This window comes from Pseudorasbora parva, chromosome 20, assembly GCF_024679245.1.
Source record: "Pseudorasbora parva isolate DD20220531a chromosome 20, ASM2467924v1, whole genome shotgun sequence".
NCBI classification, from domain to species: Eukaryota; Metazoa; Chordata; class Actinopteri; order Cypriniformes; family Gobionidae; genus Pseudorasbora; species Pseudorasbora parva.
The window spans coordinates 28,150,142-28,294,320 of NC_090191.1; the positions used below are offsets into that span (position 1 = coordinate 28,150,142).

Here is a 144,179-nt window from a genome sequence, read left to right on the forward strand (position 1 = left end):
ATTAAGAAACATTTACTAGACAAGTAAAAATATTGTCTTGTTTTGGGAAAATAACCCAAAATGAAGAGAGCTTTTGCTTAAAATAAGCAAAGTAATCTTAATTCAAACATAAAACAAGATTAATTTGCTTACCTCATTGGCAGATTATTTTGCCTATTTTAAGCAAAAACTCTCTTAATTTTTAGTTATTTTCCCAAAACAAGACAATAATTTTGCTTGTCTAGTACATGTTTATTAATGTAAGAATTTTTTTTTGTTGATATTTTGACTAAACAAGACTAAATACTAAGTAAGAAAAGCATTTTTTCCAGTGTAGCAAGTGTAGCAAGACTGGTATATGATCTACAAAGCATGTTCAAAATTCATCAGTATAAAATTTGATATCAAAAGTATAATTCCTGTATAGGTATAGGCCGATCAAATGGCAAAGAAGGCACTAAAACACAACTTAAACATTTCACTAAGTATAAAGCAGAAATTAAAGGTATTAGAGGGGCTATGATTAGGAAATGGCAAAAGATGTGGGATGGGGAGGTCAAATGTCATCATCTATACAAAATTCTAAGGAATCTAAAGGAAAAACTTTGGAAGTAAGGAGCACTATACTCTGAATAGGTCAAACTCTATCATTATGGCTACTGTTTATTACTGGCAAACATGAATCAGGCAATTGCTATGCTATAAATGTGGTTTACAGAGACTGTGGAACATATTAAAGAGAACGAATTCATCTAATAGAAGAAGTTTAAATGAGTCTCTTGATACAATACTAAAGAATGTCTCGATCAGCACATCGTGCAATTATAAATCATTTAAAAGTAATAGGTTTAATAGATTTAAGATTTAAGTTCACACTGTAGCTAAATAATATGAATGCATTTTCTTGTTTTATTATTATTATTATTTGTTTTGTTGCCACTAGTTTCCACTTTTTTTGTTGTAGTTGTTTGTTAAACATCTGTCGTGCTTATGGTCATGCATACTCTAGTCCAGTGGGTGGCGGAAATGCACCTTGCCAACCGCCATTAAAAGTGAAAGAAGAAGTCAACGAGGAACATTTAAAACGTATTTTAACTGTGGTTTTGCTTATATAACATTGCACCGAAAAAAATAGTGAATAATTGTTTTTGTTAATATAATCAACGTGTTGGAACCAGGAGAAATGGGCAAGAATAAAGATCTGAGCGACTTTGACAAGGGACAAATTGTTATGGCAAGGCAGCTGGGTACGAGTATTTCTGAAACAGCTAAGCTTGTGGGCTGCTCCCGGGCAGCAGTGGTGAAAATATACCAGCAGTGGTGTGAGGAGGGACAACCAACAAACCGACGACAGGGTGTTGGGCGACCGAGGCTCATCGATGGACGGGGGCAACTAAGGCTATCCCACCTGGTGCGAGCCCACAGAAAGCCTACAGTGGCAAAAATCACACAAAGTTTTAATAACTGTAATGTGAGGAATGTGTCTCAATACACAGTGCATCGCACTCTCCTGCGTATGGGTCTGAGTCGGTCGATCCGCGGCGCCTCCTCCACGCAACCGTCAGGACTTGAAATATCTGCTTTGGCACTGGCAGCATCCGAAGGAGAAGGACCAACGGGAGACAGGTATAATTATGTATTTGTTAATATTTGTTTATTTATTGTTCTTGCACAGATAGAAGCACTGTTCCAGTGTCCGGTGAATAAAGAGTTTGGAAACTCTTATATTATTTCATGGATATACTGGTGGTGTTATAGTCCTTATAGATTCCCCTGCTCAAACACTGAATAAACACCTGATGAACCAGATAATCAAGGTCTTTTCACTTAAAAATTAAGGCATGTTGGTCTGAATGAAGGCTGATTGATTAAAATCGTAGTTTGTCAAGCACAGTTGTTCTTAAGTGCTCATTTTCACTCCACTCTTTTTTTCAGTTGTCCTGAGGATGTTGAGACTCAGCTGCCTCAGAAGACTGAAATGGCATGTGACGTCATGGAGCCTCCTGCAGTCAACAACGAGAGAAATAACTAACCTTTCTCATCATAGGTTGAGAAGGTCAAGGCCACTTCCCTCAGAGCTCTGGAAAATATCAGTCCCACTTTAGAACATCAAGTTCTAGACTTGTTCTTTTAGAAGCTCTGTGTTTTCCTCCAACACAAATATGATGCATTCAGTGCTAAAAAATGTAATTCACTCAAATGGTGAAAGGTCGCACATCTCTCTGATCTCTGACCTGGCCAGGAGTCAGCAATTTTGAGAGCGAGTTTGTGCTGGAAGACCAATAGCTCTAGGTGTAAATCCATGGAAAGGGCAGTAAGGTCAGTGGTAGTGCTGCTCTCTGGGACTTTGCTGCTCGTTGAACTCTTGTAATTACCAAACTTCTGTGGTAAGACAGTCAACACATCTTATTAAGCATGTTTACTGTATCTATATTAACAGGAAGTAACAGAGCTTGTGTTGTAGGAAGTAAAACATGGTATGTTCTTGCCTGCATCATGAACACCTTGTCAAAACCCCCATTAAGTGACCTGGCCCTGCCTCTGGACACACAATCCACACCTCGTTCCACCAAATCCAATGCAGTCTGCAGCTGTTCAGTTCGGGACATCTGCAGACATGTTAAATAAAGTTTTATTTAGGTTAAATCTTGACACAATTGCATAAAACTGCATAAGATTTTGTTGGTTTAAATGACATTCTCAGATTCTAAAGTCATTTTACTTGTTTAAATTGTTCTAAATGTTGAATCTGATGATGCTGAACCACTTATAAACATTCATTAGAGTTTTATCTTCAATGTCTACTTTGTAGGACAACATACCATGAACAATGAACAGGGAGCGTGCAGATTTTCTAACAAGGATGGACTCTTCACTATCTACACAAAGAAAAATACTTAAATATATAACTAAATGTACAAAATACACAAAGTTTTTCAGACTCTGTAATGCTCACAAACACTGCATTTATTTGATTCTAAAGACAGTAAAAATAATAAGGCAATGTTGAAAAATGGTCTTAAAAATGGGGTTAAATGGTCATACAAAACATGTAAAATTTACAAAAGATTTGATCTGATATTTACAAAGAATAACATTAAATAGAGCAACCATCTTAAATTATAATGTAGTTTCGTTATAAAAAGTGTCTAAATTGAAGTATCTGGGAATGTGGTTTGATAAATTAATCTGGAAAGACCATACAGATTTTTTTTAATGCAGTAAAGTACTAAACTTAATGAGAGGTGCAGGCAAACAATCATTAAAGGATATATACTGTATGTTGTTCATAATCCCGCCCTGAGAGTTTTGCAGCATTTCTTTAAAGTATGATTTGTCACTCCAGAGAACACTTTTACATTGCACATGACATGGTGATGCAAGGCTTGGCCATGGAAACCCATTCCATGAAGCTCTTTAAGCACTGTTCTTGAGCTAATCTGAATGCCACACAAAGTTTGGAGGTCTGTAGCTATTGACTGCTGAAAGTTTGTGACTTCTGCGCACTGTTAGCCTCAGCATGTGCTGACCCCTGCTCTGGGATTTACGTGGCCTACTACGTTGTGGGTGAGTTGTGTACAGTCTTCCACTGTGTTATAATACCACTAACAGTTGACCATGGAATATTTATTAGTGAGGAAATTTCACAAATGGACAAGTGGCAATTTATCATGGTACCATTCTTGAATACACTAAAAAAGATCCATTCCTTCACAAATGTTTGTATACAAATGTATACCTAGATAAGGCAGTCTGCATATCTAGGTATTTGATTTTATATACCTGTGGCTGGCCATGAAAGTGATTGGAACACCTGAATTCAATAGTTTGGAATGGTGTTCCAGTAGTATTACAGTGTAGTGGCGTAGTTCATTCTCTTCACACTCCATCACAGTAGGTGGTGGTCTGCACCTATGTACCATCATACCCACCTATCATAAAACCAAAAGAAGAAGAAAAAGCAGATGGCAACATTTTGGATGCCAACTTACGGTGAAACTATTAACAGATGCTACAGGAGATTTTACATTGTTAGAATAGAAAAACAAGGATAATTCATATAATGTGCAGACATATTATTCAGTACTAAATCTATGTTGAGATTTGCACAGATGTATCAAAGAGTTTAGACAATAAAATAAGAGTATCATTCATTGTACCATAATTCCATTGATGAGCAGTGATGAGTTATCAGTTTTGTACAGGGGAAATTATTGCTCTGTTATAAGCAATGCAGGGGGTACAGGAGAAAAGACCTTTGGCTTTGAAATCATTCATTTTTACAGATTCAAGTTCATCATATAGCGTACAATACAGTCAGCACATTAGGAAAGCAGACCAGACATTTTAATAGAAATACAGCAAACATTATATAGGATTCAAATGATGGGACTTACCGTGGTATTTTTATGGGTTACCGCAAGGAAAGCCACAAAGGAAGCCATTACAAACAAAGACCAAATTTATCTGTTACACTGAATCAGAATGAAATCGAGAGTATTGTTTAAAAAAGGTTGAAGGAAAAGTGGCAAACACAATGGGATCAGGAGAAGAAATGTTGGTTGTTTTTCAGGATTCAAAGGAAAGTGGGAGAGATGAGAAATGCAGGGAGTAAAAACAGGAGAGGTGAGATAATAATATCAAGGCTGAGATTTGGACAAGAGACTAAACAGTACACTTTATAAAATAGGTAAACATAATATGGGAACGTATGATTTTTTTTAGCAAGAGAAGACAGTGGGATATCTGAAATACTGAAAGAATAATTTGAATAGCTACAAAATCCCTAGCAAAAATAAAAATGCAGTTTATAGGAGATATTTTACAAAATAACTTCGGAAATGAATGTCAAATTTCAAAAATTCTATTTTAAAGTCATTTGTGGGATAGGATAATGTAATTTTGATCCACCCTCCATACCAGTAGGTGGCGGTAACACACCGTTTTGTTGTTTGTCAACCATCAATACAATCTCAAAATAAGAAGAACTACCGTAAACACAGAGGAAGAGCTCAAGTAATATCTTGTAGTGAGGGATGTCAACGCAGGATGCTGATTTGCTTATTGCCAATGAACATAACAAGAAAAAAAAGAAGAAGAAGAAGTCAACGCAGGGTTAGTAACATTTAAACTTATTTAAGGGTGATTTGGCTTATATAATTCGAATCCTGCACCAACCAAGATAGTTAGAGGTTAAAAAAAACAAAACAAATTGCTTGTCATTGCTAATATACTCAACGTTTTGGATGCAGGAGAAATGGGCGAAAATAAAGATCTGAGCGACTTCGACAAGGGCCGAATTGTTATGGCAAGACGACTAGGTACGAGTATTACTGAAACGGCGAAGCTTGTGGACTGCTCCCAGGCAGAAGTGGTGAAAATATACCAACAGTGGTGCGAGGAGCGACAAGGAGACCTACAGGAAGGACCAACAAAAGAGAGGTATAGCTATGTATTTATTGGTTCTTGCACAGATAGAAGGCCAGGATTCAGAACCTTGTTCAGCACATTTGTTCTTAAGTGCCCAGCTCACTCCACTCTTTTTTTTTTCATTGTCTCCATCAGTTGTTCTGAGGATGTTGCTGCCTCAAAGGACTCAAATGGCATGGATGAACAGCATTAACATGCATATTCTGGAGCAATTTTGTTTGCTTTCCTTCTGTGCTGGATGTAAAACTTTTGTATATGCGATACAATTTCTAAACCATAATAAATTAATAAATCTACACATTTCCACTCAACCATCAACCTGCCATCTAGTGGCCTTTTGGCAACACTTCCAATAACATATCTCTACTAATGTGTATGTAACATTTATGCTTAATAACAATAATAATATTTCAAATCACATGCAGTAATTCTACATGATCAACATTTTATGCTGTAATTTAATATATGTACAAACAACATGGCAATATCGTTGCATCTTTGTATTATACAGAACAGATGCATGAAAGAAATACAAATACACCAGGAAAAATCATAATAATAGTAATTAAAAAAAAGGTGGTTTTTGGTTGTTTAAAAAAAATCATATTCTTCTATAATGTGAAAAAAGGACTTCTTTTTCATCACTGAGGGTGTTTGTATAAGAAATAAGCTCATCATGAAATAAACAAAACATTAGTTTGATGAAGCTAGTTGGCTAGCAAAGATATAGAGAAAGCAGACATGTTCGCGTTTTAATTGAGGTCAATAGTTCTGAAAAAATGGTAGGCTAGAAGAGGGGGAAAAGGATAGATAAAAAAACAAGTGAAGGAAATAAGGAATTACTGGGAAGATAGGGATGATGTTAGTATTGTAAATACGTGTAAAAAGTTTTTGAATGTGATGAGGTGTTTGGTGGGAACAGAGGTCTGCGTTGAAATCTATACTGTATATAGGTTTAATAAGATCAGTTATGGATTATGGGTGTTTGGTATATGCGTCAGCTTCTAAAATCTTGTTGAGAAATTGAATGTAATACAAGTACAAGCATTAAGAACATGTAGTGGGGCTTTTAAACAACATCGGTGTCAGCGTTGTAGGTAGAAAGGTTGGGGGAAATGCCACTGGATTTAAAGAGACAGCAAATCAAGACAACATATTGGGTGAATTTACAAGGACATAATAACCATCCTGCAATAAGTGGTATTGAGCCATGGAAAAAGGCAAACAAAAAGCTTTTTTTGGGTTGTTAGAAAGAAGGCAAGTTAAATGGATATACTGGATAGGAGTTACTCTCCAACTGTAGTTCTCTATATGCTATAGCTCCTTGATTATTGCAACAGCCGGAGAAATATCTTAGCCTCTTTGAATTGATGAGAGATGAACATGGGGGAAATTATAAAATCTTTAATTCATACATCAGATGAAATTATTACGGTTATTTACAAATGTTGAGTGCGGAATGAATTTGAAGTAGATGGGAATGGAAAGGCAAGATAAAACAGCAAAATGGGCTTTAAAGAGTGGGAAGACATGTTAATTGGAAGTCCGAAGCTAATGGAAAGTGTGAATATTGTGGAGAGGAAGAAACTGTGGACCATGTTTTATTAAATTGCCAGAATGATGATTCAGAGAGAAGTTTTAATTAATGCACTGAGAGAATGGAGAGCAAGATATCATATATATATATATATATATATATATATATATATATATATATATATATATATATATATATATAAAACCTATCAGTTGGTTGCTGAGACCTTAGAACGTAAAGGTTGAGACTGTAAAAAGTTAATGCGCATTAGTCCACTCTCCAGATCAGTGGGTGGCGGTAATGCAACCCAAAGCTGTTTATCAACCGCGAATCAAAAAAAGAAGGAAGAAAAACTGCCGTAAAACACAAAGAGGAAGAGCTCAAGTTTATATCTTGTACGGAACGTCAACGTAGCGTTAGTAACATTTAAACGTATTTTTAGTGTGATTGTGCTTATATAACGCGAGTCCTGTATTTGCACCGTCCAAGATAACTTATCGGTTAAAAACAATCGCACCTTGCTTGTCATTGCTAATATAATCATCGTGTTGGATGCAGGAGAAATGGGCAAGAATAAAGATCTGAGGGACTTTGACAAGGGCCAAATTGTTATGGCAAGGCAGCTGGGTAGGAGTATTTCTGAAACAGCTAAGCTTGTGGGCTGCTCCCGGGCAGCAGTGGTGAAAATATACCAGCAGTGGTGTGAGGAGGGACAACCAACAAACCGACGACAGGGTGTTGGGCGACCGAGGCTCATCGATGGACGGGGGCAACTAAGGCTAATCCATCTGGTCCGAGGCATCAGAAAGAATACTGTGGCACAAGTCACACACCATTTTAATGATGGGAATGTGAAAGATGTTTCTCAATACACAGTGCATCGCACTCTGCTGCGTATGGGGCTGAGTAGGTCGATCCGCGGCGCCTCCTCCTCGCAACCGTCAGGACTTGAAATATCTGGTTTGACAGCATGTGAAGGACCAACATTATATAGGTATACTTATGTATTTGTTAATATTTGTTTATTTATTGGTTCTTGCACATAGATACATTAGTTTTGTACACTCTTCTTTCCTGATACATAATGGTATAGAGGTGTTATAGTCCTGTTTCTGAAGATTGACCATGTTGATCTGTAATATGAAGGCAGATCTCCAGCATTCAGAACCTTGTTTAAAATCATAGTTTTTTAAGCACATTTGTTCATTATAGAATTCCAAACTTATAGGACTTAAATACAGTGCTGCTCACTCAACTCTTTTTCTTATTTGTCTTTATCAGTTGTTCTGAGGATGTTGAGACTCAGCTGCCTCAGAAGATTGAAATGGCATGTGACGTCAAGGATGACCAGCATTAACACGCATCTTTTATGATGAAAAAACAAACACTTCTATGATGAACAGGAACACTTCTGGATTAATTTTATTTGCTTTCCTTCTGTGTTGGATGTAAAGCTTTGTATAATTTCTTTGTACAATTTCTAAACCATAGTAAATTAATAAACCTACACATTAGCGCTCAACTATTTATCAAACTGCAATCTAGTGGCTTTTTGTGAAAACTTTTAATGACAAATTAACTGTTTGTAACATTAATATTTATATATTATTTCAAATTACATACGGTAATTCTACACGATCAACCCTGCTTGCACGTTGTACAATGTACGTCACATGTAAAGCTCAATTTTTACAAACATCATGGCAATGTCAGTACATCTTTGCATTAGAATATACAGAACTGATGCAGGAAAAATGTACAAATACATCAGAAAAAAATCATAATAGAAAAAAAAAGAGCTGGGGTTTTTCTTGTAAATCATATTCTTCTATAATGGAAAACAGATTTAATGCATTATTCTTTTTAATCACTTTGAGGGCTTTTGTATAAAAAAATAAACTCATCATGAAATGTACAAAATATTGGTTTCAGTGTAGCTCAAGTTTGATGAAGCACCAGCTACAAGAAATACAGCAGGCTAATGTAAAAGAGTATAGTAGAATTTGGAAATAATAACGAAGGAAGAAAATATGTGTTTAAATTTGATTACATTTTAAAATTTGTTTAAAGGAGAAGACAACAGCAGATGGTTGTAATGCAGCATATTGGATGCTAAAAACAAAAAGGAAGAGCTTAAGTTTATATCTTGTAGTGAGGAATGCTAACGCAGTGTTAGCAACATTTAGATGTACACTATATTGCCAAAAGTTTTGGGACTCCTGCCTTTACATGCACATTAACTGTAATGGCATCCCATTCTTAATCATTAAGGTTAATATGAAGTCTGACCCACACCCTCTCTTTGCAGCTATAACAGCATCAACTCTTCTGGGAAGGTTTTCCACAAGGGTGTGTTTTTGGGAATTTTTGATAATTCTTCTAAGCGCATTTGTGAGGTCAAGGGGCCATCCCCAAAGCTGGGAGCATGAAATTGTACAAAATGTCTTGGTATGTTGAAGCATTAAGCCCAACCCCTGAAAAACAACTTCCACCATAATCACTCCCCTACAACAAACTTTACACTTGGCACAATGCAGTCAGGCAAGTACCGTTCTCCTGGCAACCGCCAAACCCAGACTTGTCCATAGGATTGCCAGACAGAGAAGCGTGATTCATCACTCCAGAGAACATGTCTCCAATGCTCTAGAATCTAGTGCCGGCATGCTTTACACCACTGCATTCAAAGCTTTACATTGCACTTGGTGATGTAAGGCTTGGATGCAGCTGCTCGGCCATGGAAACCCATTCCATGAAGCTCTCTATGCACGGTTCTTGAGCTAATCTGAAGGCCACATGAAGTTTGGAGTTCTGTACACTGTAAAAAAAATGTTTTGTTTTGTTGGTTTAACTTAAAAAAGTAAGTAACCTGGTTGCCTTAAAATTTTGAGTTTATTGGAATTAAAAATTTGAGTTGATACAATGAAGGAAATTAGTTTAATAAATAGAAAATCAAAATATTATTGCATCTGAACCACATGAAAAATTTGATAAATCATGAAAATAGCACTATTTGGCATGTTTCACTGTGTCATCAGAAATAAAACACAAACAATTGCCCAATTTGCTTACAAAATCTTTTTATAATCTTAATAAAAGTTGTCGAATCTCAAAAAAGGTTAATTGTATTAACTAAAAATTTTAATTTCAATGAACTCAAAATTTTAAGGCAACCAGGCAGCTTTTTTTCGAAATAATTTTTTACAGTGTAGATATTAACTGCAGAAAGTTGGCGACTTCTGCACTTCTGCACACTGTTTGCCTCAGCATGTGCTGACCCCGTTCGGAGATTTTTATGGTCTACCACTTTGCGGCTGGGTTGCTGTGGTTCCCAATTGCTTACACTGTGTTATAATACCAACAGTTGACCATGGAATATTTAGTAGTGAGGAAATTTCACGAATGGACTTATTGCACAGGTGGCAACCTATCACGGTACCACTCTTAAATTCACTGAGCTCCTGAGAGCGACACATTTTTTCACAAATGTTTGTAGAAGCATCTGCATGCCTATTTTATACACCTGTGTGGCCATGGAAGTGATGAATACAGCCCATGGAACCTGAATTCAATAATTTGGATTTTGCATTGAAACATATACAACTAAGATTATTGAATAAACTGATGTTTTTATCATTGTTACCCCATCTGTTGCTTCTGTTCTTCCCTGGGTTTCTCAGTGAAACTCTCAGTCTGATAGAAGACTGTTAATAGAGTTTTGGGTAGGCTACCAGTCAAGACTTGCTGTTGACAGTTTTACTCGTTTTGGACGAGTATAGTATATCAATTAATTCCGTTATATTTTTCATAACACAGTTGAGAATAATCATTAAACACATTTTGTTTACACACCTGAAATCTGAAAATTGAAAGGTGAATGAAAAACAAATCCATATTGTAATTTCATGTTTTTTTTTTTTTTAAAACAACCGAGTCCCGGTGTCCACTAGGGATGCGCGGTATACCGGTACTGGAAAAATACCGGTATATATTTTATTTTAAACGGTACGATATCATGATTTGGCACATTTCGGTATATGCTGCTGTTCCGAAGTTCACCGCTAGATGGCAGCGCTCTACACAAACTGACCCGAAACAACCGGCAAATGTGACAACAACATAGACGGACAAAATGGATAAAGCAGTCGAATCTCACTCAAGATGCCCAAAACGAATTAATAAAGAGAGGAGTAGAAGTGACATTTGTAATGACTTTGCTTATAAACTGATGAAGAACCATCAGACCTAGCCAAGCATCTGTCACTATCCTGACTTCTTAAGAGATCGACAGGTTAGTGAATCATTCAAACCATCTCATTTAGACATTTATTTTCTTTTAACACTGATCTACGCACACACATAGCCTAACTTAAGATCGAATATCACAATCTCCAGCGTTCGTTTCAACCAATGACATTTAGATCTCATATTTGCACGCATACTATTGCACTATTTACATTCGCGTTAGACACAACCGCCTGTGTTTATGAGAATACTCATTAAAGACGGACATTTGTACATAATTCTGTGTATTTGACTGTTTAAGGAAACTTAATGTGTAATGTGCGAGCGTGACTATACAGGCGTGTGTGTGTGTGTGTGTGTGTGTGTGTGTGTGTCGTATGAGCTCATATCTCCTGTAACTGTTATTACGAAATGCTATAAAATCTCTTGCGTGTTCAAATGATTTCCGTTCTCCATCCTGAGACGAGCGTGAAATGTTGAATCGGATTATGCAGATTGCTTTAGTGTAGTGCGATGTCTTTTGAAACCAGAAGCAATTTGCTAATTTTGAGAGATTTTTGCTGAAATTATTTCTCACAAGAAAGTTTTTAAATGACTGATTTGATGTGATAAGCTTTGCTGATTAATTTACTAATAAACATTTGTGGTAATTTCCCACTTTATAAACTCAAAACTTGCATAATTGAACTCATTCGCGTGCAATATACCCGCGCTAATATCAGACTTGTGGTATCGATTTAATATCGGTACTTCGGTATTAGATTGTGGTACCGTACCGAAGCCAAAATTGTGGTATCGAGCCATCCCTAGTGTCCACATACAAGGACATACCATAACATATTAAATAAAATATATATTTTTTTCCACAAAAATTTTATCTGTTTGTTTCTTATGCTTTAAACAATGTAATGACACGAAAAAACACTAAACTTACAATACTTTCTTGGTCTTAGACTGTTAGCAGGTTGAATCCTTTTGAAAAAAGTACATTGGGATGGCCCAGGCTTTATTTAGTATATATATATATATATATATATATATATATATATATATATATATATATATATATATATATATATATATATAGCCACTTTTGACTATTTTAATGCATTCTTGCTGAATAAAGTTAATTTTAATAAAAATACAAATAAAATACTCTCATAGTAGGCTATTACGTTACCAGGATAAGTAAGTTCATTCAATTGTGCTACGCTTGCGATCCGCATCCTCAACTAGAGGAAATATAACTTTCAGATTCTCAAGGAAAACATGTAGTCTGTTTTTGTTTGTTTTTCTTGTGTGTTGGATTTAAAACAATGTACATGTGCTATGAAATTTCTAACCACTAATAAATAAATAAACCTTTCCAGTTTTACACATTTACACTCTGCCATCTAGTGGCTTTTTAGATAAACGTTTAATGACGAATCTACCAATATATGTAATAACCAGATATTGTTTTTATAATATCATCTAGTGACATATAATAGCAATATGGAATATTGTATATATTATTTCAAAAAAAAATATTTAAACCAAGCAATTCTACACGATCAACATTTTACGCTGTCAATGAATCTGCGACCTCGAAATACAACGCTTAGGCCGTTTGCTCGTGTCACGTGTAAATCTGTATCTATCTGGCTTAGTGAGGACAGACGACTGTAACTTGCAGGGTTAGTAACATTTCAGCGTATTTTAATTGTGATTTTGCTTTTATAACACGATTCCTGTATTTTCACCGCCCAAAGATTTTATTTGGTTTAATATCCAAAGATAGATGTTTTCTCTCGCAGAGCTAGCTTGCTAATAATGTTGTCATTGACATGCAGTAAGTTGTGTAATACGTGAATTTCTGTGAGTTTAAAATCATTCGGTGTTTTACTTTATTTTTATATTGTATATTTATTAGTTTGTAGTATAACAACCAGATAAACTAACATTAACAGTATTAGAAAAAAATTGATTAAAATTGTTTTTATATATTTTTATTTATTGGTTCTTGCACATATAACTAAGCATTCCAGTCTAAGGTGAATAAAGACATTGTGATGGTGTTTTTGTACACTCATATAATCTATTACGATACATTCTGGTTTAGGGTTGTTATTATCATAGATATGTATACGTATATATATCTATGGTTATTAGTCCTGTTTCTAGAGATTTGCCTTCATAGTTTAAACCCTGAATAAACACCTGATAAACCAGATAATCAAGGTCTTTTCACTTGAAAATTAAGGCATGTTGGTCTGTATAAAGTCAGATATCCAGGATTTAGAACCTTGATTAAAATCAGTTTTTCAAGCACATTTGTTCTTAAGTGCTCAGCTTCACTCCACTCTTTTTTTCAGTTGTCCTGAGGATGTTGAGACTCAGCTGCCTCAGAAGACTGAAATGGCATGTGACGTCATGGAGCCTCCTGCAGTCAACAACGAGAGAAATAACTAACCTTTCATATCATGTACGGAAGACAATGTCCCTCTCATGTAGAGACATCGAAAAGACACATCAGTCCCACTTTAGAACATCAGCTCAATGTTTTCCTCCAACACACTTCCGTCTACCACCTTTATTTAGAGAACAAAGAGCCTTTTACTCTCAAGGCTCCTCTAAAACTCCAAACTCTCGCTCATCGGCTGGGCTCAAACTGCGTACACGTTTATTGGTGACGCTGCTTTTCGGGGGTGGTATTATTGGTACCTGGTGGTATGTGGCCCAGGAGAAACAACACCGGATCCAGATGCAAAGACTGGAGCAGTTGAGGAAAGTGGCTGTCGGACAGGGAGACTTTCATCTTTTGGATCACACAGGACAGCGCAGGACCAAACGCGACTTCTTGGGCCGTTGGGTGCTCTTGTACTTTGGCTTCACCCACTGCCCTGATATCTGCCCTGACGAGCTGGATAAAATGACCAATGTGGTGTGTATTCTGGATAAAGACCCGAGTCTGCCCCCTGTCCAGCCACTTTTTATCACTGTTGACCCCGAGAGAGATGATGTGGCCGCTATGGCCAAGTATGTAAAAGACTTCCATCCACGGCTGGTTGGATTGACGGGCACTGCGGAGGAAGTGAAGCAGGCAGGACGGGATTATAGGGTCTATGCCAGCGCTGGTCCTAAGGATGAGGATGGTGATTATATTGTGGACCACACAATCATCATCTACTTAGTTAACCCAGACGGACTCTTCCTGGACTACTACAATAGAATGAAAAACGATACCCAGATTGCTGAGAGTATAAGTAATCACATGAAAAATTATGTTAAATTATTTCCAGATTAATGTGAGAAATATAAATTTGCACAATAAAGCTCTATTTCACAAGGATAATCAACCACACCCTAGTTCATTATTTGCATAATCTGGTGGTGGTGTTGGTACCAAGTAAAAATTAATTTTGTAATCAAAATAAAACATTACAAATTAGAAACGTTTGCAGCTGAAATAAATTTTAAGTACTAAAATTAAACCTGAAAACATAAAAGCAAATTCAATTAATAAATACTATAATAGTATAGATTGATAGGAGAAATGTGTTAAACACATGTTCTGCAGTCAATTAAAACAGCACATATAATCGCACAATCCAAGGAATGTTATTTACCCAAACTAAAACCAATCCAGAAACAGATTTCATACTTCTCACTGCTACTAAATGTTACTTGCAAACAAAGAAATTACTTTATTATGATTTTTACTTGGAGATGATGTGTCCACTCTAGAAGTGCGCATTAAAACAGACAATTTTTTTATTGTTCAGACTTTTATCATAATTTTAGACATATGACATAAGCTTCTTAAAAAGAAAAGCAGGACCCATTTGCATTGCATTTTGTCAAAACACCAGTTATTTCTTCATCTCAGGACTCAGTGTTTAAAAAATAACGTATACATGTTTGAATTACCAGACTAAAAAGTCCTAGAATAGAAAAGCATAGAAAGTCTTTGTGTGGCTTTTTGATGTTGTCTGTGATAAATAACTTCTGTTTTGGGCCAAAGGGCTAAGCAATAAACAAAAGTAAAAGGTCAGGGAATATCTGTAGCAGAAGGTGCGTTGTAGGTTTTAAGGCGTTCATGAGCCCTCTGCGTAGTCAGTAATGTGAGTTCCATTGTATCTACGCTGTCTTCTAGTCCCTCCTTCTTGTCAATCTCCACTGTATAATCATTGGCCTGGAATAGAAAAGTAATGTCAGGTCATAACCTGCCTTTTTTTGTTTTAAAAGATGACATTTTATCTTAGATGTACAGAGCCCTGCACATTGCATGCAGACAAAAACATATATACCATAACCATGAATTAAGAATTTATTCCCACGTATACAGAATTTGTGCAATTATTAGTTAATACTTGACACAATTTACCATTTCGTTCACTTGTTTCAGTTAAATTATGGACATGTTCCCACAATTTATTCATTTGTGCTCTTGTTTTAGTATTTGCCTGTTTAAACCAATTAATTCCCTCTGTAACAAAAAAAAATGTAATTATTACTACGTGGCCACGATTTAGTAAATCAAGGGAACAAATTATATTGTGTGCACAAGTTCCATAAAATGAGGGAACGAATTAGTAAAACGTGGGAATGAATTGTTAGTTGGTATACATATTTAGTTTCCAGCATGTCGTGTGGTTCCACAAAAACGACTCAAGTGCCTGCAAAAATGTCAAAGAAATAAAAGTAGCTCAAGATGGCACATACAACCTGATTATTCATAACTAAACTCTCAGACTCAGGTTAGTACCAGCAGTCATTATACTGTGAACCCACCAGCTGTAGCGTAGCCAGCATGTATCTGCAGGCTTCTGTGTTCTCCTTGCCTCTGACAACGAAGGCAAATGATTTTTTCACCCCCACACTAGAGAGTGCCTGGACAATTCTGTCTCCATACTCATGGATATCAAACACAGGACAGGTCTCCTGTACACAAAAATCCACCAAAGTATTAGATTCTCAATGGAGTTAAACTGCAACCAGGAGTTCCCTATATTTATTCTTTATGATGTACATTTGTGGAAACATTAGAATCTGTTAGATCATGCCACATCACCTGGGCAGCAAGATGAGGGCTGATTCCATCCTCCCACTCTTTGACTCTTCGAGACAACGCCGTCTCCTGTGCATACTTCTGAGAGTTCACCAGAAACAGATCCTACATAGAAAGAAAATCAGAATGAACATACTAGCACTCCAATTCATGTAACATTATTCTAATGGGAATCGGTTGCAAACTTTCATACCACACTCTTCTTGACCAGATCTTCATAACTCAACCGGCTCATATGCAAGTCTTGGAAAATTTGCTCCTGTTCTCCAAGGTGCTCCCCAGGTTCAAGTTCATCAGCCAAGTTGTCATGTTCCTGATCTGAAAAGTCCTCACCTGAATGAAATTGAAGGAATACATTTGCCCTATTTTAAATAATAGTTCTGTGACACTGCAATTAATTAACAGTGAAGCAGAATATAAATAATGGGTTGGAAGATTTTGAATGCATGTATTTTAGTGTCTCGCACCATCTATATCTGGGTGCCGGGCCACCTCAAACTGCTCCTCAAGATTTTCTGGTTCCAAGTAAGTTTTCTTTAACTCTTCATCAGAGACGAAAACACCCTAAATAGAAAGTACCTTGGGTTACATGACATGTATTTGGTGTATAAAATACAGTACAAACAAACAGTAATATTGTGAAATATTATTACAATTAACCATTTTCTATTCTAATATATTTTAAGGTGTTATTTATTTCTATGATGGCAAAGTTGATTTTTTAGCAAACATTACTCTAGTGTCAAATGACCCTTCATTAATTCAATCTAAAATGCTGATTTGGTGTTCTTATTTGTATCCATGTTGAAAACAGCTGTACTGGTTAATATTTTTTGCAGAAAATATTTTCTTCGGGATTTTTTGATTAAAAATAAAACCTTTAAAAAAAAAATAGCCTTTATTTGAAATATAAATATTTTGTGACTTTATAAATGTCTTTACTGTCACATTTATCAATTTAATGCATCCTTTATAAAATTATTAATAAAAAAAATATTACTGACCCAAAACATTTTTTAAATCAACTTTACGCAGTCTCAAACGCAAAATTGTACTTACCCTTTTCCTAAGAATCTGCTTCTGTACTTTCAGATGCTGAGCCATTTTACTCACAAAGATGTAATTAAGGTCTTCAATCAGAAAAACAAATTTCTTATGTATTACAGCAATATATAAAATATATTTATAAAGTACAACACCTGATTATTATAAAGATTATTACCAGGATAAGTAGGCCCATTCTTAAGCTTGCGATCCGCAGTCTCGACTGTAAAATAAAATAAATTCTCTCAGATTCAGAAGAAAAATATGTAGTCCATTGCTTCTCAAAAGCCTGATAAAAAATAACTTACAGGCTTTAGAGTACCAGCTGCCAAAGTCCTGCAGTTTTGAAGGACCCTTCCTCTTCCTTTTTCCAGAATCTTCAAGACCTGCTGGCACTTTATAACACTTGCCTAAAGAGCAGAGAAGAAAATAAAACTACAACAGCAAGAAGTCATATTGAAAAAGAATAATCAATTGAGTTATTTTAAGATGAGTCAATACACCTATCCTGAGGGACACCAGATTGAGCACACACCTATTTTAAGAGGTTTGTCCTCCCCAAACACAGCATATGAGTCATGCCATTTCCAAGGGTCCACACCTTCCTAGAATATGGACATGTAATTGTTTTGTGAGGCTATGATTATGCGACATCATGAAAGGATAATTTAAAGGGCACTACATGTGAATATGTTTACTTGATTAAGTGTAAGTGTGTGTCATTGTATGTCAGTGTATATCACTATTGTATATCACTCTATACCTTAGGCTGCTTAGCTTCCTCTGAAATTGGCTTTACTTCAGGTCTCGGTCTCAGCATCCTCCTCTCACTGGAGCCCTAGAACAAATAAAAGGGGAAAACTACATTGAAGTACATTGAACAGACCTTTTCCTGAATGCCAAACATAACTAATGTCAATGATCAGTCACAAAGTGTTGGGGTACCCGATGCCTTTCCACCCACTCCTCAGACTCCACCTCCATCCCATGATCTTCCAGTGGAGGAAGAACCTCAGCACCACCATCTTCTTCTTCTTCTTCAATGTAACCACCATTCACCTCAGCAATACCTTCTAAACAACAGATGCCAATAATTAGATTTAAAAAATAGACCAAAGTGGAAAATGTGTTAGTCTTGATATAGTAATAAGGTTTAGGTGCACTATCATTTAAAACTTTGGGGTCAGGAAGATTTTTAAATATGTTTTTGAAAGAAGTCTCTTATGCTCACCCACCCAATGCTGATATTAAATAAAGTAAATCCAGCAATATTATGAAATACACTAATCAGATATTGTGTTGGTCCCCCTTTTGCTGCCAAAACAACCCTGACCCGTCGAGGCATGAAATCCACTACACCCCTGAAGATGTGCTGTAGTATCTGGCACCAAGTGTTAGCAGCAGATTTTTTAAGTCCTGTAAGTTGCGAGGTAGGGCCTCCATGGATCAGAATTGTTTGTTCAGCACATCCTACAGATTGGATGAGATTGGATTGAGATCTGGGGGATTTTGATGCCAAGTCAACACCTCAAACTCGTTGTTGTTGTGCTCCTCAGACCATTCCTGCATAGGCACCTTGACTGATCTGTGGCTAGGCGGCCCCATACGCAACAAACTAAAATTAACTACAAAGCAAATCAGCTCAACTTCTTGAGCAGTTTTAGTTACAGAAGGTCGTCTGTTTGATCGGCCCAAACAGGCCAGCCTTCACTCCCCACGTGCATCAATGAGTCTTGGACACAACGATGACCCTGTTGCCGGTTCACCACTATTCCATCCCTGGACCACTGCAGACCAGGAACACCCCACAAGAGCTGCAGTGTTGGAGATGCTCTGACCCAGTCGTCTAGCCATCACAATTTGCATCACTCACTCAAATCTTTTCCCATGCCTGTTTTTCCTGCATCTAACACATCAACTTTGAGGAAAAAAACGTTCACTTGCTGCCTAATATATCCCATCCACAAACAGGTGCTGTGATGAAGAAATAATCAGTTTTATTCACTTCACCTGTTAGTTGTCATGATGTTAAGCATGATTGGTGTATTATTATTATTACAATTAAAATAACTGTTTTTTAATTTAATATATTTTCAAATGTAATTAATTCCTGTGATAGCAAAGCAAAAATTTCAGCATCATTACTCCAGTCTTCAGTGTCACATAAAACTTCAGAAATCATTCTAATAAACTGATTTGCTGCTCAGGAGTTCTTAATATTTTTAATGTTGACAGAAGTTGTGCTACTTAATATTTTAACATTTGTGATACATAAAGCAAAACATTGGTAAGGATGGCATACACAAGAAGTCTGTGTCCTCACCTTTCTCTAAGGGCACAGGTGCATGTACAGATAAGTTGTGCTGGATTTCTGCAACCTCCTTGAGGAAGTGAGCATGGGAAGAGCCCAGGCGCATTAATCCCGCTTCATCCATGGTGAAATTATTAATGCGAAAATCCTTACAGCTGCCAAGAAGCTCCCCTTTAAGACTAAAGGAAAATAATTAACAAACATTTTGGTATGAACATAATTTCCTGCAACTGAGCCAGACTCTGGCTCTTTCTCCTGAAGAGCAAGAGTAATGAATTGGTACTTTTAGGCTGTACAACTAATCATATTATAGAAGTGCAAACTTTTTGTTTTGTTTGTGTGGGTCAGAGTGTCTTTACCTGAGAAGGGGGTATTTCTGTTTCTCATGTGATTCGACAGGAATGAGAGATTCAGGAGGAAGACGGATAATCTTCACTGGCTAAAGAATAAGGAAAAATTAGACCCAGAAAAACCAGGGCACCGAAGCATCCCAATTGCTATGGAAGTTAAGCAAAACAACAACTATGGGCCAGATTTACTAAACAGTGCAAATTAGCACGAGAGCACAAATCCATAAAAGAGCAAATGGAAGTGGAAAGTTCTGCGCGTGATCTACTGATAACAAATTAAAGAACACGGATGCATTCGGGTTCTCCGAAAAAAAAAAAAAAAAGGCATTTGGTGGGGGGAAATATGTGTTATTTTGGCAAGGTTGCCTGTTAAAATTCGCATTCCTGGGTCTATATCACAATTGAGGTTGCTTCAACCCGTGGACATGGAAAACAACCCGTGGGAAAACAGCAGACATGGCAACACAGTGTAGTTGAGTTCTGTTGACATTTGACAACTAACGTTGTCGCTTCGTCGCTCTGGTTGTAGGTCTATCCAGTTGAGGTATCAGACTCAGACTAGACTATGAAGACGTCAGACTAGAAACTTACACAAATTCATATGCAATTAACCTTAGCCGCAAAAATAGCCTGTTCAGTGCTAATTTTTCACTGTGTGTCTTTAGTAAATCCTAATAGTAGTTTTTTTTAATGCCAAAAGAGGTTTTGCATTGGTGAAAGCTGTTAGTAAATCTGGCCCTTAATCTGCAGAGCATTTACAAAGTTAGTAATATCAAAATCATATCTCATATTTAAAGTTTACACTATAAATTGTAGAAACAAACTCACCTCTGTTGGATCTTTCATTGTTATATTCTGAGAGTTGACATTGTCATCCTGTTCAATCTCATCAAACTGCATAAAAAAATAATAATTTACTCACAGATTTATAAAAGTTATTATTTTTTTAAGATAACAAGTGTTTATGCTCATTTACACACCTCACAATCATCGCCTTCATTGCCTGAAGGGGCTTTTTCTTGGTTACCATCTGATGAACCTTGTTTATCACGTCTGTTGAGATAAACACAAATAGCATGTCACAAACCAATTAAACAGAATAAATGTAAGGTCAAAGAAGAAAATAACACCTACTTCTTGTTTTTGTTAGAGATGTAGTCCAATGTTTGAAACACCAGAGTGTGAAGGAGCTCCACCTAAACATTCAGAATATAGTTGTGCCCACTTAAAGAATAAAGGGTAATTCGATCAAATAAATACAATTAACAAACAGAACCATTATAAAAGTGTTACCCTTAAATCTTTCTGATACACATACAACGTTTGCTAAAATTAAAATAAAAAAATCTAGTGATAATACAAAAACATTTTTCTTGCACTATTAAAGGGATAGTTCACCCAAAAATGACCCCTTGATTTATTTATCCTCAAGCCATCCAAGGTGTATATAGCATTCTTCTTTCAAAAAAAAAAAAATACAATCAGAGTTATATTTTAAACAAAAATCACATGTCCTGGCTAATCCAAGCTTTATAATGGCAGTGAATGGCAGCCCAAAATTTGAAGCCCAAAAAAGTGCATCCATCCATTTTAAAAGTAATCCATACAGCTCAGGGGGATAATAAACGCCTTCTGAAGCAAATCGTTAGGTTTGTGTAAGAAAAATATTCATATTTTTAAAAAAAATGTAATAATATAATGTTAAATATTTGACTAAATTAAAGATAGATGTCTTGTTTAATTATACTTATTTTATTGAAAATCAGTAAACCTATATTTTAGCGAATTAATCACAGTAATGTACACACAAAACATCATTTACCTTTCTGCCATAGATGCACGTTGATCCTTGAATTAAAAGTGCAGCCTCTGCAAAGTTCATCATGGTTTTCCCACCATCAAATGAAATGGTCATCTGGTCCAGCTGTCAACAACAGCAACAATATGAGACTCTGTGATAGAAAAGGTGCATTTCAATCCTTAAGGTGGTGCTTGATCTCAGTGTGTTTTCTCACCTCCTCAAGATACTCTCCGAGCTGGCTGGCCAGGTCAATGTCCCAGTTCTTGGTGAGGTCCCGCAGGGGTTGCAGCAGATGGGCATATCTCGTCTCTGCAGAATCCATGGCCATGTACTTCCAAAATACCATGCAAATCATCGTTTCAACGGGCATTACAGCACATTTTTATCATTCAAAATATTAAATAAATGCCATCTACAAAAAGTATCAAGAATAGATTTAAATTTATTATATCATTTTAAATTATTGTATCTTTGATTAGCAAAGCTTGGCTTCATTATGGTAACGTTACTGTACTGTCACAGACTAAAAAAAGTTACATAATATGAATCAAGGTGAAGTGTAAACAGAAGATTTGTAGCTAATTACATGCACATTAATAGATCAGTATCATTACCTTACATCTGGAGTTTGTCATAACTCAGAATCACTGTTAAACTGTAACGTTAAGTTACATTTCCTTTAAACCGTTTAAACATTAGTAAAAGCTTCACAACACTGTAGCGATAATAAACATCAAAATGCTCACCTTTTGTATGCGAATAATCAACGGTTGCTAAATAAAAATATCCTCTTACTTCTGAATATTTGAAAACTATAGCATTTGGGTCATTAAAAGTGTTCAAAAATTAAATTACTCTTTGGTGAAAAGCCGCGCGTACGTCATTTTTGTTTTTGCCGCGTGCCTGACGTCAAATCCGGATGTTTGCTAAACCGCTGCCCTCTGTCGGTATGGAGGACTGTTCTCTGTCTCTTATGCTTTCTTTTCTTTAAAATCCATTCCATCTACCGGTATTCCATTTCAGGAAGGGCGCACGGGTAACAAATTTGGGATTTATTACCATATGCATTGTTTTTCCTATAACATAGTATTTTTTTTTTTTTTAAGAATACAGAATGAACTTGCATATTTATCCCCACTGCTCTTTTACAGTGTGAAGGTCTTCGATGACCAGAAGAGGGGGCTATAATGATTGTCAACATCTTTAACCTAAGAGATGTAGCATACAGTAAATAATTTTAGGATTATTTAATCCCAATATTTCATAACAATTGAATTAATTTTGTTCTCAAATATTTTATTTCGAATTTCTATAAAAATCACCATCTCTCAACACCAACTATTTCCCATGGGGCCAGTAATTTTCACAAGATCATTGCAAAATAGTATACATATGCATATATACACACACAGGCCTACACTTATGTAAAGTATATATATACAATAACAAACTAACTAAATAAATTAAATAAATACAATACACTAATTTTACTCCGATTTAGGAAAGGGGGATCATTCAGTCAATAATAGGCTATGACATTACTTAGAACATTTAAAATAATCAATAATGGGGCCAGATCTTTTTTCAAAACAATGTTTAATCTGATCATTTCATGGTTGAGGCAAGACATTGTATTTCTGATCCACCGGATGGGTATTGCAGCCTTCTCCAAATTTAGTGATTATTGATCTGTGTAACAAAAGGGAAAATAGGCAAGGACTTTACCCATTGTTGCTGATAACCATGACTTTTCAAACAATACTATAGTCTGGCTCTGTGCTGGAAAACTGCTGAAAGAGGCTTAAATACATGTCCAGAACATGTGAACATGGACATCTATTATACATGGGGCCAGTTCCGGGGCAGATTTCAGCTAATTTAACTTTTGACACATGAGCATCTCAGATTGACCTGCCAAGATCTTCCACCCGTGTTCTCTTCATTTTACAGAAGAGGATGTCCTAAGTCAATTTCATTCATTTTAAAAGTGCAAGTACAACTAATCGTTTCCTAGGTAACATGACCTCGTCCTTAAAACTAACAAGCAAACACATCGTCTTCATGAGAGAAGTAGCAGTGAGTGCCAAGCAAGGTCATCTGAGGCATCAGACCTACAGTCACTCTGACTGCTGTAATCCACTGTTGTCTTTATATAGGGACTGTAATGCCTGTTCCACATGTGGGTAGGTTCTGCCAGATTTATTTATAGACATTCTTAACGTAGAGTAGGCCTAATCAACTTTAAACTGTACTATCTCTATCTATCTATCTATCTATCTATCTATCTATCTATCTATCTATCTATCTATCTATCTATCTATCTATCTATCTATCTATCTATCTATCTATCTATCTATCTATCTATCTATCTATCATATTTTACACAGGTTTAATCATACAGTTTCTTGTATTTTGTTTTGTCATACGTAGGCAATAAATTCCTGGTTTAAGGTGGCACTTGTCACGCTGCCTGTGGGTCGCGGATCAAGAAAAGCAACTGTAAATTCCTTTTTAGTCAATGCAAAACAAATATATGCCAGATGTTTTATAAATAGATAAACATGTTTTGTTGCAAAAGTGTAATGTTGCACATAGAAATAAAGACTAAACAATAATACAAACAGGCTAGATTTGGGGTACATTTAATACCCCATTATCTTCAATTGTCTGTCTCTGTCATATCATTGCTGCCTTTTATATAAAGAAATAACAAATAGCAAATTTTATTTGCCCTAGAAATGAAATATATTTATATTAAAAAATAAAATAAAATAATACAATACAGTTATAATTAAATATTAATTGTGATTAAATCTGTGCCGGCATCTTAAAACAAACAACAACAACAAAACAACAAAATAGCTTTTTTGGCACGACCTTAAGAGAGCGCTCGCGTTTCTGACCACGTGATACGATTCCTGGAAAGTTCCTGGAAATTAGTCTTTTGTATACCAGTCATTTTAAATGAGGATTAACTCGTTAACGACGAGCGCACACACATACACACGAAGGAGGAAAAAAAAGATTTGCTGGAATATCGCTAAACTGCTGGAGAGAGTAATTATATGTGTCCAACTCGATTGGCGCGCGCTGTAACGCGGTTGGACACACGGCGCGTGCGGTGCGCTTGTAGACAGAGCGAGACAGACAGTCGCTTTTTGTGGACTGTCGCTGCCGAAAGAATCAATGCAAATACAAGGGGAAACGCGTCCCGACCTGCCGAGCATCAGGGCGCGCTTGTCTTTTGATAGTGAACCGATCAGTGTTTCCCGTTAATAAATGATGAGTATGAATCATGTTGCCATTGACCGTCTGTAACGCGAATCGCGTTGGACTTAATTGCTTATCGCTTTCACTTAGACACAAGGTAAGTGATGTGCGCTTTCTCCAAATTTCGCCGCTCGGCTTCAAATTTGTTCAAAATATGTGTTCCTTTATTATTTTTTGTCTCATATAGGCTACATTAAAGCTACATAAAAAGATTCACGCATGTAGAACTATCTTCATTAAACGTTTTGTAGAAAATACAGTCGTTTGTATTGTTTGTCACACTATCATTTACCAGAAGCTGTCAATGCAGTTTCCTAGGAAAGGCAGTTCTGCGTATTTGCCGTCTCTTAAAGGCAGCCTTTGTTTTTTATTCCTCGTGCACGTGCGCTATGAACCATTCACACAGAATATTTATTACGTTTATGAAGCTCGTGACGATTGTCATTTCGTTATTTTATCCAATTTAAAAAAAAAACAATGGAAAAAAAGTAGGCCTAGTTAAGGCAGACCTTTGGATTATTTCATATAGATTAACACTTTAATTTATCTCTTTATGAGTGTATTTCAAATAACCAATTAGAAATGAGCTACAGGGGTGAAATCACTATCAAATGTGAGCACCACCCTCTTGAGGTGACAGTAGAAGCTGTAAGGCTGTAATCTAAAGGATTTGCAGGATCAAAAACAATTCGGAGGTAAGAAGAAAGAGTAATTTCATATCTTTCTTAAAACTTATTTTGCGACCATGATAATGTGTTAAATGGCAGAATGTTATCATCATTGTTTAGTCTATCAGCCTCTATATACAATTCACACAAGCTTTTCATCTATGTGTAAAAACTATAATTATAATGTCTAAATAAGCGGGATGTGTTGTTACATTTTCCATTCTGTTGGACGCACAAATATTAAACAAAATAGGACAGTGTTGCTACCATAATTGTGAGTGACTAACACGCATACTGTCTGTACTGTTTAGCCAAACTTAGTTTAGCTGCCAACTGTGAATTTAATGAATTTCTATTTGCTTCCAATTTTATGTTATTTTGAGTGTTTCCTATACATGTTAAAGGTCATTGAATTGAGAAATCGAATTTCCCTTGATCTTTTGACATGTAAGAGGTCATTGTACTATAAAAGCGTCCTTTCGTTAGTCCAAAAACAGCCTTCATTGAAATCAAGCTCTGAAAACGACTCGTTTCGGATTTTGCCACATGACGTGTGATGTCAGACCGCCTCTGCAGAATCAGATCAACGCTTACTTCCACATCATCACATCTTGGCCCCGCCAGTAATGCCACAAGATGTAACAAAATCGTCTATTGCTGTTCATGCGTTAGTAACTCGTACCGACTAAACGTTCAACTTCACATTGTTTCACTTAGTAGCATAAAAATAATCAGTTTTTTTTAAGTTGTGACTAACTTATATACAGAAAGTGATCAAAGAACGCTTCCTTTTAAAATCGCTGAAGCTGTCAATAGAACAGCACGAGTTTATCAGTGACTGAGTTCTAGACTCTCGCCAAAACGCTGTCTACACTGCACTTTGAATTTGTTATACATTCATGAGAGTGCAGAAATTGAGTTGCAATGACTAGATCACTGCATTTATATGCTCAACAGACGTATGTCATCAGCTGCAATGCGCATGACTGCAACCTAGCCACGGGAGTAGATCGAAATATAACGGAGTGTCTATTTACACTAAGTGCAAATACCCCGTCTTGCACTATCTCCGCCCACTGTTGTCTGGTTGGGCCAGACAAAAGGACGGAAGATGTCTGAATGCAACAACAATGTAGGGGTAAAGTTTGCAACAGAAAGGTGACACAAATTGACCCGGGGTTCAAATCTGCCTTTGGCCGAACTCCCTTTAATCCCTTTTTCTATCACATATCAAACCGGAAAGGCATTTGTTTTCAATGAAAATGAAAAGTTTATTGTGTTTATTGGATAGGGGTAGGTTTAGGGAGGCTTTATTATCACAATACGGTGGGATTAATTTACTAATTTTAACATATAATAATTTACACTGTTATTATTGCATTTATTGTAAAACAACACTGAGGTGCAAATAGTATCTGCTTCTATTTATAAGTATACTCACTTAAAAATGTTAAGTTCAAATATAATGCTTTAATATAATCAACACTTTTCACAATTCGTTCATCTCGGGAGCTGTAATTATAAAAACCTAGTTAATTTTTAAGAGAGTTCCACTTATTTCATATGCAAATATGTAAGTCAATCACAGTACACTAAAAAAAAATGCTGGGTTAAAAACAACTCAAGTTGGGTTGAAAATGGACAAACCCAGAAATTGGGTTGTTTGAACCGAGTGAGTGGATCCATTCAAGCAACCCAATTTCTGTGTTTGTCCATTTTCAACCCAACTTGAGTTGCTTTTAACTCAACATTCTTTAGAGTGACAATTTTTTAAAATGTAAAAATCATACTAATCTAAGTGCACCAGGAAACATTATAAAATAGTAAAAAAGAAAAGAAAACAAAAAGCAGTTTATGACCCCTTTATGTTTAAAATGAAATGAGGGTGATGTGGGATGGCACAATTATGATTATAAGTACATTTTAAACAGTGACGTATACACTGTACGTTTTTGAGTACAATCAATTTGGATGTAATTTTAACTTAAATTACATTAAACTGACTTTAATATTAGTTGAATCTTGTATAATTAGAAAAAGTAGAAAGCTGCTTAACTTGTTTTGGTGAGTTAAAACAATGTAAAAACATAAGTTGTCATAACTTATTTACCTTTATTTTATATATAATCTTTTTTTTATTTTATTTTATTTTTTTAACACAGTGTAGTGTTACAAAGAGGTGGAATATTGTAACAATAACACTCTTTGTTCCTGACATTAATTTTCACAGTTTCAGCTTTCATTTCCAACTGACATGTAGCCTAAGGGAATATTGGGCTGTAGCAACATTTGTAAGAAAAAAATCGCGCCGTCGTTACAGACCTTGAAACAAGCATGTTTGAAGAACACTCCCTATTCTTATTTCTTATATAATGTTACGCATTCTGTCGTCTAAAACGTGTTTGTATTTTCAGATCGGCACAGCCAAACAAAATCCACGGACGCTGTGGAAAGCTTCTTACATGTTTTGGTCGATTGTAAGAGTCAGTCGTCGTTGAGGGATAATTATAGACACTGACTGGATGCAGAACGCGGTTCTCCAATGACCTGTCACTCATCCGACTCCACGGAAAGCATCGAGAATGAAAGGAGATCGCAAACCGAAACCCAAGTCACGGAGTCCGAACAGAGTCGCATTGCTACTGCCATGAGAGACCTTAAAAACACCGGTAAACGTTTACTGCTCGTATCCATAGTCTATTCATTTGTTCCTGTAACACTGACTGGATTAATGTTGTAAACAGAGCCATAGGCAATGATTTATATAAATAAAAAAGAATCATTATTTTAAATGCGTCAAATGTGATGTTAAAAGTAATTATAGCACATAAAAAAAGTAACCCTCGATATAAAAGTTCAATAAAATGTTTAAAGGTCGTTTTAAGTGCACTTTAATCTCATAAATCAAACTGGCAGCAGGTCTGCACTATATCATGCTTTGTTGATGTGTTCAAACTTCAAAGCAGCTATGGTTTCATTTTTTGAACATATGGTTGAAAATGTTGTTTCAGGACTGCTGTTTATTTATTCCTTTGTGTCATATAATTTGCATCGGGTGTGTTTTATCATCTGCTGTTATATCAGAGAAATCAGGTGATTTATACCCCATTTAGATTTCTGGGGGGCATTTTTTTCTTTATTTATGAGGGCATTTATTCTCCATCCATATAAAGTATACTTTTTATCAATTTATGTCAATATATTTAATACATTCATTAATCCAAATAGGTAGATTGGGAATATTACATATGAAGTGTATATGAAATGAATTCAACACCAATTAGAACAGTATAGGAATAGGCAATATTAAGAATAAGATTCAGATTCAAATTCAGAGGGCATTTTTGTCACTTTCTGTGGCTTTTTTTCCCACGTGCCCCCCTTTATGACCCTGATATGAAGTATGTAAGTGAATGCAAGTGGGAACTATGTGAATTTCCTGACAAAAGCCTTTGCTGTTTACTTTTCTGTTTGCTTTTGTGCAACAAAAGAATGACATTATCATGTCTATGAAGCTTTTGTTAACGTTTCCTGGCCAGGCTGGAGCATTTGTCATGAATTGCTTGCGTCCCTTTCTGGTTTCAAGTGCCCTATAGCAAATTTAGTCCAGCACTGCATTGTATATGAAACAACAGAAAAATACAGTAATTAAGATGATGCAACAATATCCATTTTTATGTTTGTTTGCTGCTGAGAAAAACTAATTGTGTAGCTTTTTTTGGGAACATCTGTCAAGCATCTGCCTGTAAAAAAAAAAAAAAAAAAAAAAAAAAGATGAAATAGTCAGATGGTCCAGTTCAGTATTTCAGGAAAGATACGCCATGTTTTCAATTAACGTTCATTTAACAGCTTATTTCGTAAGTGCATTATCATATGAATTAGCTCAGCAAGTCATGGTTTTGTGAGCGTGTCCTTTGTGGGAAACTTTATGGCTCTCATATTACACAAGCAAACGACTGAAACATACTGTGGAAGAGGATACGTATGACCATCTGTGTGTCTTCTTTTCTTGGAAGCAGGCTGGTATTGGGGCAGCCTGACAGCCAACGAAGCCAAGGAGATCCTGCAGGACACGTCGGAAGGCACGTTTCTGGTCCGGGACAGCTCTCAGAGGGACTACCTCTTTACCATATCTGCCATGACATCTGCGGGACCAACCAACCTGCGTATCGAATACAAGGATGGCAAGTTCAAGCTGGACTCCGTGGTGCTGGTCAAGCCCAAACTCAAGCAGTTCGACAGCGTCGTCCATCTCGTGGAGCACTATGTGCAGCTGTCCCGGACATCTTGTAAGGACAGGACTACTTCTCTCGCCCCGTCCAATGGCACCGTGCAGCTGCTGCTCACGACTCCGGTGTACACAGCCACACCGTCTCTGCAGCATCTGTGTCGTATTGCCATCAATAAAACAACACGGCGAGTAGAGGAACTTCCTTTGCCGAATCGGCTGAAGGATTACCTGACAGACTACACCTATAATGTATAGAACCATGGACGACAATGACCATAAGTGCTGAGGTTCTATGGATCATAGACCCAGTGATAATGGGGTGCTAATGTCCCGTTTAGGATCTTTTGCCTGGGATCCTTCTCCTTATGCCCAAGGACAACTTTAAAGGGATTGTTCACCCAAAAATTCAAATAATTATTCAACCGCATGTTGTTCCAAACGTTCTTTCTTCTGTGGAACACAAAAGAAAATCTTCAGTTTTTGTCCATATAATGAAAGTCAATGGGGTCCAAAACAACCCTGCAATCCATTGAACTTCATTGTGTCAACATAGACATTTTCCAAATATCTTCCATGTTCCCTAGAAGAAAGAAAGTCTTACAGGTTTGGAATGTCATGAGGGTGAGTAAACAATGACAGAATATTCATTTCTGGGAGAACTATACTGATAATATGAAGAATATCATAAAGTTGAGTGTCCTTCATTGAGCACTTAACAAGTTTATGACTGTAGATATTCTACGGTCAGTTTTTAAAGAGCAAGTGAGCAGTATGTCAGAGGCACACTGGCCTTCACCAAAATCTGTGGGTTCCTACCAGTTATTCGCCCATCAGATGAACAGAACGAGCTGTGGCCGTGTATCTCTATTAAGGGACCAGTTCACCCAAAATTGAATAGTTCAATAGTTAATTTTCTTTGTTCTGTGGAACACAAAATAATATATTTAGAAGAATGTTGTTCATACATTGAAATCAATGGGGTCCAAACCTATCAAGCTCAAAACTATCAAGGACACTTCTTAAAATAAAGGTTCCAAAAGTTTTTTTTATTTATTTAAAAAACAGTTTTTTGTGATGCTTTTAGGTTCCCCAAGAACCTTTCAGTGAACAATTCTTAGAAGAACAATTTTGTTGTGACAAGATCATTTTAATAATTTGAAGAACCTTTTTTCCACTATTAAGAACCTTTTGTCCAGTGGAAAGCTTTAACGGTTTTTCATGGAACCATTTAAAGAACCTTTAAACCTTTATTTTGAGTGTGAAATGAAACTCATCTGGAATATTCTAAATCTTCTCAAATGCAAATTTACTTTCAAATCGTTGATCAAAGTCCACATGCACAGACCACATCAACAATAGTAATATGAATGTCAACTGACGTCAAACCTCATTGTGATGTTAATTGACATTTGAGGTATCTTTTTTGTGTTCCACAGAAGAAAGCAAGCCAAATGATTTTGGAACAGCGTGAGGGTGAGTAAATGATTACAAGATTTTTGGGCGAACCAACCCTTTACTGCAGCAGGTGTCTGAGATGTTTTGCATCCTGTGTTTGAGACATGGGAGAGTGAAACAATGCTTTTTGAGTATGTTTTATTTGCTCATTATCCATGTTATATTTTTGTACTGTAGTCATAGACGATCATTTGATGTCATGGTTGCCCAAGGAACTGCTGGGAATTGGCAAGTACCTTGCAATATGATATACTGTATATCCTGATGTGTCATCATGATAATGTAATACTTACTGGGAAATTACATTTAAAAATAGCCCTTTAAAAAAACTGTCCATTTAAAAAAATAAAACGTATATATTACTGTTATACATGTGGGGTTTGTAGATCAGCAAATCACCATATTAGAACGATTTCTGAAGGATCATGTGACACTAAAGAGCATCTGAAGTGCCAACACAGGAATAAATTACATATTAAAACAGTTATTGAAAGTGATACTATTTCACAGTATCACTGCTTTTACTGTATTTTTAATCAAATAAATGCAGCCTTGCATATGTGACTTCTTCTAAAAACGAACTTGACCCCCGACCTTTGAAAGGTAGTGTATATTTAAAAACAAAACTTGCTAACACAGGTTCTTGCCATTCTCCAGACTTTAAGGGTGTGTATTTTTTGCAAATGAAATATACAAACGGCTTAGTATTTTGTTGCAAATTCTGAACCAAGAGGTAATTTAGCAGCATGGTTTGTTTCTGCTTTTGTTGCATTTGGTCAACAAGTATTGGCCTTTGTTAACCCTACCTCAGGAGGGCGTCTTAATAAACCTGCATGCTGATTGGTCGTATTAAGAGAATATTTGATTTTATACTGAAGTGTCATTTTTGACACAGACCAAAAAAGACATTCTAGGTCAGAAGCCTTTTCTTTTCTCCTCTCCGCACTGCTATTCATGGAGAGATTGTAAGTAAAAGCGGATTTTCCTTTTTAAGTTCCATACTAATCTGACCTCCTTTCTATTTTGGTCTAACCAAACATACATAATTCTATTCCTTAAAGAATGGGGCACTCAATGTCCTTTTCACCATTGCGCTTGAGTGCTAAATTCCTGCATTTTCTCTCTCCAAACTTAGTCTTTCAATTGAAGCATTCGGATAGTATTATCCCAAAAGCATTGCTTTGAAAATGATTATTGTTTGCTGGCATAATTTTGCCATTTGTAATAACTATTTAAAGGTGCAGTGTGTAATATTTATGAAAATCTATTGACAAAAATGCAATATAGTATACATACCTATGTTTTCAGTGTTGTATAAAGACCTTACACAATGAACCTTTATGCTTTTATTACCTTAGAAAGAGCCATTTCTATCTGCATACACCGCGGGTCCCCTTACAGTGAAGTCGCCATTTTGCGCCGCCATGCTTCTACAGTAGCCCTAAAGGGACAAACTGCTCTACAGAGTGCTAGCTACTCTCTGCCGTCTCAGATGACGACATCTTTGTCCTGTGTCAGCCACTGTAACTTCTCTTTGTCACTTAAAGATGCCACTCAAATTTACACAGTGCACCTTTAAAATGACTGAAAATTAAATCAATCTATCAAGGTACACCAAAATTGTATTATTAGGATCTAGTCTCAGATAAACAAAAAGGTAATTCTGCCAACATCTTTCAGATCTAATATACTAATGTCATTTTTATTTGTCGTCTTCCTTGAGGACATATCATGGGTTTTAATCATGCATAAGTCTGATATGATCTCTTTGCCACTACAAAATTCCACTACTATCATTTTACAACTTTTGTGCTGCATCAGGAGTGAATGGATTGTCTCCCAAAAAGTGAGAAATAAAAGCAATCATAGCTTTAATTCCTGTTCTGTCTCTTTTTGGGTAATAGCTGAAATGAACATGCCTGAGAGATATAATAATTTTATTCCAGTGCAAAAAAGTGAAGAAAAACATTCTGAAACCTTGTTTGTTTTTTCCCCAACAAATTCACTCCTTTATTTCTGCCCCTGAATGAGCCAATCATGTGCAGAACTGATAATAACACTCGTCATCAAGGTCACACACCCACATCCTGGCAACTTCTCAAACATTCAGTAAACCCACATCCTAAATTGACCTATATCCTTTGCAATGTACTGAAAATATACAGATAATCCAAGTGTCTATTGTTTGTTTGGTTGTTAAGTTGAAGTGGAGATTCACCCTTTCATTGATTTGTTAATCAAAAAGTGCTTGCATGCACTTTTAATTTTCATGACGTCATGCATGCTAGCATTTCATATAGAAGCATTTGTTGTGAACATTTTCAAGAGTTTGTCTGTGAAAGTCCTAATTTACCTTCCACTTCCACAGTTTTTCTTGTCCCCTCTGTTTTTTTCTTTTCTTTTTTCTCTCTTTTCATAGCTTGCACCAAAGCATGGAAATTCTGAGCAACATTTTGAGTCACTCCATATTTTCCAGGGATTTTTTGAATAAACTGTGTACAAAGGCTGTGTATTCACAGACGTTTCCTCGAGAGGCAACTGGCTACCCAATCAGCTCAAGAAACTGACTGTTTCTCTGTTAAATATTGACACCATTCCCAAGAAAGAGCTGCTAAATGCTGGAGTTCTCCTTGTCACAACATAAAAGAGTTGTTTAGTTAAAGATAACGTGGAGATATCACTATTTTCCTGGTATTCTCAACTTCATTGGATTTTACATGGAAATTGGATGTAATTGACCCCACAAATGCAGCGTCACACAGTTTTTGCTGTCACAAACACATTTAAGTGTTGGCTTCAGAATGTTTGAAGATCAACGTAAGCCTACCCATGTTCTCCTTATTTGCACTACCCCTAAAGCATGAAAACTATATCTTTAGAAACCATTAGTTGTGTTCAAGGGAATAAACAACAAAATGTTAACTTGACATTAGGCATAACAAAAATAAACAAAATATCAGAAAACACCTTACACTTTCTGTATGAAATCACAATTCAATTCAATTTCACATATACACGTGTTTATGTTTTTAAATCTGGTAATTACATACAGTAGTGACCCTACAAGTTTGATTTAACCATCAATATATGAGGACATTTTTTTGGTTAAGGTATCTCACAATTTATTTTTATTTTATTTATTTTTTTCTGGGGGGAATGGGGTATCTGAATTGTCAGATTAAAATTGTCAGATACCTTAACCAAAAAAAAAATAAAAAACATAAAAAAAAAAAAAAAAAAAAAAAAAGCCACAGGAAAATACTTCCCTTGACAACAACATAATTAGTCATAAATATTTCATTGCTTCTCTCATAAAGTCATAATTTCTGAAAATATGTAAATGTTTAGGCCGGACATCACTTTGTCCATACTGTAGCAGGAGATAACGTTATTGATTTAATTTCAATAATTATAACTTGTTACCTAGAAAAATTAGCTTTAGCTTTAGTTATAGCTTTAATTATTTTTTTTATGACTCTGACAAAGTATTGGTTAAAGGTAAGTTATTAAATTAAAGTATAACTATAAGATATTTTTGTTTGTGATCATTATTCTACAGGGAAATCCTTAGCGACAGGGAATATCAAGACTTAAAAAAATAAAAAAATAAAAAAAGTGCAAACATGCACAAACATGTTGACTTGAAACTTGTAAGCAAGATGACCTGAACTGACCGAGTGAAGAACATTCTGAAGTTCATATCTCGTTTCATGGCTGGACCTGACACTGGCTTGGCGAACTTAACAGCTTAACAGCTCAAGTGGTCAAGTAAACAGGATTTAAAAGATCACTTTAGGGACAAGTGATATTGAACTTTCACACAGGCACAGAAAATAATTCAATGGACTATTGCAGCTTCAAGTCTTCATGCCATGTTGTACTGTACATCTGATAAACACGGCCTAATGCAAAACAATACAAAAGCATGTGACACATTTTGTACCATTATGATATTACCATGATAATATCTAAACTGTTCATTCAAATTTGAGACAGGTTTGGCATCACGAGCAGAAGCACAACATACAGAACATTATTTAGAACTAAGGGCGATGATTATGAAAAATAATATAAATATTCTATAATAAAACATTATTAGATCAATTCTAAACTAAACTAAATAAAAAATGTAATATGTCTGAAACATTGATTGACTATACAGGTAATTTCCCAACAAATATCCATGTCCTTAATTGACATGGAGACTTCCAATTTAGCTTGAAGTCCATAAGCCTCAAAAATAATGGATTCTCTGAAAAGAAAATCCTTGCTAACAGATTTTAAAAGGCTTAGTGTAAAATGTGCATGATGGTAAGGCAAGCCTTATGGACTGTTGTATAAGGAGCCATACCATAAATGTAATGAATTGAAAATAAAGGGCATTATTTGCGTAAGAGGCAGTGATGGCATGGACCCTCAGGATTGAACATACAAATAATACCAAGAGGGATTTACATAGATACATCCGTTTTCTTGCAGCTCATAAATGCCATGATATTCAAATAATCCGCTCTTCCTGGAATAACTGTTGCTCTGAAAGATCAGAACCAGCGTTTGAAAGACCAAAGCCAATTTATGGGCAAAACAAAAGCTTAGCATTTCATACAAAAGTCACGAGGACATGGAAATATGTATACAACAGAACTTTCCTAATCAGGGGACAATGTCATGGACGGCTTAATATACAATGTTTAATTGTTACTACAATAACATTGTTTTAACTTGGCATTAGGCAAAATAAATAAATAAATATACTGTAAATGTTCTTCCAGGACACTATCCAGTCATTTTACGGAAAATGTCCATTAACCCTTAAAACACAAGCTAATGCAATGCATAATTCAAAATACAGCTAGGCTAAAATACATGTACAAAACTAAACAAAACATTGTGTCCTACTTTTACAGACTTTTACACACACACACACACACACACACACACACACACACACACACACGCACACACACACTTACATTCTTTGTACGAGGTCCCACATTTCCATTTTCAATGGATTGTCTTTGAAAGTAAGACATATTAAACATTAGATTTTCTTAATAAAAGAAAATTATAATTGTGGTGCTTTAATAATATACAGTGTATTAATGTATTACCTACAAAATCAAGTTTTATATTGAGGGTCTCTGGTTGAGTCTGGGTCCATTTGTCAAGAAAAAAAGTGAGAACGCTGTATAGGCTAAAATAAGGCTTGTCATGGTATTTTGTTTTGTGATCATTATTTCTGCACAAATAATAGCCTAAATAACCCATTTTTTTACACAAACGTGGGGAGGAAACAAAGATGTCTAAAATTAGTTCCTCTTGCACCTCGTTTCCAGCCGGTAGAAATAACTGCGACATGACGCGGAAAAGTCATGTGTAATAGAGAAAACATACACAACAACGCAAAGTTGTGGTATTTCTGTGCTAAATTCACAAACATATGCATTTAACAACAATATCGATAGGTTAACAAGGATTTGTCGCCATTTACCCTGCTGTTATTGTAGTAGGCTACTTTAGAGTTCAGTTGTTTTGGTTAACATTCGGCATAACTCGGTCATCGGGTTCAAATATGGACCCAAAACACAAAAAACTGCTCCGATCTCAGCGGCTTTTTTTGACCGAGGAGCTTTTAGTGGACGATATGATCGTACAGTATTTATACCAGGAGGAGATATTAACGGAGAGTCATTTAGAGGAGATTGAGTCTGAGTCGTGTAATAGGAAAAAAACGTTAAAGCTGCTGGATATTCTGCCAACTCGCGGCTCACGCGCCTTCCATCACTTTACACAGTCATTAGAGAAAGATTTCCCCTGGATAAAAGACAAATTACTGCGACTGTGTGCGGAAGACACCGAGTCTCCTCCTCCGCCGTTCACAGGTGAGTCCTGATCTGTATGTATTTCGCTATCGTTTGATCTGACAAAAGAACTTCCTGTCACAATGACAAAAATACATTAGCCTGTGTGTGTACAGGTTCAACCTACAATTAAATAACCGAATGAATAATAATGTAACAACTTTAAATAGAATAGATAAATAATAATAATAATTTGTGTAGGCTAATGGGTGTAGATGGGTATCGATGCCCCCTGGGGCAAGATGCGCCTCCACCTTTTTTTCTTTCTCCATAGATGTCCCATAATCTCAGCACAGCTCCGCTTTTTAATTTAGTAATTTAATCTGAATATCAGCATTTGTGAGATTTAGACATTTGTCTCTGGAAAATTGTGATTTATGACATTGTAGCCTATTATATTGAATATCAATGTTGAATATCAAAACCCTTGGGGTACCAGAATTGGCACATAAGTGAGGCTGAGTGGTGTGTTGTTACTTGTTATTATTTTGTAATTAATATTGCAATTAATGGGGTTAAGTATTTCCATGAATTATATAGCCTACATCTCAGACATCTTCGCTATAGGTTAATTAAGTGAAATCATTCAATTTGATTTCATGGTGTGACATATTCAATTAAAACATGGGCAACTGAATAAGTAAATATTCAAATGCCTGTATACAAGTCGTAGAATAATTTTACTTCTCAGATGAATCGCTTCTAGTGGGATTTTGCTTTGTCTGTCATCAGTTATTCAATTAACTAAATTGGCAAAATAAAATGTTTAATACAATAGTTTATTTAGTATTTTACATGAATTACAGTTTTAAAAATATATAAATATTAATAAGAACTATATCATAGTACTATACTATACTAATCTTCAGTTGAAAATTACTATATATAGTAATTTGTACGTTTAATATTTGACATTTTGTGCTACAGCAACATAATTATGTTTTTATTAATTTCTTATAACATATTGGCTGATGCATCATCATCCTGCACATGCTAAACTGAGGGCATATTCCCCCATGTTACCCTATACATATAGCCTATATAATTACAAAATTGTATCGTTTGTAATTTAATTATATGTTTTTTTAACATAACGTGCATTTTATAACATTATTCTAAGCCATTTCAAGGCACTCAGCTCTCATTTGTCCATTTGGCCACAGTTGCACTACATGTTTCCGTTCCCTCCCCATTTCACCTGATTTCACTCTCTGTCTCATAATGAAACCATTCATCTTTTGATTGAGATTAGGTTATGAAATGTGGAGGTCACGCCATTGCATCTGCCGTATCTGACCGGAGGGTTAAATAACATGTGGTTTAATTGCCATTTCTCTAATCCCTCTGTAACTAATTCTAGCAGCGAACCTAAAACAGACGCATTTAAAGCATAGCAACTTTCCATATGATTTGAAAGCCAATGTGTTTGCATATACAGTCTGTGAAATGCATTTTTTACGAGTCTTGTTTGAACTGCACAGATATTTGAGGAAAGAAAAGTCCTCACTGTGCACTATATTTCAGCTGCTGTTTTGCTGAAAGAAAGCTTATTGTGTGGTTTCTGTTGTTTCCCCATGAGAGAACAGAACACCCACTAACAACCCCACGTTCACACTCCGCATCTCCCATTTTTAGTCATATAGTCAACCAAACCCCAGAACACCTTTGAAAAAAAAAAAAAAAAAAAAAACAACCTTTCACTCATACAAAAACAAGACGTAAAAAGATAAACAGAGGAAAAGCAAGGTACAAAAAAGAAAAAAAGGAGCTGAAGTTGTGTTTTGAGTCTCTCAAGGCCAGCCCGGATTGGTGCGCTGCCTTGGTTTTCCATGAAAGCTGCATTAATTCCTGGCACTTGCGCTGCGGCCCAGCACTCTCGCTGAGCATCCTCCTTTCTAGGAAAAATATAATCAAAGCCGTTTGTTGGCTGCTCTCCCTCTCTCCCGTCTCCAGTTACTGAGCTGAAGATTTTATTGACTTACTGTGGTTTAGATGGTAATATATTGGGGGGATGGGGTGGGGTTTGGGAGAAAGCATAAAAGAAACGGGGGAAAAAAAGAAGCATGCTTGCAAATTTCTAGGAAGTCAAGGACAAGCGCTACTCTGAGCAAACATTCTTCACACTTAAGTACTTGCTTTAATTTAAACCTCTGTTTAGCTTAATACGTTTAACTGTCAAAGGCCGTTCAGGGACACAAAACACTTGTGGTGCTTAGTTCTTCCTTTCCCACTTTTGTCTTCCATCCGCTGCTCAAATGATTAATATTCATGTCCCTATGAAATTGGATCTTGACAGCAATGATGTCATTCCGTTGGCATGGAAACGTGTTTTTCATTCAATTTGCTTTTATCCTCAATCGTGACGGGCGCTGAATCTGCAATGTCACGAACACATTAATAAAGGAGACACATGCACAATCCTTATCATCTTATTACCTATTTTTGAACGGAAATCAGTCAAGTGGGGAGATGATATCCTCATTTGTCAAGTCCATTTGCACACCTGCGGGTCATGCGTATTTGCATGTTTATTTATGAGATGCTCGTTTTAAGAAAAACTATGCAAATTGTACCTTAAGCCTTCATTTACGGGTTCTCAGAATTATCATACCTGAAGCTGTAAGGCTCTGAATTTTAAGTTGTTTACAAGGCGAAATGTTCTGTGGCAGGCCCTTAGACAAATTTACCCCGTCTGACTTCCATTATGGCTTAAGTTAGCATGTCCAGATTCCCCGGTGACTGCTTTTTAGTTTATAGCTGAGAGCCATTGTGGAAGTTTTCCTGTCCAAACTGGCACACAAATTAAACACTGTTAAAAAAACGTTGCTGCCTTACATTTTTAAGTGGAATCAACTTGGATGTATAAACTTCCATTACATCACTTGTGAACATTTCAAAAAAATGAGTTGGACGTATGACGGAGTATTTCTGTGGCAAATTGAACAAGTTTTGGAACTTTTTTTCCCAGAGTATGGTCCTGTATGACGTCATAAAGAGCGGAATAAACGAGAACCATGAACAAGCTTTGTTGAGGTTACCGAAGCCGTCAGCAGTGCTGTTATTTTAAACCACGAAAATCAACAATGTCAATAAAGAAGCGTGTTTTTGGTTGTGAGGGAATATAACATTGTTCAGCTTCCCAAATAACCCAGCATTAAGGAAACAGTGGATGCAGTTTGCAGCAACAGAGTTCTGCAAGTGTGTTTGTTTGTTCCTGGTCATGAGTCGAAATCGCAGGCAGAGAGTAAAACTGCATCAAATGTATGTTTTTGTAGAAATCAGCGTGTAAGTGTTTAACAATACGAACGTATAGTGAATTGAACGTTATCCAGGGATAATGCCATGATGTATTGTGTGTGTGTTATAGGTGTGTGTGCTCGGCTGTTTTCCGGAAATGGATGTCTTGGCATAGGGTGAGGAAATGTTCAGGAAATTTTAATTTTTCAGTGAACTAATCCTTTAATGGTTAAAGCATTTAAGCAATGAATCAATAATAGCATACAAGTTACCCCACTTGTATTCTTAGTAACAATCGCATTAGTGTCGGACTCTTCCCCTCGTGCGACTCGCCCCCTTTGTCAGCGGGTGGACGGAGAAAGGCACTTTCTATGACTTGCTTTTGAAACAAGCCAGCACAGTGCTGTTCACTTGTTTTTGTTGGAACATCGCATCGATTCTCCTCCTCCACTCCCTCCACCCATCTCTAATACAGTCTGATTTCCAGGAACATTGGCTTGCGGGGTCTTCCTGTCAGAATGTGGAAGCAGGCTGCAACGCTAGGCTGTTCCAGCTGGCCTCTACACTCGGATGTACATAGCCAATTTAGCCACACAAGAGCGCTGCTTTATCTCACTGTTCATGTGCCCAAAGCCAAAGCTTTCAGATGGTGTCTATTAAGGACAATTAATAGTTCTTAGATTTATGGTCCGACATTAGAACATTTTGAGCCACTTCATAGCACGAAACCATCTGTCTCGAGTCGAGGAGCAAATCTTTTACAATTCGACAACAGAGAGATTTTTGTGTCTGCCTTTATTTATATGGAGATGGATTAATGACTTCAACTTATTGTGTCAGTGATCTGAAGAATAACAACCACAATGTGTACTTTTGCGCTGGCACAGTCACTTCAGATTTGTAATTTTTCTTCCTGTATTTTCACCGACGCCACCACAAAATATTATAAATTTTTATCTTATTATTATTATTAGATTATATTTTTAATTATTGTAAGTACTTTAGTTAGCGTGAACTAAGAATTATAATAATTCTACAGCATTTATCTTATAGTTCATGTTAATTTTAACATAACAATAATAAATATTTCAAATCAAAAGTTGTATTTGTTAACATTAGTATTGGGAACTAACTTGAGCAAATATTAACAGCTGGATTTATGACATAAAATAAATATTGTAACAAATGTATTGCTCATTGTTCATGTTTGTTACAAATGAGAAATGATTGTGTGTGTCATATATACACTGTAAAAAAGTGTGTAAAAATAGGGCACAATGTACTGTTTAAATATGCAGGAATTTTCTGTATTGTTTTTTTACAGGTGTTTACATGTGTGTATATATATATATATATATATATATATATATATACACACATGTAAACACCTGTAATATATATATATATATATATATATATATATATATATATATATATATATATATATATATATATATATATATATATATATATATATATATATATATATATATATATATATATAGATGGTTTAGGTTAAAACATGCAATGCTAAATACAGAACTACTATCAGACCATGTAATATATTACATGGTCTGATAGTAGTTCTGTATTTAGCATCCATTGCATGTTTTAACCTAAAGGTGCAATGTGTAAGATCTTTGCAGTACAATATCCAAAAACCACTAGGCCAGTGTTAGACATTTTCTTAAATTAAGAACTTACAATATCCCAACTTGTTTCCAACTATTTGTAAATCATGAGAAAATTGAGTTTTTAACCAAGGAACTAGGACGTGTGAGGGAGTTGCCTGTCAATGATGTCATATCCCAGTTACCCTCAGTTTACACTTTTACTGTCGTAGAAACCATGGCAACAGACGTGGACAACTGCGTAAGGTCTAGAGCTGCCACATCCATGCACAAACATTATGGATCATAGCAAGCAGACTTTGGAACAAAATGAGAAATCTAAAGAGGACTAGTATTGTCGAGACTTCAAGAGCTTTTCAAACAAACTTTGGCTTGACATAGATGGCGTTCTTGCATGTAAACTAATCAATTTTATATAGCTCAACATGATGAATTATTACAATATCACGAGTATGATGTTCTAACATCTATGTAGCTTACTGCTAGTCTCATACAGCCAACATGCAGTCAACATCTCTGTCATGATGAGTGAATATTGCAAAAAAAATTCCATACTAGAATTAATACAGGTTTGCAAAGCCCCACAAAAGGATGCTGTAGTGAGACAACAACCAATAACAGCACTAATCTGAACAAATGACACGCGTCAGTTTAACACAGAACGAATAAAGACATGGTTACTTTTTTGAAAATTCTAAAATTTGCTGCAGCTCGGTCCAAAGATCATCTCTACCAAGTTTTGTGATAATTGGACACATTTTGAAGGAGGAGTAGCAAAAAAAACTAGTTTTTCACTAGTTTCAATATGGCGGACAAGTTTGGAAAATGACAAATGAGACATCGTCGGAATCGGCTAAAGGCGATTCAAAATGACATAAATTATATAGAATTTTGTGCAGATATGTCAAATATGATAAAGATATTGCATTTTATGACAAAATTCAAAATAGCGGTTACATAGTTCATCCGATCCTAACATATCCGGTATCATCGGCATGACATCGGCATCAGCATCGGATTCGGCATGACACAAGGACACCAGGATTGTGATTTTCTTACAAACCGTCCATTTTTCATATCTCATTACCCCTAGGTGGTGCTGTTCCCAACTTTGGCATGGACCCTCACATCATGGTTTTGATGAAGCATACCAATTCTCATTTCGATTTGTCAACGTTTGGCCGAGACACAGTCTCAGAACCAATTTTGTGTCAACCTCGGGTTCAAGACATTATTACTTTTTTTTCTTCCAGAAGGACAAAAAATTCGGTTCAGTCATTTCTGTGCGGTTCAGTCCAAAGATTCTCTCCACCAAGTTTTGTCAGAATTTGACAAATTTTGAAGGAGGAGTAGCGAAAAAACTGAATTATGTACTTTTTCAAAATGGCCGTTACTGTAATGGGCGGAGCCTTAATGTAAGATATTGAATTGTGCTAATTTTTCTATTATAAATGATTCAAAAGTTATAACAGTTTAAATGTTGAATTTTTTAACTGGTGGTGGGGCTATGGAGTTGGTCTAAGAGACTCCAAATTTGCGGTTACAAAGTTCATTCGATCTTAACATATCCGGTATCATCGACATCAGCATCTGATTCAGCACGACACAAGGAAGGAATTTCAAGATATACATGTTATATCTTGAAATTACTATATTATTCTGAAAAGTGTATCTGCAGGAAAACAAAATAATTTAATTTAACCTCAGGCTTTATGCGTTGGTTTTCTCTGGTGCTCGTGACGGCTTCAGATTAATGTCCACGAAGGTGAGGGAGGATTGTGAAAGCTTACATAAAACGTTTCTGTTTTCTTACGTTATGTCAAACTAGTATAACAATTAACGACAAGCTTTTTGCAGTTTTGCCGTCCGTCATGTGTGCATACTTTTCATACACGAGAAGCGCATTCATCCCGGACACGCAACTAGTTGCAATGGTAATGAAGAAGTAGTTGCCGTGGTTTATTGTGGGCTAACATTTATTGGAGGAAATCTGTTTATAATATAGGCTATTAGGTTTGACGTATTAGTCCTGCGCTGTACATTGACTTGAATCAATGTCTATAATGGCTGACGTTGCTTCAGTGAACGTTCAAGTTTAATACAGTGATCATGCAAGGCGAGCATTCGCATGAAATTAATCTATTTTTAGCGGCATTCAGGATGGTAATTGACTATAGTGTTCTTTTAAATGGATCGCACATGCTTACTAAACAGACTTTCACTTTTAACACTACTCACTACCGAGAGGTATCTGCGTGACGAGAGGTTCAGCTTGGTTTATAGCCCACTCACTGCCGCCGCGTCCGCACCCCTATGGTCCGCACTAGTGAGAAGGTGCGTGCGGCAAAATGAAGTCATCGCAGTTGTGCGCGTTGAAAGCACACGACCCCTTTCACCTGGCGGTGTGCACAGCGAATGTAACTCTCCTCGCGGCTCCGCATCCGAAGGTGCGTTAAAGTGGTATCGGGGTAGTTTTACGAGTACTTGAGCACCGTATCGGACCAACACCCGAGTACTGGTACTGGTATCGGTATCGCTGCATCCCTACCTATAACCATTATGAGATCCATCGGTATGACTAGTTCCATGTTATCACTCTCATTCACTGTCATTAATCTGCGCCTTTGCTATTGTTTTGAAGAGGTTAGTGACCCCCAGCGGCGAAAAAATACATAGTGTAGCTTTAAGTGTTAATTCCATTTGTTTTCTTTGAGCGAACACATAAGCCACATATTTTCAATTGGACTTTCCATTGGGAAGAGGTGTAATCTTATCTTTCAGTCTGCATTTTATTTTTTTCCAGTTTAGAGCACAGTTATCTAACTCTAATTCCTTCCCTGAGAAGCAGAATTGTGGTCATAAGTAAAGGAATGTGGAACATTTGAAGTCTGATAAAAACTTACTGGAATGTACTAAAATCACAATAATGAACTAGACAGGTCATAGAAGAAGCCAATCACATCAAACCAGTTTAATAAAAAAGAAATTAAAAAAAAAATGTATATACACATGAGTAATTTGAGACTTGTTAACATGATGCCATGTTTGTCTTGTGTTCACATTGAAGATCTGTAGTGAGTCTAAGTACGCATTTAGGTTATGAGCCACGAACGTGTAAGCAGGAAAAAACATGTTATAATATTCTCAGATCGGTTTCAGGGCTCAAATAGAAATAAATCGACTATGAAGGCGTTTGCGTCTGTCATGTATGTAGACAGTTTGGATATTCAGTTCGTATGCCATTGTAAAACCAATGGTGGCGATCACATTAATCTTTTAAATGCCCAGGCTGCAACATGGGCTTCTCCTCTTTTTTTCTCCACCTTAAAAGCTCACTGAAATCAAATTTGAAGTTTTTTAGCTTTTAGTATGACTGTGTTAGCCTTAAAGTTATGAATAAGCTGGTGTGTTCCAAAACTATGACAATTTGCATTTAGGAGATATGAGCATTCAAAATTTACAGTCTCTCACTTCCGTTAAAGTGAATCTCAGATTTTGATGACATCATCGCAGACTTCACCTTCTCATCAAATCTTCTGTCCAATCAAAACGCTCTCTAGAATCTAAAGCCCGCCCCCTACACTGCTGAAGTCGCGGCTGAAATCGGTCAGTTGTTAACACATTTACTAATTTCTACATTGTGATGGGCAACATAGCACACTATATATGCATTATGAAACGATTCAGTGTACATATGCTTTCATTTGAGGCGAATGAAGTCTTTTTTCACGTTATTTTCACTCACCGAAGCAGCGCACACACACCAACAGCTCTGGTCTAAATTTAGACTACAGACACGAGAGCGCAGCGCGGCTCATATGCGCAATTCGGCACAGACAACAAACATCGGACCCATTTGAATTCTGCACAGAATGCTGCATTTCAAAGTGATATTTAGGAGATTATGATGGTAAACAGTGTTAGAGGAAACTGGCTTTACCAAACAGAAAGGTCGTTAAACTGTATTTTAATGAAACGCTATTGGCTGTTTCAAAAAAGGGGAGGAGCTGCTAACAGCTGGAGCCGTTTCAGGGGAAATTACGTCAACACACTGAATAATGCGGCGCGTTTCAAAGCGCTTCAGTGGGCCTTTAAGAGACTAATGTTTTGCTGATCTTTAAAGATGGTGCGGAAAGCAAAATCTTGTATTATCATCTACCTGCGTCCATTGCAAATCGCACAATTTTTACTTGCCCTATGCTTTTCCAGGTCAGTGTGTCTGTGGGTTGTTTCGCCAAGTGTATAGTCTACATGCGGATATCAGAGATGGGTCACTTTTAAAAGAAGCTGGTCATCAAAAGAGATAGGATATAGTCAACAAATCAGGATTGGGAATCAAGACTTGCAGTGTAAATGTATATCCTCAGTGAACCCTCCTGTCCCTATCATCAATACTGTCACATTTTCATGGTATCCTGCATGTTTATGTTAAGTTAGACGTTACATAAATGATTATAAACCAATAAGTGTTTTATATTGTATATTTTACTGATTTCTAAGCTCTCTTTTTAACTTCAGATTTACAAGCCTTGTCCTATGACGTCAAGCCTGTTGAAAAGCAGGCTTTTTTTGTGAGATTGAATGGAATTTTCCAGAGATATGGCACAGCTTGCTGTGGGTGGTTCACTATCACCCTGCCCAAAATTCCAAAATTAACGAATTAACTTTTTTTAGAGAGAGAGAGAGAGAGAGAGAGACCTGTTTTAGAAAATTCAAATGAACACACACAAACACACGCATATACTCACTCACGTCTGTGCGATTTTATTGCCTTAAAGAAAACATATTCCTAATCCTTCAAATTTACAGCATACTCTCACAGGGATGTTTAATTAATTTTGTAAACACTTGCAGCTGTTAAACACACACTCACAGACACTTATTAAAACAAAAGCGTGATGGATAGGCTATACTGTACATCAGAGCTTCACATGTCTCCATAAGTTCTCTTCAGCCTAAAGATACTGTAACTGTCCCCTCAGATCAAGGCTTTTTTCCATTCTTAAAGTGTTCGATCTGTTCCCTCCAGCAGCCTGGAGTTAAGCGCCCGCATGTACGCATGGAAATTGAAGCTGGAATGCTCCATCCTATAAAAAAGAAGCAATTCTTAGAAAAAGTTAAGCATTTCAACGAAACACAGGCAATGTTCTTTGCAGAGCACCCTTTCTTTCTTTCTTTCTTTCTTTCTTTCTTTCTTTCTTTCTTTCTTTCTTTCTTTCTTTCTTTCTTTCTTTCTTTCTTTCTTTCTTTCTTTCTTTCTTTCTTTCTTTCTTTCTCATATTAAGTCTGCATTGTTTTTTTCTTTTGTTTTAACCAAATGTAATTATACAGTACATTTTCCATTAGTATTCTATAAAATGAGTGTGTTTTGCACTTTTTAAATCATGTTTAGTGTGAGTTACAGACACTCAAAATAAAGCAAAATTAAAAAATAATAACTTCTATTTTTCACTGCCCTGTTGTTAGTCCCATGGCCACTCAAATGCTTTTTTTTTTGTCTTGAGAACCCCTATATTAGCATGGATTTTTTTGTCAGCAGAATAAAATAAACTTGGGTGATAATTATGCCTGTGAATAGCATATTGTATACAGTGGCAAGACTGCAAACAAACAAAATGTGACCATGAAATTAAAATCAAATGAGTCTTGTGTCAGATCTTTTAATAAAACTGTTAAACATAATCCTTCACTGAATCTGAGTCTTAGTGGATTATGAATCAATATTTAATTCACTTACTGAACTGCATTTTGTTATTATTTTCTTTGATTTCCGTGTCAGATTGAAGCAAGTTCTTGAAAGTTAATTAAGTTTTATTACAAATGTGCTATTCATTGTACATATGAGAATTTACTTACAATGTACTTAATTAATCTTTATTCACATTTTTTGTATTTTATTTTATTATATTTATTGTATTATATTTTAGAATTAAAACGTTAAAAAACATCACACATACACACTGATCACTGTTTTGACCACTGTTACAGATTAATTTTTACTTTACCGGATACGATACCTTTTGTTTACCTATTTCTACGTTCCTTCCCAATGTCTTTTCTACACTTTCTTCTTTACTCTCTTTGTCTCTAGCCATCTTATATATTTCTTCTTTTCTTTCTATATCTCCATGTGCCATTAATCAGATAAAGTATTACCACAGACATTTTATGGATCTTTCCACCCCCCTCCTCCTGTTTGCTAAACCAGCACTCGCTGCATGAAATCCTCTTTGTGGTGTTTATCGCTGATTGTTGGGGCACCTCAACACACTAATCTTCTTTGTCTCTAGGGTCTAGAAGCTTTTAAACCGCGAAGAACTACCGCAAAGTGTCCAAATCCATGAGAGAATTATACTGAACTTGGATAAATGCCCGGGAAGAGATCATTTTCTGAAGTGTGCCACTTCTGCACACTTGTTCACCTGTTAGTGTCACAGAACGGAATTGCACAAATAATGACTCTTTTCAAACATGTTTGCCGAACAATCTTATTCTAAAACAACTTTGTTCTAGCAAACAAAGCAAACAAAAATTATAGAAGAATATGATGAAATTTCAATCGCAGGAGTGTTAGATTTCACTCAGAACAGAAGTTGAGGATGTCCTGTCCTAGAGAGTTGTTATTCTCGTGGCCCGGTGTGGCCGCTCCTGTCTCTTGACGGCAGAAATCAATGGACGTCCTTGATTTTGTAAAGAATTTGGGAACACTCAAAACAAACTCTCAAACTGACCTTTGCTCCACTCATCGCCACTGCTCAAATAAAACACATCTCTATTCTCTGCGCACAAAAACATTGATGTGTCTTTATTGCGCAGGGATGGAAAGAAAAGATTGGATGTTGAGGTCGCCACTTTCAAAAAAAAATTTATGGGTTAAACATGTTTTCCCAGTTCTTCCCTTCTAATATAATTCAAATGATGTTTACGTTTTCAATAATTCTAAGGCTTTTTCTGTCTTGCATGTAAATTATAAGTCAATCGGCTTTGGCTTACTGATGCTTCAAATATATACAGACTTATCGCTACTGGATTATTGTCATTATCATATTTTGTTCAGCAGTATGAGCTGTTCCACCGAGGGTCATGGTACAGTTTCAGTGTTATTCAAATAAATATGCTCACATCATATGAGATGCTGTTTTCTCACCCATACGCCCACAGGGTTACTGAGGTCAGAATTACACATGCACAAGTAACTGGTCTTGACTAAGAAAAAAGTATATATATATATATATATATATATATATATATATATATATATATATATATATATATATATATATTTTTTTTTTAATTACAATGCTGTGTTAATGATAATAATTATCTATAATTATTGTATGTAACATTTGTAATATATAATAAATATGAATAAGAGTGTTAAACCCCAGCATAATTTTTCCTAACTACACCGATCAGGCATAACATTATGACAAGTGAAGTGAATAAAACTAGTAATCGTGAATAACACTCTCTTCATCACGGCAGCTGTTAGTGGGTGGGATATATTAGGCAGCAAGTGAACATTTTGTCCTCAAAGTTGATGTGTTGGAAGCAGGAAACATTTGCAAACGTAAGGATTTGAGCGAGTTTGACATGGGTCAAATTGTGATGGCTAGACAGCTGGGTCAGAGCATCTCCAAAAACTGCAGCTCTTGTGGGGTGTTCCCGGTCTGCAGTGGTCAGTATCTAAAATTGGTCCAAGGAAGGGATAGTGCTGAACCGGTGACAGGGTCACGGGTGGCCAAGGCTCATTGATGCACATGGGTAGCAAAGGCTGGTCCGTGTGGTCTAATCAAACACATGAGCTACTGTAGCTCAATTTGCTTTAAAAGTTAATGCTGGTTCTAATAGAAAGGTGTCAGAATACACACTCAATCGCAGTTTGTTGCGTATGGGCCGCAGACAAGTCAGGGTGCCCATGCTGACCCATCAGAACTGGACCTGAGCATCAAAAACTGGACCACAGAGCAATGAAAGAAGGTGGCCTGATCTGATGAAGTTCAAAAGCGTAATTTTTTTTTTATTCGATTGCACTGTTCATACTGTATGTTAGTTGCTACATGCAAACAGAAAGGTCAATGCAAGAAGAGATGTCAAAGAATCGCTAACAGAACATAACATCACGAAAATTAACAAATCACTTAAAAAATGTAACCAGTTCTGAATTACGAACAAATGCCCTATTTTCCTTACAGTATTTTTTTTTTACTGTAATTATGTCAGTAATGTACGTAGTGAGATGTGCTTGTGTAACACGGATCACAATGTTTGACTTCGACTGTATTTTGAAAATCATAGGTTGTTTCTTTGTTTTCAGTTCAGTGTGGTGTACCTGACCACATCCTTCTGACTGTTCCGACCATGCTGCATCTGAACCAACTGGCCGCTCGTCTGGGTTCGGAGTGGAAGTCTGTGCTGCTGGACCTGGGCCTGTCCTCTGCGGATCTGTACCGGTGCTGTGCCGACCACCCCCTCGCGGTTCAGAGTCAGGTGCTCGCGGGGCTGGTGATGTGGACACAGAGGAACGGAAGAGAAGCCACAGTGCGGCAGCTGCTCCAGAGCCTGCAGGCCGCAGACGTCCCCCCATCTGTCCTCCAACAGGTGTTTGTGTGATGTCAAGAATCCTGTTTTTCTGGACTACACCATATTGATCTTGAGCTGTGGAAAACACATGACAGACACTAAAGGACGAGAGACAGACAGTGTCCTTGCATGACATTTATATTATTTAAAGGAATATACTTGAAAATCCATCATACTATCTACAAAAAATATGAAATTGATCATGACACTGTTTATATGCCTGTTAATATTAAAGTTCTCATCTTTTAAATGTATGCTTCCAAAATGGCATAGAAATGACTCACTTCACAAGTAAATACATTTTGCATAGTTTTTTTTTACTGTAAATTTTGCCTAAAAGTCAACATTTTTTGTCAGTTATATAATAATTTAATCTGTTTATTCATGGTTGAAACACTGTTTTATAATGTTTTGGTTACAATGTTTCCTGTCCCAGATAACATCTGTACTTGATGAGGTAATATGAGTTTATGCAACTTTATGCAATCTTTATTTGAAACTATTTACCAGCTGCTTGTTGATACATCTGACGTACTTTGTATTTATTATTCAGAAACAGATTACTCTGGCCTGTGCTTCCACCCAGTAATAACACTGGAAGTGGAGGTGTGTGCGCGCGTGTGTGCGTGCGCGCGTGTGTGTTTAATAAAGTGAATGTCTGATTTGTTAATATTTGTTATTCTCCTTTTGGTGCTTTATACAAGTGAGACACTTTCAACAATAATTTAAAGTTAAACAATACTTAATCTCCAAATGATAAGTAAACTACTGAAGTATTTTTTTAATCTATTTGTAATATAATTTCTTTTATACCATTGTCTGTCTGAATACTCGATTCTGGTTGGCTGGAATGTTTTTAGTTTAGTGCAGGTTCCAAGTCAGTTAAAGAACACACATACAACAATTGCGCTTTTTTATTGACGTGCACATACGTCACTCCGAAACCTATGCTTTCTGCAGAGAGACATATTGTTACTTGACGTATCAAGCCTGCCTCGTGACTTTTAATAAAAGCTTCGCAACTGAATCGCTACATTATGTTTCTCAGCAACGAGGGAGTAACATTGCTGGTTTTGAAGCAATGAAACTCACAGGTCCGTTGTTAACAGACAAAGATGGAGAGGTGAACAGACGAAGGTAACCTCTCTCTCTCTCTCTCTCTCTCTCTCTCTCTCTCTCTCTCTCTCTCTCTCTAATGAATTGAAATAAATGATATAAGTAATTAATTCAAATAAATGTAGCTACGTATTACTTTTTCTTTGTGTCTGATTCAAAACGGGCAGAATGCTAGATAACCTATCCTTAACAGTCTGTCATTGCGGTCAAATATTGCGCTGAAAACACCAATAACCGCTTTAAATTGTCAATGCTGATAAATTACCATGGTATAGACGGTTTCATCGAACGCACGCGCGTTGCTACGGTTACGCGCCTGGCCCGAAGTTAACTTCCGGTCTGTGTCTGTTTGTATGGCGCACTACTCAGTAGAAATACATTTTAAAGTACTATTCTTGGTTAACATGATATAAATATTAAAAATCAAGCAGAGAGCACATGACACAAGTTTCCCAACATTATTCTTATATTATGAAACAAAGAAACATGTTATGCCGACGCATTGCATAATTGAAAGGCGAGTGCGCATGCATTTATATAGGCTACTGAACCCACCGGTAAAATGATGTTCGTTCAAATCCAGCTCAGACATGACATAAATCTGTAGCTTACTATACTTGTTGTAGCCATTAAACAATGTTTTTTTTTTCTTCATATTTATGTTTAAATATTATAATATTATTTTTAGATTTCATCTGATTATGATAGGCTATAAGTGCAAAGATGCGAGTGGGTCAGAAATGATTTTGGTGGTTATATTTAGTTTAATATTAAGTTTTGTTTTGTAAAAAGCCTTTCTTTCGTTTTGTACAAATTGTCTCTTAATTTTAATAAAGGGTTCTTCGGTTAATTGCATGTATTTAATTAATAAGAAATAAATAAGTAGACTAGGTCGCGGAAGCCATCGCTTTCATTGCTCATTAACTGAAGCGCGTCTCAAATAAACTGAAACTCGGCAGGCTTGCCTCAGACATGAGGAATATGTAGCCTAATATGTGTAGAAACTAAAAGATTTAAATAAGCACATGGTGCAGTGTTCAGAACTCACGGTAAACAACCAGCGTTATACAGATGATCACGGCGATGGGCATGAGCAGGATGTTAAAGTTTAAGGGAATTTTTTTTTATTTTTATTTTTTTACCTTCTACTGAAAATGATCGGGTGCAAGCACATTTTAAACAGCACTTATTCACACACGTAATTTTGTGAATAAGTAATTTTGTCGTTTTCTCTAATGATTTCAAAAACATCTTGTAGTGCTTACCTGCTTGTAGTTATCAGTATACTGTTATATTCTATTATATGATTTTGTCATTTCACACTGTGGCCAATTTAAATGTTACCAACTAAATGAGACATAGTGAGTTTATAATTAAATTTATTAATTGCGTTTAATTATTGCATCTAAAGATTTTTCACGTGAATAAAGGCAAATAGATTTGCACACTTTGCTTAATCACTGGTCTAGTCTGTTAAACTTGTCAGAAGTTCTCGTTTCTAATCTGCCCTCGTGGTCTATTTTTTCTCTCATCAAAACCGAATACCATCAGTGGTTGTACATCAAGAGCAGGAACAGTTTTTGTGCGTTTTGTTTCGCGATCTGACCGGAACAAACAGAAAGTCTCTGCAACGGCGTTAAGCGTTAGATTAAAGCGCTCGTCTGTGTGAAGACTGCAGGAGCCGCGTTTGCTGCATTGAACTGCATTGTTTGTATTAGTTAGGTTAATCCGTGAAGCAAGATGTTTTAAAAAAGTGGTAGGGACATGTCCCACCTGTCCCACCCGCAAATTACGCCTATAAGTTTAAAAAAAAATTGGTTGATTGACGCCAATCGGACGTTCATGTTTTTTTTTTCGTCTATTTGAAAGTTCGGCTAATAAACATGGTCATTTTTTTTATCATCAAAATGTCCGGAAAACGAAACCTCTGCCGGTCACTTTGACCGGCACCATTTTTTTCTAGCGGAAACTCTGGGATCAACGTGACGGTGAGAAATGAATGACAGGATTTTCAGTTTTGGGTGACCTACCCTTTAAGTGGGGCGTTTTCCCACTCTATATTAAAGACATAAATTGGAGATTATTTATAATAAACATGCTGAAACAAAAAAAAATCTATACATTAAGATAATGGTGCACAATCAAAATTAAAGATGCTAACGCATAAGAAAGATAACGCATCCTCTGGTGTTATTGATGTCTACCGGAAGTTAAGTTTGGGCCACAAAAGCGCGCATGCGCAGTAGCGTTTGTTTATGTTGTTACCGTTGAAACCGTCTATAAACGGGATAATCTATGGTGCTGTGCTTTAAACGATCCGAATACAATGCTTCGCGTCGGTTTTGGTTCTTTGCTTTGTCTACACGTCGCGCATTAAAATCGTTTAATGGTAGGCCATAGCCAATTCATTACATAGTACTAGCCTAAAGTTACTAGCATAGCCTACTTGTTACTATTTCTACTATTGTTACTATTACTACTATTTCTTTTTAAATCACATTTTTATTTAGTTCCACATATATTTTCAATTATTTCCGAAATAATTAGGGCTATGTAGTCAAGTAGGCCTACAAGCTTATAAAAACATGCATCATAATTGGCTACACAAGAATTGGGGGGAAATAGTTTATAGTGGATAGCATTTGATGTATAATAATGTTTTAAAATGTTGTTTTCAACATAGGGCTAACATCTGGTCTGCTTTTTCTTTCCATCTGTCACTTGCTTTTTCTGTTCAGTGCTGTTTACTCAAAGCGTAATCAATACAGATCAGGTGTTTGTAATATGACACAGGTCATTTCCTAATCTCTCACTTATTAATCAGAAAGTGTTTGTGTGTGTGCCTTCATTCGTAAACATTTGTGCGCTTCGGTTTCTCTGTTGTGTTTGTTACGCGCTCATCCGCCCCCTGTTCGGTTTGTTTTCGGCTTTGTCTCCCAGGTGTTACTGCCATGTTACGAGACTTTGAATGCTTTCCTAGAAATCTGAGCGTGAAAGAGTTTACAGTGATGTATAATTGACTTGGCTAGTTAAATATAAATGGCTATCACCAGCCCCATTGTCCCTGGGGTGATCCAATAATGTAATGTTTATGAAATCTCATAAGACCTTTTTGTGCATTATTGATAACTGATCGTTTGTGAGGAATGCCCATCTTCTTCTAATGAATAACACCCATAAGGCACACTACACACGTCCCCATTTGTGTTTTTATTCTGTGTAACTGACTGGTATTTTCACTGAACATGCACAAACACATCTGATATGCGTGCACGCGCACGGGGCCTAGGTCCTCTGAGTTCCATAATTCCAGGGAAGCGTTTGAAATTCAGCTTGGTGTACTGTTTTTTGTTCCGGTGTTTCTCGGAAATGTGCAGGGTATTCTAATCGCAGCCTTCAGTTAGGACGGTTGAATTCATACCCATAAAATGATGTGTGTGCGGGCCAGTGGCTCAGAAAATTCACGTGTGCTGTCTAAAAACGCATCAGCGCCCGTAAAAGCATCTCCCCCTACAGATAAAAATGCCCCCATTGGCTTACAGCGTGTTTGCGCAAGATTTAAAAGTGACAGAAGGCAAAGCGTTAAATCAGCTCTTCGACAAACGATGTGTCGTACTTCATTGAATTATAGGGGTGGTCAGCCGCCTCCTGAACTCTGGAGGAAATATAGGCTATACTTGAGGGCTGCTGTAAATACTGTGGCGGGCTTTTCGGCTCATGTTGCCATGGAGACGGGGTTTGGATGGTGTGGCATTCTATATCCTGTGGGCTCTTGATAGGTTGGTCTGCATATCTGCTCCTTTTTTTGGTTTCAGCAAATGCATATCGGTACAGGGAGGCTGACATGAATGGTGTTTTTCTTATGCTATGACATTAAATGCATATGTTTTTCTTAATCACTCAGATGTGAATAATGTTAGCTTAGTAGATAGTAGCTCAAGATTATTGCTCCAAATGGTGAAAGTGCCATCATGAAATCCAGTTATGAAAAACATTTGTAATTGTGATATATAGCCTGTCAAGATTATGAGATATAAAGTCAATTTGTGATATACTTGCAATTATGATAAACAAAGTTGTATTTGTGAGATATAAAGCAACAATTGTGAGAGATACAACTATGAGAAACAAACTCTTTATTGCGATGTACAGTCTTGTTCAAAATAATAGCAGTACAATGTGACTAACCAGAATAATCAAGGTTTTTAGTATATTTTTTATTGCTACGTGGCAAACAAGTTACCAGTAGGTTCAGTAGATTGTCAGAAAACAAACAAGACCCAGCATTCATGATATGCACGCTCTTAAGGCTGTGCAATTGGGCAATTAGTTGAATGGGGTGTGTTCAAAAAAATAGCAGTGTCTACCTTTGACTGTACAAACTCAAAACTATTTTGTACAAACATTTTTTTTCTTCTGGGATTTAGCAATCCTGTGAATCACTAAACTAATATTTAGTTGTATGACCACAGTTTTTTTAAAACTGCTTGACATCTGTGTGGCATGGAGTCAACCAACTTGTGGCACCTCTCAGCTGTTATTCCACTCCATGATTCTTTAACAACATTCCACAATTCATTCACATTTCTTGGTTTTGCTTCAGAAACAGCATTTTTGATATCACCCCACAAGTTCTCAATTGGATTAAGGTCTGGAGATTGGGCTGGCCACTCCATAACATTAATTTTGTTGGTTTGGAACCAAGACTTTGCCCGTTTACTAGTGTGTTTTGGGTCATTGTCTTGTTGAAACAACCGTTTCAAGGGCATGTCCTCTTCAGCATAGGGCAACATGACCTCTTCAAGTATTTTAACATATGCAAACTGATCCATGATCCCTGGTATGCGATAAATAGGCCCAACACCATAGTAGGAGAAACATGCCCATATCATGATGCTTGCACCTCCATGCTTCACTGTCTTCACTGTGTACTGTGCCTTGAATTCAGAGTTTTGGGGTAGTCTCACAAACTGCCTGTGGCCCTTGGACCCAAAAAGAACAATTTTACTCTCATCAGTCCACAAAATGTTCCTCCATTTCTCTTTAGGCCAGTTGATGTGTTCTTTGGCAAATTGTAACCTCTTCTGCACATGCCTTTTTTTTAACAGAGGGACTTTGCGGGGGATTCTTGAAAATAGATTAGCTTCACACAGACGTCTTCTAACTGTCACAGTACTTACAGGTAACTCCAGACTGTCTTTGATCATCCTGGAGGTGATCATTGGCTGAGCCTTTGCCATTCTGGTTATTCTTCTATCCATTTTGATGGTTTTCTTCCGTTTTCTTCCACGTCTCTCTGGTTTTGCTCTCCATTTTAAGGCATTGGAGATCATTTTAGCTGAACAGCCTATCATTTTTTGCACCTCTTTATAGGTTTTCCCCTCTCTAATCAACTTTTTAATCAAAGTACACTGTTCTTCTGAACAATGTCTTGAACGACCCATTTTCCTCAGCTTTCAAATGCATGTTCAACAAGTGTTGGCTTCATCCTTAAATAGGGGCCACCTGATTCACACCTGTTTCTTCACAAAATTGATGACCTCAGTGATTGAATGCCACACTGCTATTTTTTTGAACACACCCCTTTCAACTAATTCAACTAATTGCCCAATTGCACAGCCTTAAGAGCGTGCATATCATGAATGCTGGCTCTCATTTGTTTTCTGAGAATCTACTGAACCTACTGGTAACTTGTTTGCCACGTAGCAATAAAAAATATACTAAAAATCTTGATTATTCTGGTTAGTCACATTGTACTGCTATTATTTTGAACAAGACTGTATTGTCACAAGTTAGAAACAAAGTAGAATTTCAATCAATCAATCAACTTTATTTATATAGCGCTTTTACAATAACTTACAATGATTGTTTCAAAGCAGCTTCACAGTGTTAAACAGGACAATATTGCAACAAAATTTGATTTGGCTGGACAGTCGTTCTGGAGAAGACAGTGATGTTGTCAGCTTATTTTAATTTATCATATAGCGACAACGTTGCCAGATCAGTAGTATAGTTTATAGAACTAAATAAGACCTAATTAATTAATTTTATTTGTATATTTAGTTGAATAACTTCATAATTCTTATCATAATTTTCATAATTTTAGTATCCCCAACTGAGCAAGCCAAAGGCGACAGTGGAAAGGAACCAAAACTCCATCAGACTTTGTGAGATATTTCTAGTAGAAACAAAGCTGCATTTTCAAAAGTTGCATTTAAAGCTACACTGTGTAACTTTTTTAGTTTATTCTTAGCTAAAAACACTTAGTTCTTTCAAAAATATATGTGCTCATTAATGTATATTTACTTCTTTTAAGTAATAAAGTATTCTCGTAAGTTTATAATATGCCATTGAAAACACACATGGGTAAGGGGTTGAATGCCGGTCGCCATGTTGCCCCTCCATCTTGAAAGTACATTAGCCAAAGAGGGACATACCCATAAATTCAAGCTTCGCCTTTCACGTTTTTACACTCGATGGCACTCATGGACGAGGTCGAACTGGAAGCCATGTTAATTTTGGACTAAATCGACTATCGTACGATTTAACACAAAATCGGAATTGAGAGGAACAGAAACTAATATTCACTAGATGGTCATATACCTTTATACTGCTTGATGGGGGAAAATATCACACAGTGTAGCTTTAAAAGTCGCAGTTGTGATATAACAATTGTGTATATCAACTTTCGTCCAATCAAATACTCAGCTGTGACTAAAGGCACAACTAAAGGCTATTGGTTACCTAAAAAGAAGCATTCATATGCCTGACCCAAACATCCTGTTTCAATTAACATAAATACATCAATTTCAACTTGAATGTTTGAAATTGAATTTGTGGAAGTGCTGAAGGGTGTAAAGGAAGCAGTCTGAGCACTTCCTAGTGAAGGTGCTCGAGGTCAGAGATTATAGCAGTCAATTATAGGTACATACATGTACAATAGTAAAATTAAGGGGTCAGGAAGAACAGTTAAACCTGTGCATCATCCATTTCTAGTGAACTGTATACAGTAAATGCACAGGGGAGACTTTATCAGACTAAACCATCACAACTCCACACCTTCAAATCCGGATACCTCTCTTATCGTTTCCTGATCCTGTGTTTGTATGGCTTAATGGTTCTATTCATGAAGGAATACAGATTAGTGATAAAGGTCACAGTCTCTCGTCTGTTGTCGGGATCACGGTCAATAGCACCTTCAGGTGACCTTCTGAAGTAGTCTTGCGGATCTCTTTGAATGGATTAACACTGTGTTCCCATAACATAAAAGCAAAATGTTGTGTTGACTTTTCAGAAATGCCGCTGTCTGACTTGTTTTAAGAGAATATTGCTCCCAATCACCTTTCTGATTTTTTTTCTAGGTTTATCTGGAGAAAGGTACCTGTTAGAATTCCTATTCATCTCAATAGAAGAAGTTGATCATCTGGAGCAGGACTCTTCTGAATGTATGTGAAATTTGCTATCTTTGCTGGGACATTGGAACTTTTTAGTCATGAAATAATGTGTGAAAATGTTGCTACTCAAAGTAAAAGTAGAAAGTCCTCCATTCAAACATCACTTGAGTAAAAGTACAAAAGTATCCAATTTAAAACGTACTCAAGTACCGAAAGTAAATATTAAAATTAACTGTAAATATCAATAATTAAGCAGACAAATTATTTTGGGAATGATATGCAATGCTTCAATTGAATTGATAAGTTTAGAAACTGCAATTAAGAATATGTTAGATTTGCAATCATAAGAGACAATGAAGCACCTTAATGCAGAATAGGGGTTAAACTTGAAATAGACATGTTCCATAACATTAGCTGCATCAAACAGAAGATTTGCAAAATGCTATTATCTAATTCAAAATTCATTAAAAAGCCATAACCACAATGATATATTACTTAACAATTAGTTAATAGTCATGTACCTCAACAAGTAAAGTCATAACATAATAATAATACCATTGCAAATTGTTATATATGATTAATTGAAAAAGACAACTGGGTGTCGAAAGGCATGGCTTTGACCCATTGTGGTAATTAATACATTAATGTGCATTATTAGTTAATATAATATGTTATTAGGGAATTAATGATGTCATATTTAATTAATAGCATTTCATATATTACTTAATCTATTAATCATGTTGAATCTTCATTAGTTGCTGATGCAGTAAACCATAAGTGAAGTTAATAAACGTAATTTCGGGAGGAGTACACCCATCTAATCTTTAATTAAAACCAGCAGCTTTCTTCCCCTTTTTAGTTCCTGAAGCATCCCTCCTCCTCCCCTGCTCCTCCTTTGTACAATTTTGTACACCACACTGGTGGTGGTTGAGGAGAGATCCCTGACACGAGTGTAAAGCGCTTTGGGTGTACAGTAGTACATATGAATGCGGTATATAAATGACTCATTCATTCATTATTTTATTTATTTAATTTGCCTGTTATAGGGGGGCAATCGGAGCTCGGGTAGAATATCCTCTTCGAGCCCCTCTATAGCAGACAGCAAACCAAATCTGTTTACCACTTTCACTAAGATTATATGGGCACACAAACTCGTGAAATAAATGGTTTAGTTCTTCATGAGTCATACATTAAAGGGGTAGTTCACCAAAAAAGGAAAATTTGATGTTTATCTAAAAAAACAACAACAGGGCATCCAAACACAACCCCAAGTCTTAACGCCGTTAGCTATCAATATGCGTTAGCTAACTTGACTAACGTTAGCTATAGCTGTTTACAAGGCACGTTTCAATATGAAATCCCTTGGCTAACAATAGTTAAAACATTGACGTCAACTCCCAATATTAGTTTTCTCAGATTTGAGGGTGAAGTTTTGAATGCTGAAATTGTATTCACCCGAGGCAGGCAAAGAAGACATTTCAGCCAATAAGCATCTCCCTTGACTTCAGTAAAAGAGCTTTTTTTCAAAAGAAACCACATGTTTCATTGGTTTGGAAAGTAAGTGTAATAAATACTTAGTAAAAAGTAAACTTTCTTTACTATTGTAGTGGAGTAAGAGTAAAAGTAGATGCAAAAAAATCCATACTCAAGTAAAGTACAGATCCCCGAAAAAAATATTTAAGTAAAGTAACAAAGTATGTTTTCTTCATTACTTACCACCCTGCCTTTCTGGGTCTTGAAAGTATTCATTAATGTGCTGTGGAGAGGTCAGCGAGCACTTGGATTTCATCAAGATCTTAATTTGAGTTCTGAAGATGAACAATAGTCTTAAAGGTTTGGAACGACATGAGGATGAGTAATTAAAGAGAGAATTTATATTTTTGGGTGAACTGACCCTTTAAGAGTGTTGTTCAATAAAATGCTATAAAAAATTACCACACATACTGCAATCTTCAGTTTATTGTGATGCTTATTCGAGGTAAGTTTAAGAAGTACATTTCCTGGCCATGTAAGGAAGTAGGTATTTTTTTGTAGTAATATAGAAGTAAATCTATAGCCTAAGTAAATGTCCTATTATTGTACTGTATAAAACGCTATTGTATTAATATCTGATACCATCACTGTATTTTTTTTAAGGACAGAACAACAGAAAGTACGTCAGTGCTATTTTCTTTTCTGTCTACCAGCGAGATCATACTCAGCTTGTCCAACTTTTTGCTGCTCTATTACATCCTATAGCCTTAAAGCCAGGCTAACAGCTGCGGTGAATGAATGCAAGAACAAAGAGTTGTGTCTGAGCTTTAGATTTAGCCTGGCGTACCCCAGTCATCTGACTCTGCGCATTACCGTAGAAATGAGCTCACCCTGCGATCGGCAGTGTAGTGTTTCAGGCCACACAGTGTTTGCACACAGATGTCAGTTTCAATGACATATAAAGCTCTGGTAGAGGGGGATTGTGTGTCTGTGTGAGACTGTGGAGGCAATCTGATTGGAAGATGTAGGGAGACAGTGGACGTGTGTATTTAGAAAATGGGAAAATGTTGTGTTTCTCTTCTAGGGTCATTTTGGGGTTAGTTTTAATCTATTTTGTGATTTGACTTGACTTACAAAAATAGATAATCTTCATCAGAGCCAAAACATGCTTTCAAAAACAGCCATCACAAAGCAGGCCAATACAATACAAACCAGAACTTCTCTAGATGCACTGCATACTAAATAAAGTGAGAAACAGTCACTGGGATTTGAATGTATTGTCAGCTGTTATGCCCATGTGTGACATGTTAAACAAGGAATATAATCCTCTTGAGATTTATACATAAGCCGTGAACGGTGTAGGCATTGTTTTGAGACTAAAACACGACAGCGATGTTTCTCAGAAATGCAGACGTGCTACTTAGACAATGAAGCATTTTATTAATTTCATCATACTGTAAGCATTACTTCACATATATTATATGTATAGTTTACATATAATTATCTATACATAATTATCTATGCATTTATTTAAAAGAATACTGTGAATAAAATGATGAATAGAGAAATAGACTGAAGACATCATTATTTTATAAAAATCATTTATACATTTTTGGCATATTCAGTGTGGTATAACCAAAATCCAAGAAGACATTTTGTTCTTGACTGTTCTTGACTTGTTCTTGTAAAATATTTTACCCTTATCCTGTTTTATTTAAACATTTTAATTAAATATATATTTCCCGTAATTCAAAATATTTTTCCCGTGTTGCTCCAGACTGCTGAACCTCCCTTGTTTCCTTACAGTTGTGTTCACAGTTTCTGATTCCTCCCCTCAATTCACGTCCTGTTATTCTTAAGCTGTGGTTGTTTTTGCTTGCACAGTAATAAGCGGGTGGGGTCTCGCTGTTCATATCCTTTGCGTGTGTGTTTGTGTATGTGTGAGAGAGACACTTAGCATTTACGCTAGGGGTCAATGTGGCCACTGTGAGCTCTGGGTGTTTGTGTTTAGGGAACGGTGTGTTTTCCCGTGAGACTGTATCCCAAAACCTCAACATTTTGTGTGAATGTGTGTGTTTGGCCCATAACTTGCCCCCAAATGACATAGCTGAGAGGTGTCTCTCCCTATCCTGCCTGTTTCTTTGTCTGTCTAGAGGGGCCTACAATTATGGTTGTTGGGTACTGTAATCTAGCCTAGTAAATCATGTTTTACAGCAGTTCCAATTTTGCTGATCCAGGTATTTGAATGCTACAACATTCAGTTAGGAAAAGTTGACCATTGAGGATCACATATTAATGTAGCCTAACATAATATAGGAAAGTCTGACCTTTTTTGGTCAACCCTAGTTCTGGAGTACCCCCAGCTCTGCAAATTTGTGCTACGTCCCTATACATCTTTGGAAGGGCACATTCGAAGGCCGATTGCATCACTGTGGCACGGAGAAGGCTGCCCCAGTTCCAAGGCTCCTTCAAATGTGGCCTCCAAATGTGTCCTTCATTTCCTGTTAAGTAAAGGATACAACAATCCTTTGTGCCCTTGCCTACCTCAGAATTCAATGTGCGCCAGTGACAACTGGATTATTTAGAGAAATTGAGGAATTACAATTTTAAACGCAAGTATTGGGCAAGTTGATACAAATGAGAAAAAAACGCTTTAAAGCAATTCAAATGTTGACAAATACACATAAAATGACGTGATATACTCTTTATGATACAGAAATGGACCATGGGGAACATATTTAGGTAGTTTGTGAACCCTGTTTTATTTTCAGACGGTTTATATAACTTTAACAAAAGTCTAGTACAAACGTTACTGTCACTCAACGGCAGCTGTCACAGTTGCTGGGAGACAAGAACAGTCCTCCATAGGCTAGACCATCCCATTTAACAACACCCTGTCTGACCTTCGAGCCTTCAAAGGCTTGGCCTTCGAAGGATGCAGCCTTTTAATTGGGACACATCCTAGCTGCGTCCGAAAACCTAGGCAGCTGACTCGTTGCCTTGCTGCCTTATCAGGCAATAGCTTATAAGGCAGCATTTTGGCCACGAAGGCACCTCACAAAACTAATTTTGGACAGACTTCTAAGGTAGAGTAGGCTAACAGTTCAATGATCTACAGCAAAATAGAGAGAGCATCAGGGAAAACTAAACATATTTAATTATTACATTAGTAATTTCTCGCTAGAAATGGCATCAGGAGTGAAAAATATCAACCCGTTCTCACTCCCAAGGCGTCAAAATCCGAAGCATAGTCAAGTGCCTTCCGCGTCACAATTAAGACGCTAAAGGTGCCCCTGGGCGTCATTTTGCGACGCGCTGGGTGCTCCATTCATTACAATGATAAACCTTTGGCGTCATAAACAGACGCATTTAATAATTTGCGTCTATAAAAGCAGACATGATTTTATTAATATTTAAAGGCTACTTTTATATTTTGGAGCAACTAACTCCACTCCTACCCTAAACCTACCCATATCTAAACAATATAAAACACATAACAGGCAAATAAATGTACAGTCACAAGTATTTATTGCAAAAACTGACCAAAGCAGAATAAAAGTATTAACTCATGTTGCATTCCAAGTCTTCTGAAGTCATACGATATCTTCATGTGAAGAACAGAGTCGATCTTGATGTTTTAATCGCTGAAATGATGATCCCGCTGCCCCGTGAACGAACTCATTCATTTCTCATTCAAATAATTCAAAAGACTCCTGAGCATGACGCAATCGGTCACAAGACACACGAGAGCCAATGACATTTTACAATCAATGCTGACGTAATGACGCAATTGGTCACAAGACATTCGAGAGCCAATGCAATTTCACTATGAAATCTCACGTAACCGGCGCCAATATTTGAAATTTGATTGTGTTTGTTGATGATCTTCTGCGGATGGAGATGCTGATCGCTTTTGGGGATTTTCTTCATACAAATCAATCGTTTGGCCTCGGAAAACTTGGATTATTTAACTTTTTTGAATAACTTGTGTATGCAGTCGTATATGTCAGGCTATATCCTGTGTTTTATATCATGTTCAGACAAATGGGTAGGTTTAGGGATGGGATGGGGTTGGGTTACATGTTAAGCATGTCTAAATAGCGTAAATAAAATAAATGTAAATAAAATTATGCTTGCTGATTAAATTGAAAAACACACTCCAACATGTCATAATGGCAAAATTATAAACTAATACAATTTCACCATGACGATAACATTACTAATACCCAGCGCGTCTGTGTATGACGCCAAAGGTTTCTCACTGAAATGAATGGAACACCCAGCGCGTCGAAACATGACGCCTTGGGGCACCTTTAGCGTCTTTATTGTGACGCGGAAGGCACTTGACCATGCTTCGGTTTTTGACGCCTTGGGAGTGAGAATGGGTTGCAAATATTGGTAAAAAAACATACAATTACACACAAAATGACCCTCAAAGGCAACTTTCGTCCGCCATCTTTTCCCCCCAGCTCAACTGTCACTGAATGGAAAGCACAGGATTGTGGGATATCAAAGGCAGTGAAGGATACATGTATGATGCCTTCAAAAATTGATCAGATGAAGGTATCTCAGGAGACAGGAAGTGAAATTAACATTAGGTTCGGACGTGGATTGATGCCTTACTACCTTGAAATGTGTCCTCCGAAGGCAGCATTTTCCAGGTTTTGGACAATGCCCCTGTGTATGTCTCCCTAATCAAGCACAGAATGGTTCAAACAGATTCAGCTCATCAGCTTGTTAGAAGAGACTTCAGGACCTGAAATGTGTCAGATTAGAAACTAGACTAGAGAGACTTCCAAAATGTGCACTGTTGAGGGTACTCAAAGACCAGGTTTGGGAACCACTGCAATAAGAGAGTAAGAGTTATAAGAAAACATTATGTAACTCTAGCTAATAGAGCTACAGCTCTGGAAAAAGTTAAGAGACCACTTAACATTGATTTTTCGATGTTAAGTGGTCTCTTAATTTCCAGGGCTGTATAATAATAGTACTAATGGTAGCAAAAGTATAAAAAAATTGAACAAAGAAACAAGTTTCAGACAAACTATGATTGCTTAACAAATCCATGTCTGAAAGTTACACTCTAAAAAATGCTGGGTTAAAAACAACCCAAGTTGGTTTGAAAATGGACAAATCCAGAAATTGGGTTGTTTGAACCCAGTGAATGGGACCCATTTAAACAACCCAATTTCTGGGTTTGTCCATTTTCAACCCAACTTGGGTTGTTTTTAACCCAGTATTTTTAGAGTGTTTGCTATTATAAAAAACATTTAGATAGATAGACAGACAGACAAACAGAGAGACAATCAAAGCCGTATTAGTATCATCTGTGTGTCCTGTGGTTGACAGTTAATTTTTAGATTTTGTTTTATCACAGTACACGATGTGAAGCACTACAGGGCACTGTGTTCTCACATCCATGTGATCAGACATGCAACACAGACACACTCAAGCTGATAATAAAGCACCATATGTCCAGAGACAGATTTGAGTGAGCCTGGCCTGATCCACACATTTATTCTGACGCGAGCAGATCCATATGGTTCTCAGCATATAAAATGAAGGCAACAACACAGCACTGATTCTGCAAACATGCTGGGCTTGATGATAATGCACAGCAGTTAACCTTTAGCAGCTATTTTTAACTAAATATGCAGAAAACAAGTGTGTAAAAGAGCGAAGATGGAGGGGAGGTTGAAGTGTGAGCAGACACCTCTTGCATAACACCTCTAACACATCGGCGCTCTCTCACACACTCCTTAAAGGGAAGCAAAAATTAACATCATTTACTCAACATCGTGAAATCTTAAAAATAAAGTTTTTTTTTATTGGCATCTGTGGTTCCATGAACAACCTTTAACATCTATTGAACCTTTCCACTGCACAATAGGTACTTTGTAGTGGAAGATGGTTCTTTAGATTTTTTAAATATTCTTCACACTAAGAAAGGGTTATTTTAAGAACTGTTGATTGAAAGGTTCTTTGGAGCCATAGATGCCTTTGGAAAGGTTCTTTCTATGGCATCTCTATACGAAACCCCCCTTTGGGAACCTTTAGTTTTAAGAGTGTGTCATTCCAAACTGTTATGATGTTCTGTCTTTGTGGAAAACCAAAAGAAATATTTTGAGGAATAAGTTTGTTGCTCTTTTCTATGCAATTACAATGAATGTGTACTAAATCTTTTTTTTTTAAAAGACACAAGCATCATAAAATTATTGTAAAACTAGCAAAATATTAGCTTTGGGTCATTATTCACTAAAAATATGGGAATAATGGCATATGCTTTATTCACACATTTATTAATGCTTATTAATGCTTCATGAAAGCACAGGCAATGTCTGGTTTGTGAACAAATTATTTTTTTGGTTCAAATCTTATGGTTGATTTGATTCACTGAACCAGTGTGAACAATTTGTTCACAAATGTCAAGATTTCTTATGAAACTTCAGTCTGTTTCTCAACCGCAACTATATGACTTCACTCATGAATCATATTTATGGTACTTTTGCATTCTTTTTGAAGCTTGAACTCTCCTTTTACTAACGGAACATGGCACGTTATTTAAAATTTCTGCTTTTGTACTGCATGGGAAAAAACTAAATTCGAACAGATTTGGAACAACATACGTGTGAGTAAATTATGACCGTATGTTCATTTTTGCATGAGCTGTTTCTTAAAATCTTCCCATCAGTCGGTTGTTGTACAGATTGGTTTGGCTTTTTTTTCCTCATTTCTCTCTCTCTGAATCAGCATCACTGTGCTCAACTGGAGTCATGTTGATGGAACATAAGGAGTAAAAAACGTTTTTTTTCCCGCCTACTTTTTTGGCTACCAGCAGCAAAAGATGTGTTCCCAGAAGGGCATAGACACACACACACACACACACACACGTAACCTTATGCACACTGAATGATGGAAGGAGAGTGTCTTCTTTCATGGTCTAAGGAGATGAGAGATGAGAGGAATTTCTCTGGGATTACCTACAGTACAGCAGAGTTCCCAGAATTCCACACACCAGGAAACGGATTTCTAGGAAGTGGTGATTAGAACAAAGTGGCAGAACGCCAGACAAGTAGGATCACCCATCAGCAGCTCCTCCCCTTCTGATGCATATACCCCCTCTCTCTCTCTCTCTCTCTCTCTCTCTCTCTCTCTCTCTCTCTCTCTCTCTCTCTCTCTCTCTCTCTCTCTTTCTCTCTCTCTCTCTCTCTCTCTCTCTCTCTCCTCCTTCTCCTTCTCTCTGTCAAAATGCCCACTAACTCAAGGACAGTACTAATACGGCTATCATTGGATTATTATCAGTATCGTCCTGATAATAACATTGTCCTATTATGCATTGCAGAAAATGTTTTAATACGGTTAACGCTTGAATGAGAATGTCTGGAGACATTCTTTGAGAGATTTATCAGAAAAACACCAGGTCATCATGCCCCAAATCACAATAAATGACATACAATAAATTAAATGAACTGCACAAGGTTTGGTGCTGTATTGGTATAACATAATTTACACGTTTGAATGGTCATGTAATTAGTCGAAGACTTGGAGTTCAAACGTTGACACAAGTAAACTACTTTTCCACCTTATTCAGTTGTGTATTTTATGAAAACAGACTAATATATTTTATATTGATAATAAATGTGAAAAATGTTTTTCTGCAGCATAAATTTAGTTTTATTTTTGTATTTACTTCATACACATGTAATAATTTCACGTTTCTTCTTGTCTGTCTGTCTTTCTTGCTTTCTTTCAGCTTTTCGCTTCAGCTCACCCTGTCACATGAGATTTACTGAGACTAAATTAGTGTTGGGAAAGCCGGTTAGTTTGCCTAGCAGTTTAGTCTCTCTCTGATCATTGCCCTCACATGCGTTTGGCGATTTTATTTAGTCAGGCCGAGGGAATCAGCTATAAACACTAAACTGGAACTGATTCACTGCAATACGATCCAATCTAATTTGTGGAAACAACCTCACAAATAGTTTTTCATAATCTAATGGTTATTCCAAGAATGTTTGCTCACAGATTGTTTAATGGCTCTATAAAGAGTTGAACAGAATACCTTTGCACAGAGGTGTCATCTGTCGTGTGAGCCAGAGGGTGAATAGGCCACCTGTGTGAACTGCTTAGGCTGTTACGTTTTATGACCCTTCTCTCTCTCTCTGACCCTCTCTGACCCTCTCTCTGACCCTCTCTCTGACCCTCTCTCTCTCTCTCTCTCTCTCTCTCTCTCTCTCTCTGACCCTCTCTCTCTCTCTCTCTCTCTCTCTCTCTCTCTCTCTCTCTCTCTCTCTCTCTCACACACACACACACACTCACACACAAACTGTGTGTGTGTGTGTGTCCGGCTTAGGTTTGCCGATATTATTGGGACCAAATATCCCTACAAAGAAAAACTTTGTATGGTTTCCCATGAGGAAATTAGCTTAATAAATATGCATAGGTTTATGTGACAGGTTTAAGAACAGGAGATAAAAATACAATTTGCTCAGTATAAAAATTAAAGGAAATGAGAAAATGTATTACCCTTTCTTCAACAAGCTCATTAAAGCACGCACAGTCCTCCCAACAAAAACAGAACACCCTGTCCTCTGCCGTACTATTTGGTCTGGTTATAAATCATATTTACGCTTATTCCATAATTATTTTCAGTTGAGTAAATATTTCCATTTTTCTAGTCATTCCTGCACATAAATCTCATTAGATCTCCTCAGGGACATGGTGACAGCCTGTGGCGCTCCGTCTCCGAGTCGGATCTGTGAGGGGCAGTTCAGACGAGGATTCTGAGAAATCTCCATACCCCTGAATGTGCAGATAACAAGTATTAACCAGGGCTTATTGGAAGCAGATGCCCTTTTCCCAAAAACCTCAGTAGGGTTAATATCTCAGAGTTCAGGTCTACGTCTTTCTCTGCTGTGATCCAGTTGAGCATTCATGTGTGTGTGTGTGTGTGAGAGAGCGTGAGCACTGTGCTGTTCTGCGAATGATGCTCCAGTTCCTTGAAGGGCTTGCTGATGCGTTTCTCTTGCTGATGTGAAACATGAATCAGTTTACAAATTCATGTAATCATAGTAGTGGCCAAGTGATGTCAAACCTAGAAAAACTGGCATCTTCACTCTTTATTCAAACACTATAATTTGCTAAAGATTTTGTAAGCATATTGCACATTTGTGATTGGAATCTATTGTTTTACTTGTTATTAGGCTTACATACAAAGAAAATATGAACAAGGGAGAATCAAACCAATTGAATATTAATAATAACTGATTGCTTTTTCTTATGAGCTAAGTAAAGTAAAACCTGTAGCTTTTTTGCCATATAGGTTTGTCAGATAAATACCTTACTGTTTTGTTCTTTCCTATGTTTAAAATAAATATAAAGTATTTGACCCATATTTTGATGGTTTAATCAAATTTGTTGGGTCATTAAAAAAAAAAATCCCCTCTGGACATGACTTTTGGCCACTATATTTGTGTAGTATAGGGGGTGAATTAATAAAAACGTACCCCCTCAGACTCTCCATCTAACTCTAAATGATCTGTATAAAAAATAACCCAAATACGGTTGTTAATAATGATAATACTACTGATCCTCCCACAAGTTAAAAACAAATGATAAAGGAATGCGGCTCGTCTTGTTGCTATAGTGATGGCAGTCTCTCCATACCTTTATATTTATCACTGTCTGATGGATTGTGTCTCAAAGTGTGAGCTGTAATTGTGTTGATCTCTGTGTATTTGTGGGCTCTATCATCAATGCAGATGCTTTTCTGCCAGTATAATTATGCTAAATTGAGTTCTTTGAAGCAGTTCTTCTTTACAAAAGTCATTTGAAGTGACTCTATTAGAATAATCGACTGTGTCTAACATCAAATATGGCATCACAAGATTTAGAACAAACATTGAGTTATGTTTTTCTTGGTTCCATCCCTCAATTTGTGTTCTTTTATCACCTCTTAGTAGGAATCTTTCCATTTTGTGAGATTTTTGAAGATGGACACAGTATTTTAGCACACATTTCTTTATGTATTACTTAATATTTAGAAATGAAGTATATTTATATTGCAATTAATAGCTGAGATAAGTTATATAACTGTAGTAATAATCTGAAAAGGCTTGATAGAAAAGCAATGTACAATGTTTATTTGTAATCATACTGTTTTGCAGAATACAGATTACATCTTACAATAAAAAATTAATAAGAGAACAATGGAATTGTGTAAGTACACAACGAAAAAGATACACTTAAAGCCTTCTACAAAATAATTGTGAGCAGACATGCCCTCTGTAGGAACTTTGAATAACATAAAATAAGTGAGTATAAAGTGCCCCCTGCTGTCGGGAGAACAGCTCCACAGTATGGATCTGACAAGATCAGAAGGGTGAGATAAGAGATAATGATAATATTACTGTGGTGATCACTATAAAACAGGACTTTTACAGTATAATTTTACTTATAAAGGCTGTATGTTTGTGGGTATCTGAATTTCAGTAGCCACTGAATAGGAAAAACAGATTGGATATTGTGTTACACCCGAAAAATCGATAATAAAATGCAAAAGATAAGAATAAAAAATAAGAATATTACAGAAAATACTGTAGAAAAAACGACTAAATATTCCGGACGTTCTGTCGTCATGTTCTTATTGTAATTCCCAATGTTGATCTGAAATGACAATGACAGAAATTATCTACTCATAAAAGATCTCATAAAGTTAACTTGACATCAAGTGTTATTAAATTTAACAAACACGTGAATAGTCAAACTAAGATTCTCTCCCCCTCAGATTACGGTTACCATATGCAAGAAAATATCAAAAACAGACTTACTTTGAGGGAGTCCAATGCTGTGACGGCTCCTGATTCTCCTTTAATCTTACAGATGATGGCCTTGGACTCAATCATCTCCAAAACACACTGATATTGCTGATCTCCTTGATAACCCATCACGTTCACCTCACTCATACTCAAATTCAATGCATCTGCTTTTTTCTGAGAAAGAGAGAGATGGTGTGGAGATTGTGAAATTCACATGCTGATGTGCATTTTGATGAAACACCGATTGCTCACAATAATGAGACCAAGGGACAGTAAATGTAGGAAAACATGCCAAATAATGCAGATTGTATGCTGATTTAAAACTCACGGTATCACTTAACTCACCTTAATGTTCACCTTTAGATCATTGGCCTCCTGTAAGGTGGTGAATGCAATGAATTCTGGAAACCGCATTTCGGTCAAATGCTCACAGTCCACAATGGAGTTTCCAACCTTCATTCTAACCCCCGTCTTCTGGTGAGTGAAACCACATGTCCTGAGAAAGACAGACAATGAAAATATGACTAAACAAAGCTACATGTGAGCTGTGAATACTATAATGTTTCGTTTGAATTAATACATTTTGGCAGTCAATGAAGTACATTTAACAATTATACTTGCAGTAATGACAAAATAATCTGACAAAATTAGTACTTATGCACTCTGTGTAAATAAAGCTGTTTGACTGCCCTTACAAAAATATATGTATTCAAGTGTGATATACCTTTTTATGTGCTTTTTTTAGAATTAACTTAAAATCACAGTAAACCTTTGTACATCCTGTACATCCACATTTTTGTCTTGTTTTTTTCGGATGATGTTGCCTGTGTTAAAGGGTTAGTTCACCCAAAAATGAAAGTTATATAATTAATGCCTCACCCTAATGTTGTCCCGCACCCGTAAGACCTCCGTTCATCTTCAGAACACAGTTTAAGATATTTTATATATAGTCCGAGAGCATATGCAAGTGTATGCACACTATACTGTCCATGTCCAGAAAGGGAATAAAAACATCATCAAAGTAGTCCATATGTGACAGCGTATTGATTCATGATTCGGATCGCCAATGTCACGTGATTTCAGCAGTTTGACACTCGATCCAAATCATGAATCAATCTGCTGATTCATGGCCGTTTGAATCTTTAAGGTTTGAAAACAAACGCGGAAGAGAAGACAATGCTAAATAAAGTTGTAGTTTTTGTTATTTTTGGACCAAAATGTATTATCGATGCTTCAAGAAATTCTAACTAACCCACTGATGTCACATATGGACTACTTTGATTATGTTTTTATTAGCTTTCTGGACATGGACAGAAAAGTCTAATGGGTGTGGAACAACATTATAGGGTGAGTCATTTATGACATAAATTTCATTTTTGGGTGAACTAACCCTTTACTGCTATACCTAAATACATCTTGACACAGGTGGAATTTTAGTATTTTACCCCCCATGCCCATTTTTTTAAATTAGTTTTGCACTAGGTACACAAATTAGTTCCTCTTAGCACCGTTTGGACAAAAATTGTCCCCATTGAAACCCATTAAAACTACAGTTTTTAATTCCTGGACCATTTAAATAGGCTTTCATTCTGTTGGCAAGGCTTCAAAATTTTAATTCTACTTTTTTAATTTTTTATTCATAAATCATTTTCATAAACTTTTGGTTTCACTTATTAAACTTTAAAACTTAAACCATAATCTGCCATGTGTCCAACCTAAGGTCTGTGTTTCCAATATTATTGTTATTTTTTATTTTATTTTTGTTGACATGGTCATATTTGTCCACTATGGACCTATGTGTAACTTAAAATTGATGCACAGGGGTTAAGTATACATGACATATACTGACAGAAAGTCTAAGTATATTTGGCCTATACATATACAAAATCTTTTTATTTATTTATCTAGATATACTTAAAAGTATAATCAAGTATCCTATTTGGCTTGCAGTTGTATTCACTCCTTTGATTGTAGCCTATTAAATACTTCTTGCACATAATTTTACTGTCTTATAAACTTATATAGTTTGAAAATATTGATTCATAAAGAACACAGATGTTTCTAATTCTGAGTATGTGAATTTAGTCCATAGTAGTGTAGGAATTTACTTCAAATCGACTTAAAGTGTAATTAATGGTATATTTCAAGCATTAAAATTAATACCTATAATACCTAATATAGTAGTTTACTTAAAGTGCAAAAAAATATGAATAGTAAACTATAAGTATGATGTTAAGTTCACTTTAAGAAATTATACTTAAAAGTATACATAGTATACAGTAAAATCCCGTGATGATATTAAAACAAATATTTAAATCATAATTATACAATATATATATATACATTTTTAAAGAAAGGTTTCTGTGAGGGATATGGGACAGAAAATATCTGAATAACTAAAAAATACGCATGATTCCAGAGGTGGACATTAAAGGAAAAGGACAACTCCGGTGAGAAATGCCCCTAGGGGTAAGTAACAGATGGTTACAGACTAGATCGTTCTCTGGGATGCGTTTTCATGGAAAACGAATGTAAAGAGTTTTATCTCTAAAAACAGATTAGCTTATAACACTAGTCTATGGGGCACCGGGTAGTGAAATTAAATCGTTAATACCACTAACAAGGCTAAAAATAGCGTCACACTCTCACAGTAGCATAATGAGGGTCCCTACATGCAAACCGAAGCATAGAGTACTTTGTAAGTGTACAAACAGTTTAATAAGAAGATACATTATAAACACAGCGCATTACGAACAGGTGCCATCTTGGAAAACAGTATTGACTCATTGAGCCATGAACGCTGTTCTAATTGATGAACTGTGACTTGGAATATCATATGGTCCGTTGTTTCCGGAAGAAAACACTGAACGCAACAGAGAAAATAAATAAATAAAAATGTCCATGTTATTACATTTCACAAACTTAATTCCTATCGACCAGCTCACTTAGAACAGCGCTCGTGGATCGATTCGTTGAGACTGTTTTCCAAGATGGTGCCTGTCCGTGAACGCGTAAGGAACTGTCTTTATAAAGTGTCTTCTTATTAAACTGTTTGTACACTTACAACGTTCTCAATGCTTTGGTTTGCATGTAGGGGCCTTCATTATGCCGTGTTAGTGAGAGGCTATTTTGAGCCTTGTTAGTTGTATTAACTAGCGATTTAATTTTACTACCTTGTGTCTACCCTGTGCCCCATAGCCAAGCGCTATAAGCTTATCTGTTTTTAGAGATAAAACTCTTTACATTCGATTTTCATGAAAACGCATCACAGAGAACGATCTACTCGGTAACCATGTGTTAATTACCCCTAGGTTCATTTCTCACCGGAGTTGTCCTTTAAGTACACTTTTTGAGTATCTGTACTTTACTTGAGTATTATTTTTTCTGGAAACTTATGAGTTTGCTTCACTACATTTGAAAGACAAATATCGACGTACTCTTTACTCCACTACATTTCTGTCAAGGTCCTCGAAATTGAAAGTCGTTTCTGTAGCAGCTTTGAAAGTCTTTTTCTTCTTTAAAAGGTGTTTGGGTTTTTGCAGAAAGCCTTTCAGGAAACACTCTTGTAGAGTCATATGAAGGTCAATGATTTCCCAGCATTTTTTGAACGCTGATTTATAGTTTATAGCAAAATGGAAGAAGACGAATGTCAAAATGCTCATTTTGTTGAGTATTCACATAAACAAAGTTGATTATGTCTTAACCACTTCACCTTTGCAGCACATTTTGCATTTTTTTGAGAATTAGGAATATCTGAATTTAAAAGAGCACCCTACCCACATACATTGGAGTAAATTGATAAAAAGGTCTCATTTTACAGAAAACACTCTAAATTTTTACACAGTGGTGGAATATTGCATATATTCTATTGTATCTTTTCTCAATTTTATGATAAACATATATATAAAAATAAATATTTTGATTTATTTTTAATTAATTTGTTATTTAAAAATCTATATTTTTTTCACAGTTTAGTCTACAACCTTTCTGGAAGTTTGTGTTGATTCTATAAATTGGCACTAAACAGAGGATATTTTTTTTTCTTTATCTCCTTCCCAAAAAAAAGTTATTGAGATTTATCTGTCCAAAGTGTCTAATAACTCCATCTGCAATGACATAAACTGGCCACTAGGAAATTGAAAAGAAAGCTCCGCCTCTTCAACTTTGTAAAGTGAGATCTGATTGGTCTAGATTAGAAGCATGATCGACATGTCTATTAAGAGCTGAGATTCTCTGCTTGTTTGTCATATGATGCAATTTGTGATAACGTCATCAAAAATTGCGGCTAACATCGACAATCAAAACTAAGGATAATAAGAGTATTTTTCTGCATCACATGTTTTGATCTGGATATCGGTGACATATTACAGTGTCGTTTGGCCATGCTTGCTGCACAGACATGTGAACATAGTCTCCTTTTGAAGCAAACAACCTAAGGAACAAGCTGATATAGTGTTTGAGGCTAGTAGCTTTACAACAAGTTTGTGATCCGAACAGGAATATGACTCATGTGTTTGCTTGTTCTATGTAATATAAATGCAGAAGTTATTGGGTTATTAAGAAAGCTGAGGTTCTAATCTTGATACCATATATGTCTAGTTTTGTGGTGCCCGAGAGTTATAGATTTCTTAAAAAGATTATGATGATGCAATTTTGGACCCACAGTTGGAGAATATGTGTATGTATGAATGTGTATCAGTGTATTGGATCCGTGCATTCGGCCTTAAAGTGACAGCAGCTTTGTAAAGTGCTTTGTAACTTTTATACAAGTATTTAAATGAGTTTAAGTTAGTCGTATGCTAGTATGTCAGATGGAGCATCACTGACTGGCTTAAACCATGATGACACAATGTGCATTTATACAACAATAATAAAAAAAAAATGCTTAGACATAAAAAAGGAAATTTACTATATGCTATATGTATGAATTTTGCACAACATTTGGAGGCTATTATTATGTAGATAAACTGGAACCACCATTCCCCCTTTAAATTTACCCCCCATCCCATTTCAGCCCTGATTATAATATAAATACAGTCAATAAAAAGTCCTTACAATGACAGAAAAACAAACATACATATGTGTGAAAGCTGATCTGGGGTGCTTCTCCCATAAAACGACGTAAATCACTGCTTAATTACCATAGTGCATTGCATCGTCGTTGAAGAAATCAAATAGCTAGTCATGTTTTCTTAAACCGTATTGTCGCAAATCGCAACCAAGTCGTTCAGTCACGTTGGTTGATGATGTCACGCAGGTGGTGGAGTAATAACTGCTTTTAATTAATTATTTTGAGATTGAATTTGTGCTAGATCTTTTGCTATAAATTATGGACATGGCACCTGAGTGTTACAGTACAGAAGATATGGAGACAGGAGGTAAATCAAACAGGTTTCATTAGTGAGAACTATCAGAGTGAACTGAAGTGCAAGTGAGTGACTTGGTTAAAGTGCAGGGTCAACGTTGAAGGTTTCAGGGTTGACACTGTTTGTGCACTTGCGGGTGACTATCGCTGAAGCAGACCGGATGGCGGTGGTGAAGACACTGACCACACACACGCTGGACACAGAAACACATTGAAGACTAGGAAGTATTCTCAGGAGACAGGTAAGTACACTCTAAAAAATGCTAGACTAAAAACAACCCAAGTTGGGTTGAAACCCAGCAATTGGGTTGTTTTAACCCAGCGATTGGGTTGTTTTAACCCAGCAATTGGGTTGTCTTAAGCAACATTTAACCCAACCGCTGGGTTAAAACAACTCAACTGCAGGGTTAAAACAAAATAGTCCATTTTCAACCCAACTTGTGTTGTTTTTAACCCAGCCTTTTTTAGAGTGTAGCATCGAGGGAGTCCTTGAAGTAAGCAGAAGGGTTAATACCTTTCACAAATGAGACCGGACAGTGACTGAGTTTGTGTAGCTGTGTCTCATTTCAGAAGGCTGCGTCCTCCGGAGGTCGCATTCGAAGGCTGCATACGTCATAAGGCCGTCTCATTTCAAAAAAGTGAGTAGGACACTCCAAATGCGTCCTTCTTTCACAGGAATTCGGAGTGTGCATGAGGTGTATCCTTCACGGCTGGAGATAACCCACAATTCTTTGCGTCTCCGTTAACAACCGTCATATTTTTTTTAAATATTATATGAAAAAACGGCACCACCGCCAGATATACATGCGAGGGTAGGTGTGGTGTTTAAAATAAGTAGGTCAAGCTTTTTTTGTTGTTTTTTTAAGCTCTATCACCTCAAACAGATGGTTTTGGTAAACAGGATTACAACTGTTTAGTGCATTTTAAACGTTTAGAACAGTACATTGCAAGAAACATTTCATAGTCATTTTCAAGTTATAAATAATTTTCATTCATATAACTGGCGTGAGCGTGCAACGAGGCTGAGCTTGTTGGCATAGCAACGTGATACTTCCTGCCTGTGTGTCCTACGAAGGACGTCTCGTTTAATTCTGATTGAGGACACTCCGTATACTGCATCCTACAGAGGACGTGTCCTCCAGAGGACGCAGCCTTCGAAATGTAACGAAATGAGACACAGCTTGTGAGTCTGCTGTTGGTGATTTCCGATGATGATGAACTGCAGGTTTGCGGTTAATACTCTGGTGAGAGCGTGCGCTGTGATTCGGTGACGTGGGAGCCTGGCGTGTCTGTGACACTGAGGACTAATTCTTCATTTTCTCAGTTACTTTGCTTTATTTCAATATTCAATCATAGGATCGTTCTTATGTACTAGAGCACATCCGCACATGCACACTCTTCAGAAAAGTTGCTTTAAATCATTTGACAAATTAAAATACATAACTGACATTTGTATGTATTCGAAATAAAATATATAGATTGTATAAATGTCAGCTTGCTTACTTTGCTCAAGATAAGGATTTATTAAGTCCACATCTCATGCAAACAAAAAGCTCTTCTTCTAACCACAGGCCGAGATCTGTCGTTGCAACCACACAAGATTGCAATGCTGTTTGCGAACGTTCGTTGGAACTATGGTTTCGGGAAACACAGACTGGTTGAACTATGCTGATAACGACGGAGGTTGCGATCAAAGTTGGCTAACGATGCTTTTGGGAAACGCACCCCTGCCTGTGGACTGAAATACTCTTACCCTCTCCAGGAGACTTTGGGCTGTATTCCTGTACAGCTGGGCTGAGAACTGTAAGTGATGATGATGTTACCATGACAACGCTCATCAGGAGTAACAACACACACTTTCACTGTTCCTTTAGTTCCACTGGGAGGAATGTGGAACCTTAAAGTGTCACTGGAGCGATCAAACAGTGGAGATCTGAAGGAAACATTTATGACAAGATATACAGTATAATTTATCTCAATCTACACAGAATCATAAATACAACTAGACTGTGTAAACCCAGCTGATCTGCCGGCGATTTGATTTCACCCTGCGGCTCAGGCTGGAAACATATCAGACTGTACATATTTCTGTCCTGCTTCTGTTACGAATAACCAAATAACACCAAATAACAAACCGGCTTATCCACCTGGCACACTATTGGCGGGTTTAACACAATGACGGATAGAGAAGCGATGGCTTGTTGGTCTGATTTGTTGAAGAAGGACTATCCAATTGCGTACAAAATTATTTTAACTATGCACATTGATCACATCTCTTATGCAGTAGAAAATACAGAGCAAACTCCTCAGACCAATGTTCAGTCTTAAGATTGTAGCCTCGAAGCTGGGCGAACTTAAGTCCCACCTACAACATTTGAGGTTGGGGACTTGATCCGCTGTGGAGTAACTATGCTCGAAGAGGAGTTGTTCTAATGAATTCTGCACTCTGTGCGATTATTCAAAATCATTTGCGAAGTGTTCGTCAGACTTCAGACTGCACGAACATCATCCCCGATGTAAGCAATGTCACACTGTACACTCTAAAAAATTCTGAGTAAAAAACAACCCAATGTTGGATCAAATATGGACTAACCCAGCAGTTGGCTTGTTTTAACCCATCGATTGGGTTGTATTAAGCAAATATTTAACCCAACCACAGGATCAAAACAACCCAATCGCCCAATAAATAACCCAAATTGCTGGGTTAGTCCATATTTGACCCAACATTGGGTTAAAACAACCCAGCATTTTTTAGAGTGTAAGATCTCAGTTGTCATTAATGTCAGACTGTACGATAGTCAAGGTGCGCTAAAAACAGACGCACACAAGAAAAATCATTCAGAGTTTTATATCATCAATCAATGACGCTCTCGGTGACAGTTAACTGCATTACACGTGGGACTGAAATGGTGGCTACAAAGAAATCTCTAGCCATCCTTTTGGTCATAGTTTTTCTTAAAAAACCGAGATATTTGACTTTGGACAAAAATATTTGTTAATTTTCCTGAATGAGATTCAAAGATCAGAGTCCGTAAAACTTCCCACTACTGCTATTCGTCGCTCAAAATACGTCACTTACTCCATTGCTCTGATAGGTTTTAGATCTATCCAATTGAGTGCAGAGGCATTTTCTTTCCTGGTTCCATATTAACATGCCCCAATAATCACACCCCAATTGAGTATTAACAGACTCATATTCTGAATAGAGTATGAGGACCTCAGGCTAAAAGATTGTGCTTGATCTGGTGATAGCCAGACAAAAATACAATTACACAAACACACAAAATCTCACACTTTAGAAATACAGTCCATATCCCCTTGAAAATGGATTTTTGTGACAGATTCCAGGTTCCTTCCTCTCAGTAAAACGTTGTTTCTGCCATGGATAGAAACTTTGCTGGGCTCCAGAGAGAGAATCTCTGGCTCCTACAGGACACAAAGGGTCATCATGCAGACAATGACACGAAAAAAAAACACTGTATGATATAGCACGGTATATAAGTGAGTGCATTTTTTTATGAGATGCAACAAAGTATATTAAAGGATATTGTAAAAATTAAATGTTCAGTACTCAGTATGACACTTACTTTATAGACCTTGTCTGAGAATAGATCTTTACATGCATCCTAAAAACGAGAAAAAGATAGAAAACTCTTAAGAGAACAGTTCATTTACTTCCTCACTTCGATTTAGTCAATGCAATGATAATTCTGCTATCTACAATAAATTGAGTGTAAATAGCCTGCTTTCTTCGCAGAGGCCAACTCCGACCACCATTTTCTGGTTGAGCTAGACAACATTAGGAAAGAAATTGTGCTGATAACAGAAGTACTGGCGCCTTTTTAAAACCCATTCTTCTTACCTTTCCCATCGCATGTCAGCTCAAAGTTGCGCAAATAGCCGCTTCCATAAATGAATCATCTTGACTCTTTATGAAGATTGTAATTTCTCAAAAAGCATATAATAAAGCATTGGATTGTAGGTTAAACAGTGTCTCACCTGTATGAGTAACTGTTGCCCTGGTCCAGGTTTCCAATCACAACTCTGAGAGGAAGAGAACCACTGACACCCTGACGAGATACACTGCACACACCTGCATTAATTCATCTTACAATGTGACTGAAATGTGTAAAACAATTTATAGCATTTTAAATAAAGCATCTATTTTAGGCTGTGCAGTTCTTACTGTGTATATAAAGAATTTGGTGAATTATTAGTGATATTCAAGCAGTTCCTCAGCGTCAGCGTCTCTGTGATATCCTGATAGTTAATAGTAGCTTCAGCTGAGACATTTAAATCTGAACGGATTACAAAAAAAAAACCATTGGTGTAAAAATGCTTATTACATCTGTATATAGCCTAGTTATTAATAATTTTCACAAAAATAAACACAGGATTTCCCACACTGATATTTACTATATGCATTTGCCATTCTATCCAAAGTGGCTTACATCTATAGATAAACTATATTTTATTTTCTCACATTTGTCAAATAAGTTTAGCTTGTATATCTTTATCTCGTAGATTTGTTTGCGGCTTCAGATGTGTCATGAGGCTTACATGGTTACAGTTGCTGAGAAAGTGAGAGGAAATAACTCTTTGAAATTAGATGTGTGGTTATCTGTAGCTCATGTTTGGTGAGCTGTGTTCATAGAACTTCAGTTAACACTTTATTTTAAGGTAGTTACACATTACTACATGAACTTACTAGTAATCACAGTAAATTATGCATAATTACAAGTAACCCTTAACCAAACCCTAACCGTAAGTGCATGTAGTTAATTAATATTACTCAGCACTTATTTAGAATAAGTACAATGTAACTACATCATCTTAAAATAATAGTGTAGCAGAATTTAATTTCCTCCCTACAACATTATTGTATTGCATTGTAAGTTTTCGGGAAGGGAGATAATTGTATTACACTGTATTAGGAACTGGAAGTTGTTTGAATTGTCTGTGGTGAAAAGGTCAGGTTGTATTCATATTGAGAATTTCTACAACATAGTGTACTCTTGTTAATACATATAAGTACAGTTAAATATACAGTAAAATGTACTTTTAAAATATAAAGTACACTAAGTGCACATTCAATACAATTAAGCAAACAACTACAATCCAATGCACTGACGAAGAACCAACCTTTTAGTTGGTGTAGTCGGTGTTCAGAAAAAGTACAGGAGCAGTTTGGGAAACCTGCAGTCAGATCAGAACCTTCACACAGATTCACATTTCCTGTGGTGAAGGAACATGAGAAGGCGGGACTTTCTGTACTCTCCAGACTCAGGGCGAGATGTAACGTAATCTGTTTAGAAGAGGGTATTGATATGTCAATAGGAATATGTTGTCAAAGCAATAACAAAGTGTGATATTTTATTCAAATGTAATAATACCTTTCTGGACAATTTGTCAGACCAAGCCTGAAAAGAAACCAGAGGTTCATGAAGTGAGTCTTTTGGGGTGTACATCCATGAAGATTTTAAACATTCATCTTGGGTGGAGCATCTAGACAAGCAGAAATATATCAAGTTGTTACCAAGTTGCATCATGCTGGCCATGTTACTGTTTTTTAGGAGCTAGCAAATTAAATTAATAAGTGCAAAAGATATGAATCTGACCTCTTTGTGTTCACACACCAGCCGCAGAGAGGATCCAGAGCAGCTCTGCAGCCTTTCAGAGGGCTGAATTTTGCACACTGAACCACAGAAACTCGTCTGAGCTACATCAAAGACATAAGAAAAAAAATCACCTCTACCAAGATGCATTTAAAGTACATTTATTTTACACTTAGTATAGTACAAAACCATTAGCATATTTACTACCAAATCGCTTAAGACATACTGATATAAATATTACCCATAGTAGGCCCACTTAGTGCACCATGCATATTTCTTAATACTAAGCCTTTAGGTTTTTCACACCTTTGTTTTAATATTACTATTAGTATGGATCATATCATCACCGTATAATATCAGCATTTAAATGTAAGATATTTAAAGTGTAACTTGAGTATACTTGCAATATATATAGCACAATCAAATATACTTTTTTATATATATTTTGTTACACCTCAGCACTACTTCTAGATAAATAAAGTACATTAATTACAAAATGATTTGTTGCATTTTAGCAGACTTTTAAGTACAATTTAGTAGACCAAAAGTACAGTTGCAGGGTATTTATTCAAATGTAAATGTATTTACTTAGCATAAAATAAATATTCCAAATACATTTTGGAATATTTATTTTTCACTAGGATAGAAAGCAATAAAACATCCACTATTGCATTCCAACGACTTTTCAAAATAATAATAATAAACATTACAGCAGTCAGAAGAAATAAAGTTGTCAAACGTACAGTTGTTCCTTCAGCAGCTCTATTAAAACCCATTGCAGCAGTGTTAGTTTCTTAATTTAATGTCAGGATGATATAATGTTAGGTATGGTGACATAAACATGCATACATTAGTTAATAATTATGTAAATACAGCATCATGTAAAAAGGTGCCATATGCGTCACACATTTTGCTTGAACAAACAACAAAAAATAAATATATACAGTGGGTATGGAAAGTATTCAGTCACCCTTAAATTTTTCACACTGTTATAATTGCAGCCACTTGCTTAAATAATTTAAGGACATTTTTTCTCATTAATGTACACACAGAATCCCATATTGACAGAAAACAAAGAATTGTTGACATTTTTGCAGATTTATTTAAAAGGAAGAACTGAAATATCACATGGTCCTAAGTATTCAGACCCTTTGCTCAGTATTAAGTAAGCAATTTTTTTTTGTCTAATACAGCCATTATTGTCTTTTTGGGAAAGATGCAACAAGTTTTTCACACCTGGATTTGGGGATCCTCTGCCATTCCTCCTTGCAGATCCTCTCCAGTTCTGTCAGGCTAGATGGTAAACGTTGGTGGACAGCCATTTTCAGGTCTCTCCAGAGATGCTCAATTGTGTTTAAGTCAAGGCTCTGGCTGTGCCATTCAAGAACAGTCACGGATTTGTTCTGAAGCCACTATTTAGTTATTTTAGCTGTGTGCTTTGGGTCATTGTCTTGTTGGAAGGTGAAACTTCGGCCCAGTCTGAGGTCTTGAGCACTCTGGAGAAGGTTTTCGTTCAGGATATCCCTGTACTTGGCCGCATTCATATTTCCCTCGATTGCAACCAGTCGTCCTGTCCCTACTGCTGAAAAACACCCCCACAGCATGATGCTGCCACCACCATGCTTCACTTTTTGGATTGTATTGGACAGGTGATATTTTTCTCCACACATACCGCTTAGAATTAAGGCCAAAAAGTTCTATCTTGGTCTCATCAGACCAGAGAATCTTATTTCTTACCATCTTGGAGTCCTTCAGTTGTTTTTTTTAGCGAACTTTTATGTTTTGCACTGAGGAGAGGCTTTCGTCGGGCCACTCTGCCATAAAGTGTGCTTCTGCTTCTACTTTTTAATACATTTGCAAAAGTTTTTCCTTTTTAATAAATTTGCAAAAATGTCAACAATTCTGTGTTTTTCTGTAAGTGTGGGGTGCACATTAATGAGAAAAAAAATGAACTTAAATGACTTAACCAAATGGCTGCAATAGAACAAAGAGTGAAACATTTAAGGGGGTCTGAATACTTTCCGTACCCACTGTATATATTAAATGTTGAATACCACTTTTTTATCAACTGCACAATTCTAAACCCTTACCTCTTTCCTCAGAGCAGTGTAGATATGTTTGAAATCTGGATCAAAGTGCATTCTGGGAAACAATGCTCGTTCATCATCAGATTTGTACAGCACTATTGGACAGTCTGGTGTTAATTTCTCATCCAAAACCAGCTAGAAAAACAAACAGCATCATTATACAAACTTTATTCAAATTAAATCATTATATGATTGTTGTGCTTTATTAAAGCTACACTATCATTACACTATGTAACTTTCCCGTCCGCTAGAGGGCGCCTATTCAAAACAAAGGTGTAGTTTGATGACGCCAGGTTTGAACGTAGACTCTTGGGACATGTGGTTTCTCACAGCCAGTGAAAAGAAAAAGAATCAGGATAGGACTCAGGCAGAAATCATGTTTATGGATGCGATTATTAAAGTTACTGTAGTATGAAGCAGAGCAGGGCCGAGTGTTGAGGGAGCTGAGCAAGGTGGCTGGACCGAATATGCACAACACACGGCTCACGAGCAACGGGACTTTTATTATGATGGGACACAGTCGCTGGCGCCATTTCCGCTTTTCCGGTCATGATTATGAGGTGATGCAGCTCTGTTTATCATATCAGATACATGTAAGTGTGTTTGAAATTATGTTATGACGTTACGGCTGCTGTGAAACTTGTTGCACACTGCTAAGAGTAAAGCGTTTCTGCCAAATAAAACCGGAAACCGAGGTTAACGCAGATATGACGCAATTGACAGGCGACTCCCTTAGATGTCCCGGCTCCCTGATTAAAATAGCAATTTTCTTACAATTTACAAATAGTTGGAAACATTTGGGATATTGAAATAACTCAACTGAACAAAATGTATAACACTGGCCTGGTGGTGTTGGGATATTTTACTGCAAAAATCCAACATAGTGCACCTATATTGTAATTTATTCATGTCACAGGTCATTGCTAAGATATTAAATACTACTGTATGATTATTCATATATTCCACAAAAGTGCTCAAGAAACTAAGTTTGGGTTATGGCGATTTGAGACACTTGCTGTTCTTAACAATAGTCTTCTTTATAATGCACAAGGCTAATAATGTTATCTCGAGAACAGACTTTTAATATAAAGACAAAAAAAGTATTTACATTTTTTATTTTATTTATTGATCATATTTTTTTCCTACATAGATTCCACATAGGTTTAATATATGGGTAGTTAAAATTTAAAGCACTATTAATCAAATTTTATAATAAGAATTTTATGCATGTTGTTTTATGTCATATTAATCAACAGGACCGTCTGCATATTTAACCGTCTGTCCAAATCTGATTAATATTTCTGATGATTAATTTGTTTATGCTTATCTGTTGCCAAGTTACCAAAGTGTTATCAAGTTACCATTGTAGAGATTAGTGTTCCTATCAGCTAAATACTGCTAAAGACATTATGTTATGGAATATGTGAATGGCCAAATCCACAGAAATAATTATTATTCAGGGGAAAGAAAACGCTTATTGTGTTATAGGCATATCATATTAATGTCATACCAATTTTTCCTCCTCTAGAATCCATTTTCAGGGCCATGTGAATTAATCCCCCACAAACACACAGACCAGGTTTGTAATAACATGAAACTTACTTACAGCCTTATTTTATCTACAGGGGATGGTTTTTCAAAAATGAGTGAAGAGTAAGATATGAGACCTTTATCAGTTGACCATCACTGGTTCCTATGAAAAGCACTATCCAGGATCCACTTCTAACTGCTGCCACTGATGACATTGAGCTGTACTTGAACACCACAGACAGCGGCTGAAGTTTACTGCCACTCTATAACACAAAAATAAAATTATGAGTTAATAGTGAAATTAGGTATTGTCATGCAATATATTATATACAATGCTACAATTATTATACTCGAATCAATAAAACTACTTAACATTTGTAAAAAGCATGTATATTGTGCACATGAATGCTGATTTTCCAACCTCAGAATCACATGTTTCACCAGGAGCGCAGAAATCCTTCACTTTGCCTTTAACTGTACTGATGTCGTACAGAGCCAGCGCGGTGTTCTCCGGATCCTGCTGGTCCTGCACACTGAACACACCTGCCCAAATAACGGCGCTCACTGAGGGAATAACGGTGGAGGCGACGAGCACTGGACGAGCTTTATCACTGCAGCACTGTATCGTTACAGCCTGAAGGGATTTGTAGATATCTGTCTTTTTATCTTTAGAGCTGTCCATCCACAGGACGTGCACTTTCCTCTCCGAGTCAGTCTTTGCATTGAGAAATAAATACAACTCTGATGGAGAAACTCTCTGGAATCCGTCAACAAACTCCACATCTCTAGCGGTGCTCTGGATGAAGAGGGTTGATCCGTCATCTATGTTAGAGAAAATCCCTCCAACTTGAGACTGTAAAGTGTTCCACAAGCTAATAACAGGATACGGAGATTTTCCATCATCGTCCTTTTTCCCATCATGGTCCTTTTTCCCAACCAAAAGGTACCTACTGTTACCTGTACCTGTTATGAACACAACAGATTTCTCATTCTGGGTCGGTCCTACAGATATACCACTTTCATAGTAAATACTCTTTGTAATGTCACTGAGGTCAAGAACTTCACAGTATCCATCTCTAATGGTCCCACAGGTTATCAGGGTGTCGTTGTCATCAAAAGGCACCAGAATGTTGACTGTATTTTGATGAGTAGCATTAGTGATGTCCTTCCTCTTCTCCTCAGAAAGATCGAGTCTCATCTGATGAAGTTGATGGTCAGTAAGAACGAACAACTTACTTTTACCAACTACAAAGTCCTTGATGTCTCCATCAAAGTTCACCACATCATCACAAATGCAATGTTTCAGAAGTACAAGTACTCCAAGTAAGTATCCTCTCATCTTAAACATTGAATGAGCAGTTGTACAGGCCTTCTCTTGTCACTGATCAACTGCGCTCAGATGCGTCTGCTGGGGAAGTGAGTGGAAGTGAAAGCAGTTCTGTGAGAGGAAGGCGCGGGTCTAAATGCTACAGAGAAATCGTAGCCTGCTTTCTGAAACATGTATTAACTATGCAAAAAGTTACTTGAGTAAAAAACAAACAAAAAACATCTGCGTTCATTTGTATACCAAAGCATAAGTTAAAAAGTTGAATAGGCTTAAATGTTTTAGAAATTGTCAAATGATATCAAGGTTTTTTCTCCACACAGTTTGTAAAACAACTTGTTTATTAATAATATTCATATTATGGTTATGATTCCTGACTATGTAAGGCTCTTGAAAAAATAAGATAGGCCTACAAATCATACCGGACACAAATATCACACACTTCACAGATGATAGAAAAAGCAGACCTTCATTTGTAGCCTACAGTATCTGCAGAAGGAAAGTAGGCTATAGCTTAAGCCTTTTAGTTTTAGGGCATACTGCATCTTCTTTAAACTGAATATCATTATCATTTAACTCATCAGTTCATGCAACACAGTCTGGCATAATAATGATAATGATGATGACAATAATAACAAAAAAACAGCCTAATAATAATATCTCCAGTTCAATTTAGTTTTGTAAGATCAAATCAGCTTTAGTTTTTGTGTTATTCAATTTAAATATATGTATTTGTCAGAGGATTTTATTCAAAGCGTTGTTGAATTGCTTAAAGAACACTTCAAGTTCAAGTTTCCTCTGGGAATGGGTCTACTCTAAACCATTATGTTAGGGTTGCTGCTAAACTGTTTGAGCTAAAGAATGTTTTTTTTGCCATCTTTCCTCATTTTGAAGTTGATAAAATAGCACACAGGCGGTTTTGTTTTTGTATTTTCTCAGCTGAACTAAGCTGACATTTGCACAATTTTGTATATGTGTTATTGAATGAAAATGTAAGAAATATAATGGCACTATACTATGAAATATTACAATCATATCCACTGGTAAACATTCAGTGTTTGTTAAATGTGGAATCTTCATAGTAAACAACATGGACATGTGATGATGATAGATGGAACAATTCAGATCTATGTTTAGAAGACATTTTAGTGTCCTTAAGAGTTTTAAGGTATATATAATGTTAGACATATATAGACATAAAGTATGTTCTATTATTTTATAGTAACCACACTGAAATGTGTTCTGGTGGCTTGCAGATCTAAAAGCATGTTAGTGTAAGTTCATGTGTGCTTGTTCATTTAAATCAGACCAGACTCTTTTCAATGGGTATTATATGTTTATTAATAAGTGAGTTGTAAGGCAGTATACTAATGACATAAATCGGATTAATAACAAACATTTAGTGGGTGTTCGATGAAAAAGATACAATGAAAGATTTCTACAAAATAACTGAACAGCAGTACTAAATAGCAGACCAGTCCTCCCTCTGCAGGAACTTTGAATGGGTTATTTTGTGTATAATAAATGAATATATAGCGCCACCGGCTGTTCAGTCTCAGGATTGCTCTCACAGAGGTTGTTGAATAGTTAGCATATGCCAGAACATAATTTTATTATTAAAAGCTGAGCAAAAAAAAGAACAATTTTGTAAGGCCCGCCCAATCATCCAAATGACGGCTTATGATTTGTGGGTGAAGGTTTCTTACATGTTCGGTCTCTTCAGTGCGGCAAAGTAGCTTAATTTAATTCCAATTTATCTTTATCTGACTCCATTTTATTATGACATCGAATTTAGGTTAGAATGCCAATTGATTATTTGGTCATTTGTATAACAGTTTAACTAGACATTTTATCAATCTGTTTAACTCTTTACTCTTACTGAAATTATTAATTTGGTTCTCAGTCACACATGGTACTCACACCCAGGGGTGCCGCCAGAAATTCTGGGCCCTATGGAAAACAAAATTTCTGGCCCCCCTACAATTTTTACAGATAAAATTTAACCCAATAAACATGCCCTGTATACTTTAAAAAAGATATTTAGCACATTGCATAGTTAAAATGTCTAAAGATGAGTACAAAGCCTACAAAAACAAGAAAAAATTAAAGCTGCGAGCAGCATTTAGCGGGGTTCAAGCCATTTAAGGTCTTTAAGCATTTGACACCTTTTGCATGAAAGGCTTTTAAGCACTGAATGAATTTGAGAGATATCAGGTGAAATGAAGTGATAAACTGACAAAATGTGATTTTAAATATTATAATAGTGACTTTATAAAGTCTAAATATGAATTGATCAGAAGAGTGCAGAGAATCATACTGCTGTGGTTTGGTTCCTATCAGGCAAAAAACCTAGGACTAGTTTGCAAAACGAGGTTTTTAACATAATTGTGAATATTTAAATAAAGATTTGATTGACAGTATTGGTTATGGAGGCAAAGTTGTTCAGTATGAGAAGATCTATCATAATATATGCAATTACAGAGATGGAAAATACAATTTACAAGCAATTCACCAGAGGGAATACATGGTTTTCAAAGCTTTTTAACACTTATAGCGCCCCCTATACTCCGATCTCCATAAAACTTTGCATGTGTCTTCAACATGTTATGCCACATATACCCAACAATTTTCGTGAAGTTTTGAGTTTCCCCTTAGGATTTATAGGCTTTTGAGTGTATTTTGCCACACCTCTTTTCTAAATGGCTCTGTTATAGCCATCCAAATGCAAGAAATCAACTTTTTTTTGATAATTATTGATCTAGAGAGTCCAGAGAATTGTCCTAGACTGGTTTGGTTCTGATTGGGCAAAAAACCAGGGACTAGTTCGCAAAAGTAGGTTTTTAACATTATTGCAAATATTTATTTAACAAATTAATAGCCAAAAATGGTTCTAGAGGCAAAGTTGTTCAGCATGAGGAGATCTATCATATGATATGCATATTTTGCCGATGTGTGCAACACCACGTGATTGCAGAGCCATAAAACTCGTTAGCGCCAACTAGTGGCCGATTTCTTTCAAAATTCTTACAGACCTCTAGGACCATGAGTCAAACATGCCCACTGAGTTTTGTTCCGATCGACCTCCGTTAACCCTGTCTAATAGGTGCTCAAATTTCATTGGCCGATGGCAGCCATGTTTTTTGAGATACGCCAATGTTCTCATAGACAGACATGGTACCTTGGGCCAAGACACTGCTTACCAATTTTCAAGTCAATCGGACTAGCGGTCGCGTGGTTATAGCCCTTTTTGTGTTTTTTCCATGTTATAGCGCCACCAAGTGGCCAATCGTCGCGATTTTTTTTATCGCGACCAAAGACTGAGCCCATAAACATGTGTACCAAGTTTGGTGAATATATCTCATTTCTTGCTGGAGTTATAGCCTCTTTAGTAAAATAGGCTCCGCCTTAAATGTACATTTCCACGCCCCTATTCGTTCATGAGTCAAAATTTCAACTTTTTTTTGATAATTATTGATATTCAGACTAGACCGAACATTTTGGCACTAGTTTGGTTCCGATATGTCAAAAAACCAGGGACTAGTTCGCAAAAGTAGGTTTTTGACAAAATTCAAAATGGCGGAAAAATTTTCATGACGGAAATGAAATCGGAGATATACGTTTTGTTCGCCAAGGTCTCCCCTTTCCAATGATATAAGACACTTGAGTGTGGACCAAACGGTTTAGGAGTTATGAGCCCTTTTGCGCAATTGATCGCTATAGCGCCACCTATTGGCCAATCTGGCTCATAATTTGATAACCTCTCCTCGATTTTTGGACTACCTATTGACAAAGTTTGAAGTCTCTAGCATTTACGGTTTGGTCTGCACGATGAGTTTTACGGCAGAATAATAATAATAATAATAATAATAATAATAATAATAATTAAAGCTGCGAGCAGCATTTAGCGGGGTTCAAGCCATTTAAGGTCTTTAAGCATTTGACACCTTTTGCATGAAAGGTTTTTAAGCACTGAATGAATTTGAGAGATATCAGGTGAAATGAAGTGATAAAATGGCAAAATGTGATTTTAAATATTATAATAGTGACTTTATTAAGTCCAAATATGAATTATAGAACAATATTAATAAATAGTATGACAAAATTACTATTTTACTTTGCTAACAGGATTAACATGCTGCTAGGTGGTTGCTAGGTTGTTCTTGATGGTTGTTATGGTGTTGCTTGTCAGTTGTTAGTTGTCACAGATGGTTACTATAATGTTTATAGAGTTCTTACTATGTTCTTTGCCTGATTTAACACTTTACTAATCACTGCTAGCGTGTGTAGCATGTTGCAAATGCTGTTTGCTAGCATGACAGACACACACACACACACACACACACACACACACACACACACACACACACACACACACACACACACACACACACACACTTCTGTTTTACATATGAATAAATTAAATAATGCTTATATAGATATTTGAAATAAATGATAGATAACAAATTGCTTAGTCATTGTTTTCCCCTTTAATTTCAGGTGTTATTTTATTTGTAATGTAATATTATTGTTAAAAAAAACACATCAAACTGGCAAACATTGAGAACATTTTATTTGCAATATTATTTTAATGATTTTAAAACGTTTATTTATATGCTTTGTGAGCAGAATGAACCAATGAGTGGTCTTCTGCTGCCCTCTGGTGGTTTTGTAATTGTAATTGTAAGGAATATGTAATAGGCACATTTTTCATGTTAACTCATTTAAACTTTAATTTAGTTGCAGATATATTTGAAATAAATTATTTTGACAAAATGTGATTGTAAATGTTGTAAAAGTGACTTTACATTGTCTAAATAGGAATTATAGAACATGATCAGTAAATAGTATGACAAAATGACTATATGAGCCAGCAGGTGGCAGCAGAGCACCACTCATTTTCATTTTAAATGAGCACATTTTCCAAGTTAATGCAATCAAACATGCTTTTCTCACATGCACATATTGTTGAAGATACAGATATTTGAAATAAATGATAGGTAACAACTAGCTTATTCCAGGTTTTCCCATTTTAAAACATTTTCCGGCATTATTTTTATTGTAATATAATAATTATTTGTGAAACATAAATCAAATGAACAAATTAATTGGTAACACTGACAAAATATAATTTGAAATGCTATTATAATGTTTTTTAAAGTTTATGCTCAGTGGACAGAATGAACCAATGACTGGTCCTCTGCTGACCTCCGGTGGCAATTTTAGGTAATATGCCATATACGCATTTGCACTGTCACCTTTTTTACTGTTATAGAGGCATCTAACGCCCGATCTCCATGAAAAGTTGCATGCTTCTTTAGAGTCACATGTTGCATTTGCCTACCTATTTTTGTGAAATTTTGATTTTTCTTTCAGGATTAATAGGCTTTTGAGCATGTTTTACCACACCTATTCTCCAAATGATCCTGTTATAGCTACCTAAAGTGTAAAGTTCAACATGTTTTTGACAACTATTGATAAGGAGAGTCCAGAGAATCATACTGCTGTGGTTTGGTTCCGATCAGGCAAAAAACCAAGGACTAGTTTGCAAAACGAGGTTTTTAACATAGTTGTGAATATTTAAATAAAGATTTGATTGACAGTATTGGTTCTTGAGGCAAAGTTGTTCAGTATGAGAACATCTATCATAATATATGCATATTATGTGGCTGTTTTAACCCCACCTGATTACAGAGATGGAAAATACCATTTATAGCCAATACAGGCAATTCACCATAGGGAATACATGGTTTTCAAAGCTTTTTAACACTTATAGCGCCACCTATACTCCGATCTCCATGAAACTTTGCATGCGTCTTCAACATGTTATGCCACATATACCCAACAATTTTCGTGAAGTTTTGAGTTTTCCCTTAGGATTTATAGGCTTTTGAGCGTATTTTGCCACGCCTCTTTTCTAAATGGCCCTGTTATAGCCATGCAAATGCAAAAAATCAACTTTTTTTTGATAATTATTAATCTAGAGAGTCCAGAGAATTATCCTAGACTGGTTTGGTTCTGATTGGGCAAAAAACCAGGGACTAGTTCGCAAAAGTAGGTTTTTAACATAATTACAAAAATTTAATTAATAATTTGATTGACAGCAATGGTTCTAGAGGCAAAGTTGTTCATCATGAGGAGATCTATCAAATGATATGCATATTTCATGGATATGTGCAACAACACGTGATTTCAGAGCCATAAAACTCGTTAGCGCCAACTAGTGGCCGATTTCTTTCAAAATTCTTACAGACCTCTAGGACCATGAGTCAAACATGCCCACTGAGTTTCATTCCGATCAGCCTCCATTAACCTTGTCTAATAGGTGCTCAAAATTCATTGGTCTATGGCCGCCATGTTTTTTGAGACACACCAATGTCCTCATACACATACATGGTAGCTTGGGCCAAGACACGGCATACCAATTTTCAGGTCAATCGGACTAGCGGTCGCGTGGTTATAGCTAATTTCATGTTTTTTCCACATTATAGCGCCACCAAGTGGTCAATCTTCACATTTTTTTTATCCTGACCTCAGAATGAGCCCATACACATGCGTACCAAGTTTGGTGAAGATATCTCATTTCCTTCTTGAGTTATAGCCTCTTTAGTAAAATAGGTTCCGCCTTAAATGTACATTTCCACGCCCCTTTTCGTCCATGAGTCAAAATTTCAACTTTTTTTTGATAATTATTGATATTCAGACTAGAGAGAACATTTTGGCACTGGTTTGGTTCCGATATGTCAAAAAACCAGGGACTAGTTCGCAAAAGTAGGTTTTTGACAAAATTCAAAATGGCGGAAAAATTTGCATACCGGAAATGAAATCGGAGATATACGTTTTGTTCGCCAAGGTCTCAGCTTTCCAATGATATAAGACACTTGACCCTTTGGACGAACGATTTAAGAGTTATGAGCCATTTCGCGTTTTTGGTTGCTGTAGCGCCACCTATTGGCCAATCTGGCTCATAATTTGATAACCTCTCCTCGATTTTTGGACTACCTATTGGCCAAGTTTCAAGTCTCTAGCCCTTACGGTTTGGTCTGCACGATGAGTTTTACGGCAGAATAATAATAATAAAAATCAGTACAATTACAATAGGGTTTCAGCACTTCGTGCTTGAACCCCTAATAATAATAATAAAAATCAGCACAAATACAATAGGTGTTCAGCACTTCGTGCTTGAACCCCTAAATATAGAAAGATGTACTTGTTTACATAAAAGGGAGAACATTTATTATCTCAATTGCAATTGCAAGCACAACAGAACATATTCTACACATATTGACATATATTTTACATGAACAAGCTTAAGCTGGGTCCACCTCCTCAATCAGGAAATATCAGCTAGAACTAACCCATAATTAAATCAGTCAAGGAATAAAACTAGCTAGGCCAAAAGGGCTCAAAATCAAGACACACCAGGAGTAATGCCAGGTGTGTCTTGGCATTACTCATTCAACCTATTGTAAGTCGATGTATCATCACAAGAGTCTTGAAAATATATTATGAAGGTTGAAAAGTTACCTAGCGCTACTTTAAGAACATCAAGTAAGACAGCATCGATCGTAGCAGCAGCACTGTCACGTGACAGAACATACACACGGCAAACTGATTTTGTAATTTTTGAAGCGTGTAGATTACTTTTTGTTTATCATCATGTGGCGAACACAGTAGATAAGACGTGTTTAGAGGCTTCAATCTTCGTAAAGTTTCGCGCTCAGGCTCACCTTGTTCATTTGAGACGGGGACGGGGGGCGTGGGAGAAGGGTGTGCAGCAGCCACTGAATCTGTGTCTACGAGACATGATAACCCGGAGACAGCACATCAGAGATGTATTGTTGGATGTAAATTATAATTCAGTAATTATTTTAGCTAGATAAAAGCAGGTCATGTAGCAACAAAAATAAGTAGGCTAACTCTGAAAGTTTTGGAATAACGTTAGAGGAATAGGGCAAGCTGCCTTTCTTTTTGAAAAACTGTGTGACATACTGTAGACTTCGGCGTTCTCTGTCTTCTCTTTCCTTCTTTCCGTTTTTGATGCCCCGACTTTTGATGTGACATACCTGCGTGTGTCACTGTCTGCGCTTCATCATAGCAAGTGCAATAACCAAGAGCTCACGCTAGCGTGGACCGCGCAGGTGGAATGAACCATTGTGAGGGAGGGGGGAGAAGGTTGTGACTGACATTTTGAAATTAGTTTTTTAAATATAAAATCTATGGTCAAAACGGACAAAATACACATTTACTGCATGAGGGGCCCAAGCACATTTAATGTATGTATAAAAAAGAGAAAAGAAATAAGAAAAGAAAAAGGGGGTCTGCTCTTCTGGGCCCTAAATCAGTCTGGGCCCTTAGAATCGTCCTAACCTTCCACCCCTTTACGGCGCCCTTGCTCACACCAGCCTTTCAGGTGCAGGCCCACAACCACAAACTTTCCAGTCTTGGTTACCAAACAGAGGTAAATGACTATAGTCTGCTGTTTTAGAGTGCCGTTCTCATGCTTGCTTTCTTTAAAATATTTTATTTAGTCCCCATAGATCTGTGCATACTTGAATTAAAATAACATTTCTCTAATCAGAGGTCATGACCACTACTACAGATAAGTTGACCAACATTACTTTCCTGATAGTAACTTTGGTTTAGTCATGCCATGATTTCCCACATACGTAACATTACTTTAAACAAAGGTAGTGCTCACCCTATTTAGGTTAGCCGATCAACATTATTGTTATCCTAAACATTATCACAATCTAATCACACTTGAACTAATCGCAAGAGTTATCTGAGACTTTAGTCCATTACTAATCCGACACAGATTTGCAGTAACAATGGATAGATTGCAATGAACTAAAATCAATGATTTCAGAGTAAGTCAGAATAAATCAATGAAACACTTTATTATTAGTCATGTAAATGTGTCATGCCAATTACATAATCAATTCAAAGATAATCGCTACAAAACATCAAATGCTCTGAAGTAAAGAGAAATGTATACCTGACTTCAAGAAAATAGGAGACATAACGCATAGCAATACGGGCTGATCTGGTTACAGAATCGCGCCCGGAACCTCCTATAACATCTTCTTAAAGGGGGGGTGAAACACTCAGTTTCAGTCAGTGTCATGTCAATCTTGAGTACCTATAGAGTAGCATTGCATCCTGCATATCTCCGAAAAGTCTTTATTTTTTTTATAATTATATAAGAAAGATGCGCTGTTCCGAGTCTTTCCGAAAAAAGCCGAGCGGGTGGGGGCGTGTCGTGTGAGCGGAGCTAAATAATGACGTGTGCCCGCTGCTGCTTTTGTGTTGAGTCGAGTGCGTCGTAAAGCTGTGTCATCCCTAACAGCGGGAAAAAAACTTTATTCAAAATAAAAATATGGCTTTTAATCAGATACAGCCATACATCTATGATCCGGAATCAGACCCAGAGGCTGCAGTTGAACAGGAGCAGCAGCAAAAACGACTAGAGCAGGACGTCTCTATGTGGTACAAGTTATACACTAACTATATAATATGCTTAGCGGCTTGTGTTATTTACATATTTATACTTGAATTATATCGTCGTATTTTTGTCTTTGAAGGTGTACATGTGGGAAGTGCAGTTGTGCACGTGTGTTTGTGTGTTTACGCGTGGTTTGTGTAGACAATTGTAACGTTAGTAAGCGGACTGTTTTTGCACCGCAGGCTAAGTTAGTGTTTACATAGATAGACACGGAATAGTAGCGCATTTGAATGAAGAAGCGTGCTTATTTAGTTCAACATATTTCCCCACTCTTTGTGTATTGTTGTTTGGAGTGCTTTTACAATACACAAACATAAAGTTACACATATAGTGGCCAGCTAAACAAATGTACACGCACTACACATCGCATGCTCCATTGATCAATTAACTATACGTGATCATGTTTGGGCTACTTGATGAGCATAGACATTTGAAGCACTCTTACTCACAGCCTGCGGTTCTAACGTTAGGACCTTTATCGTTGGGACTGCTCCATCCTTCAGCATTAAGCGATTGGAAAAGCCGGCGTCAAGCTGGGCCTTGTTTATGAAACAGTCGGCACCGAAATGCAGCGAACAGATATAAACATTCGCGCAACTCAGTTGCTGATCCGGAAAAGCTAATTACATCCACTGTTGCCTTACCGCGGGGTTTTTGGGGAATCTGTGCAGGACTGTCTTGGTCTGGCAACCAAAAACGCACTTTTTTGGTGACATTGTTATGTGCACATCACCTGTCCAGCATCCTACAAGCCAGCGCTTTAATGGGGGTAGCCTGTTAATTTCGCTATCTCCCTCTCTCTCTCTCTCACGCGCTTCCGGTAGAATTGTCCGTAAGGCCCATACAAGGAAATTCCGCCCCCATTAACGTCAAAGGGGACGCATGATCTCAAAAAACTTGCCGAAACTTATGACTAACCGGAAGTAGTATTTTTGACAAAGAAATACTCCCATCAAACGTCCACCTTAACTTTTGAAACTTTGTCTATGTTTAGTATGGGATTCCAAGTTTTTTAACAGTGTAAAAAGATCAGTATGCATGAAACAGCATTTCACCCCCCCTTTAAATACCAGACCAAGACAGAAAACTCTTTCAAATGTAAACATGAGTTCACAATGGGAATTAGAACTAATCAAGTTCTATAGACCTATATTAACGACAGGAGGTAAAGACCAATTGGCCGACGACACACCCTTCACAATCAGTGAAATATCTCTAAACTCTTAAACCTTTGTTACCTTTTGTTTTACTTCTGTGAGAATGAAACCTTTGTACCAATCACACTGAGACATTTAAAATGATACCAAACATGTATAATACTGAACGATACTTGTTCACATTAAACCATATGGATGTTTGGCTGAATTTCAGGTGATCTCAGCATGAGAGAGAGTATGAGCTGGGGGTAGAGGGGTCAACAGAGAAAGGTGTAGATTAGGATGATACTGAGGTGAGATTTACAACTCGAATAATTTCTAAATGATAATTATGATTTCTAAATGATTTAATGATTTCTAACTGATTTCTAAATGATTATTAATGATAATTTCGCAAGAGACAGTTCAGATGTTAATTTCCTAGATTTTTCCAGTCTTAATATATATATATATATATATATATATATATATATATATATATATATATATATATATATATATATATATATATATATCCCGTGAACATAATTCCAATCGTGATCTGAAATGAAAATGAAAGCATTGTCTTTTCATCTCATAAAGTTGAGTAAGATTTAGACAATTATTATTAGCAATTATCTAGTTAAATTATGAACTTCCATGTCTATATATATAGCAAAGAATTGAAAATATTAAGAACAGACATACAGTTATTGAGTCCACTGCAGTGACGGCATCTGATTCTCCTTTAATCTTACAGATGATGGCATTGTACTCAATCATCTCCAAAACACACTGATACTGCCGATCTCCCTGATAACCCGTCACGTTCACCTCACTCTTACTCAAAATCAATGCATCTGCCTTTTTCTGAGAAACAGAGATCCACAAGATTAATTTGTGTTACTTCACATTCTAAAGAGTAGATCTTGCTCAGATTTGAGTCATTCTTTACCTGAATGTTCACCAGTAGATCTTTGGCCACCTGTAAGGTGGTGAATTCAGTGAAATACCCACAATCCACAGTGAAGTTTCCAGCTTTCAATGGCAAGCTAAACAGACCACTGCCTAACAGGGGGAATGAAATTACAAAATTAGCATTTGATTTATTTATTTTACTTCCTCCTCAATGTGACGTCACACTGTAGTTAATATTTGTTAACCTCAAGGAACATATTAATATAAAATTAATGTTAATAAATTCCTTATCACTTTTTTTTATCCACAGTGGCTTACATAGATATACTATATTTTATTATCTCACATTTGTCTAATTAGTTTAGCTTGCATTTCTTTGCAGATTTGTTTGCGGCTTCAGATGTGTCATGAGGCTTACTACCATGGTTATGGTTACTAAGAAAGTGAGAGGAAATAACTCTCTTAAATTTAGATGTGTGGTTATCTGTAGCTCATGTGTGGTGAGCTGTGTTCATAGAACTTCAGTTAACACTTTATTTAAGGTAGTTACACATTACTACATGAACTTACTAGTAATCACAGTAAATTATGCACAAGTAACCCTATAACCAAACCCTAACTGTTCACTGTAAAAAAAAACAGTTTAGTGAAATTAAGTACAATTAGTTATTTCAACTTAGAATATGTTAAACTAACTTTAAAAAATGAGTTGCATCTTGTATAACTTATAAAGAAGTTTAACATTTTTTAATTTATTTTCATGAGTTAAAACAATGTAAAAACACATGTTGTCATAACTTATTGAACATATCATTTTTTACAGTGTAAGTACATGTAATTACTTAATATTACTCAGCACTTATTTGAGTAAGTACAATGTGTAACTACATCACCGTAAAATAAAGTGTAAGTGAATTAAATTTCCTCCGTATACAGAACAGACACACACATTACCTAATCAGTATTTAAGCCACTGTGTCTGGAAAAAACGACTAGGATAAAAAAAAACTATTGTGAATATCAGTAGTGCAGGCAGTTTTGGAATACAGCACATTTTATGTTTGTTGTCATCATAGGTTATGTATTGCTGATTTCTGAGTCTTGATATCTAGCAGCATCTGATCAATAAAGACTAGCACTTAACTATCTGATTAAATTTTCAGTTTGTTTGATTATTTATTTATTTACAAACAAAAAAGTGGATGTGTACTGTACTATGCGTACTGCAAGTTGAGTAAACGATTATCATTTAAACTAAAGGTTGGGCTCAATATAGTGGTCCCCCATGATTTGGATCGCGTGTCAAACTGCTGAAATCACGGGACATTGGCGATCCGAATCATGAATCAATAAGTTGATTCATGACTGTTTGAATCTTTATTTGAGCTTTGAAAACAAACGCCGTAGAGAAGACAATGCTGAATATAGTCGTAGTTTTTGTTATTTTTGGACCAAAATGTATTTTCGATGCTTCAAGAGATTCTAACTAACTGATGTCACTACTTTGATGATGTTTTTATTCCCTTTCTGGACATGGACAGTATAGTGTGCCTACACTTAGATACGCTGTCGGACTAAATATAAAATAAACTGTGTTCCGAAGATGAAGGGAGGTCTTACGGGTGTGAACAACATTATGGTGAGTCATTAAGGACATTAATTTCATTTCTGGGTGAACTAACCCTTTAAAATTCTACACTCAGAGAACAGCAGAGACAGTGCAGTACATCTAAACCACAAACTGTCGGCAAGTACTACATTTGAATTTTGAACTTGACATAAAATACATAAATACATACATAAAAAGTATGTTCTATATAGAATGAATATGTGTAGCATGAATAAAATCCACACTCTAAAAAATGCTGGGTTAAAAACAACCCAAGTTGGGTTGAAAATGCACCGACCCAACAATTGAGTTGTTTTAACCCAATGGTTGAGTTGTTTTAACCCAGTGGTTGAGTTGTTTTAACCCAGTGGTTGGGTTAAATGTTGCTTAAGACAACCCAATTGCTGGGTAAGAACAACTCAACCATTGGGTTAAAACAACCCAATTGTTGGGTCGGTGCGTTTTCAACCCAACTTGGGTTGTTTTTAACCCAGCATTTTTTAGAGTGCAGACACACTACATCCGTCATGTTGTCATTATCATGTGACCTACTAGTGTCAGTTGTGTCGCTTCACTTCAATTTCTAAAATTCACTTCCGTGGCCTCATGGGATAGTAAAGTGTTCAAATCTCGCTGGAAGTACTAGGTCATCCGGTGACTTTTCGTCTACTCTTTTTGTATGTATGTATACATACTACTCTGTTGGCATACTACTCTGTTCGAAGTATTCGATTTCGGAGTTAGTATTAATGCTTCACTATGTATTTTTTGTTTATTAATGCTAACCTCTTCAAAACAATAACAAAGGTGTAGATTGATGACGCATTGAATGAACATGGAATCATGGAACTTATTGTCATACCGATGGATCTAATAATGTTTATTTTACATTTACATTTATGCATTTTTATCCAAAGCGACTTACAACTGAGGAGTACAGGAAGCGATCTGTCATGAAGAGGCGAAGAGACGCAAAAAGTGCCCTGAATACAAAGATTTGGATATTACTCAGAGTAGCAAAAACTAGAATTGGGAGAGAAAAGAGAAAAATATAGAAGAAAGAGTTAGATTTTTTAATGATAAGATTAAGTGCTCATGGAAGAGATGAGTTTTTACCTGTCTTTTGAATGAAGTGAGTGATTCTGTCATGCGTATGTAGGACGGAAGATCGTTCCACCAACCAGGAACAGTAAATGAGAAATTTTCTTGAGAGTGATTTCATGCCTCTCTGTGATGGTACCATAAGCCTCCGCTCGTTAGCTGAGCGAAGGCTTCTGGTGTATACTCGTAGGAGTGAGTCGAAGTATGCTGGTGCTAAGCTTGTGGTGGATCTTAAGGTATATATTATAGACATATATAGACATAAAGTATGTTATACTATTTTTTATAGTAACCATGCTGTGTGTGTGCTTTGTTCTGGTGGCTTGCAGAACTAAAACCACGTTAGTGTGAGTTCATATGTGCATTTAAATCAGACCAGATTCTTTTCAATGTATTATAAGTTTATTAATATGTATTATTAGTTGTAAGGCAGTAGACTGATAACAAATCAGATTAATAACACACATTTAGTGAATGTTCAATGAAAAAGATACAATAAAACCATTCTCATACAAAATAACTGAACCGCAGTACTAAATAGCAGACCAGTCAAAACATAATTGTATTATTTAAAGCTGAACATGTATATATATATTGGGGCTATCAATCGATTCAAATATTTAATCGAGATTAATTGCAATTTAATCGCACATTTTTTATCAGTTCTAAATGTACCTTAAATTAATATGTTTTTATGTTTTTAATACTCTATTCAACATGGGTATGGACAAATATGCATGCTTTATGCAAATGTACGTTTATTATTAGTGAAACCATACTCAGAGCATGAAGAGTAGACATGTCACAGATGGTCAAAGGTCACAGATGTTTTTCAAAGAACTAGTTCATGTCTCTTAAGCCTAAACTTAACAATTCAGAATAAGCATAGACAGTAAAAGAAATGGACAGAGCTATCCCATTGACGTCAACGGCGGAATGTGATGTCAGTAAAGGAGCACTCACTTCCTTATGGCTGAGCGAACTGCGCAGGCTCAGACTGAGCTTGACGACGTAGATGTGACGTGAGCAACCTGTCTAACAGCTGTAGGTCTTCTAGTAGTTGTGGAAAGTGAAATCTAATCACGTTGTTTAAATATTTTCTCCCGTTGCTTTTGGCTCACTTTGGGCTTCTCCCCATTCTTCTCCCTTGACTTTATAAGACTTTATGTCTCCACGTCCCCCCGACTGTCTCATAGACAGTAAAAGATTGCCTGCGAGCGTCTCCTCAGGTCTATACGGTAATTTCTCAACTGTGCGACAGAGTCGCGTTGGTTATGACGCAATCGTTAGCCTATTTTTACAAAAACAGCTTCTGCGGGGCGATAGTGTAAGATACAAGGTAACGGAGCCTTTTATGCATTGTCATGTTTCTTTAGAAATAAACAATGGACAAATGGAGTCTTTAAACGCCCCAGATGTAAAGTTATTCACTGTCAAAGTGACTCAAAAATGAATGGGAGTCAATGGGATGCTAACAGCAGGTGATGGCTTGGTTAGCAATGGCAGCCCCTATGGGTGGAACGCTTTCCGAGCGCTAGATTACCCCCTTGAGAATAAGCAGTGATTTCTCTCATTTTAAGAATATAAATAAAGGGAGATTTTACACTGGCAGTCTAATTCAGAACAGGGCACAGTTCATATGAAAAATTGAAAATGTGAAAGCTGTCATGCGGACCTGTGAGCGCACCAGAACCAGACCATACCTGGAGGACGTTCTTATTCCACGAGTAGGAATATAGTGCGGCCCCTTTAAGAGATGCACGTTCCCTATTGAACTGCCGGTATTTTGTGTGTGTGCGCCGAACTGTGTCGCAATTCACTTGAACAGTGTGAAGAACAAGGACTCGGGAACGCTCTTGTTCAGAAAAGTAACCTGCGTACTCGCTTTAGCCGATCGTAATGTATTTAATTTAATAAAACACATTTACTGTAAGCTGTGATGGTGTTAATGATTTACCTCAGACATGAGCGAGAGTGAGCTTGCAGTGCATCACGGTCAGACTGCAGAGAATTTGCTCAGTGAAAAAACACACTTTTCTTTCGACCTGGAGTCTAATAAAAGTTAAGCAGAAAATATGGCAGCTTATGTAGGCTATAACTACACTTGTTTCAGAGTAATGTTATTGTTAACCCTTTTCTTCCCCTATTATTGATTTCTGCTGCATCCTTTACGTCTATGGCTTATTTTCAATTTCTCCAACTACGGGCCATGGATCAAACAGAAAATGTGTGCTGCGTTAATCGCTCATTAATAAAATTAGTGCCATTAAAATGAATTTTGCGTTAACTCATTATTAACGTGTTAATTTTGACAGCCCTAATATATATATATATATATATATATATATATATATATATATATATATATATATATATATATATATATATATATATATATATAAATAAATGTGTAGCGCCCCCTCCCCTCTTAGGATGTCACCACTCCTAAGTTCTATTAGGGGGGAGCAGCGGGTTCAGAAAATATGTCTCTCGACAAGTTATTATTACTTATTTCCTACCTCTGGTATTAAATTAGTTATAAACTGATCCTTAACTTTTTTGTTGTTGTAATGAGATGTGTGGTAAAAACGTTAAAAGACGTCACAATACAGGTAAGTATAGTTAAATATCACACTACAAGGTTTTATTATCACAGAGCGTAGATATAAAATACTTAAAAATAGGAATAAATAGATAAATATGTCAATAAATAAACCAATACAATAAATAGTAATAGAACGAGTTATATACGCACCCCAAATAAAGGAACTGTAAACTTTAAATTCTCTACTGAGTAGATTATTTCAACAGCAACCCTATATTCTCATAAAGGCAGGAAAATTAGACCCTCAGTCTATGTAATGTTAAGGTTTGTTGTAACCATAACGAAACAATAACAACAGTAAACATATAGACATCAAACTTAAATAAATGTGGGCCCACACACACACACACGCGCGCGCGCGCACAAACACACATTCACCAACCCCACCGCTGCAGGCCTGAGTCGTTGCTAGGGTGCGTTGTGGCCCGTAAAACACAAATGGCCTCTTCACTCCAATGAGCAATAGAAACAATGGACAGTACCTCGATCCGTTAAATCAAACACGTAGGTCCAACGGCCCGCTCCGGTTCTCAATTGCTCCTATGCCGGCTGGAAACTTCAGCAACGCAGTGTGACGTTACTGTCCAGCGGTGCCAGGGGAACTCCGAATCACGCGGTGTCTCACGAGCGCTATCTGGGGTGGTCCTTCGGTGATAAACAACGCGATCCGATCAGCGACCGCGTCTGTCCTCCAACGGTGTCATTCTCGAATTAACGTTACTCCCAGTCTCTCGATGATTCATCAACTGTCACTAGAAATAACGGTCTCTGTCCAAACGTAAACAGTGCTGCTTACGTGATACTTAGTCCATAAAACTCATATATAATACTCCACGGAGACCGCAAACGATATTTAGACTCTTTAAAACAATGACAGAGTGAATTCGTTGTGAAAACACCCCTTTACACTTCAAATAATCACTTTTTAAAAACTCTGCGCCCACCGGAGAAAAAAACTTGCGTCACCTCACTCTCTCTCTCTCTCTCGTTCTCTCCCCCGTGTCAGTCGTAACCCACCAATAAGAATACACCTGCCGCCAAAGGAGGTGGGACTATTACTTTATAAGCCAATCAGGGAGAATGACTCTGCTAAACCATATTTGCATACCGAGGTTATAAATACAGGTTAACATTTTTTCTAAACATAAACATTAACAAATTAACCTTGAATAGGAACAATTAAAATGTTCCTGTACCATTGTCAATAATCAACAGGTATTATTAACCCAAATTTGCCCAGGGTTACACTCTCCCCCTGCTTAAATTCTCATGTCCTCATGAGAGGAGGGATTATATCTGAACAGTGGCTTTACAGGTAGCAGTGGGACTGGAACGGGCACAGCTGGAACACATAGCCATCTTGTGACACCATAAAGTTTGTCCCTGCTGCTGATTCTTCCACTCTGGTGAATCTTCAATATGGATCACCATCCCTCGATGCACAAGGGTTAATTGTTGATCCTTGGGCTGGCCGAAATCACTATAGCTTAACTTGACTAGAGACTTTATTCTCCTCTTCGGTCGATGGTATACCTCTTCTGTATCCTCGTCTGAGGTATGGCTGGATTGACAGTCTTCCCTGTCCGACTCATGGATCTCTGCCCGTTCGGAAACAGGTTGAGAAATGTCTCGTCTTTCCACTGTTTTTTTTACGGTTCTTTCTGGTTGAGATGACCCGGTAGTAATCTGTCGGTTCATTTTCTTTACTCTGTCTGGGTTGTAGTATTGACTGTTACTAGCACCACTGTCTGATGAGTCATCAGTGCTGTCACTCTCTTTTGAATTTGCTCCCTCTTTCCTTGACTGATTCTTCTTCTTTCTGTTCAGAGCTTGGGCACGGGTCACAGGTAGTCTTGGAACTTCCTCTCTCTCATCTAACCCCAACAGTCGCTCGCACATTATCACCGATTGGCAACAGATTGTCTCGATGTAAAGTCCTAATTCCTCCCATGCCAGCCTCAGGCTTCAGTCTGTACACAGGTACGTTTTGGAGCTGTTCCACCACAATGTATGGTAAGGAATTCCAACGATTTTGGAGCTTGCACTTGCCTATATTAGCCAGGTTTCTGATGAGTACTCGGTCTCCTGAATTCAAGGCCTGTGATTTCACCCGTTTATCATACCGCTTCTTGTTTCTTTGGTGATTCTTCAGTGCAGTTTCAGAAGCTAGCTGGTAAGCCCTTTGAAGTTCAGACTTCATTTTCTCGACATATTGTTGGTGCTTAACCTCTCCCTCACCATCCGCAGAAGTACCAAAACAAACATCCACTGGCAGACGAGCCTCTCGTCCGAACAGGAGATAATAAGGTGAGTAACCGGTCGCCTCATTCTTAGTACAGTTGTAAGCATGTGTAAGATGGCTTATGTGTTGACTCCATTTATTCTTCTTAGATGGATCTAGGGTTCCGAGCATGGACAGAAGGGTTCTGTTAAAGCGTTCTGGCTGTGGGTCACCCTGTGGGTGGTAAGGGGAAGTCCTTGATTTGCGGATTCCCAGCATTCCTAGTAGTTCCTTTATTAGACGACTTTCAAAGTCTCTTCCCTGATCAGAGTGAATGCGAGAGGGCAATCCGTAGTGAACAAAGAATTTTTCCACAAGGACTTTAGCTATAGTCACTGCTCGTTGGTCTTTGGTAGGGAAAGCTTGAGCATAACGAGTGAAGTGGTCAGTTATTACTAAGACATTGGCGATGCCCTTTGAATCAGGTTCTAGTGATAAGAAATCGATGCAGACCAGGTCTAATGGGCCACTGCTGGTGATGTGATTCAAGGTAGCAGACCTAGTAGGTAGTGTCTTTCTGGTAATGCAGTGACCACAATCTTTGACATACTGCTCTATGTCGATAGTCATTCGAGGCCAGTAGAAACGGTCTCTTAGGAGCTCAGTTGTCCGCTCTATTCCAAGATGGCCTACATCATCATGTAGAGACTGCAGGACTTGCAAACGGTACTTCTCAGGTAAGACAAGTTGTAGTTTTTCTTTTCCACATTGGCTTTTAATGACTCTGTGGAGAAGGTTGTCATGTATAATCAGCTTTGGACTTTGGTGTTGTAAAAACACAAGCATTGGGTCTGCATCTTTTAAAGGGGTGGGTATTTTACCCAGCTCAATATCTCGCTTCACTGTCCTGATAACGATATCTTGCTCTTGTGCTAGCTTTAGGTCTGCATTCGTCAGTCGTCCCATATTATCCATACCAAGCAGAGTAGGGCAGGAGTATGCAGTAGGGATGCTCTGTGGCAAAACACCTAACTGATCCCCTAGCCTTGCAGGCTCATTACTCTGGGGAGAGCTAGCTAACTGACAAATTGCTTTCACACCAGACTGAGGAATCTCTGTCCAGGGAGTAGGAGTATCGGTGTTAGGGTGATAACGTGATAACACATCAGCATCAATATTGTGTTTACCAGGCTTATACTGCAGACTGAAGTTGTAAGTAGCTAAGGCTGCTAGCCATCGATGACCAGTCGCATTCAGCTTCGCACTCGTCAGTACGTACGTAAGAGGGTTATTGTCAGTCCTCACTACAAACTGGGCACCATAAAGGTAATCATGAAATTTGTCCACCACAGCCCACTTCAGTGCCAGGAACTCTAATTGGTGCACAGGGTAGTGTTGTTCAGAGACACTCAGCTTTCTACTTGCAAATGCAACAGGCCAAAGTCCATCCGAGTATTCTTGATTTAGGACAGCACCCAGGCCACTCAAACTGGCATCCACATGGAGAACATAAGGCTTGGTTGGGTCAGCAAACGCAAGCACTGGTGCATTAGTTAGGCAGTAAATGATTTTCTTAAAAGCTTCTGTGCAGGCTTGGTCCCATCTGGCACCAAATGGTTCAGTCTCTTTGTAGTAGTTCTTTCCATCAATCTTGCCTCGTCCTTTTACAGGTGGATAGCCTTTCGTGAGCTCAGTCAGTGGTCTTACAATGCTGGAGTAATTTTTAATGAAACAGCGATACAATCCACAAAATCCAAGAAAGGACCGTAGTGATTTCAAGTCTGTAGGCATCTTCCAGTTAGTTACAGCCGCAACTTTGTCTGGGTCTGGTGCAACACCCGCTGAGGAAACAATGTGACCGACATATTTAACTTGTGGCTGACAGAACTGGCATTTGTCAATGGATACTTTTAATCCACATTCCTCTAGTCGGTCAAGAACTTTCATCAGTCGTTCCTCATGTTCTTCAAGGGTCCGCCCGAACACAATGATGTCATCAAGATAAACGACTACTTGTAGGAGATGCATATCACCGACTACCCTCTCCATAAGTCTCTGAAAGGTTGCAGGGGCCCCAGTGATCCCTTGTGGCATTCGCTCGAATTGGTAAAATCCAAGAGGACAGATAAAAGCAGTTTTTTCTTTGTCTTCCTCTGACATAGCTATCTGATAGTAACCACTGCGGAGATCCAAAACTGAGAACCAATTGCTGCCCGACAAGCAGTCCAAGGCATCATCAATCCGAGGGGTGGTGTACTGATCAGGGATCGTGCGGCTGTTTAAGGTACGGTAATCAATGCACATTCGCACAGCTCCACTCTTTTTCCGAGCTATCACTATGGGTGATGCGTAAGGGCTTCTGGATTCTTTAATGATGCCTGCTGCTAGAAGGTCTTTTAGGTGCCGCCGTACATCATCAATGTCAGCAGGTGCAATGCGTCGAGAGCGCTCCCTGAAGGGTCTGGAATCACTAAGTCGGATGTGATGCTGAACACCTTTTGCTAGGCCTACATCCCATTCCTCAAGAGAGAATACTTTACTTCGTTCTGACAGTTTCTGGCGTAACCTCTTTTCCCACTCATCAGGTATTGGTGATTCATTGAAATCAAACAACTCAGGATTAATTGGCTTTGTGCATGTCTGGACATTCTGTGTCACAGTAACAGTGTCGGTAGGGAACACATGAGCAATGACTGTCCCCGCAGGAATGGAGATATCTTTGCACGTCTCGTTGTGAATCAAAACTCTGAAATTATTCACTTCCACAGCAGAAGAGGGGAGTACTATGGTGGGAATGAACAGTCCCGCTGGAAGCAGATCAGCTGATGAGACTTCCACAACATATATATCATCCCGCAGTGGCTTCTCAGATTCCACTTTACAAACAGCATACTGCTCGCCTCTGGATGGGACCGTAAAAGTTCCAGGGCCTGTCCACTTGATTTTCCCGTCAGGCATATCAGTAGTGAACCCTTTACATGACTGCGGATGGAAACAGATTTTGTCGTTTTGTGTCTGAATTCGGAAAGTGTGTGCTTTATTATAGGACCCTGAATCTTGACTAAGAGCAGCAAGACGCTGGAAGAAACTGGCATTTGTTCCAATTATCACAGGAACCTGTTGTGGGCCTTGTGGTTCAGGGCAGACTAGAGCAAGTATTGATAGGGTCTCCTCAGTGCCTGTGAGGGAAGCAGGGAAAGACACATACACCATTATATACCCCTTGTATGGATAACAGGACGAACTGAGCCCCCAAATGGCCAGGCCAGTGAGAGGGTGGAGTTGCACATTAGATAGGAATCTGTTATACCATGTATCGAACACAATGGTGACCTGGGACCCACTGTCTAGTAGTGCTTGGCAGGGAAATCCATTAATTTTTATGGAAACAGTTGATGCAGGGCCCACTAATCCTTTGGGTATACTGCCTGATCCAGTGATTCCAGTTTGGCTTGTTTTTGAAAAACAGGCATGGTTATCGTCGCTACTATTTGTATTAGCATTTTCTCTCTCACTTGTAACTTTTCGTAGGGACCGTACCAGCTTCTGAATAACTTGAGTAGAGTTCTCGGGAGCTTGACACCTTGTGGCGATATGTCCATCTTCTCCACAGCGGTAGCAAAAGTAATTATCTTTGTTCTTGCTAGGTCTTCTTGTATTAGAAAAAGTAGACTTGGGTTGGGGCTGAACATATCGACTTGGCTGACTCTGGCTCACACTCATGACTGCTAGCTGCTGCTGTAACTCTATCACTTGGTTCTGGAGCATGTGTACTTCTGACTGATGATGTGGCTCAAAACTTCTCTTATCAATTTTTGTCTTTAGATCAGGATTCACTGAAGAAACAGACACAGAAGCTTGACCTTCATTTAGACGCACACGCAGTTCTTGGATGTCAGCTTTCAACTCTTTAACAATAGATAACGTGAGTTTTTCATCCTCTTGCAAATGTACAGTCTTTACAGTGGTGTTAATTCTATGTCTGGCAGCTTCATTCTCTTCAGCTTCACGTATTTCATTCAAAAGGGTTAGGAAGGTGGGTGGTTGCTCTTTCTTCTCCCTCAACCTCAGCTGCAGAAGTAACATATCTGACTCGACAGCACCTCGTATCAGCTGTTCTACTCTGGCTCGGTCCATCGCCCCCGGAGAGAGTCCACCTCTCTGCACTATTTTTGTGAGGGACTTCTCTAGCCTGCGCAGGAATTCTGACAGGGTTTCACCCTGATTTTGACGAAGGAGTCGAAAAGCAAAGTACAAATCTTCTCCAGACTCTGAAGTTCCAAAGGTACTTTCCAAAGCTTCAATGCACTGAAGAGCACTGGCATCGGGACTGGAAAATCGAACTGCTTTTACTATTTCTAAAGCAGGACCCTTTAAACTTTCGACAATTCTCCTCCTCTTTTCTTTGTCGGAACAGTCACATTCTGAAATCATAAGGCGGGCTTGTTCAATCCAGGGTTCCATGGGTTCTTCCCCAGGTGGAGTGGGAACAGTGGCTGAAAACATGCGCAATCTTCTGTATGCAGTGCTTTCACTGTGCGACATTTTACCTAAAAGTTCACCAACTGCACGGATAATGGATTCAGGGGTGCTGGCACTTGAACCGACAGGAGAGAACAACTCTTTAACATTTTCAATAGTTTTTTCCTCTCTAATCAGGAAGCTTGAAAACTTCTCAGCAAAGCCCCTGCGGCCATCTTCACACTTCTTAGAAAGAACAATTTTCCATGTTTCTTCTCCACCAGCAACTGGCAGCTCCATAGGTATGCGAATGGGGTCAATTACTTCTCTACACTCACATAAGACTATGAGACTGGTGGGGCTTGGGCCTACCTTTGTGTCCCTGACACGCACGCGTCCAAGGGCTTTAACTGTCTGTACAGTTTCCTCAATATGTGACACTTCTGTTTTTGCAGGTATACCCAGCAGTAGTAAAGCATGCCTCTCGTCGACAACAGCCTCTTCGCACCAGTGAGAGAGTTCTTCTTGGATGAATGGGTTACTGTGAAAAGCCATGTTCAGATACAATACCCTGGAGGTTAAAATGACAGAAAATGGTTATTCTGCTTGACTCTAAAACAATACCAGAGGGATCCCGGACGAGCCCCCAAAATGTGTAGCGCCCCCTCCCCTCTTAGGATGTCACCACTCCTAAGTTCTATTAGGGGGGAGCAGCGGGTTCAGAAGTTATTATTACTTATTTCCTACCTCTGTTATTAAATTAGTTATAAACTGATCCTTAACTTTTTTGTTGTTGTAATGAGATGTGTGGTAAAAACGTTAAAAGACGTCACAATACAGGTAAGTATAGTTAAATATCACACTACAAGGTTTTATTATCACAGAGCGTAGATATAAAATACTTAAAAATAGGAATAAATAGATAAATATGTCAATAAATAAACCAATACAATAAATAGTAATAGAACAAGTAATATACGCACCCCAAATAAAGGAACTGTAAACTTTAAATTCTCTACTGAGTAGATTATTTCAACAGCAACCCTATATTCTCATAAAGGCTGGAAAATTAGACCCTCAGTCTATGTAATGTTAAGGTTTGTTGTAACCATAACGAAACAATAACAACAGTAAACATATAGACATCAAACTTAAATAAATGTGGGCCGTTGCTAGGGTGCGTTGTGGCCCGTAAAACACAAATGGCCTCTTCACTCCAATGAGCAATAGAAACAATTGACAGTACCTCGATCCGTTAAATCAAACACGTAGGTCCAACGGCCCGCTCCGGTTCTCAATTGCTCCTATGCCGGCTGGAAACTTCAGCAACGCAGTGTGACGTTACTGTCCAGCGGTGCCAGGGGAACTCCGAATCACGCGGTGACTCACGAGCGCTATCTGGGGTGGTCCTTCGGTGATAAACAACGCGATCCGATCAGCGACCGCGTCTGTCCTCCAACGGTGTCATTCTCGAATTAACGTTACTCCCAGTCTCTCGATGATTCATCAACTGTCACTAGAAATAACGGTCTCTGTCCAAACGTAAACAGTGCTGCTTATGTGATACTTAGTCCATAAAACTCATATATAATACTCCAAGGAGACCGCAAACGATATTTAGACTCTTTAAAACAATGACAGAGTGAATTCGTTGTGAAAACCCCCCTTTACACTTCAAATAATCACTTTTTAAAAACTCTGCGCCCACCGGAGAGAAAAAAACTTGCGTCACCTCACTCTCTCTCTCTCTCTCTCTCTCTCTCTCTCTCGTTCTCTCCCCCGCATCAGTCGTAACCCACCAATAAGAATACACCTGCCGCCAAAGGAGGTGGGACCATTACTTTATAAGCCAATCAGGGAGAATGACTCTGCTAAACCATATTTGCATACCGAGGTTATAAATACAGGTTAACATTTTTTCTAAACATAAACATTAACAAATTAACCTTGAATAGGAACAATTAAAATGTTCCTGTACCATTGTCAATAATCAACAGGTATTATTAACCCAAATTTGCCCAGGGTTACATATATATATATATATATATATATATATATATATATATATATATATATATATATATATATATATATATATATATATATATATACTCACCTAAAGGATTATTAGGAACACCTGTTCAATTTCTCATTAAAGCAATTATCTAATCAACCAATCATATGGCAGTTGCTTCAGTGCATTTAGGGGTGTGGTCCTGGTCAAGAAAAACCTTGCACGCACAACCATTTCTAGGGTTTACAGATAATGGTGTGAAAAGGGAAAAACAACTAGTATGCGGCAGTCCTGTGTAGATTTCGACCGATTCATCGGATTTGCCGATTAATCGGCACCGATAGCTGATTGGTGGAACAATCGGTTATCTGCAAAAATCAATACCGATAGTTTTTCCGGTTTGCGTCTGTTGCGGGAGCGGCTGAGAAGGCTGCTGTCATTAGCCATTAGCCTGTCATTAATGATAATTAGTCTCATTAGCCTATCCACCTTATATTACGAGTGTTGTACTGGTCCAGATTGAACGTGTTGAAGACCTTTCGTGATCAGTAACAAGGATGGCCCTCAGGTTGCCCTTCTTCTCAGAAGCCCACTGACGAGAACGCCGCTTCATTTGCCAGGCTTCCTTTGCCAGGCTCCCTCAGGAGAAGGGCGGGAAGCAACGCTCTCTTTTTGCGCCTGCCTGTGTGCAGCGCTGGATGATGGCCGAGGCTACTCCTTAGCCTTACCCGAGGGCTGACGAGGGAGAAACTGGCGGAAAGCCGCCGACTTCTATATCTCTTTTAGACGAACCTTTCAACGACAGTATTGACTGCGCCGCAGAAAAGGCCATCAGGAGATATCGGGGAATCCATAAGAAAGGATTTCTTCTTGTCTTTCATCCCCGATAAATTGAGCCATAAATGCCGCTCTACACACACCAAACCTGCCATAGCGCGGCTGATGGCATGGGCCATCTCTTTGATGATGCGGAGCAACAAGTTGGTGGCCTTCTGCAGTTCAGTAATGTCCTCCGGTGAAAGACCTTCTCCCTCGTCAAGCTCCTTCAGGGCCTGGTAGGCCTGCAACACAGCCATCGTGTGCAGACACCCACCAGCCAGACCTGCCGCCATATAAGCCTTGCCCACCAACGAGGACGTATCCCGCTATGTCTTTGTGGGCAAGACCGTGACCTTAAAGGACGCAATGGCCTTGGGCAGGAGGTTGCCCGCGAGAGCCTCTTCCACCCGAGGAATAGTCCCATATCACTTCTTAGCCGCCCCCAGTATGTTGGTGAAATCCAACACTGGAAGATTAGAAAGATGGGCTGAGAAGGGTTTCTCCCATGATTTAGGGAAAAACGAAAGGTCCCGCCGTGGATTTTGAGCCCGGCGCTTGAAAAAGCAGTTATGTGTGCTGGTGGCTTGCAGATCTAAAAGCATGTTAGTGTGAGTTCATGAGTGCTTGTTCATTTAAATCAGACCAGACTCTTTTCAATGGATATTATATGTTTATTAATAAGTATGAGTTGTAAGGCAGTATACTAATAACAAATCAGATTAATAACAAACATTTAGTGGGTGTTCGATGAAAAAGATACAATCAAAGCATTCTCATACAAAATAACTGAACCGCAGTACTAAATAGCAAATCAGTCCTCCCTTTGCAGGAACTTTGAATTGATTGTTTTGTGTATAATTAATTTATATATAGCGCCACCTGCTGTTTAGTCTCAGGATTGGTGACGAGGTTGTTAAAGCATATGCCAAAACAATTGTATATAAAGAATATAAAAGAAAGTGAGCAAACTAATCAAATGTATAAAATTCCATAGAAATACACAGATATAAAAAAGTATATAAGTCTCTAGTCATAGAAATAGCAAATAATGATGGTTTCTTATGAGAATTTCTTTTTCTGTGAGTGTTTTCATTGCTCTTTCATCCTTGGCCAGGTGTGTTCTGTGGACTGAGGCAGAACAAATCCTTTGTATTTCCCATCCCGAGAACATAATTCCCAATCGTGATCTGAAATGAAAATGAAAGCATTGTCTTTTCATCTCATAAAGTTCAGTAAGATTTACATTAAAGGTGTCATGAACTGGCTTTTTTATTTTTTTATACTGTTGTCTGAGGTCAACTAATGATGTTCGTGTGGTTTTTACATTCAAAAACATAATAGTAATAGGCTATTTTCTACACTGGTTTTGAGGCTCTCTCCAAAATGCTGGGTTCTGATGGGCGTGACGCACTGGAGACTTGGAAGTAAACGCCCACGGCTAGGATTGGATAAGATTTGCTTCATTTAATGAGCTTCAGCTCCGCTGTCAGTTCAAGGACAGGAGAGAGGAGAGAATGAGGGAGAATCGGCAACCAGAATGATTTTCTCGATCGCAGGGCTTGTAAACGTCTTTATCAAACAAACACAATGTTTTATTTCTCATCGAACCGCAACTGATTGGACTATTATTTTATATTACACATAGCCCGTAAGATCGGACGATATAAGCGCGAACCGTGCGCACACAAATATACGTTCGCCGCGCAACTTGAGAGAATAGCAGGCTTTGTGTGCGAGCCCTGGCCAGCGTGCTGAGGTATGTTCTGTTTGACACGTACACATAAGCAAAACGATCTATAACAATGCAATACTATCACATATAAAAACACGTTTTACTTACATGGTGTGTTGCACCATTCCTGTCGGATCCAAATCCATCATCAACCGGAGATTTGATTACAAACGATCCCGCAGTGAAATTAAGTGAATATATCCCCATATGAGCTGGAACTTCATTAAAAATAAAGTTCAACCAGTCATTCCTAATATTAGGATCAAGAGGAAGCTTAGGAATAGTGCAATATCTTAAATTGTTGTTGACCAGCTTGCACGAGCCCTCCATGAGTCAGTGGGCGAGGCTGCGCACGGAAGCACAGGACCGTTTGCTGAGCCTGGTGTCTATAAAAACGTTTCTTTGACTAACAAGAAGGTTTTCAGCTCTGAAACTTACAGGATATTTTTATATTACCATTACCTTTTATATATCAAAAGCTCAAGGTTGATTCCTCAATTCATCACCCCTTTAAACTTAACACAGCTGTGTTTGCAGCAAAATAAGTTCCATGTCTATATATTTAGCAAAGAATTGAAAATATTAAGAACAGACGTACAGTTATTGAGTCCACTGCAGTGACGGCTCCTGATTCTCCTTTAATTTTACAGATGGCATTGTACTCAAACATCTCCAAAACACACTGATACTGCCGATCTCCCTGATAACCCATCACGTTCACCTCACTCTTACTCAAATTCAATGCATCTGCCTTTTTCTGAGAAACAGAGATCCACAAGATTCATTTGTGTTACTTCACATTCTAAAAAGTAGATCTTGCTCAGATTTTAGTCATTATTTACCTGAATGTTCACCAGTAGATCGTTGGCCACCTGTAAGGTGGTGAATACAGTGAATTTTGGATCAGGCAGGTAAGACAAATACCCACAATCCACAGTGAAGTTTTCAACTTTCAATGACAAACTTAAATGACCACTGCCATCATAACGGGGGGAATAAAACCACACGTCCTGAGAAAAGAGAGACAATAAGGATATGACTCTAATATGACTTTAATTAAAGGAACAGTATGTAAGAAATGTATTTCAATTAATTATAAAATGGCCATGATATGTCTCTAGACACTAAGAATTCATGTTAATTTCAAATACTTATATCACTGACAACAGTAGTCCGGCCAGGATATTGTCATTTAAAAGTGGTTGTTGCAGCCCTCAACTAATGTTGATGTTGACAAGTTGTGTTTTGGCCTGAAGCTCCGCCCTCCACCTATCTACCAATCACGGAAGTCAATAGAGTTTGGGCATCTGGTTTGCCAGATCTGCTCTTGTTACCACAGCTGCAGCTACAAACGTTCCTGCTGGGTCCTGCAGCCTATCTGGCAACCTCGAGTCAAGGGGGAGGGGGAGGGGGGATATACCTCTACAGTCATTTGAAAGTGATTGCAGTACCAGTTTTGGCCACAATCTTACATACACTTCTTTTAAATATTTTTTTTTCCTTTATCTTTTGACATAAGAATTTGTACATGTCATACTACAAAGTTTCTGATCTCAAAAATTACTACAAAATTAGTGTTTGCTGATTTTACTTCCTCATCAATACATCACGTAGTTAATATTTGTAAGTGAACCGATTAATTTAATATAAAATGCATGTTGTCACCACTTTCAATAAATCAATTATATATTTAGATTTTTTGAAGTGCATTTAACAATTATATGATCAGATAAAGGACAAATTCTTCCAAATAAGACCTCATGCACTACATGTGTGAATCTGACTCATTGAAGTAATAAATAGCTGAGCTCTGTGTATGAGATAAAGTACTGTGAGTTACTGCAGGAGTAATAAACACACTTGTCTTACCCCTGAGCTTCTGCTGTATTGTGTTTGAAGCTCTTTATTAGAGGGACGGACAATAACTGATTCCACAGTGTCCATATTGCTTCCCTGAACATGAATCTTCCTTCCACCACTGATTGAAGACATATTAAAATCAATTTCAGTCCACATAAGAAACAATAATAGAGTACAGTATTGCCATTTTAATTCCAATCACTAACTTTCCTGCATGTAACTCACATACACAATCAGGAAACGGACTGTCAGGAAGCATGTTGCTCTTACTAAAATAGACTAGTGTAGTTCACACGTGAGTCAGTAAACCACAGCTCTCAAAACTTAGACAAAACATACAGGAAATGCTCCGACCCTCACTTCTGTTTTCATTTCTTGCTGTCTTGTATAGGAGTGTTTTTTCATTTGTTCTAACAGTAACTAATTCAAATGTGCAGTTTTCATCTCAAGGCACTGATGGGATAGGGAAGCTGATCTGCCAGTGGTCTGAAATGCTCTTACCTGCTCCAGGAGACTGTGGGCTGTATTCCTGTACAGCTGGGCTGGGAACTGTAAGTGATGATGATGTTACCATGACAACGCTCATCAGGAGTAACAACACACACTTTCACTGTTCCTTTAGTTCCACTGGGAGGAATGTGGAACCTTAAAGTGTCATTGGAGCGATCAAACACTGGAGATCTAAAGGAAACATTCATGCACAATATAATTTATCTCAATCTACACACATTCTGTGAAAAATACTAAAACACACACACACACACACAAAATAAACAGTCTCACTCTTTAGAAATACAGTCCATATTCCCTTGAAAATGGATTTTCGTGACAGATTCCAGGTTTTTTCCTCTCAGTAAAACATTGTTTCTGCCGTGGAAAAAAACTTTTTTGGGCTCCAGAGAGAAAATCTCTGGCTCCTACAGGACACAAAGGGTTACACATAGAAAAAGAAAGTCAATAAAAGGAAGGAAAAAAAAAATCTACTCAATATGACCTCAGCAGTTTTAATGAACAACAGGTTAAAAGTAACTTTTAGAATAAAATGTATATAATTAGATAATAATAAAATATAAATGTTTACATCATTTAAAAGCATGACGTCACGATGAGGTACAAATAAAGAGGAAGCGAGTACTAAAGGGCAAAGAAATGGGTATTTATTGAATACAAAATAAAAATGAACACAATACAAAACCCACGAGGGGGAAAACTACCAGAGTCTCGAACAAGGAGCATGAAAACGACATACCAACGACAACAAACCAGAGTTTATGGAAATGAAAGTTTATGAAAATAGCCGCCCACGTGTAAACGTAGCCTTAATAGGGGACAAACAAGACAAGTAATGGGAAAGAACAGGTAAGACAAATTAACCAATAACCATGTAACAAGATTGGCAAGGTTGAAAAGAGTCAAACACAACACATGTGCTTACACAGGACAATACAGACATGTGACACTGCTGATATAATGTGCAAGAAAACAAGTAAAACAAAAACCTCTAACTCGAATGTATATTAATTTGAAATAGGAACATACTGAAAAAAACAACATCCCTATTTGGTAAAGTTTGTTACATAATCAGTAACACTTACTCTGTAGTCCATGTCAGAGAACAGATCTTTACATGCATCCTAAAAAGTAGAGAAAAAATTAATTTTATTGAGTTTTCTTTAGACAATGCAATGATATTTCAGCTAACAACAATGAATTAAAATCATCTTGAATCTTTATTACAGTTACAGTAACTACAGTATCTGGTGAATGATGTCTTGTGGGACATGTTTAACATGTTAATGGGATTCCTCTTAAGATCTATCAGTGGTAATAATGAAAAAGAAGAAAAGGAGGAGAAGCCAAGAGTAACAAAAAAGGGACAAAACATGTATCTTTCTGTCAGGACATTATTATTTGAAATTAAAAGTTTATTGGTAACACTTTACAATAAGTTTCATTAGTTAACATTAGTTAACTACATAAGTTAACAAGAACTAATGATGCACTGCACTTATCAAGCATTTATTTATCTTTGTTAATATTAATTTAAACCTTTATTTAATTCATTTGTTTAATTTAACGTATTATTAATTTTACCTTTATTAAAATATTGTTAACATTAGTTAATGCAATGTGTACAGTATTAACATGAACAAACCATGAACAGCTGTATTTTTTTATTAAGTAACGTTAAGATAAACTAATGCTGAACAGAGAAGTTGTTCATGAATAATGAATCTATTTTGAAGTGGTTTTCCAAATAAATGTTTCTGAGCGATATTAGATTTTGTACGTGTTTTTTACTTACCCTGTAACTACATGAAACAAGAGGGGAACAAACACCACGTTAATTTACAACCCGCAGATTCACCCTCACCCTGTAACTACTCTTATGTTATAAATGCCACAGGACAAAGACTTGCAGTAATTTCTGGTTATTTATTAAGTGAGCACACACACAGCATTCATCTCTCACAGTACAGGAACCTACGTTTTTACCAGGCATAACATCACATCTTCCCCCCTTTAAAAGTAAATAACTTTCCCTTGAAATCTTTTGTTCTATCAATTTCTAATAACATGCGCCACACAATTTTCACAATTAACTCTAAGGGTACTTTCACACTTGGTTCGATTGCCTGGACGAACCTGACTTTGATTGCTCCCTCCCCCTGCCCCTGTCACTTGACTGCACACCTTTGTCACTTGACTGCAACTCAGCTTCTTGAACAGTCACTTGTGGTCTTAGTCCCCTCTGTTCCGTCTTAGAATTGCACCATGCTCTGTCTGAATCTTGTATGACCGTGGTACTAATTCCCTTGCAACACACCCTTGTTGTGCCCTTGTTCCTGTTGCATGGTTCAGGATACGAACTCTATCTCCAGGATTTTTTCTTTTTTCTCTTTTTATTTGATTTTAATGTTGTTGTTTTTTGCTTCTTTGATTTTATTTGCCCCTGCAGGTGTCATCAGCTCCTGGTGGATGGATAAGTTAGTGCATATCCGTTGAGCCATCAGCATTTGGGCTGGGGACAAACCATTTTGAAGCAGAGCACTCCTGTAAATCATTAAACTCCTATTAAAGTCTGTCTCATGAATGCTCATGAATGCAATTATCTAATCAACCAATCACATGGCAGTTGCTTCAATGCATTTAGGGGTGTGGTCCTTGTCAAGACAATCTCCTTAACTCCAAACTGAATGTCAGAATGGGAAAGAAAGGTGATTTAAGCGTGGCATGGTTGTTTCTGCCAGACGGGCCGGTCTGAGTATTTCACAATCTTCTCAGTTACTGAGATTTTCACGCACAACCATTTCTAGGGCTAACAAAGAATGGTGTGAAAAGGGAAAAACATCCAGTATGCAGCAGTCCTGTGGGCGAAAATGCCTTGTTGATGCTAGAGGTGAATGGGCCGACTGATTCAAGCTTACAGAAGAGCAGCTTTGAAATAACCACTCGTTACAACAGAGGTATGCAGCAAACCATTGAAGCCACCACACGCACAACCTTGAGGCTGATGGGCTACAACAGCAGAAGACCCCACCGGTACCACTAATCCCCACTACAAATACGAAAAAGAGGCTACAATTTGCACAAGCTCACCAAAATTGGACAGTTGAAGACTGGAAAAATATTGCCTGGTCTGATGAGTCTCGATTTCTGTTGAGACATTCAGATGGTAGAGTCAGAATTTGCTGTAAACAGAATGTGAACATGGATCCATCATGCCTTGTTACTGTGCAGGCTGCTGTTGGTGGTGGTGGTGTAATGATGTGGGGGATGTTTTCTTGGCACACTTTAGGCCCCTTAGTGCCAATTGGGCATAGTTTAAATGCCAAGGCCTACCTGAGTATTGTTTCTGACCATGTCTATCCCTTTATGACCACAATGTACCCATCCTCTGATGGCTACTTCCAGCAGGATAATGCACCATGTGACAAAGCTCGAATTATTTCAAATTGGTTTCTTGAGCATGACAATGAGTTCACTGTACTAAAATGACCCCCACAGTCACCATATCTCAACCCAATAGAGCATCTTTAGGATGTGGTGGAATTGGAGCTTTGTGCCCTGGATGTGCATCCCACAAATCTCCATCAACTGCAAGATGCTATCCTATCAATATGGGCCAATAAAGAATGCTTTCAGCACGATGATGAATCAATGCCATGTAGAATTAAGGCAGTTCTGAAGTCGAAAGGGGGTCAAGCACAGTATTATTATGGTGTTCCTAATCAGGGGCATAGCACCAAATTTTGGGCCCTGGGTACAAACCATCTTGCTGGGCCCCCGTACCATGTATGTGTATGTATAGAAAACTGACTTCTAAGATCCCCCCCCCACCCCTGCCTCGGGCCCTGGTTACTCAGTACCCTTTATCCCCCCAGTCCCACGCCCCTGTTCCTAATAATCCTTTAGGTGAGTGTATTTCACATGAAGATGTAGTCTTGAGTGATGTCATGGTTTATCCTTGGCCAGTACATTACCTCACGGGCCCTGCACTTGCATTTCAATTTCCTAGATGTCCCCCATGAACGTTCTGCAGCATTTCTTTGTGCATCGATGCTGAGATGACAAACTTCTTTCCCTTGAAGATGATGTAATTCACCACTGAAAGCTTTGCATGAGAAGAAAGGTTACAATCATGTCAACCTACACTTGTATGTCTGCACTTTTCTCAGTGTTAAGATTTTCATGCTTGGAGTCTGATGAGCATGCGTTGGATTCTCATGGGGCAGTAATTTAAGGCCTTGGACATTATGGACCCTGGTAGCTTATGATCTGTTTCAACTTCAAAAGACTGTCCATAGACATACTGGTGGAATTGTTTACAGGCATACGTACAAGCCAAAAGTTCCTTCTCTATTTGTGCATAGTTGACTTCAGTCAATGCTCTTGAAGTATAAGCTACCGGCTGCCAGCTTTCACCATGTTGCTGCAAAAGCATACCACCTAGGTCATATTGTGAGGCATCTGCTGAGATACGTGTGCTCTTGAACGGTTCATAATATCTGAGCACTGCTCCTCTATATGATGCGCTTCAGATTTTGTAAGCACGTTTCCTGCTTGTGAGCCCACATCCACTCATTCTTTTGTTCAAGAACCCACAAAATTATATCATACATCATAGTCTCTTCGCCTGTTAGATGCTCAAAGATCATGTGGATTGTTTTTTGGTACACTTCTGGTGCTGACAGTATACCATTAGGGAGACGTAGAAAATGATATCGGCCTTCTGGGTTATTGAAGGTACACAGTTTTGAACTTGCCTCATCAAGTTTAGTTTGCCAAAACCTGAACCACTTCTCTCCAACAAACTGAGACATGGTATCTTCTCTTGATGGCAGTTTGAAGTGTTCGGATTTATGGCCCTATTGAGGCCTCTCGGTTCAAGACATATTCTCAAAGCACCATTTTTCTTCAACACAATAACAAGTGAACTCACCCAGTCCATTTTCTTTATGATTGTTGCGGAGGGGGCGTGGTTTGCAAAAGAAGCGCTTTGAAGCCCTCCTTCAGGCCCAGCATGAGGACCGGGAGCTGTTCCGGAGCTGGATGAACCGGGAGATTCGGGCCGTCCCCCCTTCTACCACCGACTTGGCGCCGTTCTCCACCTCTCGAAGATGGGATCCGAGGATGATCCGGACGTATTCATCGACCTCTTCGAGAGGTCCGCCGAGTCCCGGGGATGGCCCCAGTCAGACTAACTAATGCGGCTCCTGCCGTTGCTTTCCGGGGAGGCGCAGGTAGCCGTCCACCAACTGCCAGTCCAGAATCTCCTGGTGTACCAAGATCTGAAGCGTGCCATTCTACAACGGGTCGGCCGGAGCCCAGAACAGCATCGTCAGCGGTTCAGAACCCTCACCCTTGACGATCCCGGCCGGCCCTTCGCGTTCGCGCACCAGCTCTGGGACTCCTGCCGCAAGTGGCTGATGGCCGACGGAAGCGACGTCGAGGATATCATCGACCGAGTGGTGCTGGAGCAGTTCATCGCGCGGCTTCCCCGAAAGAAAGGCTTCCCCTCCTCCCTATAAACCGGTCCCGTTTCCCAGGTCCCGAGGGGGGATGCCTCCCAAACCAGCCCCGAGATGGAGGATGGGCGGACCCAGCGAGTCCATGGGGTCGGCCCGTCCGGCGTCGAGAGGAGGGGCCACCACGGCAGACTTGTGTTCCGCTCCTGCCGCTCCCGCACTCTCTTCGCGTCAATCGGTGGACCTATTTCCAGCCACTAGGGCGTCGGGGAAGCCTGGGCCGGCTTGTTTGCGCTGCGGGGATCCGGGACATTTCATCGACCGTTGTCCGGTCATGGAGATCGGGATGATGGTCCGGGTCCCCGATGCTCCAGAAGCCGCCCCCGATCAGGCTGCATTGTACCTAATACCCGTGAGTATCAAGGGGGGTACGTATCAGGCTTTGGTGGATTCTGGTTGTAACCAGACCCCTATTCACCAAAGCCTGATTCACTCTAAGGCATTGGGTAACAGCCGCACGGTTACGGTGAGGTGTGTGCACGGGGAAGTGGTGAACTATCCGTTGGTGCTGGTGGATATTCAATTTAGGGGACAAAAACATAGTGTTGAGGTTGCAGATAACCCGCACCTCCGGCATTCACTGATCCTGGCTACAAATTGGCCAGCCTTTAATCAATTGTTGGGGCACTTATGTGTGGATGCCTCTTGGGGGAAAAGTGTGCAGCGGAAAGAGACGATTGCTCAGGTGGGAGAGGTGGATTCGGGACCCCGGGAAGCTGTTCCAGCAGAATCGAGCGATCTTGAGATGCCTGTTCTCACAGATCACGATAATTTTCCTCTGGAACAGTCCCAGGATGGGTTTTCGCAGGTCCGTTCCATCGACGGCCACCTCCTCCACCCTGACCAGTCTCGCTCTTATCCGTATTTTGCAGTGATAAAAGATGGGTGACCCAAGACACCCAGACAAAAGAAGATACAACCTAGTTATTAGTACCAAAAAGCTGCCGGGAAGCGCTATTCCAGGCGTCTCATTCTAATCCAATGGCGGGACACCAAGCTACACTTAACCGTCTGATGGCCCGGTTCTTTTGGCCGGGCATTCACGAGAACGAGCCATCCGAACCCTGGTGCGCACCAAACAAGCGGACCGAGACCGCTAAAAAGATGGGTCTCGGTCCGCTTCCAAACGAACTCTGGTGCGGTTCGATTGATATATGAACGCAACACGGACCAAAGACATGTAAACGGACCAAAAACCGGACGTATATGTCACAAGATGCGACGCATAATGCAGCTGATTTGACGACGCGGAAAGATCTGTTAGAGGGCAAACGTGGAGCAACAAGGAAGTGCCTAATCAATATTTGGTCAGACGAGCATGTTTCGAAAATGCTAGAAAAAACACACAAAAAGCATACCTGGCTCTTCTCATCAAAGTTCCTGTGTTGCCCATTATTAGCTGTACAGACGACAGAACGGCCGTCTCTGTTCTGCACAACGGAGGAAATCCTGCTGCTGTTTTGAATGTTTTGAACATTTTATGAGCTCTTCATGAGTTCTCAGCGGGTAAAAATAATGCCACATGTACACGCATAAAATGATCGCGTTTAATCCAGCACACAGCGTTGTTTTGAACATTTCATGAGCTCTTCATGAGTTCTCTGGTAAAAAATAATGCCATATGTGTTACACGCCTAAAATCATCGCGTTTAATCCAGCACACAGCGTTGTTTTGAATGTTGTGAACATTTCATGAGCTCTTCATGAGTTCTCTGGTAAAAAATAATGCCATATGTACACGCATAAAATGCCCGCGCGTGTAATCCGCACACAGCGTCTCCCTGTGCCTTTGGTTCGGTAACTTTAGGTTCGCTGTTAAAAATGCCTGTGTGAACGCTAAGCGGACCAGGACTATTATGTTTGTTTTTGTTTTTTGGTCCGGACCAAACGAACCGAACTACAAGTGTGAACGCACCCTTAATTTTATCTTAAATAAAACTATTTATTTTTCCGCTATTCCCTCCCTATTCTATCTTAGGCTACTCTGAGTAATGTCCAAAACGTAGTATTTCATGCACTTTTTGCATTTCTTGTGCCTTGTTGTGCAGCCTCTTCTTTGTTACTTTCTAGATAAGTGCATTACGCATGGGTGGGCGTGCAGGTTACACTAACACAAATTGAATGCATCATGCATGTGGTAGGAGCACCGACGCTGCAACTAATACTCAACTGCCGGTCAATTTAATGGCCCAATGGAAAATTATGAAAACAAGGACATTTTCATCACTTAAAAAAAAACAGTCCGGACGGCGAGGACAGGACTTGAAAACAGGACATGTCCTGGGAAAACAGGACATTTGGTCACCCTATTATAGACGCCACGGGTCAAAGACTTGCTGTAATTTCTGGTTATTTATTAAAGGGAGTGTAATAAACGGAGGCCATGCAGTGTTTAACAGAACTGTGAAATCTTTACTCGGTGCCTTTCTTCAGCATAGCAACAACGAACACGTACATTGTTCTGCAGTCACTTCCTCTCTATACTAGTGCGCGAACCCCCTTAAAGGGGCCACGTAACATAAACTTAAACCTTCCTTAAAGGTACAATAACTCATTATATAACATCTCTCCCCCCTAAGAATCAACGTTACCACCCCCACACAGTCCAATAAGAACATTCACTTCTTTTCTTTTTTTTTTCTTTTTCTTTTTTACTTTCAGCAACCCATAAAGCTTTTTAACTGTGACTCTAAAAATCTAAAGATTAAGCCTATTAGGTGCTTTCTTTGGGCGTTGTGATCTCCTTAAAGTTCCTGAAGTTTTCCCTGGGAAGGTTGGTACGCTTTCCAGAGGCGCCGTAACCCCTTGCGGCACAGCAACAGCAGTTACCCCAAGACTCTGTGTGGATGGCAGCTGTTGAGGAACCTGGCTTCCTTCAAAGTCCGAACTCCCCCCTTTCCTCAGCTCCTCCAGCTTGATCGAGACAACCCCTTGCCGGCTCCTCACATGATCTTGATGACGACGGACATCACGTCCATCTGACAGCCTTACTACACATGAGCGGGGACCACTTCTTTTCACAATGGCTCCCGGTAACCAGCGCTGACCTCTGGCAAAATTCCTGACAAAGACAGTCTCACCTTCCCCACAACTTCGTTCTCTTGCATCCTTGTCATGCCTAGCTTTCTGCTTCTCTTGCTGGACTCTCACTTTCTCCCCAACATCAGGATGCAGCAAATCCAGGTGGGATTTTGGTTTCCGTCCCAGCAACATCTCTGCGGGCGCCAGGCCTGTAGTAGTCTGTGGCGTAATTCGATACTGAAACAGGAAACGAGAGAGGTTGGTTTCAACATTTGCCCCTGACATTTTCTTTAAGCCATCCTTCAACGTCTGCACCACTCTCTCGGCCAGCCCGTTCGATGCAGGATGGAAAGGCGCTGTACGAATATGTCTGATTCCATTCCGCTTTACAAATTCTTGAAACAGCTCTCCCGTAAAGGTCGGTCCATTATCAGTTACGACTACATCTGGCAGCCCATGTATGGAAAACACTTGACGCAGTGTATCAATTGTGACGGCCGCTGTGATGTTTTTCAAAATGTGTGCTTCCAGCCACTTTGAGCGGGCATCCACCATGACCAAGAACATCCGACCCATGAATGGACCTGCGAAATCCAAGTGCAACCTGGACCAAGGTCTGTCAGGCCACTCCCAGGGCTGAAGCGACACTGGTGGGGGCATTTTTTGGTTTTCTTGGCACTCCTTGCAGTGTTGGACCTTGTTTTCGAGATCTCGATCCATATTAGGCCACCATACATATGCTCTTGCTAAGCTTTTCATGCGTGATACCCCAAGATGGGCAATGTGGACTTCCTGTAACACTTTAGCCCGTCCTGGCTGAGGTACTACCACTCTTGAACCCCACAAGATACAACCATCCTGAACTGAGAGCTCATCCTTTCTTTTCTCAAAAGGTTTCATCTCAGCATCCACAACAATGGATGGCCAACCCTGTAGCACAAATCTTTTGACTTTTGACAAGACCTTGTCTCTCTCCGTCCAAGTTTTGATCTGCTTTGCGCTCACTGATGAGTGACTTTACTTTTCCAGTAGGAAAACAGTTTCAGGAGGCAGAGGAGTGGACACCGGGGTGTCTGGAAGTGGCAACCGGCTTAATGCGTCTGCATTGGCATTTTCCTTCCCTGCTCTGTAGTCTATGCGATATTGATAGGCCGACAATGTCAGTGCCCACCTCTGGATACGGCCCGACGCCATGGAAGGAATGCTCTTATGCTCACTGAACAGGCTCATCAATGGCTTATGGTCTGTGAAAACTGTGAAGGGTCGGCCGTACAGATATTGGTGAAAACGCTTCACAGCAAATATGATGGCCAAGCCTTCCTTGTCTAGCTGAGAATACCCCTTTTCTGCTTTTGTAAGCGTCCTGGATGCAAATGCAATGGGTTTCTCTGAGCCCTCCTCCATCACATGTGACAGTACTGCCCCAATGCCATAAGGAGAGGCATCACATGACACTGTAAGCTCTTTCTCAGGGTCAAAATGGACTAACACGCTGGCTGACTGCAGCAGATTTTCTACTTTGGTGAAAGCAGCTGTTTGTGCCTCTGCCCACTTCCACTGGCAATTATGATGCAGTAACTGGTACAGCGGAGCTAGCACAGTTGATAAATCAGATAAGAACTTCCCATAATAAGTCACCATACCCAGGAATGACTTAAGCTCTGACACATTTCCTGGCTTGGGGGCATCATTGATGGCTCTTACTTTTTCTGGCACTGGATAGAGGCCCTGGGCTGATATTTGATGTCCAAGGTAAGTTACACTCTCTGCCTGGAATGTACATTTACATTGTTTTAGCCGCAGCCCTGCATCCGACATCCTCTTGAGCACCTGGTCCAGGTTACTGAGATGCTCCTCTTCTGTTTTCCCTGTGACCAGAATGTCATCGAGGTACACTGCCACATGTGGAATCCCCCGCAACAGGTTTTCCATTGTCCTTTGAAAAATGGCCGGGCTGGATGCCACCCCAAACACCAGTCCTTTGTGCGTTTTGATCGAGACATATTGCTTTGACTCCTCATATCCAGCAACAACTGCTGATAAGCGTGACTCATATCAAGCTTAGTGAAAGTTTTGCCCCCAGCGAGCATTGAAAACAAGTCCTCCACCCTTGGAATGGGGTATGTCTCCACCTTTGCTGCCTGATTGATTGCAGCTTATAGTCTTCACAAATGCGGACTGTACCATCCTCTTTCAGCACAGGAACGATTGGGGCTGCCCAATTAGAAAACTGAATTGACTCTATGACACCCAGCTGCTGTAGCCTTTCAAGCTCCTTTTCCACTTTACACTTCATTGCATATGGGACAGACCGTGGTTTAAAGAATCGGGGTGTCGCATTTGGCTCCACACAAAGTTTCACCGTGGTGCCTCTCAGGGTGCCCAGTTCATCCTTGAACACGTCTGGATACTTCGCAACCACATCCCTTGCGCAAAATCCTTTAATGAGCCTGATCTCACCCCAGTTTAACTGAATTTTACTGAGCCAATCACGTCCTAGTAGGCTTGGGCCTTTTCCTTTGACTACAAGCAAGCGAGCTTTAGCCGCCTGACTGCCATAGGGGATGTTCACTTCCACTGCCCCCACTACCGGAATAATTTCTCCAGTATACGTTCTCAGTTTAACAGAAGACTCACATAATGTTGGTGTGTGATCATTGGTCCATAACTTCCCATAAGTTTCCTCACTGATGATCGATGCTGAAGCGCCAGTGTCTATTTCCATCTTAAGGCTTGCTCCATTAACTTGAATTGTTGCATAAAGTGGGTCTGAACGAGTTTCACTCAAGTTAAACATTGAATAGGAACAGGTCTCCTCTGGTTCAGCCTCCACCATGTGATGTTGTAACGAACTGCTCTGAGACAGAAGGGTTGGGTGAAGATCCAAACGCAGTATTTATTGAAGGGTAATCCAATGTCGTAGTCAATAGAACAGGCAAAAGGTCATAACAGGAAATCAGTCCGAAAAGGCAAACAAAACAGAAGGAACAGGCAAAAGGGTAATCCACGGAGAAGGCAAGAAATCAAAGACCAAGATACATGAAACCAGATAAACGCTCAGAAATGCAGTTGTGACACTAAACAAGACTTCGCAATGAATGACAGAGTGAACAAGGTATATATATGCAGAGGTAATGAGGCGATGAGACACAGGTGTAAACAGTGAGTGCTAATGAGTCCAAGGATTATGGGTAATGTAGTTTGTGATGGAATGACAGTCCGGGGTGGAACGCCCTCTGGTGGTGATCACGGGCACTCACACTGATGAATTGTGACAGATGTGCTCTTGAGTGAGGTTTACCACCATCCTTTGAGTTTCTCATTTTAGATTTGCTGCCTCTGCATTTCTTTGCCAAATGTCCCTTCTTGCCACAATTATGGCACACTGTGTCTTTGAATTTACAATCATTTGCATAGTGAGCTCCCCCACATCTGTAACATTCCACTGCTTTCACTTTAACCGCTTTAGTCACATGAAACACATCACTCTTCGCACTGCCACTTGCTCTTTGAATGTCTTTTGCATGTAGTGCTGCCGACTCCATACCTTGTGCGATTTCCATTGCTTTTGTAAAAGAGAGCGTCGCTTCCCCCAGCAATCTGCGCTGAATTACATCATCATTAATTCCGCACACGAGACGATCACGCAGCATGTCCTCCAGTACAGCCCCAAACTCGCAATGCTCAGACAACTAGCGCAGCTCAGCCACAAACTTTGAAATAGTGTCTCCAGACTTACGAAAATGGCTGTGGAACTTAAAACGCTGCACAATCACTGAAGGTTTCGGGCTGTGGTGGTTCTGAATGAGGTCAATTAAATCTTTATAAGCCAACTCTCCCGGCTTCCGCGGTGTTGCCAAATTCCTCATGAGCTTATAAGTCTTTGCACCGCATACACTCAACAATATAGAGCGCTTCTTATCCTGGTCTGTGATCTCATTCGCAGCGAAAAAATGCTCCAGACGCTCCGTATACTCCAGCCAGTCACTATTTTCTTCCACAAACTCACCCACAGTTCCGAACATCGCCATCTTGTCACTGTGATGCGTTCCGTGCCTGCAGAGCTTCTCACTCGTGCCAACCCATACGATTCGTCAGCCGAAGTGCGTTGTTTATCCTCGTCGCCAAATATGTAATAAACGGAGGCCAGGCAGTGTTTAACAGAACTGTGAAATCTTTACTCGGTGCCTTTCTTCAGCATAGCAACAATGAACACGTACATTGTTCTGCAGTCACTTCCTCTCTATACTAGTGCGCGAACACCCTTAAAGGGGCCACGTATGTCGGGTCTCGTGTCTGATCACCTGTCTTTCTAGCGTTTGCATTGTTTTGTGTGGGTGCGTGGCTTTGTTTTGACAGCTCGCCACATGCTCGTGTCTCCGCCCCTACCTGTTCCCACTGGTTAGATTATCTGTCCTCTCACCTGGTCTGTGTTATCTAATCATTATCCTCCCTTTATAGATCCTCGTGTTTCGCTGTCTTTTGTCCGACTGTTATCGTTCATGCCTTCGAGTTCGTCGTGACTCCTTTGTTGTGCCTCACCAGTCCTGCCTTGTCTTGTCGTGTCTGCAGACTCCAGTGTTTTAGCGTCAAGTCAGCTGTGTTCTCTGTTCTCTCCATCCCTCGCTGAACTTGGTGCTGACCCTCTGCCAAATCAACTCCACGGCTCAGGAGGTGGATGCACTGAATGCTCGTGTCGCAGAACTTCTTTCACGGGTCGATGAACTTCAGAGAGAAGCTACTAGCCGAGCGTCTGTTCCTCGTGCGGTGGTCCAGCCTGAGCCCGAGCCTCATGCTAATAATCCCCCGATTTATGATGGCGATCCGAATTCTTGCCAAGCCTTTCTGTCTCAGTGCGCCCTGGTTTTCGCTCTGCAGCCTCGGCGTAATGCCACCGAAGAAGCGAAAGTAGCGTTTGTGTTAACCCTTCTCTCCGGGCGGGCTCGCGAATTGGGAATTGCGGTCTGGAATGCCCGCGCTTCCTGCTGTGTCTCTTTTGAAGACTTTCGTCGTGAGATGGCGAAATTATTTGATCGCTCAGCACAAGGAGATGAGGCGGCGGCTCAGTTATCGCGTCTCACGCAGAGAGAGAGTACCGTCACGGACTACTCCATACAGTTCCAAACTTTGGCGGCTGCGTGTGGATGGAATGAGGGGGCCTTGCGCGCGCGCTTCCTAGACGGGCTGGATCCGGACATTGCCGACGAACTGGCTGCCGTTGAACTTCCTCAGAAGTTGCATGATATTATTAATCTCGCTCTGCGTGTTGAGAGTCGTCTGAATCGGCGTCGTCAGCTCCGCCTATCCGAGTCTTCATGGCGCCGCCTGGAGGTATTATCCAACAATGCGGAGAATTCTCTACCAGCTGATTCTGAACCGATGCAGTTGGGTCGTTTAAGATTGACATCACAACAGAAGCAGGAGCGTTTAACCAAGGGGCTGTGCCTGTACTGTGGTAAACCGGGTCACTTTGTTACTCAGTGTCCTTTAAAAGCCAAGGCCCGCCAGTGAGTCGGAGAGTCCTGGTGGGCGCTCTTCCTTGTTTTAACTCTCCAGCCAAACGCTCTCAGCTGCCTTTTCTTCTCATCTGCCGGGGGGAGTCTCACACTGGCCACGCTCTTCTGGATTCAGGTGCTGAGGGGAACTTCCTGGATGCAGCCACTGCCAGGAGATGGAAGATTCCGCTTATCCGCCTTGCGGAACCCGTTACGGCTTGGTCACTGGCAGGCAATCCTCTCATCACTGTCACCCACATTACACCTCGCGTGAGTCTGATTATTTCTGGCAATCATAGCGAGGAGATTGAACTGTTTATTTTGGACTCTCCTAACAGCCCATTGATATTAGGGCTCCCCTGGTTGCTCAAACACAATCCTCAGATTGACTGGGTCAATAACTCTATTTTAGCCTGGAGTCAGTCTTGTCTGGGTGCTGCGTTTTCTCCTGTCTCTGTGTCTTGTGTTTCACAAGTGGATCCTCCTGACATTACCGGGGTTCCGGCGGAGTACTTGGATCTGCGTGCGGTTTTCAGTTGGTCTCGGGCCACCTCGCTACCTCCTCATCGTCCTTATGACTGCGCCATAGATCTTCTCCCGGGCACTTCTCCGCCTAGGGGACGTTTATACTCCCTATCTGGTCCAGAAAGAGAGGCTATGGACAAATATATTTGCGAGTCGCTTCAGTCTGGTCTCATCCGTCACTCCTCCTCTCCGGCGGGTGCTGGGTTCTTCTTCGTTCAGAAGAAGGACGGTTCCCTACGACCCTGTATTGATTATAGAGGCTTGAATGACATTACTGTTAAGAACAGGTATCCCCTACCTTTAATGTCTTCTGCTTTTGAGTTGTTACAGGGAGCTCGGGTCTTCACCAAATTGGACCTCCGCAACGCTTACCACTTGGTGCGTATTCGGGAGGGGGATGAGTGGAAGACGGCATTCAACACTCCTTCGGGGCACTAGGAGTATTTGGTTCTTCCGTTTGGGCTAACCAATGCTCCGGCTGTCTTCCAAGGACTCGTCAATAGCGTGTTGGGGGACATGATTAATCAGTTTGTCTTTGTGTATCTGGATGACATTCTTATTTTTTCTCCCTCTTTGAAGGTACACACCCAACATGTTAGACGGGTTCTCCAGCGCTTGTTAGAGAACCAGCTGTTTGTCAAGGCGGAGAAGTGCGAATTCCACGCCGAGTCCGTTACGTTCCTTGGTCATATAATCTCGTCCAGGGGGATCAGACCTGATCCCGCTAAGGTAGAGGCTGTTGCTAAGTGGCCCGTTCCAGACTCCCGCAAAGCTTTGCAGCATTTCCTGGGGTTCGCCAATTTCTACCGTCGTTTCATCAGGAACTTCGGTCAGATCGCTGCACCGCTGAATGCGTTAACATCCTCCAAGGTGGTCTTCTGTTGGAATCATGATGCTCAGGTGGCCTTTGATACTTTAAAGTCCCGATTTATCTCTGCACCTGTCTTATGTGTTCCAGATCCGGAGTCCCAGTTTATTGTTGAAGTTGACGCATCGGATGTCGGAGTTGGCGCAGTCCTATCTCAGCGTTCCCTCCGCGATGGGAAGGTGCATCCTTGTGCATTCTTTTCTCGCCGACTCAGCCCTGCTGAACGTAACTATGACATCGGCAACAAGGAGCTGCTGGCGGTCAGGTTGGCTTTGGGTGAGTGGCGCCACTGGTTGGAGGGGTCAGCGCAGCCCTTCTTGGTCTGGACAGATCATAAGAATCTGGAATATATCCGTTCGGCCAAGAGGTTGAACTCGCGACAGGCCCGCTGGGCACTCTTCTTTGGCCGGTTTAGCTTCACCCTGTCGTACCGGCCGGGTACCAAAAATACTAAGCCCGACGCTCTCTCGCGTCAGTTTGGTGCCCCTGAGGAGGAGCTTACGGCCGATGCCATTCTCCCTGAAGGAGTGGTGGTCGGGGCTCTGTCCTGGGGTATCGAGCGGCGGGTAGAGGAGGCCGGTCGGGGGGTGCAAGTGCCGAGAGAGTGTCCCGTGGGTAGGTTGTTTGTGTCGGCTGCGCTGCGCTCTGATGTCCTTCAGTGGGCCCACTCGTCCAGGCTGGTCTGCCATCCAGGGATTCGGGGAACGTTGTCTGCCATCCGTCAACGTTTCTGGTGGCCATCCATGGCTGCTGATGTCAGACAGTTTGTGTTGGCCTGTCTCACCTGTGCTCAATGTAAGCCTGTTAATCGCCCTCCTGATGGTCTGCTTCGTCCCCTCCCCATACCCTCCCGCCCATGGTCCCACATCGCTCTTGATTTTGTGTCTGGACTCCCCCTCTCTAAGGGCAACACTGTCATCCTTACGGTGGTGGATCGGTTTTCCAAAGCTGCCCATTTCATTCCCCTGGCCAAGTTACCTTCCGCCCGAGAGACGGCTCAGCTGGTGGTGGATCACGTCTTCCGTCTTCATGGGTTGCCGGTTGACGTGGTTTCTGATAGGGGACCTCAGTTTGCCTCTCGGTTTTGGAAGGAATTTTGTAGACAGATCGGGGCCTCTGCTAGTCTGTCTTCCGGTTTTCATCCCCAGACCAATGGCCAATGTGAGCGGGTCAACCAGGATCTTGAAAGAATGCTCCGCTGTCTGACATCTAATAACCCGAGTTCCTGGTGCCAACAGCTCTCTTGGATCGAGTATGCCCGCAATTCCCTTCCGATGGCGGCTTCAGGTATGTCTCCCTTTGAGTGTTCTATGGGTTATAAGCCACCTTTGTTTCCATCACAGGAACCCGATGCTGCAGTTCCGTCCGCCCTGGCTTTCGTCCAGCGTTGTCGGCGCACCTGGGAGAGAGTCAGGAGGGTTTTGGCCCGAACCTCAAGGCGAACTAAAGCAGCAGCCGATCATCACCGGTCCTCTCCTCCAACCTATGTGTGTGGTCAAAGGGTATGGCTTTCCACCAAGGATCTGCCTCTCCGGGTGCCCTCTCGCAAGCTGGCACCCAGATTCATTGGTCCATACCGTATCACCAAGGTGGTTAATCCGGTGGTTATCAGGCTCAAACTTCCCCCTACTCTTGGTCGGGTTCACCCTGTGTTTCATGTCTCTAGGGTTAAACCTGTGTTTTCCTCTCCCATTAATCCGGCTTGCGGTCGTCCCAATCCCCCACCTCCTCGTCTTGTGGATGGCTCCCCTACCTACACGGTTAGGAGGATACTCGACGAGCGGCGCCGTGGTAGGGGGTTTCAATATCTTGTGGACTGGGAGGGCTATGGTCCAGAGGAGAGGTGTTGGGTGCCGTCCCGGGACATTCTGGATCCCTCGTTGATCGGGGACTTTCGTCGGAGTCGAGGTAGGCCTCCCTCTGGGACGCCTGGTGGCGTTCCTAGGGGGAGGGGTACTGTCGGGTCTCGTGTCTGATCACCTGTCTTTCTAGCGTTTGCATTGTTTTGTGTGGGTGCGTGGCTTTGTTTTGACAGCTCGCCACGTGCTCGTGTCTCCGCCCCTACCTGTTCCCACTGGTTAGATCATCTGTCCTCTCACCTGGTCTGTGTTATCTAATCATTATCCTCCCTTTATAGATCCTCGTGTTTCGCTGTCTTTTGTCCGACTGTTATCGTTCATGCCTTCGAGTTCGTCGTGACTCCTTTGTTGTGCCTCACCAGTCCTGCCTTGTCTTGTCGTGTCTGCAGACTCCAGTGTTTTAGCGTCAAGTCAGCTGTGTTCTCTGTTCTCTCCATCCCTCGCTGAACTTGGTGCTGACCCTCTGCCATTGGATCACAGCCGTCTCCTGGGAAAGCCCGGGGTCGTTCGCGCAGCTCTGTTCTCCCTGTCTGGACTGCTGTTTGGCTGAAGATTTCTTCAATATATTTTTTGTTCAGTTAATAAAGCCTTTGTTGACCCGCATTTGGATCCAGCCTTTTCCTCCGTGACAGTACCGTGACAACGTAACATAAACTTAAACCTTCCTTAAAGGTACAATAACTCATTATATAACAGGGAGCGTGCACACACACAGCATTTATCCCTCTGGGATGCACTTTTCAGAACTGCCCGGTCCGCAACACAGTACCAGAACCAAAGCTGTTATCAGGGATAACATCATATCGACATGGATAATAACCCCTTAATTAAAAAATAGTTACAGTATATATAATTTGATATTACCCTTTTATTAATATTACATATAGTTCCCTTATACCTACATGTAGCCTACTTATATTATAGTTAGGGCTGGGCGATAAAATGATAACGATAATTATCACTAATTTTCCTCGATAAAACGATAATAACAGTTCGATAAGTTCTCTATATAATACTTACGCGCTTATGCGTAATGCTGCGCATGCGTATTGCAGACCGGGCTTCTGGGTGCTGCACGTGGTGATGTTTACAGTCACAGTGGCTCGCCAAACCTTCATTGGTTTAGAGATATTTTGACATTTTGAGATATTATCCCATCCGGCATAAAACAGAGTGACATACGTAAACTGCTTATCCTAGGTTCATCACACGGAATTTAATTATTAAATTATCGTGCTTCTTCGAAGTTCTTCAATATAACATTGAAGACATATAATGGGTGACTTACAAGCTAATGTTACCAAACTATAATCACTAAAACATCGGACTTGTACATCACTATCATAATTGTTTGTCTTTGGTGATGCATTAATGACTCAGCATCGCCTGTATCAAAAGAGAAATAATTTCATCCGATGTTTAAAATGAATAAAATAGACTGCCCTTACTGGAGCTTCACAACTGAACTTTGCTCTCTCCCTCCTCTCCCGACCACTGTCGGTGAGGTGTGTGTGTGTGTGTGTGAGATGCATGGTGGACCAATCCACTGTGAGGCAAGAGGGGATGCTTTTTTTTTTTTTTGCCCGTTTTGCGTTTTTAGTGTTTTACTACTTACACAATTAAGTATATATAATTATATTATTGATATAGTGTAGAGTAAAAAATGCTGACCACAGTTAAGATTTTAACAAATAAATCTACCTCAGTTGTAATAAATTGTTCACCTGTTTGGGAAGTGTTTGTCATGTTTTGACTGTCAGTTAACTGTCTGTTTTCTACATCTTTCACTCAGGAGCAAAAATATGCCTTTAAACTTCAAAGAAATAGATTTTACATTTATTGTGATATTTATTAATATCGACTGATATGGAAAATTATATTGTGATCATTTTTTGGGCCATATCGACCAGCCCTAAGTTTCTGTAATTACAGAAATTCTGTAAAAACACTGTAATTACCAAAATTTAAGATGTAAATTCACTTTGCTTATGCAGTAAATTTTCGCGCTGTAATCTAAGGCGTTACCAAAGTTACACAATTTCCTAATACGCATTTACAGTAATGAAGCATTGGATTGAATACATTATGTCTCACCTGTTTGAGTAACTCTTGCCCAGGTCCAGGTGTCCAATCACAACTCTGAGAGGAAGAGAACCACTGACACCCTGATGAGATACACTGCACACACCTTAATACATGCAAATATGATGTGTCAATATCTTGTATCATTTCTAAACTATGACATTTTTCACACTGCATTTCATTTTCTCACTGTGTATAAGAAGCATTTGGTGAATTGTCTGTGATACTGGAGCAGTTCCTCAGCGTCAGCGTCTCTGTGATCTTCTGATCCTCAACAGTAACTCTAGCAGAGACTTTTAAACCTGAAAAGATTATTAACAAATGTTAATGATTAAAAAAAAGATATTTTGACTACATAAATGTGCTGTATAATAATAACACATACACAACTTAACTGAAAGAAAACCAACCTTTGGTAGACAGCAGCTCATCAGGAAATCTACAGGAGCATTTTGGGAAATCTGCAGTCAGGTCAGACCCGTCACACAGATTCCCACTTCCTGTGGTGAAGGAACATGAGAAGGCGGGACTTCCTGTGCTCTCCAGACTCAAGGCAAGATGTAACGTAATCTATGTGGGAGAGGGTAATGGTTGGTAAAAGCAGTCTTGTAAATAAATTATAAATGATAAATAATAAGCAAATTACATTTAGACAACAATGTCTACCTTTCTAGAAGATTTCTCTGTCATCTGAAATGAAAGCAACTGCGTCTGAAGAGAGTCTTTTGGGATGGACACCCATGAAGTATTTGAGCATTCATCTTGAGTAGAACATCTAGATAAAAACAGCATCAACCGATATAAGACATACAGATCTGTTTGCACACGTATCATAAGGAGTTAACACACTGTTGAACCATTAGGCTTGTGATGATGCTGCCAAGAGCTCATGTGTGATAAAGGCAAGCTGACCTCTTTGTGTTCACACACCAGCCGCAGAGAGGATCCAGGGCAGCTCTGCAGTCTTTCAGAGAGCTGTATTTTGCACAGTTATTCACAGAAACTCTTCTGAGCTACATGAACATTGTGAACAGAAAGAGATGACAAAAAAAAGCATGACAATTCAATGTAACACAAATAGAGTATCTGACATACTGCGAATAGTTTGTTTGTTAATTGCACATTTATAAGCCTCACCTCTTTCTCCAGAGCAACGTAGATATGTTTGAAATCTAATGGATCAAAGTGCATTCTGGGAAACAATGCTCGTTCAACAATCGATTTGTACAGCACTGTTGGACCTGTTGGACAGCCTGTTGTGAATTTCTCATCCAAAACAAGCTAGAAACACAAGAGATACAAATCATAAATTGTGATTGTAGTGTTTTAAATACAGAGGTAAACTAACGCTTAAATGAAGGTCACGAATATACAAATGAAAACTTATAGAGAGGTGAAGGACACCTTTATCAGTTGACCATCACTGGTTCCTATGAACAGCACAATCCAGGATCCACTTCTAACTGCTGCCACTGATGACATTGAGCTGTACTTGAACACCACAGACAGCGGCTGAAGTTTACTGCCACTCTGCAACACAAAAATAAAAATGGTCAGACTTTAGTTAATAGTAAAATTAGGTTTTTAATTTTTAATTTAATTTTAAATAAACTTATACTCAAATCAATAACATTAATCTTAACATTTGTAAAAACAAAACAAAAAACAAACAAAAAAAAACTGTGTACAACATTTATTGAGCACATGAATGTTGATTTTCCAACCTCAAAATCACATTTTTCACCAGAAGTGCAGAAACCCTTCACTTTGCCTTTAACTGTACTGATGTCGAACAGAGCCAGCGCGGTGTTCTCCGGATCCTGCTGGTCCTGCGCACTGAACACACCTGCCCAAATAACGGCGCTCACTGAGGGAATAACGGTGGAGGCGACGAGCACTGGACGAGCTTTATCACTGCAGCACTGTATCGTTACAGCCTGAAGGGATTTGAAGATGTCTGCCTTTTTTCTTTTAGAGCTGTCCATCCACAGGACGTGCACTTTCCTCTCCGTGTCAGTCTTTGCGTTGAGAAATAAATACAACTCTGAGGGAGAAACTCTCTGGAATCCGTCAACAAACTCCACATCTCTAGCTGTGCTCTGGATGAAGGAGGTTGATCCGTCATCTATGTTAGAGAAAATCCCACCAGCTTGAGACTGTAAAGTGTTCCACAAGCTAATAACAGGATACAGAGATTTTCCATCATCGTCCTTTTTCCCAACCAAAAGGTACCTACTGTTACCTGTACCTGTTATGAACGCAACAGATTTCTCATTCTGGGTCGGTCCTACAGATATACCACTTTCATAGTAAATACTCTTTGTAATGTCACTGAGGTTAAGAACTTCACAGTATCCATCTCTAAAGGTCCCACAGGTTATCAGGGTGTCGTTGTCATCAAAAGGCACCAGAATGTTGACTGTATTTTGATGAGCAGGATTAGTGATGTCCTTCCTCTTCTCCTCAGAAAGATCGAGTCTCATCTGATGAAGATGACGGTCAGTAAGAACGAACAACTTACTTTTACCAACTACAAAGTCCTTGATGTCTCCATCAAAGTTCACCACATCATCACAAATGCAATGTTTCAGAAGTACAAGTACTCCAAGTAAGTATCCTCTCATCTTAAACATTGAATGAGCAGTTGTACAGGCCTTCACTGATCAACTGCGCTCAGATGCGTCTGCTGGGGAAGTGAGTGGAAGTGAAAGCAGTTCTGTGAGAGGAAGGCGCGGGTCTAAATGCTACAGAGAAATCGTAGCCTACTTTCTGAAACATGTATTAACTATGCAAAAAGTTACTTGAGTAAAAAACAAACAAAAAACATCTGCGTTCATTTGTATACCAAAGCATAAGTTAAAAAGTAGAATAGGCTTAAATGTTTTAGAAATTGTCAAATGATATCAAGGTTTTTTCTCCACACAGTTTGTAAAACAACTTGTTTATTAATAATATTCATATTATGGTTATGATTCCTGACTATGTAAGGCTCTTGAAAAAATAAGATAGGCCTACAAATCATACCGGACACAAATATCACACACTTCACAGATGATAGAAAAAGCAGACCTTCATTTGTAGCCTACAGTATCTGCAGAAGGAAAGTAGACTATAGCTTAAACCTTTTAGTTTTAGGGCATACTGCATCTTCTTTAAACTGAATATCATTATCATTTAACTCATCAGTTCATGCAACACAGTCTGGCATAATAATGATAATGATGATGACAATAATAACAACAAAAACAGCCCTGATAATAATATCTCCAGTTCAATTTATTGTAATATCAAATCAACTTTAGTTTTTGTGTTATTAAATTTAAATATATGTATTTGTCAGAGGATTTTATTTGAAGCATTGTTAAATTGCTTAAAGAACACTTCAAGTTCAGGTTTCCTCTGGGAATGGGTCTACTCTAAACCATTATGTTAGGGTTGCTATAGTGCTAAATAATGTTTTTTTGCAATCGTTTCTCCTCATTTTAAAGTTGTGAGGCACTGATATAGGACAGGCGGTTTTGGTGTAGCCTATATCTGTTGTATTTTCTCAGCTGAACTAAACGGATATTTGCACAATTTTGTATATATGTTATTGAATGAAAATGTTTGAAATATAATGGCACTACTATGGCATATTACAATTTTATCCATGGGTAAGAATTCATTTTGTTAATTTTGTTTGTTAAATGTGGACTCTTCATAGTAAACAACATGGACATGTGATGATGATACATATGAAACAATTCAGATCTGTGCTTAGAAGACCTTTCAGTGTCCTTAAGATATATTTAAGGTACATATTATGGTAGACATAGACATAGTTATATTATTTTATAATAACCGCACTGTGTGCTCTGACATGTAAATGGTAAATGGCTTGCAGAACTAAAAGCATGTTAGTGTGAGTTCATGTGTGCTTGTTCATTTAAATCAGACCAGACTCTTTTCAATGGGTATTATATGTTTATTAATAAATATGAGTTGTAAGGCGGTATACTAATAACATAAATCAGATTAATAACAAACATACAGTGTATACAGTGAATTTTGGATCAGGCAGGTAAGACAAATACCCACAATCCACAGTGAAGTTTCCAACTTTCTATGACAAGCTTAACGGACCACTGCCCTCATAACGGGGGGAATAAAACCACACGTCCTGAGAAAAGAGAGACAGATTTTACTGATTGCTGATTTTAATTCCTCCTCAATGCAACATCACTAGATAATATTTGCAAGTGAACCGATTAATTTAATATAAAATGCATGTTGTCACCACTTTCAATAAATCAATTATATATTTAGATTTTTTGAAGTGCATTTAACAATTATATGATCAGATAAAGGACACATTCTTCCAAATAAGACCTCATGCACTACATGTGTGAATCCGACTCACTGAAGTAATAAATAGCTGAGATCTGTGCATCAGATAAAGTGCTGTGAGTTACTGCAGGAGTAATAAACACACTTGTCTTACCCCTGAGCTTCTGCTGTATTGTGTTTGAAGCTCTTTATTAGAGGGACGGACAATAACTGATTCCACAGTGTCCATATTGCTTCCCTGAACATGAATCTTCCTTCCACCACTGAATGAAGACATATTAAAACCAATTTCAGCCAATAATACATAAAAAAACAGTTTTAGAGAACAGTATTGCCATTTTAATTCCACTCACTAACTTTCCTGCATGTAACTTTCACATACACAATCAGGAAACAAGACTGTCAAGAAGCATGTTGCTCTTACTAAACTAAAGACTAGTGTAGTTCACATGTGAGTCAGTAAACCGCAGCTCTCAGGGCTAAGACAAAACATACAGGAAATGCTCCGACCCTCACTTCTGTTTTCATTTCTTGCTGTCTTTGTATAGAAGTGTTTTGTCATCTGTTCTAACAGAAACTCCGCAGATCATTACATTGCAAATCTTATGCTCCCACTTTAACAGCATTCTTGCAACTTGATGGGCTGTATGACATTGGATTAACTAATTCAAATGTGCAGTTTTCATCTCAAGGCACTGATGGGATAGGGAAGCTGATCTGCCAGTGGTCTGAAATGCTCTTACCTGCTCCAGGAGACTGTGGGCTGTATTCCTGTACAGCTGGGCTGGGAACTGTAAGTGATGATGATGTTACCATGACAACGGTCATCAGGAGTAACAACACACACTTTCACTGTTCCTTTAGTTCCACTGGGAGGAATGTGGAACCTTAAAGTGTCACTGGAGCGATCAAACACTGGAGATCTGAAGGAAACATTCATGCACAATATAATTTATCTCAATCTACACACATTCTGCGAAATATAAAAATACAAAAATACAGTCTCACTCTTTAGAAAAACAGTCCATATCCTCTTGACAATTTTAGTGACAGATTCCAGGTTCCTTCCTCTCAGTAAAACGTTCTTTCTGCCGTGGAAAGAAACTTTGTTGGGCTCCAGAGAGAGAATCTCTGGCTTCTACAGGACACAAAGGGTTGCACATGGAAAAAAAAGGAAAAAAATCCATATCACGTATATCTATGTAGGAGAGGTTAATGATTGGTAAAAGCAGTCTTGTAAATAAATTCTACATGACAATGAATGAATTCAAAATAATCAAAGATATTTGATATTTGAAATTGAACTAAGACATATGTTTTACTGTTGCCACCCCCTCTCTCTTATCAGCAGGGCCAGTTGAAATTCCTAAAGACAAAGAGATGTTGAAGGACTGTAGGCCAAATGGTGCCACACCTGTCTCAGGGTTTCAGTCACATGGTCAAGGAATAAATAAAAGAATATTGGAACTCTTTGCTCTGGGTCGATTCTCTGGCTGTCTCTTCTAGGGGCCTTCTCTTTAGTTCTTCTCTTTGCTCTCTTTTCTTTTCTTTCTTTCTTTCTTTCTCTCTCTCTCTCTCTCTCTCTCTCTCTCTCTCTCTCTCTCTCTCTCTCTCTCTCTCTCTCTCTCTCTCTCTCTCTCTCTCTCTCTCTCTCTCTCTCTCTCTCTCTCTCTCTCTCTCTCTCTCTCTCTCTCAGGTAACATTGTATACATGCTGGGTATGATTAATGGTTTAATGATTAAAGTTTTTATCATCTGATACATCTTTTTTGTAACTATTTTAAGTGTAACCATAACCAGATTTTGTCATTATATTCTTTCAATTATAAATGATTTGCTAACTAGTTTTGATTTGGTATTGACTTTGAAGTGTTACCTATTGCAATACAATTGTCACGTCACAAACAAGGGAAAAGGGTGCGAGGACTCAAGTGCAGAAAATGATCATTTATTATAAAATAAAACATAAACTCAAAACAACAACCCACGAGGGGGAAAAACACATAATAGAATAATATAAATACAAACTTAAACAAACCAACAGAATCACGGGGAGGACGGAAGACGCAGACATTACACAAGGATCCAACACAGACTGACAAACACAAGGAGATTATAAAGGGAACAAACAAGGCAGATAATGAGGGAGAACAGGTGGGGCAAATTAACCAATAATCAGATAACAAGGGGGAGGGAACTGACAGGGACACGAGCACATGCTCAACATAACAAAACCCACAAGTGCACACAAGACAGGACAGGCATGTGACATTACCCCCTCCTTAAGGAGTGGCTACCAGACGCTCCACTAGGGACGGGAGGGACAGACCAGGGAGGGACGGGAGGGACAGACCAGGGAGGGACGGGAGGGACAGACCAGGGAGGGACGGGAGGGACAGACCAGGGAGGGACGGGAGGGACAGACCAGGGAGGGACGGGAGGGACAGACCAAGGAGGGACGGGAGGGACAGACCAGGGGGGCACGGGAGGGACAGACCAGGGGGGCACGGGAGGGACAGACAAAGAAGGTACAGACAAGGGAGGGGTAAACAAGGGAGGAACGCCATGTTCAGGAGGCCATGGTGGCCCACAAAGTTCG

General features: G+C 38.5%; 7 protein-coding genes and 2 long non-coding RNA genes across 13 annotated transcripts; 4 read left to right on the forward strand and 5 right to left on the reverse strand.

The window, feature by feature from the left end:
* The first annotated feature begins 12,749 nt into the window (after positions 1-12,749).
* Positions 12,750-14,540, forward strand: sco2 (synthesis of cytochrome C oxidase 2). 2 transcript variants are annotated; one of them, XM_067427332.1, is made up of 2 exons: positions 12,750-12,864; positions 13,543-14,539. In XM_067427332.1, exon 2 carries the CDS (start codon positions 13,554-13,556, stop codon positions 14,472-14,474), a length of 921 nt encoding a protein of 306 aa, XP_067283433.1. In that variant the 5' UTR covers positions 12,750-12,864; positions 13,543-13,553; the 3' UTR covers positions 14,475-14,539. The 2 variants fall into 2 exon arrangements, with proteins under 2 accessions (XP_067283433.1, XP_067283432.1); XM_067427331.1 differs by lacking the exon at positions 12,750-12,864 and adding an exon at positions 12,877-13,019 and having other exon boundaries at positions 13,543-14,540.
* Positions 14,541-14,926: 386 nt separating this feature from the next.
* On the reverse strand, positions 14,927-22,673 carry ncaph2 (non-SMC condensin II complex, subunit H2). 2 transcript variants are annotated; one of them, XM_067427218.1, is made up of 19 exons: positions 22,491-22,673; positions 21,959-22,075; positions 21,766-21,867; positions 21,078-21,139; positions 20,924-20,996; positions 20,772-20,837; positions 19,953-20,032; positions 19,606-19,772; positions 18,228-18,352; positions 18,046-18,120; positions 17,818-17,887; positions 17,591-17,692; positions 17,461-17,505; positions 17,298-17,368; positions 16,706-16,802; positions 16,432-16,571; positions 16,242-16,343; positions 15,962-16,111; positions 14,927-15,362 (listed from the first exon to the last, which is right to left on the reverse strand). In XM_067427218.1, the coding sequence occupies exons 2-19, from the start codon at positions 22,070-22,072 to the stop codon at positions 15,219-15,221; spliced, it is 1,785 nt and encodes a 594-aa protein (XP_067283319.1). In that variant the 5' UTR covers positions 22,073-22,075; positions 22,491-22,673; the 3' UTR covers positions 14,927-15,218. The 2 variants fall into 2 exon arrangements, with proteins under 2 accessions (XP_067283319.1, XP_067283318.1); XM_067427217.1 differs by having other exon boundaries at positions 14,929-15,362; positions 18,228-18,355.
* A 1,987-nt stretch (positions 22,674-24,660) lies between these two features.
* Positions 24,661-33,243, forward strand: socs2 (suppressor of cytokine signaling 2). Of its 3 annotated transcripts, none has more exons than XM_067426805.1 (3): positions 24,661-25,111; positions 28,097-28,351; positions 29,699-33,243. In XM_067426805.1, the coding sequence occupies exons 2-3, from the start codon at positions 28,225-28,227 to the stop codon at positions 30,166-30,168; spliced, it is 597 nt and encodes a 198-aa protein (XP_067282906.1). In that variant the 5' UTR covers positions 24,661-25,111; positions 28,097-28,224; the 3' UTR covers positions 30,169-33,243. The 3 variants fall into 3 exon arrangements, with proteins under 3 accessions (XP_067282906.1, XP_067282909.1, XP_067282907.1); XM_067426808.1 differs by having other exon boundaries at positions 24,670-25,111; positions 29,702-33,243; XM_067426806.1 differs by lacking the exon at positions 24,661-25,111 and adding an exon at positions 25,122-25,709.
* A 3,444-nt stretch (positions 33,244-36,687) lies between these two features.
* cradd (CASP2 and RIPK1 domain containing adaptor with death domain) lies at positions 36,688-51,350 on the forward strand. Its single transcript, XM_067427190.1, has 2 exons — positions 36,688-37,250; positions 50,415-51,350. Exons 1-2 carry the CDS (start codon positions 36,941-36,943, stop codon positions 50,708-50,710), a joined length of 606 nt encoding a protein of 201 aa, XP_067283291.1. The 5' UTR covers positions 36,688-36,940; the 3' UTR covers positions 50,711-51,350.
* A 290-nt stretch (positions 51,351-51,640) lies between these two features.
* On the forward strand, positions 51,641-72,200 carry LOC137049739 (uncharacterized). The gene is made up of 3 exons (XR_010899700.1): positions 51,641-51,817; positions 59,158-59,241; positions 71,841-72,200. It is a non-coding gene; the product is annotated as an uncharacterized lncRNA (long non-coding RNA).
* LOC137049738 (uncharacterized) lies at positions 70,843-71,956 on the reverse strand. Its single transcript, XR_010899699.1, has 3 exons — positions 71,823-71,956; positions 71,490-71,651; positions 70,843-71,325 (listed from the first exon to the last, which is right to left on the reverse strand). It is a non-coding gene; the product is annotated as an uncharacterized lncRNA (long non-coding RNA).
* A 5,595-nt stretch (positions 72,201-77,795) lies between the features above and the next one.
* On the reverse strand, positions 77,796-82,343 carry LOC137049146 (plexin-C1-like). Its single transcript, XM_067427530.1, has 7 exons — positions 82,236-82,343; positions 81,985-82,147; positions 81,029-81,140; positions 80,842-80,935; positions 80,430-80,468; positions 80,135-80,268; positions 77,796-78,775 (listed from the first exon to the last, which is right to left on the reverse strand). Exons 1-7 carry the CDS (start codon positions 82,308-82,310, stop codon positions 78,592-78,594), a joined length of 801 nt encoding a protein of 266 aa, XP_067283631.1. The 5' UTR covers positions 82,311-82,343; the 3' UTR covers positions 77,796-78,591.
* On the reverse strand, positions 82,330-87,809 carry LOC137049108 (plexin-B2-like). The gene is made up of 5 exons (XM_067427493.1): positions 86,496-87,809; positions 86,212-86,337; positions 84,548-84,679; positions 82,461-82,561; positions 82,330-82,333 (listed from the first exon to the last, which is right to left on the reverse strand). Exons 1-5 carry the CDS (start codon positions 87,420-87,422, stop codon positions 82,330-82,332), a joined length of 1,290 nt encoding a protein of 429 aa, XP_067283594.1. The 5' UTR covers positions 87,423-87,809.
* A 26,642-nt stretch (positions 87,810-114,451) lies between these two features.
* On the reverse strand, positions 114,452-139,896 carry LOC137048972 (plexin-C1-like). The gene is made up of 15 exons (XM_067427350.1): positions 138,980-139,896; positions 138,660-138,785; positions 138,393-138,536; positions 138,168-138,268; positions 137,922-138,030; positions 137,666-137,825; positions 137,446-137,557; positions 137,268-137,361; positions 118,972-119,010; positions 118,160-118,293; positions 117,878-118,057; positions 117,386-117,494; positions 116,359-116,526; positions 116,115-116,273; positions 114,452-114,971 (listed from the first exon to the last, which is right to left on the reverse strand). Exons 1-15 carry the CDS (start codon positions 139,886-139,888, stop codon positions 114,885-114,887), a joined length of 2,631 nt encoding a protein of 876 aa, XP_067283451.1. The 5' UTR covers positions 139,889-139,896; the 3' UTR covers positions 114,452-114,884.
* Positions 139,897-144,179: the final 4,283 nt, after the last annotated feature.

Bases quoted from the DNA above. Each gene is read 5' to 3' on its own strand.
- LOC137049146 (XM_067427530.1), bottom strand. From the start codon at position 82,310: ATGTACACCCCAAAAGACTCACTTCATGAACCTCTGGTTTCTTTTCAG. The intron at 80,469-80,841 runs GTGAGACACTGT...TCTCGTTTTTAG, and splicing joins GGCAACAGTTACTCATACAG to GATGCATGTAAAGATCTATT. The intron at 80,269-80,429 runs GTAAGTGTCATA...TGTGTCCTGTAG, and splicing joins TCTCAGACAAGGTCTATAAA to GAGCCAGAGATTCTCTCTCT.
- cradd (XM_067427190.1), top strand. From the start codon at position 36,941: ATGGACCCAAAACACAAAAAACTGCTCCGATCTCAGCGGCTTTTTTTG. The intron at 37,251-50,414 runs GTGAGTCCTGAT...CTTTGTTTTCAG, and splicing joins TCCTCCTCCGCCGTTCACAG to TTCAGTGTGGTGTACCTGAC.
- LOC137048972 (XM_067427350.1), bottom strand. From the start codon at position 139,888: ATGTTTAAGATGAGAGGATACTTACTTGGAGTACTTGTACTTCTGAAA. The intron at 138,786-138,979 runs GTTGGAAAATCA...TTTGTGTTGCAG, and splicing joins GTGAAAAATGTGATTTTGAG to AGTGGCAGTAAACTTCAGCC. The intron at 118,058-118,159 runs GTGAGACTGTTT...TGTTTCCTTTAG, and splicing joins ATGGACTGTATTTCTAAAGA to ATCTCCAGTGTTTGATCGCT.
- LOC137049108 (XM_067427493.1), bottom strand. From the start codon at position 87,422: ATGTTTAAGATGAGAGGATACTTACTTGGAGTACTTGTACTTCTGAAA. The intron at 86,338-86,495 runs GTTGGAAAATCA...TTTGTGTTATAG, and splicing joins GTGAAACATGTGATTCTGAG to AGTGGCAGTAAACTTCAGCC. The intron at 84,680-86,211 runs GTCTCATATCTT...TTGTTTTTCTAG, and splicing joins GTGATGGTCAACTGATAAAG to CTGGTTTTGGATGAGAAATT.
- ncaph2 (XM_067427217.1), bottom strand. From the start codon at position 22,072: ATGGCCATGGATTCTGCAGAGACGAGATATGCCCATCTGCTGCAACCC. The intron at 20,033-20,771 runs GTGAGTTTGTTT...CTTATTCTTTAG, and splicing joins CAATGAAAGATCCAACAGAG to CCAGTGAAGATTATCCGTCT. The intron at 16,572-16,705 runs GTGCGAGACACT...AATTTCATTCAG, and splicing joins CCGGCACCCAGATATAGATG to GTGAGGACTTTTCAGATCAG.
- socs2 (XM_067426805.1), top strand. From the start codon at position 28,225: ATGACCTGTCACTCATCCGACTCCACGGAAAGCATCGAGAATGAAAGG. The intron at 28,352-29,698 runs GTAAACGTTTAC...TTTTCTTGGAAG, and splicing joins GAGAGACCTTAAAAACACCG to CAGGCTGGTATTGGGGCAGC.